This window comes from Microcebus murinus, chromosome X (genome assembly GCF_040939455.1).
Source record: "Microcebus murinus isolate Inina chromosome X, M.murinus_Inina_mat1.0, whole genome shotgun sequence".
NCBI classification, from domain to species: domain Eukaryota; kingdom Metazoa; phylum Chordata; class Mammalia; order Primates; family Cheirogaleidae; genus Microcebus; species Microcebus murinus.
The window spans coordinates 95245149-95357552 of record NC_134136.1 but is presented as its reverse complement, the minus strand read 5'-3'; the positions used below and the strand labels follow the sequence as shown (position 1 = coordinate 95357552).

General features: G+C 44.2%; 1 protein-coding gene and 2 pseudogenes across 1 annotated transcript; 1 reads left to right on the top strand and 2 right to left on the bottom strand.

Moving 5' to 3' along the window:
- The first annotated feature begins 2682 nt into the window (after window positions 1–2682).
- Window positions 2683–111076, top strand: MAP7D2 (MAP7 domain containing 2). The gene is made up of 18 exons (XM_012784641.2): window positions 2683–2870; window positions 52978–53055; window positions 54229–54392; window positions 61913–62024; window positions 62902–63000; window positions 65240–65350; window positions 67269–67391; window positions 73534–73688; window positions 75473–75597; window positions 91387–91655; window positions 92274–92406; window positions 101141–101387; window positions 102149–102253; window positions 103464–103520; window positions 103925–104003; window positions 104518–104704; window positions 106345–106620; window positions 109039–111076. The coding sequence occupies exons 1-17, from the start codon at window positions 2744–2746 to the stop codon at window positions 106592–106594; spliced, it is 2421 nt and encodes an 806-aa protein (XP_012640095.2). The 5' UTR covers window positions 2683–2743; the 3' UTR covers window positions 106595–106620; window positions 109039–111076.
- On the bottom strand, window positions 41687–41783 carry LOC142866130 (uncharacterized; annotated as a pseudogene).
- Window positions 41865–42629, bottom strand: LOC142865888 (ribosomal protein uL30-like pseudogene; annotated as a pseudogene).
- Window positions 111077–112404: the final 1328 nt, after the last annotated feature.

Here is a 112404-nt window from a genome sequence, read left to right as displayed (position 1 = left end):
GATTAGCCCGATGGAAAGATGGACAAGACTGAACAGGCAATTTACAGAGGGGTAAACCGGATTGAATGGCTAATCATTTTTGATAGATTTGTATACAGCTGCAATGCATAGATCTTGAAAACAATTCCAAGCCAGGAAAAACAAATAGAATGATAGCTATAGTGCAATATTTATATAAATTTAAAATGCACGCATATCTTCACAACACTACAATGTTTCAAAATTAGAGCTACAAAAAATGTCAGAGGAAATGTCTATGACTAGGGAGGAATGGGAGTGAGAACAAAAAGTAAAAGGAGAAAGAATAGAAGTACAAGGGATGCTACTACACACAGATGTCTTCAGCAGGCCATGGGCTCAAGAGTTGGATGAATTAAACTCACACCAAAGGGCCCTAAGAGAAAGTGGGGGGAGTGAGAACCCCCATGCTCTTATTAACTTGGCTCTATGTCAATGGGCTAGAAGCAGCTTTCATTACAGCTCAGGGCACCAGCCCCAACGTGCCCACTTTGCTGCTTGTTTGCATCTAAACTCCCTTTCTGGCATCCTACTCCTGGCACACCTTTGGACACATCAGGGAACACGTTCATCACAGAAACATTTTTGTTCCACAACGGGACTGTTTCAAAGCTTTCTGCCAAGAGTCTGAATGCTGGTTCCTGAGGGTTTTAGCTTTTTTTTTTTTTTTGCTTTCTTTTTTTAGATATAATTTACAGAACATAAAATTCACCCATTTAAAATGTACAATTCAGGCCGGGTGTGGTGGCTCACACCTGTAATCCTAGCACTCTGGGAGGCCGAGGCGGGAGGATTGCTTGAGGTCAGGAGTTCGAAACCAGCCTGAAGCAAGAGCAAGACCCCGTCTCTACTAAAAATAGAAAGAAATTAATTGGCCAACTAAAAAATAAAAATATATAGAAAAAAAATTAGCTGGGCATGGTGGCGCATGCCTGTAGTCCCAGATACTTGGGAGGCTGAGGCAGGAGGATAGCTTGAGCTCAGGAGTTTGAGGTTGCTGTGAGCTAGGCTAACACCATGGCACTCTAACTGGGGCAACAAAGTGAGACTCTGACTCAAAAATAAAAGAAAATGTACAATTCAGTGATTTTTAGTATACTTAGAGTTATGCAACCATCACCACAATATACTTAATTCTAGAACATTTTCATCCCAGAAAGAAAACTTGTACCATTCTTCAGCTTCATTTTTTTTTTTTTTGAGACAGAGTCTCGCTTTGTTGCCCAGGCTAGAGTGAGTGCCCTGGCGTCAGCCTAGCTCACAGCAACCTCAGACTCCTGGGCTCAAGCAATCCCACTGCCTCAGTCTCCTAAGTAGCTGGGACTACAGGCATGAGCCACCATGCCCGGCTAATTTTTTTTCTATATATATTAGTTGGCCAATTAATTTCTTTCTATTTATAGTAGAGACGGGTCTCGCTCTTGCTCAGGCTGGTTTCGAACTCCTGATCTGGAGCAATCCGCCCACCTCGGCCTCCCAGAGTGCTAGGATTACAGGCGTGAGCCACCGCGCCCGGCCCATTTTTAATCGAGCATTCCTCTTTCACCGAGGGTAGGAATAAAACCTCCAGGCTAGTCACCGTCCAAGAGAAAAACGTGCAGCCTGGGGCTAGACCGGGATGGGCTATCACTTGGCAGGCTAAGCCTGGGTAAACACCTGGAGGCTTTAGCAGGTGCAAAGATGTCTTTTTCAGTATTTTTGAAAAGATAATACATGCATATGGCAGACATAAAAGGACGTCCAGTGGAAAGAATCCACCACCCTCCAACATACACACCCTTCCCTGACCCCTACTCCCTAGGCAACATGTTTATAGCAGTTTCTTGTTTCTTCTCAGAGAGGTCCTCATCGCAGAGATTTCTGAAGTGCACATTATTTACCCTGGAGGAGAAGAGGAATTGGCTAGGGAGTGGGGTGTGGTTGGAAGCCAAGGACAGCCTACAGCTTGCCCCTGCCTTTCCTTGAAGATGGACCTGGATGGCCTGCTAGAGTCCCACCCTGGGTGACCCCAAGCCTGCCTGGGGTGAGGTGGGCGGAGAGTGGTTACTAAGCGCAGGCCACTCGTGCACCTTGAGAACTGGAACCTAACCGTGCTTGAGAAAAGGCTCCTCCAGCGTCTGGCACTGGCCCAAATGTCGCCCAGCCGAAGTCCTAGCCAGGAACTGTTTCCAAGGCTGCAGCGCGGAGTGCGTATGGACGCCCAGTGTGCCATCCGTGTGAGGACGTGTGTGCACGTGGTGTAAACTGTGTTCACACATTGTGTGAGGATGTGTGTGCACGCTGTGTGAGAAACTGCACCCTACATCTATACACGCTCTGGGTGTGTGCGCGCACTGTGTGGGGAGGTGCGTTTACGCCAGGTGTGCATGTTGTGTGCATGCTGCGTGTAAGCATAGTATGAAGAACTGTGTGCACGCTGTATGTGTGCGCATGCCTTGTGTGTGTGCGCTGCGTATGTACCGCAGTGTGTAAGGACGCGTGCCCGTGCGCGCGCAGGGAGGACGGTAGTGCACATTGCATGGGCACGTTATGTGCGCGCACTGCGTGAGAGCCCGTGCGCACACCGCAAGTGCACAGTGTACGCGCGCTGCGTGGGAACCGGAGCGCACATCGCACGTGCACGGTCTGCGCGCGCTGTGTGAGGACGCGTGCGCATGCGGGCGCGCGCGGGTCCCGGTGCTGCGCCGCGGGCCAGGCAGTGCGCCTGTGCGGCCGGCGCATCCCGATGGAGCGCAGCGGCGGCTTCGGGGCGGGATCCCGGGCGGAGGGGGCTGCGCGGGGCACCCCTCTTCCTGGGAAGATGGCCGAACCGGGCGCGGTGCGGACCTCGCCACCCAACCACCGGTCTCCAGGTAGGGACCCCAGAGCGCAGCGGGTGCGTCAGGGTTTCGGCCCCCCGGGGGGCGGGGCGGGCCGCGAAGGGCAGTGGTCCTCCAGCGTTGGGAGCGGGGGCGGGGGAGCGACGCAAAGCTTGGATAAATGCCTTTAACCCCACCCCGGGCCAACTGGGTGCGGGATCCGGGGACCGCGCCCCTAGCCGTGCCGGTGGTGGGGTCCCTTCCCGGGGTGATCTGGGTGAGTAGGTGCGCCTGGGGGTGGCTTAGGGTGGGTGACAAGTGTGTTTGGAATGGAAGTGCCTGAGGGGGGTCTGGAGGTCCGGTCCCTGTACTCGAAGAGCAGCCGGCGTGGGGGACACTGGGGTGGACCAAGCCTGCTCCTGGGGATCTCCCTGGCCTCTGCGCACGCCCTCTCTGCGTCTTGGGAAACGCGCTCAAGAGGCAGCTGTAGCCTGTGGCGAAGGTGGCCCAGCTTCGCACTTCTTGACATCCCCAGGTAGCAAAACTGGCTTGTCACCCAGTGACAGGGGCATAGGGCGCATCGCCTGGGCAGCCGGGCGCTCCTGCCGCCCGTATGGGCTCCTTGAGGTCTTGGGTACGCTGCCCAAGTGTCTGGCCTGGCCCCCTCACATGGCAGCGCGGCAAAGGAGTCTCCAAGCCTGCCAGGCTGCAGTTGCCGGGAGCCATGGAGGGCTGGTCCCTGTACTGGCTGCCTAGAAACGGGAGATTATGAGGACATTCGCAGGATTTTAGACAAGGTCTTGCATCTTCTAGTGCTAACGTTCTGTAAAGTGGTTGCAGGTAATGCGGGGGTGTAAGCAACGTTGAAACCGATTTCATGCTGTTTTTCCTAGCAACACCTTTTTTTTTCGTTAATAATGCAAGCTATTTTTAAAACATTTTTTTTTTTGCTGCAGTCTAAGATGCATATAAAAAACACACAAATCTTAAGTATGTGATTCGATGAATTATTACATAGTGAAGATATCGAGTATTTCTTCACTATGGTGGAAGGTGGAGCAAGAAAAGGAAAGAAATCAAGGGAAATGTTTTTTAGTCACTTAAAACATGCTTTTTATTGGGGAAACAATTTCCTGATTGCACCTTCAATTGCATCATTCATAGCAGGAAGGGATGGCTTAAATCGTTTCCAGTTTGTGTTTTCCATTATGCTTTTTGTTAGAGGCAGAATTTAATAAATATCACAGGGTAGTGATATAGCTACCTTTTTGAATGCGCACTTCTGTTTTCATCCTTTTTGCTTTAGAAATTCACGCTGCATCTGCTAGGGAAGAACCCAGAACCCACCCAGCACAACCAGCTCTCCCTGGCAAAGGGGAGCTTGTAGAATAAAATATTGGAAAGGGGAGGTTAAGTTTGCATTTTTATTTGGTTGAGAATTTTAATGACAGGTTATTTAGATATTTTTTTTTTGTACTGAGAGGTGGGGAGGGGCTGTATGGTTGGATCTTCAGTTTATCTGGGATTTTAATGTGTTTGAAGGAACTTAATGGGGGCGATTCTTATTAAGTTCTGTTGGGAAACTATTGTAGAATCATTTAATGAATTAGGTTAAAACTATTTTTCTATATTTGAAATTGGAAATATGGAAAGACATGTTGTGTGAAGGTTTAAAGCATTAAACTTCTATGTGCATTAAGGTTGGTATAGTGAAATTGGAGCGTTCAATTTAGGTGCCTAACTTACGTAAATAATGTCATCCTCAGAAAAATCATGGTTCTTGAGGTTTTATCATAATCTGTCCTGGATACTGATCATTCTTGGTCATCCAAGGCTTTATCATTTGGGATGTATTTCTAGAGAATTAACCTGCTTTTCTAGAGCAGCAGTCCCCAACATTTTGGCACCAGGGACTGGTTTCATGGAAGACAATCTTTCCATGGACTGGGGGCGGGTGTCGTGGGGGGAGGGAGTGTGGTGCAGAGCTCAGGCCATGGTGGGCGGCCCATTTCCTAGCAGGCTACTGATTGGTACAGCCTGTGGCCTGGGGGTTGGGGACTGCAATTCTAGAAGGTCAGCTGTTGTTCATAAGCTTACGCTGAGTGCTGTGCAGGCTGCAAAAGACAGAAAGGCCCGAGATGTTTAGGCTCTCCAACATTTTCATTGTTGGGAAATATGCACAGTTGGGGAATTGGCACAGTTGGGGAATATGAATTGGCCAGTGGTTTTCGTGGGAGCTGTTGCAGAAGAGGGAAAGGGAATGCCTCTGGTGGTTTCCTCTAGCAACAAGTTCTTCTGATATTGAAATCCTGTACATGTTCCCATTACCCACAAGAGATGCCTTCTTTCTTTCCTTTTAATTACCCCAGGGATGGAAATTACCAAATGTACTGTTCTATTAGTCCTTGTGTTGCATGCACAATATAACAAATGCACAAATGCCTATTATTTTGCTCTGCTTACATGCCTTTAGCCAGCATGTAGAGTCACCAGATCTCAACTGTCATGTCAGACTGCATCATTATCACACAGGTCCTGTGTCCCCCTCAGCCTGAAATGCCCCCTCCTCCCTTTTTCCCTTCAGGGACTCACTTCCTCTAGGCTCTCTGTCAGAATTCATGCACTTCTTCCTGTCTGTTCCTGCAGTACCTCCAGCAAAGCACTCTTCTTATTCTGCCCATGTTACATTAACCTTCCAGTGCTTCTAGGTACATGCTCATCAGGTGCTCAATGCCAGACTCTGTGCTGATGGCTGTCGCTGTCACTAAAGCTGAATAGGTTGAGGTCCATACTGCCTGAATATGAATGTGAGCTCTCCCCTTCTTACTGTGTCACTTTGGGGAAGTTATTTGACATCTCTGAGCTTCAGTTTTCTCACCTTTAAATTGGACTTAGGAACAACACCGGGAGATATATCTTGAAGATGAAGGAATTGATATCTGTAAAGCAGTGCCTGTCACACAGTTGAGTGTTCCAGCTAGTTAGCCATTATAAGCTGCGTGCACCTCCTCTATTGGAGCATTAGCTTGAGGGCCAGCCTGGGTCCAGGTTCTAGGTGCCTCCCTCAGTGCTACCTCGCAGCCTTCCTCAGAGTTTTTGTGCACAGGTCTGTAGTCAGTGTTTCCCAATTGCATTATGCTGGAGCAGCTATAATACTGATGAGTTGGATTAAAGAAGTGTATTGGTAGGGAGAAGTTTGAGATAATGGAACTGCAAAGCATGTTTTCTAAGGCCTGCTCAGTTTTCCAGTGCATTCTGCAGGTAAATGATCGTCTTACTGAGTTGAACTCATTTGCCCACTGTTCCCTAGGAAGGAGGGAATTACTTTGAGGTAAGGTGGCATTCCCTCCTGTCCTTCAACCTGCATGTCTTCCATCCTGTGCCCTGAAGCAGGAGAACCTCTTCCAGAGGTTCAAAGTAGGGTGGGGCCAAGAAGCAAAGGCTGAGAGTTATGTCCCCAAGAAAACAAGAGTTCTTCATCCTGTTTCAAAGTTGCCTTTAAAATAATTCTTGAACATTTTAATCTCAAAGCTGCTTGGAAAGAACAGACTGAGTTTGCATGTGCATATTGACTTCTAGAGGCCCTTTGGCAGTGGGAAGGACCTCCAGCTTCCTACACAGTTGTATGTGGTTTGAGGCTCCTGGCTTTGTTTACTGATGGCAGTGTAGGACTTGGACTTAGCAGGACCTTCAGGACAAACTGCTGAAAGTCTTTCTGACCATCACCAGTTTCTCTTCTGATGTGCTGAGCCTGGTGAAACAACTACTCAAAGTCTATCATTTCTAACCCTTCTTCGTCTCCAATATTAAAGGATGTTTTCCTCTCTTTCAGGTGCCCCCTCTTCTGCAATGGCTAGTTTTTTAAAAGAATATCCTGTCTTCTGTAGTCGTTAAACTGATTGACTAATACAACAGAAGGATTCACAGGGTGGATTTGGGCAGGCCAAAGATGGGATTTCTGGGGGATGTCTTGGTGGGCCTTGTTGGGAGGATTGAATGAGATATGTCGCTTGGTGATACGATATTACCTGGTTTTGGGGGGCTGTCAATGTGCTGAGTTGGCTCTGGCAGCAGTTCCAGGATTTGAAAACTTCCTATGGCCTTGCCCTCCAGCTTGTTTTGCAAGGAATTCCACCAGAAGCAGCAAGAGGTGATAGTTGAGGGCAGCTGCCTTTAGGAAGGGATTTCTCACTGTCTACTTAGCATCTGTGGTAGCCACCCTTGAACGTGGAGTCTGCTGTCTTGTCCACTGAGGCTCTGGGGAAGAGTAGGCCTCTGGATCCTTCTCATCTGCCGCTGAGGTCAGTCTGAATGCAAGCCCTGATGTGCCTTTCTATTAAGGAGCATTTGTTTTCCTCTTGCCTAGGAACTTTTTTCTCTTTTTAAAAGCCTTGTGATTAGCAGAGTTCAGGTTGTCATTAAGTGAAAGGAAAGCGGGTACGAGTAAGCCGCACATGTACAATGTGTTTGAGGAACAGCAGTCATGCGAAATGTCCAAGATCCCTGGGAATGTCAGGGTCTGTCCCCAGGGTTCACAGCTTCTGGCTAGTGCTAGGTTCATTCACCATCTAAAAATACCAGCTTTTCCTCTCAACGCCAAATAGGCTGGGGCCTTGTAACCTCCAGACAACACTTCGGAATGCTTCTTGCTCCTTTGTCGTCTCAGTCTCTTAATCCCCACCCTCTGAGTTTGTATAATAACAGCTTTATTGAAATGAAATTCATATATGATACATTTCACCCCTTGAAAGTGCCCAATTCAATGGTTTTTGGTATATTCAGAGTGGTGCAGCCATCGCCACGATCAGTTTTAGAATGATCAGCTATCATTCCTCATCCCCCTCGCCTCCCAAGCACTGGTCTGCAGCTCGCCTCCCAAGCACTGGTCTGCAGCGATGCAGACCTTGAGGCTCCTGCCATGGCAGTCTTCACCCTTTGGGGCATATACACGTGTGGTCACCCGAAAGTCCATGGTGAGTCTTCATGTTTAGAAGCCATCATTCTACACACTCCATCCTTCAAGTCCAAGACATGCTTTCCACCTAAAAACTTGCCTTTTTACCTCTTACGCACCCTCGCTCCTCAGGGCCTGCAAAGCCCTCTGGACCTTTCAGTGTAACCTGCCACAGCCATCTGCGGTGATAGACTGTCCCCGTGTTCACTTGGGCTGCTCAGATAGTAGCGGCTGCTAATTGTTGAGCACTTACATGCCAAGCACCAGTGTAAGTACTTGTTGCACATTATTTTTCTTTATTTCTCACAAGCTCCTTTTATACTGTTTTTATTCTCATTTTATTTATTTGTTTGTTTGTTTGTTTGTTTGTTTGTTTATTTATTTATTTAGAGGCAGGGCCTCACTCTGTTATCCAGGCTGCAGTGGTGTCATCATAGCTCACTGCAGCCTTGAACTCCTGGGCTCCAGCGATCCTGCTGCCTCAGCCTCCTGAGTAGCTGGGACTACAGGTGCACACCACCATGTCCAGCTTATCCTCATTTTAGAGATGTTTCGGTTATCTATCACTGCGTAACAGACTACTCTAAAACTTCTTATTTCTCACAATTCTGGGGGTTACTTAGGCTCCCGTTGGGGTCAGCTGGAGTCACTCATGCTACTACAGTCAGCTGGGAGGTCATTTGGGCTTGAGATGTCCAAGGAGGCCTCTAATTGTCGAGGTGCCTAATCACAGGGAATCTCTCCTGGACTTCCTAACTGACAGCTTTGCTTCAAGAGTGAGGAAGCAGAAGTTGCCACTTCTCTTAAGGCCTGGGCTTGGAATTTCCAGAATGTCACTTTTGCTGCATTCAGTGGTCAAAGCAAGTCATAAGGCCAGCCCAGATTCAAGGGCAGGGAAATAGACTTCACCTGTTGATGTGAAAGGCAGCATGTACCTGCTGGGAAAGGAGGAATTGTTCGTCACCCTTTTGGAGATTATCTGCTATGACAGGTAAGTACAGTCATTTCTTGATATCTGTGGGGAATTGGTTCTAGCACCTCTCATGGCTACCAAAATCCAAGGATGCTCAAGTCCCTGTTATAAAATGGCATAATATTTGCATGTAACCTATGTGCATCTTTTCGTATACTTTATATTTTATTTGTAATATTTCTATTTTTTTAGTAGAGACAAAGTCTCACTCTTACTCAGGCTGGTCTCGAACTCCTGAGCTCAAACGATCCGCTCACCTTGGCCTCCCAGAGTGCCAGGATTACAGGCATGAGCCACCACATCTGGCCTTCCCGTATACTTTAAATCATCTCTAGATTACTTGCAATACCTAATACAATGTCAATGCCATGTAAATAGTTGTTATACTATATATATATATATTTTTTTTTATTTATTTATTTATTTATTTTTATTTTTTTTGATACAGAGTCTCACTCTTTGCCCAGGGTAGAGTGCCATGGCGTCAGCCTAGCTCACAGCAACCTTAAACTCCTGGGCTCAAGCAATCCTTCTGCCTCAGCCTCCCGAGTAGCTGGGACTACAGGCATGCGCCACCATGCCTGGCTCATTTTTTCTATATATTTTTTGTTGGGCAATTAATTTCTTTCTATTTTTAGTAGAGACAGGGTCTCGCTCTTGCTCTGGCTGGGTTTGAACTCCTGACCTTGAGCAATCCTCCTGCCTCAGCCTCCCAGAGTGCTAGGATTACAGGAGTGAGGCACTATGCCTGGCCTATACTATATTGTTTAGGGAATAACGACAAGAAAAAACGTCTGTATACATTTAGTTTAGATATAGCCATCAATTTTTTTCAAATATTTTTGATCCATGGTTGGTTTAATCTATGAGTTAAAGTGTAGAACCCATGGATATGGAGGGCTGATTGTACACTGAAATTATGAAAGGTTAAATAATTTGCCCAAGGGCACACACTAAATACAAACCAGGCCTCGAACCAAAGTGTGTTTGACTCCAGAGTTGAGAATCTTTTTTTTTTTTTGAGACAGAGTCTCACTCTGTTGCCCAGGCTAGAGTGCCATGGCATCAGCCTAGCTTACAGCAACCTCAAACTCCTGGGCTCAAGTGATCCTACTGCCTCAGCCTCCTGGGTAGCTGGAACTACAGGCATGTGCCACCATGCCTGGCTCATTTTTTCTATATATTTGTAGTTGTCTGGCTAATTTATTTCTATTTTTAGTAGAGACGAGGTCTGGCTCTTGCTCAGGCTGGTTTTGAACTCCTGACCTTGAGCGATCCACCCGAGGGCCTCCCAGAGTGCTAGGATTACAGGCATGAGCCACTGCACCCGACCTCAGAGTTGAGAATTTTTAACCTCCCATGCCACTGTGTCTCCACAGACAGATAATAACAAACTCCTTTCACACATGAGATATGTCTCCCACATGTTCTCTACCTCTCTCAAGATCTATCTGCATCTTACAAGGATTTTGTATGCATTTTTCCTTAGTACACAGTTGTTTTTCTCCCCAAAGGTGATGAGGACCTAATTTCTTAGAATTACAGCAGAAAAAAAAAATTATTAACTAAAATGCTTAGAAGAGAAGTTCCATTTGACAGAATTTCCTGGTTCCCCATCCTCTCTCAAGTACCTTTATTGTTGAGAATCTTTGAAGATGTCCTTAATCTGCTTCCTACCATAGGATGCCCGATTGGGTATGAATGAACACTGAGGCTCTTGCTCTGCCGCTGGGTCATCATTCTGGAAGGACCTTAGAAAATTCTCTCATACTCTAGGCTAGTGTGTCTTAAACTAACTCTGGTAAAGGACCAGTTTGGAGTTGTTTTTTTCTCCCCTAATTTCTAATCTGTTGACCAATATCTTGCTAAAACACAATAAAGAAGACTTACTAGAAAAATAAAATGTGAAAGACATGGAAAATACAAGTCCCAATTTTTAAATATTAGATTGAAAGATATCAGTGGCTATCAAATTGCTATAAATGTTTCTAAATGAGTACTTCCAATTTATGCCCTTATTGTGGACTGATAATGACTAACAAGGAGACTCGCACTAATCCACAGGCCACACTTTGAGTATCTCTGCTCTGGGTGTGGTACGTAAGAGGGTTTTAGGTTACATGTGAACAAACTTATCTTTTTATTAATAACTTTAGGTTAATAATACTGTGGATTCTTTAATGGTATTGTAAAAATACAACTAATTCATCAAACTGTAGTTTCACGAATATTTCCAGAATAAATAAAAAGTGAAAAAAGTCAATTTAAAGAAAAATACTAAATAATAGTATAGGTCAGCACTGGCTAATACAAATAGAATGCTAGCCATATATGTAATCTTAAATTTTCTAGTAGCCACATTCAAAGAAAAAAGAAACAGTTGAAATTAATATAATTTATTTAACCTAATATATCCAAAATATTATCATTTCAACATATAATTAGTATTAAACATTATTAATGAGAGATATCTTACATTCTTTTCTTTGTACCAAGTCTTTGAAATCCAGCATGTATTTTACATTTCCAGCACGTTTCCATCTGGACTTGCTACATTTCAGGTGCTCAGTAGCCATTGGTGGCTAGTGGCTACTGTATTGGACAGCACTGATCTAGAACATTCCATCATGGCAGAAAGTTCTGTGGTCGAGATTGAGCCTCATAGTCACTAAATGTACTGTGGTATTACTTGTGGTTACTATGTTGTGAGGTATGGTATGAAGCAGAGTGTGTGTGCTGTGGTAGTGAGTCTGGCTTTGATCTCTTCTCCATGGGTGAGGTTAGTGGAAGTGGAAAGGCCTTTTGATAAGATGGTGTCCCCTACAATAAGGCAAAGCAGGCCAGGATCACTGGGCCCTCAAAGGGAGAAGCTGCTTTTGCTTTCCCCAGTGTGACTAAAGAGTGTGTACTGGGGCTGTGGTTAGTGTAGTCCACACACAGATTGTTGTCTTGGGGACCTGACAGACTGTGGAAAGAGGGTGGGTTTGAAAGAAAAGCACTATGATTTGAATGTCCCCTTCAAAACTGTTGAAATTTAATTGCCATTGTGGCAGTGGCAGTATTAAGAGGTGAGATCTTTCAGAGGTGATTAGGCCACAAGGGGTCTGTTCTTATGAATGGATGTCAATCACCTGATCTTAGACAAAAGACTGAGAGGCAATTCATGAATGGATTATTAGAAAGGTGGGTTAGTTATGGTAGGAATGGGCTCCTGATTAAAGCATATTTGGCCCCCTTTTGCTCTCTCTCTGTCACGTGCTTGCATGCCCTTCTGCCATGTTTTGATGCAGCAAGAAGGCCCTCACCAGATACAGAGCAGATCCTGGCGCTACGCTCTTGGATTTCCCAGCCTCCGGAATTGTGAGCCAAACTTCTGTTTATTATAAATTACCCAGTCTTTGGTATTCTGTTATAGTAGCAGAAAACAGACTAAGAAACATGGTATAAAAAAACATGAAACCATAACTCTGGGAGGAGAGAGCCATATTAGCCCCCTCAGGATCTCCCAGGCTCAGTATTGGGGTCCAGTGGAGGAATTCCCCTGCTAGCTAGGGTCTGCCGAGGGGGGATTCACTGGGCTCTGTGGGGTTAGATCTGATCATCGACCCCCAGGGCTGGTGTCATATCTTCCTAGTGCTTTGTTCACAGAAGCCACCTGCTGATTCTGACCAACAAGTAGTGGTTGACTGATTGGACAGATTCCTCGCTATTGGGCAGTTCCAGTGTATTCAGACTTGTTCTGCCTCCCTTGTTCTAGGTTTGATGTCAGAGAGCTGGCATTGGCTATAGATAGATGGCCTTACTGGGCAGGGCCAATTACTCACCACCCACTTCAGGACCTGTAGGATGAGTCCCTGCCTAAACCAAGTTGTCCCCTTCCTGAGCAGTTGGTCTGTCTTCACCTTTGGACACTGGGTTCTTAAGAGTTGACTATTGATTTAGCAAGTCAACTAGTGTGGTACCCTGGTTGCTATGGTAGATACATTGGATTAACTTTCTTTCCAACAGCTCCATTTTTCTATATCCACCCTTGTTTTTATTTTTCTCACCCACTCTCCCTACTTATTTCTGCTATATTTTATATAAGCAGCGTTAATCCCTTCTGGGATGAGGGTGGGAAAAGTAGGCCTGGTGAGTACCTGGAATTAATAAATACATAGATCTCTCCTAGGAATACTAGGAAAAAAAATAAATACATATGTACATATTAATACATGCGTACAGAGCAGGCTGGTGTCTTTCACCAAGCACCTAAAGCCATTTATTAAGCAGTGCTCTGTGTCCCTGTTTCAAAACAATACAGTAAAATGTACCATTAACTTGAATAACCATCTGAATTGTAAATTGGGCAAAACAATTCTCCTGCTGTGCTTCTGTTTTGAAACAACCCCCGCCCCAGTGGGATTCCTGTATGTTCTCTTCCTTCAGCAACTAGGCGTGTATTTTCAGCACTTCACTTTACAAGAGAGGGAGACCGCATTGTATTACTACATGAGGGTAGTATCACCTCTTAGGAGGCTCTGCTCCTTTCTACTTTATTAATTGTATGTGTTCAGTTTTCATGAGCACCACCAGTCAGGGGTGACAATGGTGGTGAAATATTATGACAGTCTTCGATGGAAGCTTTCCTTGCACCTGGGTAATTTTTCCCCTGTTGGAGATACGTGTTCTGAACAAAATTTAATAGTGATCATTTTCATTAGCTACGTAACCAATATTATTTAAGCAGTTTGAGTTACATCTTCAGACCAAAAGCTCTCTTTAACAATTACTAATTCAGATTGCAGTTTTCACACTGCAAAGCATGTTCCTGCTCTCCTTTTTTCTTCTCCCCACCCACCTAAATTTCCACTTCACTTGATTTTATTTTCATAAGTCACGAATTTTTCTAAAGAATAATTGCTTCTTATTAATGGTCCATTAATTTCCACATATCCCTAATCTTCTGGGATAAGATTAACCCTTTTTATAGAAGAACAATTAAGCGAGAGAAATGGACCGTTTCACTCTACCCTGTTCAGCTTTAATTTCTCTTAGTTGTGTTTTATTAATAGTTTCTCACAGTTTTAACTGAGGGGCCTGAGGGGACTAAATGCCTTTCTACTGAGAAGTGTTGAATGTTATTTGTGATAAATAATAATAATTTTATCTTTACTACTTGAAAATTAAAGGGATTATTTCCACTTCGGCATGTTCAGATGATTTCAGAGTGAGTGCCTCTTTAATCAATTCAAGCAGGAGATAAATACAAGGTACAGCGCTGTCCAGTAGAACTTTCTGTAATGGTGGAAATATTCTCGATCAGAACTGTTTCATATGATAGCCACTAGCCACATGTGGCTGTTGAGCACTGAGAAACTGAATTTTTAATTGTATCTAATTTTAAAAATGTACATTTACATAGCCATATGTGGTAGTGGCTTCTATATTGGACTATGCAATTAACTAGATGTTGACTAACTTGCGAGATTAGGATCAGAAATGAGGAATGATTTTCAGATCTCAGAGAAGTCACTTCAAACCCACCTACTCTTAGTTTCACCTGTACAAGCTCTGGTATTTGGCACTTGTCATTCAACCACTCTCAGATGCTGGTAGGCCACCAAGAATAGAATCGGCAATTAACTCCTTAGCAGTGAATTCCTGTGGTTCATATCAGATCTGTATGATGATGAGGAAACTAGTAGATAAGACTTACTTCTGGCTTCTGATGGCCCTGGAGTACCCATGGTCAGCCAACCCGTCTCTGTCTCTGTCTCACTTGGCATGACTGAAGAGTAAAGACTGAGATCAGGGTCTTTGGTTACACAGCGTGGTTGGAGAGACCAGATTGACTTACCAGGCATTACCAAACCATTAGATGATACCGTTAGCTATACAGGATTTGGGTGAGCTGTGGGAAGAATTTTTCCAGCAAAAGGGTGGCAAGGACCTGAACCATTGTCTAAGCCAGAGAACCCCGTGGCGGGGAGAAAGGTTGGCGAGGGCATTTGGGGGCAATGGACACCTTAGCTGAATTAGTCATGTTCCCTGTTCTCTAGAATGTGCTTATTAAGGTAGATAAATCTCAGCTCTCTCGTTCTGGCTTGCTCCTCATAAACTGTGGCCTCAGGCATTGGCCCATAGAACTCGGTTGCTTGTCTGTAAAATGAGATGGTATGCTAGCCAATCTCACTGGTGCTTTCCAACTCTGACATGCTGTGATCCTCCACAGCTGGCCCATGACACAGAGGAAGGGATATGGCTGGTCTTCCCCCTTGTTAGCAGGATCGCCAACCACATAGGCTTGGAAACCCCCTCCCACATTACAGCCAAGCCTAGGGATTCTGCCTCCTCCATCTCTCATGACCTCATCCTCATGGCCAGTGCCTTGGGCCTAACCAGTCTTGCAAGAACCTTAGGGGTCTCCGTCTCTCCAGATCACCCTTTCTTTCATGGATTTGTCATATCACTGTCTTGTTTTAAAGCTCCTCTGATGTGTGCCTAGCACTTTCCAAAGAGTACAGTCTGAAGCGCCGATGGGGTTTTCAGGTATATTGGTATGGGGCTCCCACTCACCCCTGCAGCTCCCTCTCTCTGCCCAGTGGCCACCCCCAGCTCATAATGGCCAGCACCCTTTGCACCTGTTTGCACGTGACTACTCCTGGACATTTTGGGCTCTTCCTTTGCCCAGAATTCCCTTCCTCTCTGTGTCTGCTGTCTTGGTTCCTGTCTACTCTGTTCATCTTTCAGTACTTGGCTCACACCTCACCTCCTCCCAGAAGCCTTCCCCAACCACACACACTTCTAGTGGTTTTTCCTTTCTCTTCCATTTTTCATTATAGTATTGGTTATGATAATGCAAGTAAATCATGTGCAAATAAAATTGGCACTTGGAAGCTAAAGTGCACAAATATGAGGTGTACAGTCTGATGATTTTTTTTTTTTTTTGAGACAGAGTCTCACTCTGTTGCCTGGGCTAGAGTGAGTGCCGTGGCATCAGCCTAGCTCACAGCAACCTCAATCTCCTGGGTTCAAGCAATCCTTCTGCCTCAGTCTCCTGAGTAGCTGGGACTACAGGCATGCGCCACCATGCCTGGCTAATTTTTTCTATGTATTTTTAGTTGGCCAATTAATTTCTTTCTATTTTTAGTAGAGACGGGGTCTCGCTCCTGCTCAGGTTAGTTTCGAACACCTGACCTTGAGCGATCTACCCGCCTTAGCCTCCCAGAGTGCTAGGATTACAGGCGTGAGCCACCGCGCCCAGTCTGATGAATTTTTATTATACATCCATGTAACCAACATCCAGATCAAGAAATTAAACATTTCCCATACTCAGGAGGCTCCCACATGCCTGCTACTAGTCAGTACTTCCCCCAAAGGTAAGCACTGTTCTCACTTCTTTTCATTATAGATTAGGTTTGCCTGTTTAAATTTTATTAAAATGAATTTATTGCATACTTTTTGTTGTGATAAAACATATATAACAAAATTTATCATTTAACCATTTTTAGGTGTACAAACAGGTTCAGTGCCATTAAGCACATTTGTATTGCTGTGTAACCACTCCAGAATACTTTTCCATCAAATATATCCTTTTTCATGTCCTTTTTCTTTTCTTTCTTTCGTTTTTATACAACAGTATGTCTATAATATTCACCTGTATTGTTATAGGTATCAGTGAGTGATTCTTTTTGTTTTGTTTTGTTTTGTTTTGAAATTTTTTAGGGTCTCACTCTGTCGCCCAGGCTGAAGTACGGTGGCATAATCATAACTCACTGAAACCTCAAACTCCTCAGCTCAAGTAATCCTTCCTCTTCAGCCTCACAAGGCATGTGCCACCACACCCAGCTAATTTTAAAATACATATATTTGGTAGAGATGGGATCTCACTACGTTGCCCAGGCTGTTCTTGAACTCCTGGCCTCAAGCTATGCTCTTGCCTTGGCTTCCCAAAGTGCTGAGATTACAGGTGTGAGCCACTGGGCCTGACCCATTTATTTTTATTTCTGAGTAGTATTACATTGTGTGACTATACTACAATTTTTTTTATCCATTCTGTCCTCTTGCTGATGGACAGTTGGGTTATTTCCAGTTTTTTTATTCTTTTGACTAAAACCGCTATGAACATGATACTTGTACACATATCTTAGTGCCTATACAAATGCATTTCTGTTGGGTACGTACCTAGGAGTGGAATTGCTGGGTCATAGGATAGGCTATGTTCAGCTTTAGCAGATATTGCCAAACCATTTTCCAGAGTGTTTCTTATTGCTGCTATAACAAATTACCACAAATTTAGAGGCTTAAAGCAAAATAAATGTATTATGTTATAATTCTGGAGGTTAGAAGTCCTAATATCAAGGTGTCAGCAGAACCTTTCTAGAGGCTGTAAGGGAGAATCTGTTTCCTTGTCCTTTCCAGCTTCTAGAGGCTTCCTGCATTCCTTGGCTTGTGGCCCCTTCCTCCATCTTCAAGGCCAATGGCGTAGCCTCTTCTCATCTCCCTCCCTCCCTCCAACCTCTGCTTCCATTGTCACATCTCTTCTCTCTGACTCTGCCTCTCCTACTTCCTTTGTGATTACCTTGGACCTACCTGGAAAATCCTGAATAATCTCCCCATCTCAAGAGCCTTAATTTAGTCATATCTGTAAAGGTCTTTTCATCATATAAGGTAGCATATTTATAGGTTCTGGGGACTAGAACGTGGACATCTTTGGGGGCCATTATTTTGCCAACTGCATGGCTATGCAATTTTGCATTCCCACTAGGAGTGCATGACAGTCTTTGTCAGTACTTGCTATTTGTCAGCCTTTTTTTATTATTTTATTTTATTTATTTATTTGAGACAGAGTCTCACTTTGTTGCCCAGGCTAGAATGAGTGCCGTGGTGTCAGCCTAGCTCACAGCAACCTCAAACTCCTGGGATCAAGCAATCCTTCTGCCTCAGCCTCCAGAGTAGCTGGGACTACAGGCATGCGCCACCATGCCCGGCTCATTTTTTCTATATATATTAGTTGGCCAATTAATTTCTTTCTATTTATAGTAGAGACAGTCCTCGTTAGTATAATGGTGAGTATCCCCGCCTGTCAAAAAAAAAAAAAAGAGAAAAAAGAGAGAAAAATAAAAATTCTTTTTTTTAAAAGAAAAAAAAAATAAAATAAATTAAAAAAAAATATAGTAGAGACGGGGTCTTACTCTGGTTTCGAACTCCTGAGCTCGAGCAATCCGCCCACCTCGGCCTCCCAAAGTGCTAGGATTACAGGCGTGAGCCACCGCGCCCGCCCCAGCCTTTTTAATTATATCCATTCTGGTGGGGATGTAGAGGCACATCCACAGCCACCACCCCAGGCAATGTGTCCTCCTTTGCTCCAGTGATAGCTTTATTGCAGTTTATCAGTATTATATTATGAATATTTATTTACATGCCTCTGTTTGGGCCAAACCGAATACTGCCTAATTAAGCAGGGTATATAGTAGCTGATTTAATAAATGGTCCTTGGATGCTGAAGACTTTAGCAGAGCCAGGAAGCAGAGCTGAAGATATAAATGAAAGCCCATGCTTACAGCCCCGACTCTGCCTCAGCCCCCCTGGATCTGAGATAGGTAGGATTTCTCCCAAATAAAAGTAGGACCAGGTTAGATGCTGTGGGCTCACACCTGTAACCCTAGCACTTTGGGAGGCTGAGGTTTGAGGATTGCTTGAGCCCAGGAGTTCAAGACCAGCCTGAGCAACATAGCGAGAACCCGTCTCTACAATAAATCCACACACACACACACACAAAACTTGGCTGGGGTGCGAAGGCTTGCACCTGTGATCCCAGCTACTGGGGAGGCTTAGGTGAAGGGGATCACTTGAGCCCAGGAGTTCCAGCCTGGGAACCAGAGTATGACCCTGTCTCTATTAAAAATAATAACGAAAGCTGGGCATGGTGGCTCACACCTGTAATCCTAGCACTCTGGGAAGCCGAGGCAGGCGGATCGCTCAAGGTCAGGAGTTCAAAACCAGCCTGAGCAAGACCCCGTCTCTACTATAAATAGAAAGAAATTAATTGACCAACTAAAAATATATATACAAAAAATTAGCCGGGCATGGTGGCACATGCCTGTAGTCCCAGCTACTGGGGAGGCTGACGCAGAAGGATCGCGTCAGCCCAGGAGATTGAGGTTGTTGTGAGCTAGGCTGACGCCATGGCACTCACTCCAGCCTGGGCAACAAAGTGAGACTCTGTCTCAAAAAGTATATAAATAAATAAATAATAATAAAAATAGATCCAGAGGAAAGAACCTGGTTTCTAGCTTCTGCACACTGTTGTCTTTCCCAAGATAGTTAATCTATAAGTGAGTAATGCCCTAGAAGGAGATTTGGGCCTCAAGTCCTAAGGGCGTTGGTTGGAAATGACTTCACTGTATATGTAAATGAGAGGAAAATGCAGTTCCGGCAGGCTCCTGGGGAGTCTGATCTTGGACCTTTTGCACGCACTCAAGTTTTCCTTTTCCCCCCCGGACTCCGCTCTTGTAGCAACACCCTGCAGCTTCTCGCTTGCAGAAGGAAAGACTCGAAGGTAAGTAATGCTTTCTCGATCTCGGCGAGTGCTGTGTGTAGACTTAAACCCACCTTGGAATCTTGAGGCTGGAATGTCTGAGGAAGGCGAAGCCAGAGTCGAAATGAATTTCTGATGTCCCTGGGCACTGGGTGGTGGGCACAGATGTCTTGACTCCAGAGAGAGAAAAACCTGGAAGGTGGGATTAGTCTTAGACAAAAGGCCGACAGGATCGTGGCTTCCTTTGGGAAAAACATTCTGATGCAAGTAGCCACCTTCTATGTTCTGTTTCATTCCCTAGTTTACTTTGCTGGGCACACACCTGCTTTCATGAGGGCTATAAAATTTCCAGCCCTCATTCTTATCTTTAAAGGCCGCTAAGTTGTTGGCAGTGTTCCTGCGGCTTGGCATTACTTTGACCCTGGGGGGGGGGTGTTTGTGTGTGTTTGTGAAACCTTGTGGTGTGGTAGAAGACTCCTGTCTTCAACCAAAACCTAACTGGTTGGTATTTGGATCAAAAGGTTGTCGGTGTTTGGGGGGAAATATGATATCAGGGTAAGAGTTACTGTGATGGGCCTGTGCCAGAATTATTGGTCCCTGTTTAAAGCCATACCGACAGTGTCACAGCTTTAGTAATTTGAATAATTATATGTGTGATTCACAGGCTGATCTGAAGCAAGCCAGCCATGCCAGAATGAAGGCACGCCTCGGCCTTGAGTAGTGTGGCTGGTATACACAGCACGAGGGTTGGGACAGGCCGAACAGGGCTGTGGCTGTGTGTTTATGGAATCCCAGTGACTACTTGGATGTCCACTTTTCTCTGCTTGTTGTATTTGAGTTGTGGAGGTGGTGAGGTGGCTGCAGCATGCATGCCAGGAACTGTCCCTCCAGGATTCGGGCTCCCCTTCACTCCCCACCATTATTGGACCAAGGAGGCTGAGGGACTGGCCTTTTGGAGTTCCCCTCTCTGGACTGCAGGTCTGGAGAGGATCTCAAGAGAGAATGTGGGGTGGGGTGGGCTGCTGGGCTGTCCCCTGTAAGCAAGTGGGTCACTTTTTTCAGGACGTGTATCTCCACTATTCTCTGAGGCTGGAGGGCACTCCTCACCTCGAAAGGACTGGAAGTTCTTTACATTGCTGCAAACATCTCTCTGTGAACAGGCAGGACAACCCCTCAGCATCATTTTTGCAAAGCCTCCCAGTCTCCAAAAACGTGGTGACCAAGAGCCCTTCCGTTGGCTACACTACTCCCTGTTCTTTACACCCTCCTGATAGGACTTTTTGCTTAGAGTTTACTTTTGTGATGTTAGTGCTTCTCTTCTCTTTCCTTCTGCACAAATTGCCCACAATTTAGTCCTTTCACCTCTTCCTTCGTTAAGAATTTACCACTTAACACCTTAATCTGATCAGATACTTGTTTGGCCACTAACTAGCTGTGGGGCTGCAGGTTAGTTTCTTGGCCTATTCTAGCCTCAGTTTCTTAACCTGTGAAATGGGGATAATAACCAAAGCTCCTCATGGGGTTGACAGGGGGATTATATGAGGTAATGCATGGAACATGTTTTTAGCACAGTGTCTTGCACACACATAGTGCTCTATGAAGTAGGAGGTGTGCTTATCATCTACATATCCTGTACAAGGTCCCAGACTAATGTCTATGGACATAAAAAATATTTTTGTTATACATTTATATCAGTATGCTTATATTGATATATTTATATATGGTCTTTGTCTTCCAAGGAGTAGGTAACCTAGCAAGATAAGCTGTCTCTAGTTTACTATGCTCCAAGTCGAGCACTGAAAAGTACCATAATTGGAAAATTTTTTTTTTTTTTGAGACAGAGTCTCACTTTGTTGCCCAGGCTAGAGTTGAGTGCTGTGGCGTCAGCCTAGCTCACAGCAACCTCAAACTCCTGGGCTCAAGCAATCCTTCTGCCTCAGCCTCCCGAGTAGCTGGGACTACAGGCATGCGCCACCATGCCCGGCTAATTTTTTCTCTATATATTAGTTGGCCAATTAATTTCTTTCTATTTATAGTAGAGACGGGGTCTCACTCTTGCTCAGGCTGGTTTCGAACTCCTGACCTCGAGCAATCCACCCGCCTCAGCCTCCCAAAGTGCTAGGATTATAGGTGTGAGCCACCGCACCCGGCCCATAATTGGAAATTTAAAAATGGACCCTAAGGCAATAGATGAGCACGTAGTTCATTCTGGCTGGAGGACTAGGGTCAGTCTTTATGCATGTTATGAGTTCTTGCAGCAGGTGATTTTTTTTAAAAGAAATAAGGTCTTGCTTTGTTGCCCAGGTTGGAGTACATAGCTCACTGTAACCTTGAACTCCTGGGCTCAAGAGGTCTTCCCACCTCAGCCTCCTGAGTAGCTACAAGTGTTCATCACCACGCCCAGAGGTTTCTTTGGGAGGGACAGTCACTTACACTTGGGTGGCCTAACAGGCTAGCACTTCCAGGTACTTACCACATAGTTACTGGAGACTGGTATCTTTGGCCATGCTCTCCAGTTTCTGCACAGGAATGGTGTTTCTTTTTTTCTCCCCACTCAGAACTTAATTTGTAAATTGAAATTCTTAAAGTACACAATTGTGCCCTATCAGGAGGCTGTCCAGCATATAGAATGCCTTTTCTTCTTCCTATAAGTGTCTTGAAGTCTCTTAGCCTAGGTCCTAGTTCTCATTGTCCTAAGTGAGTTTTCTCTTCCCACTTTGTGCAGTTAGCATTTTTCCACAGACACAGGGAAAAAAAGGAACATTCTTTTTTTTTTTAGACACAGTCTCGCTTTGTTGCCCAGGCTAGAGTGAGTGCCGTGGCATCAGCCTAGCTCACAGCAACCTCAAACTCCTGGGCTCAAACGATCCTCCTGCCTCAGCCTCCCGAGTAGCTGGGACTACAGGCATGCGCCACCATGCCCGGCTAATTTTTTCTATATATATATTAGTTGGCCAATTAATTTCTTTCTGTTTATAGTAGAAATGGGGTCGCTCTCTTGCTCAGGCTGGTTTCAAAGTCCTGACCTCGAGCAATCCGCCCACCTCGGCCTCCCAGAGTGCTAGGATTACAGGCGTGAGCCACCGCGCCCGGCCCTGGAACATTCTTATTTTTTGTCCCCTGTCCCTCTTTGACACACATTGCTAGATGCTTCTCCCCACACCAATATTGGCCCAGAGCTCAAGAGAAGATAATCTGACTTTCTAGAATTGTGGAAACTGCATGTGGTTTTTGGCAAGAGAAGAGAGTGTGGAGGAGGAAAGGGGTGGTTGGTGCAGCCTTAAAAAAAAAAGAAAAAAGAGAGAGAGAGTGTGTAGCATGCTATAAATTTTTAAGTTTAGGAATTTAGACTCTGCTCTGGCCAATATGGTAGTAAATTCCATGTGTGGCTATTAAAATTAAATAAAATTAAAAATTCAGTTTCTTGGTTTCACAAGCTATGTTTCAAGTGCTCAGTAACCCAATTAGCAGAGATATAGAACATTCCTGTCATTGCAAAAAGTTCCATGAGACATTCCTGGTCTAGGGGGTTGTCTAACAGTTGTAGGCTACTTAATAGAGAGGAGAACATAGATGTTCATTCAAGTTGCAATAGTTTAGATTTTTCTTCCAGATGACCAAATTGAATGTATAAGCATTCAGTCTTACCATCAGCTGAAACTCGACTAATGCAGTTAAAATGTTTTGACTTCCTTAAATTTGTTATGCAAAAAGATTGTTCATTTTCCAAAGTCTTTTTTTGTTGTTGTTCTGCCTTATTACCCTGAAGGAGATTATCAAGTGTGGATTCTTTTTTTTTTTCTTTTTTTGTTATTCAAGTGTGGCTTCTTAAAAGTGAGGGCCTTAATTTTTTTTGGAATTGTTTTTTATTGGGGTCAAATATACATAACATAAATGTTAACTGTTTTAACCATTTTTAAGTGTGCAATTCAGTGGCATTAAGTATATTCACAATGTTATGTAACTATTACCACTATTTCCAGAACTTTTCCATCATCCCAGACAGTAACTGTGTACCCATTAAAACAATAACTCCCCGTTCCCCCTACCCCCAGCCTCTTGTAACCACTATTCTACTTTCTGTCTCTGTGCATTTGCCTATTCTAGGTACCTCATATATGTGGAATCACACAATATTTATCCTTTGTGACTGACTTATTTCATTTAGCATAGTGTCCTCAAGGTTCATCAATGTTGTTGCACGTGCCATAATTCCCTTTTTTTTTTTCTTTGTAGCATGAGGTGCTGTTAGAAATTTCCTTCCTTTTTAAGGCTGAATAATATTTCATTCTATGGATAGACCACATTTTGTTCATCCATTCACTTGTCAGTGGACACTTGGGCTGCTTCCCCCTTTTGGCTGTTGTGAATACTGCTATAAACATGGATGTGCAAATATCTATTTGAGTCCCTGTTTTTAATTCTTTTGGCTATATACCCAAAAGTGGAATTGCTAGGTCATATGGTACTGCTGTTTGGCCCTGATTTTTAAATAAATACTTTGGAAATTGTTATTGACATATAATGTACAGAACATGAATTTCACCCTTGTGAAGTATACAGCTCAGTGATTTTTAGTATATTCACAGGCTTGTGCAATCGTTCCCACTAGTCACTGATTTTTATAGCTTCTTAGGAACTGGAGGGAGCGAGACAATCTTGAAGGTGTCTTGATGTGTAAGGAAGGGAGCTTTCAGGCTTATGTATGAGACTCTTACAAAAGAATATTTCTACCACAGCCTTGAAATGCCTCCCAGTCTTTAGCAAGAATACTCTGCCCACTACAAGGTTTTCAGACGTGAAGTTTAGTAAGGCTCCCCTGCCACCTGACATATTTTCAGCTACTCGTGAGGCCTTGTTTTATGGAACGGGGTGCTGAAGAACAAATGGGTCAGACTTCCCAGCGATGCTCTGGGAGCCTGGCTCCGGAGGAGCAGGCAGGCCTTCGCAGTGTGTTTGCTTTGTCACGTGGCCTGCCCTGGCTCGAACTGCTTCTATTCCTTCTCTGGTCCTGGTCCCAAATTCTCGCCCTTCCAAACTTAAAACAGGTCGTTTACAATAAATGCCTTAAATATTTGATTTTCAGATTCAGATGGCTCTGCTTTGCAGCAAGGCATAAAACTCATCTGCTTTTGTTATTATGTGCCATTTGTACAAACCAGGGTGCTCTGGGTTTTGCTTGGTCTCATCATGTAGTTGCGGTTTTAATATTTTATGCTATGGGCATGCTTTTATTGTGGTTTTCAGATACTTGGCCAGCAGAAAGCTTTTTTCTTTTCTTTTTTTTTTTTTTAAATATACCATACAATTCACTGATTTAAAGTGTATAATTCAGTGGTTTTTAGCATATTCACAGAGTCATGCAACCATCACCACAATCAATTCCAGAATATTTTCATCAGCTTACAAAGTAAACTCTACACTCACGAACAGTCACTCCCCATTTTCCCCCAAACCCCAAGCCCTAGGCAACCCAACCACTGATATACTCTGTCTCGACAGATTTTTGGCCGATATTCTTGCATCCTTGTTTAACAGTGATTTTTCCCCCTCTAAATTATAGTATAAGCCACCAACCCCTCTTTCCCTCCCTGTTCCATTCTTTTGCCCTTCCTCCCTTCCTCCATCTTCTCTTCTGACATTAGCAGGTTGGCTATAAATCCTCATTAAATAACTCCCAAACTGGATGAATTGGTGAATAGGGCATAACTGCTAGAATTCATCCCCCAAAACAGGGATGGACAGATAGTGTGAGAGTGTAGAGAGTGTTAAGCCCTGGAACACTCTGCTAAGTCACCTTTCTTGATTCTGTCACTATGAGGCCGGCTTTCTTTTCACTGGCTGGTCTGTAGGGACTGTGAGAGCTAGGCCAGTGAGAGAGAGCAGGGCAGAAGCTGTCCCCAGGTTGATCAGTGTAGTGGTCTGGGGGGTGATGAAAGTAAGATTTCAGCCTGTGGGCCCACGTGAGTGGGTGCCAGACAGAAATCAAATGCTTGCCTTACAAATGCAGTTTCCAGATGTGTAAATTCAGCCACTTGATCCTCCTCTTAACAGAAACAATATTTAATATTCAAATTCTAATTCCAAAATCTGCAAATATTATTTACCTTGAGAAGCACTCTAATTGGCACTGAGAAAATATTGGTTCAGTATAGCTTTTTTTTTTTTTGGGAACAGAGTCTCGCTCTGTTGCCCAGGCTAGAGTGCTATGGCGTCAGCCTAGCTCACAGCAGCCTCAAACTCCTGGGCTTAAGTGATCCTTCTGCCTCAGCCTCCCGAATAGCTGGGACTACAGGCATTAGCCACCATGCCCGGCTAATTTTTTCTATGTATTTTTAGTTGTCCAGATAATTTTTTTCTATTTTTAGTAGAGACGGGGTCTTGCTCTTTCTCAGGCTGGTCTCGAACTCCTGACCTCGAGCAATCCACCTGCCTCGGCCTCTCAGAGTGCTAGGATTACAGGCGTGAGCCACCACGCCCAGCCAGTTCAGTATAGCTTTTTGTTTGCTTTTGTAGCCAGCTACACTTGGTTTGAATCCGGGTTTTGCTACTTTTACTACTTAGATGACCTTGAGCCAAAACACTTCACCTCTCTGGAAGCCTTCTCCCCCTTTGTGGAAGGGGAGAATAATAAATTCAGCCACATAAGGTTGTCATGAGATTTAAATAAGATAATGTAGGCCGGGCGCTGTGGCTCACGCCTGTAATCCTAGCTCTTGGGAGGCCGAGGCGGGCGGATTGCTCAAGGTCAGGAGTTCAAAACCAGCCTGAGCAAGAGCGAGACCCCGTCTCTACTATAAATAGAAAGAAATTAATTGGCCAACTGATATATATATAAAAAATTAGCCGGGCATGGTGGCGCATGCCTGTAGTCCCAGCTACCCGGGAGGCTGAGGCAGAAGGATCACTCGAGCCCAGGAGTTTGAGGTTGCTGTGAGCTAGGACGCCACGGCACTCACTCTAGCCTGGGCAACAAAGCGAGACTCTGTCTCAAAAAAAAAAAAAAAAATAAATAAATAAATAAATAAGATAATGTGTGTGAAACACTTTACACAGCACCTGGCACAGAGTAAGAGCTCAATGAATGTTAGCTGTTATTAAGAGGCCATAATTTATTATGTACCTGCTGTATACAAGGCACTGGGTTACAGTTTGTGAGGAATAAACTAAAGACTGTTGAATGGAATACAAGCCCACTTTGTGTTATAATGTGCCTGGAGTTTGGCAAGTTACCACCAAACTTGGTAGCATCCATTTTGCTTGTCTCTATGAATTTTATTAAATAAATTTTCATAAACACAGTGCATTAATTATAGACATCATCAACACAAGAAAGATTTGGTTAAGTGTAGGTCCTTGCTGAGAATTGTAAATATTGTAACTTCCTGTGGATAAATTTGAAAATATTATCATTTACTGTTGGCCACCGGTTCCTCTAATTAAGGCAAACCATCTTGCTCAAAACAAATAACCTTGACAAAAAAGGGTAGCAAGGGCCCTATTTAATGAATCTACTAATTATTTTCAGTGTTGAAAAGACATCAGCAGTGTTTGTTCCCGAGCATGCTATATATATCTCCTGTTCCATTACATCTCCATATTGCTGGGAATGGAACAAGTACCAGCAGGCCCTTGCCGTGGAATTTTCTGAACCACGTGAGAGAGAAGCACAGTGTACTCTTAGAACAAGATCTGACCAGCCTTTCCTTGTGTGCTGGAGTGTACTTTGGTTGTGAGAAATAGAGTAAGCTGCTGTTTAGAGAGGAAGTTTGGGCTTTTGCTTTATTTGGAAAGAGTTCAGGAAATGTTACCCCAGAATATATATGCCACTTTGGTATGCTGGTTACTTCAGACTGTACTTGGAGAACAGCAAATCAGGGAGGGGCTTTCTCTGAACTTGCCTTATCTGCCTAAAGATGGATCTTAATTGTCCCTTCCCCTCTAATCTTACCAACCAGGGAAGATTGGTTCCTTGACACCAGCCTAGACAGACTGTCACCTATTCTTCTGAGGGCTGCTGGGAGATGACTTTTATTACCTGAGAGGCTTTTGATCTGCATGACATGACAAGATAACCTTTAGTCACCATACAGTTCCTCTCCTCACCTTCCTATAACTTGTAGCACCTCCTCATTCCTTTTTTTTTTTGAGACAGAGTCTCACTTTGTTGCCCAGGCTAGAGTTGAGTGCTGTGGCGTCAGCCTAGCTCACAGCAACCTCAAACTCCTGGGCTCAAGCGATCCTCCTGCCTCAGCCTCCCAAGTAGCTGGGACTACAGGCATGTGCCACCATGCCCGGTTAATTTTTTCTATATATATTAGTTGGCCAATTAATTTCTTTCTATTTATAGTAGAGACGGGATCTCGCTCTTGCTCAGGCTGGTTTCGAACTCCTGATGTTGAGCAATTCACCCACCTCGGCCTCCCAGAGTGCTAGGATTACAGGCGTGAGCCACCTCGCCTGGCCCTCATTCCTTTCTGTAGCTCAGGATAGTATATGAGCTTCAATCATCTGATCCTTCTTGGCAGCTCATAGTTTGTGGGACTCCGGTACCTACATATAAATGTAATTAAATATGATTTTTCTCCTGTTAATCTGTTTATATGCCAGTTTAATTCATAGCCCAGCCAAAGAACCTAGAAGTGTGGAGGAAAGACATTTTTTGCTCTCCTACAATTTCTTAAAACAAAATGGTGAGCATTCTGATGACTCAAGTCCTGTATCTGTTTTAGCCTGAGAGGATCTCTAAATGATCACAGAGGCAGCTGAAGTTGGGTGTGGCCTCTGCTTTCAGACCCTCCGGGGCCAGGCATTAGATGCCTCCCAGAGGCATCTTCAGATATTGCCTGAGCTCCTCTCTCAGTATTGTCTTGGGTCAAAATTTTTTCAGGACCTCAATTTCCAATCAGTAAAATAAGGATGAAAACACCTACTTCTTAGCCAGGTGCAGTGGTACCGGCTTGTCATCCCATATACTCAGGAGGCTGAGGTGGAAGGATCACTTTCGCCCAAGAGTTTGAGGCCAGCCTGGGCAATATAGCAAGACCCCATCTCTTAAAAAAAAAAAAAAACCCATGTACTTTTTCAAATCGTCTCTTCTAGCTACTTTGAAATATACAATATATTCTCAACCAGAAATAATCAAAATGGTCAGAATCCAGTTTAAAGAGAGTTTATTCAAATACAGAGTTTGAGGACAACTGCTGGGGGAAATACAGATTCCAAAGAACAGAAGTCAGTGTTCCAAAGTGTAGAAGCTTAGGATCATTTATATAGATAAAATTCAGGGAAGCTTAACAGAATTTCAACATTTTTTTGTGTGTAAGTCTTAATACATAGTTACAATGATTTGGTTAGTTAAGGTGGTCTTTTGCTTTGGGAAAGGTATATTTAACATTCCACACCACATTGAAGATATAATAGTCATGGGGTCCTGAGTACTATCTGATCTGGGTTTGGCATAGGATGCCAAAGGAGGCAGTTAATCTGTAACAAAGATAAGTGATTGAAAGGGGGTGAGGGAGGACTCTAGTTTCTTGTCATTTATATAACAAAAGCAATGAGGAAGAGAGTTAAGCTATAATCTAAGAAGCAGAAGTTGCAAACTTGCTACCTGACTCAGTCTCCAGGGCTTAACTTCCCCCTTGGCATAATAAATTTAAAGGGTCCTGAAATTTTATTTTCTTTTACAATGTTGCTAACTATAGTCACTCTACTGTTATGCATGTATCAAACTATCACATATGCCCCACAAATATGTATATGTCAGTTAAAAAATAAAAAAGAAATGTCTTCAAAAGGAATAATAAAAACACCTACTTCGGCCGGGCGCGGTGGCTCACGCCTGTAATCCTAGCACTCTGGGAGGCCGAGGCGGGCGGATTGCTCAAGGTCAGGAGTTCAAAACCAGCCTGAGCGAGACCCCGTCTCTACCATAAAAATAGAAAGAAATTAATTGGCCAACTAATATATATAATATAAAAATCAGCCGGGCATGGTGGCTTGTGCCTGTAGTCCCAGCTACTCGGGAGGCTGAGGCAGGAGGATCACTTGAGCCCAGGAGTTTGAGGTTGCTGTGAGCTAAGCTGATGCCACGGCACTCACTCTAGCCTAGGCAAGAAAGCGAGACTCTGTCTCAAAAAAAAAAAAAAAAAAAAAAAAAAAAACACCTACTTCTTAGGGTCGTATTAAGGATTAGAAAAAAATACATCTAAAGCATGCAGCGTACTGCCTTTCATGAGTCAGAGCTGCTGTAAGTACCCATTCTAGGCCTGGAAAAGACCGGCGAGTTTGCTCCATGGCATCTTCAAATGACCACAAAGATCAGGCCTATTCATTTCCATCTTTTTAAAAAAATTTTAATTATTATGGGTATATGATAGTTATATATATTTGTAGGGTACATGCAATGTTTTCATACAAGCATACAATGTGAATTAATCAAATCAGGGTAATTGGGGTATCCATCACCCCAGGCATCTAGCATTTGTTTGTGTTAGGAACTTTCTAATTCTACTCTTTTAGTTACTTTAAAGTATACCTTAACTTATTGTTGACTATAATCACCTTGTTGCACTATCAAATATTGTTCATTCTATCTGACTATATATCTTTTTATTTTTTGTTTTTTTAAAATTTATTTTTAATTATTATGGGTACATAATAGTTGTGTATTCTTAAAGGGTACCTACAATGTTTTGTACCTACAGGCATACAATGTGGATTAATCAAATCAGGGTAATTGGGGTAGCCATCACCTCAGGCATTTAGCATTTCTTTGTGTTAGGAACATTCCAATTCCACCCTTTTAGTTATTTTACAGTATACCCTAACTTATTGTTGATTATAGTCACTTTGTTGTGCTATCAAATATTATTTATTTTATCTAACTAACTATATTTTTGAACCCATTAACCATCCCCACTTTATTCCCCCCTCCCCACTACCCTTCCCAGCCTCCAGTAACCATCATTCTATTCTCTGTCTCCATAAGATCAATTTTTTTAATATTTAGCTCCCACATATGAGTGAGAACATGCTAGATTTGTCTTTCTGTGCTTGGCTTATTTCACTTAACATAATGTTCTCCAGTTCTATCCATGTTGTTGCAAATGGCAGGATTTTATTCATTTTTATGGCTATATAATATTCCATTATTATCCACAATTTATTTATTCATCTGTTGATGAACACTTAGGCTGATTCCATATCTTGGCTGTTGTGAATTGTGCTACAATAAACATGGGAAGGCAGATATCTTTTCGATACACTGATTTCCTTTCTTTTGGATGTATACTTAGCAGTGGCATTGCTGAGTCTAATAGTAGTTCTATTTTTGGTTTTTTGAGGAACCTCCACATTGTCCTCCATAGTGGTTGCACTAATTTACATTCCCACGAACAATGTGCGGGATGGGGAGGGTTCGTTCCCCTTTCTCCACATCCTTGCCAGCATTCATTATTGCCTGTCTTTTAGATAAAGACCATCTTAACTGGGGTGAGAAGGATGATATCTCATAGTCTTTTTTTTTTTTCTTTTGAGACAGAGTCTCACTTTGTTGCCCAGGCTAGAGTGAGTGCCGTGGCGTCAGCCTAGCTCACAGCAACCTCAAACTCCTGGGCTCAAGCAATCCTGCTGCCTCAGCCTCCCGAGTAGCTGGGACTACAGGCATGTGCCACCATGCCTGGCTAATTTTTTCTATATATATTAGTTGGCCAATTAATTTCTTTCTATTTTATAGTAGAGACGGGGTCTCGCTCTTGCTCAGGCTGGTTTTGAACTCCTCACTCGAGCAATCTGCCCGCCTCGGCCTCCCAGAGTGCTAGGATTACAGGCGTGAGCCACCACACCCGGCATCTCATAGTCTTGATTTGTATTTGTCTGATGACTAATGATGTTGACAATTTTTTTCATATACCTGTTGACCATTTGTATGTCTTTTGAGAAATGTCTGTTCAGATATTTTGTTCATTTTTAATGAGATTATTTAATTTTTTGCTATTGTTGGAGCCGGTGGTATATTCTAGTTATTAATTAGTTATCAGATGGGCAGTTTGCAAATATTTTCTTCCATTCTGTGGGTTGTCTCTTCTTTTTTTTTTTTTTTTTCTTCATCAGAAATGGACTACGAATGTCTCTTCTTTTTGATGATTATTTCCTTTCCTGTGTAGAAGCTTTTTAGCTTGAGATGATCCCATTTGTCCAATTTTGCTTTAGTTGCCTGTGCTTTGGGGGTATTACTCAAGAAGTCCTTGCCCAGACCATCGAATGCCCTGAGGCATTTCTCTGGTTTTTTCTTTTAGTAGTTTCATAGTTTCAGGTCTTAGATTTAAGGCTTTAATTTATTTTGATTTTATTTGTATATATGGTGAGAAATAAGGCTCTAGCTAGTTTTGTTGTTCTGCATATGGATGTACGGTTTTCCCACTGCCATTAGTTGGAGACTGTCCTTTCACCACTGTATGTTCTTGGCACCTTTGTTGAAGATAAGTTCACTATAGATGTGTGGATATATTTCTGGGTTCTCTATTCTGTTCCATTGTTCTATGTGTCTTTTTTTTTATGCCAGTACCATGCTGTTTTGGTTACTACAGCTCTGTAGTATAATTTGAAGATAGGTAATGTGATTCCTCCAGTTTTATTCTTTTTTTTTTTTTGGAGACAGGGTCTCACTATGTTGCCCTGGCTGGCATCATCATAGCTCACTGCAACCTCAAACTCTTGGGCTCAAACGATCCTCCTATCTCAGCCTTCGAAGTAACGTGTACCACAATTCCTGGCTAATTTTTGTATTTTTTGGTAGAGACAGGGTCTTGCTCTTGCTCAGACTGGTCTCGAACTCCTGACCTCAAGCAATCCTCCCACCTTGGCCTCCTAAAGTGCTAGGATTGCAGGCATGAGCCACCAAACCTAACCTCCAGTTTTGTTGTTTTTTTAGTCAGGGTGGCTTTGTCTATTCTGGGTCTTTTGTGGTTCCATATAAATTTTAGGGTTTTTTTTTCTATTTCTGTGAAGAATATAATGGTATTTTGATGGTGATTGCCTTGAATCTGTAGATTGCTATGGGTAGTATGGCCATTTTAACATTATTGATTCTTCTAATCCATGAGCATGGAATATATTTCCAGTTTTTGTGTGTCCTTTTCAATTTCTTTCATCAATGTTTTATAGTTTTCATTGTTGAGATCTTTCACTTCTTTGGTTAAGTTTATTCCTGGGTATTTTATTTTAATTGTAGCTGTTGTAAATGGGATTACTTTCATTGTTTCCTCTTCAGATTGTTTACTGTTGGCATATAGAGATGCTACTGATTTTGTATGTTTATTTTGTGTTCTGCAACTTTACTGAATTATTTTCAGTTCTATTTTTTTTTTTTTTTGAGGCTTTAAGTTTCTCTAGATATACAATCATTTCCATCTGCAAACAAGGATATTTGACTTCTTCCTTTCCCATCTGGATGCCCTTTATTTTTTTCTGTTGTCTGATTGCTTTAGCTAGAACTTTCAGTATTATGTTAAATAACAGTGCTGTGAAAGTGAGCATCCTTGTCTTGTTCCAGATCTCAGAGGAAAGGCTTTCAGTTTTATCCCATGTAGTATGATAGTAGCTGTGGGTCTGTCATATATGGCTTTTATCATGTTGAGGTTAAGTTCCTTCTATACTCGGTTTTTTGAGGGGTTTTTATCATGAAGGGATGTTGACTTTTATCAAATGCTTTTTCAGTACCAGTTGAAATGATCATATGGCTTTTGTCTTTAGTTGATATGATGTATCACATTGATTGATTTGCATATGTTGACTCATCCTTGCATCCCTGGGATGAATCCCACTCGATCATGATGAATAATCTTTTCAATATGTTGTTGAATTCGATTTGCTAGTATTTTGTTGAGAATTTTTGCATCTATGTTCCTCAGAGATATTGGCCTGTAGTTTTCTTTTTTGTTGTGTCTTTGTTTGGTTTTGGTATTGGGGTGATACATGCCTCATAGAATGAATTTGGGAGTATCCCTTCCTTCTTGATTTGTTGGAATAGTTTAAGCAGGATTGGTATAAGTTCTCTGAATGCTTGGTAGAATTCAGCAGTGACGCCATCTGGTCCTGGGCTTTTCTTTGATGGGAGACTTTTTATTACTGCTTCTCTCTTGTTAGTGGTTTATTCAGGTTTTGGGTTTCTTCCTGGTTCAATCTTGATAGATTGTGTGTTTCTGGGAATTTATTCGTTTCTTCTAGGTTTTCCACTTTATTGGCATGTAGCTGTTCATGGTAGTCTCTAATGATCCTTTGGATTTCCACAGTATTAGTTGTAATGCATCCTTTTTAATCTCTGATTTTATTTGTTTGGGTCTTCTCTCTTTTTTTCTTAGTCTGCAGGCTAGTCAATTTCCTTTGCTCAAAACATCCTCTCGGTTATTTCATCCAGCGAGGGCTAAAAGTGTGTGACACAGATGTTGATATTTCCATATCCCACCACTCCATGCCAGACTCCCATCATCACCATATCTTTTCCCATCCAACCTAGAAGTGGCCTTGACAGCCTTCTGACATGATGCTCTAGGCAGCCATTGCCAGTTGGTCAAGCTCAGCTGGAGAGACAGAGCCTGGTTGTCATCTCTGTTGTCTTTATTGATCCTCATTCTCTTCTAGTTTCTATTTCAGCAGCATCTCTTTTAGTGTGAAAATCTCCAGAAGGTACTATATACAGCCTTGACAGAGTCTAAGGACAGGTGCCTAAAAGAAGCTCTTGGTCCACTCTGAAGACGTTTATTGAGTGCCTAACATATGCTGACCCTATGATATATGATAGATCCAACATAGCCCTCACTTTACAAGAGCTCAGTCTGATAGAGATTAAAAGTAGACAAACTCATTCTTTTATTTTTTCCGTTTTTATTTATTGTTTTAGAGATTAGGGTCTCGCTTGGTCACCCAGGCCGGAGTGTGCAGTGGTGTGATCATAGCTCACGGCAGCCTTGAACTCCTGGGCTCAAGGGATCCTCCCACTTCAGCCTCCTGACTATCTAGGACTACAGGTGGGAGCTACCATGCCCAGGCACTTCCTATTTCTGTAAATGGTGCCCACCACTGTTCTCCTAGCTACCCAGGTCCAAAACCTCAGGTCTCCTTTGACTCTGTCTTCCCCACCTCCATTCAGTTGCCTGATTTGTGTAGCATCTGCCTCTCCATACTAGAATTTATCCTTTCCTTTCCATTCAGACCCTCATAAACTTTCATCTGGATTATTCATTTAGCTGAAACCAGGAGACAAGGTTTCCATGGGCCAAGGCCTACACTCACCTGTGTGGGCTGGGGGACAGGAGCATCTGGGAGGACAGGATTGGGTGCAGAGCATGGACCTCAGTAATGTGAAGGACAGGGCAAGGAAAGCACCATGGGGAGAGGACTCTGAGAAGGACTGGCTATACCTCAGCCCTCCCCCCACCCATATTTGAAATGCCTTTAGCTTTCACATGTTTCCCATGAACACTGCATAGAGTAAAGCTCTTAGGGCGAATTATACCAGATAGCTTGTTATCAGCTTGAATGATCACCTAGAGAAAAACTTGGCCAAGTATCTTAACCTATACCTGCTCTCTTTATCTTTGTTTCTTACATTTGGTGACCGTCTTGGCTAATATGTCATGTGCATAGTAACATCATGCAGAGAGCTCCAGTTTCGAAACCTCAGAAGATTGATACTGTGCTCGATGAAAGTACTTACTCAGTGCCATATTGATGAGCAGAAACTCAGGTTACCTTGGGAACAGAGACGTCCTTCCTGTTACTATAAAAAGGGATGCAATGGCTGCAGTTGTGAGGCAGCCTACATTTTCCCGATGCTTTATGGTAAAAACATGCCTGTAGGGAAATGCTATATTTTTAATAACTCTGATCAAATATATAAGACTTCCTTTTAGTGCTGATCAAATCAGGTAAACCCAGTTTTCAGTGCTTATGGGCTTTTAGAGGAATCAAAGCTGTTTCCATCCCTCTCCCTTCTCCCCCTCTTCCCTGGTGCCCACAGTAATTGAGCAGGAAATTTGTTATGCGATACATGAATTGTTTCCATCAGCAGGGATTATGATTAAGGGTATAATTTGTACTAATGTCCTTAGGAGGGGACTGATTTGCCTGGTAGGGCCTGTGAAGGTCATGTGAAGACAGATGGAATGTGTTTGACCTCCTTGGCGCCATCCTATTGAGGGGAGTGGCCTGGCCAAGTGAGCCTTCTCACTGCGGATCCTGAGGGCAGCTCAGCGTGTGTCTCCTTTGCAGACTCCCAGCACATTTTCACTGCAAAGCCATGCAGGAAAGGGGGATTGGAGCAGTTTGTTCCATAGTTACTGTTATAAAACCCTTACTGCTATTGTTAATGCATTTAGCCACAGTCCTACTAAGGGGAACAAATTATGCCCATCAATATTATCAAACATCTATAAGAAATGTATCCATTCTTCGTTTTTGAAAAAGAATTTTCTTCTTCTTATTGTTTCAAATTGTTACAGTTTTTACCAAAGCTGCCAAATGGGAATTGTGTTTATTCTCTTTATCATTTGCTGGCTTTACTACTGTATTTCGATGCGGCATGAACCAAGGTGTGTACACAGTAAAGGAGATTTTTCTATTTGTCCAATGCAGTGTAGCTTACCACAGCAGGCTTTCTCACTCTTGGCACTACTAACTTTTGAGGCTAGATGATTCTTGTTTAGAGGTGGGGGCTGTCCTGTGCACTGTAGGATGTTTAATGGCATCCCTGGCCTCTACCCACTAGATGTCAGTAGCACCTCTCCTCCTAGCTGTGACAACCAAAAATATCTCCAGACATTGCCAAGTACTGGAGGGCACAGTCTCCCCTGGTTGAGAACTATTAGAGTATAAGGATTGTGTAGCATGCTATTTTTAAAGCCACTGGTCATCTAAAGTACTAGTTTTTGGTCAGCTGTAATAGAAATGCATGAAGTGGCCTTTAAGTATGATAGCTTGGCTAATTCAAAATAATGTGGTGAATCCAAAACCCAATTGCTATGATGGGCTAGCACGCTTAAATAGCAACAGCATATTGATGTTCTTTTTTTTTTTTATTGATGTTCTTTGATGGCAGTTTTTGCAGGTGAAAGGCAACACAGAGGATTTGAAAATGCATATATCATCAATTCTTATCTTCTTGTAGTGAAAAACAAGGAAAGAAATAGTTACAGTTACAATAGTCAAAGCATCCATGCTCAGGCATAATTCAGTGCACAAAAGCACTTTTCTTCTATGGTGTTTTTGAATAGCAGTGACCTTTTCCGTGGAACAGCCAAAAGAGAAGCCTGTATTTCAGTAAACCTTCACCCCTGAAGACCTCATTATTTTCAGAAAGCATTCCCAGAACCAAATATTAGGTCCATGTTTTGCCTTTTCTCTTGTCAACATCATAATCTGTAGTCTTACTATTTTCAAAACAAGCTTTTGACTACTGGCAGTAATAAGTAGAACTTTAAGATTCACAGTCCTTTTGTTTTTGCAAAGAGGATTTTAGCAGGGTTGGGGTAGGGGGCTGGAGGGGTGTGGGATGGGGAAAATGTATGTAATCAACAAGCTGGAGATACCTGCAAGGCTGTTTTAAAGGCCAGCAGGACTGCCCTGAACAGTGTTGCATGGAGGTAAAATTGTGCTCTGCTCTCATGGTTTAAGAAGAATCTATCTGTGCCAGGAAGCTGTTTTTGCCTCAAGTCCTCAAAGTGCCCTTGAAGATTGTCCTTGTTTAAGAATTATGTTGTAGTTGGACCCATGATGCCAGATGCACAGGTCTGTAGGCCTGGAACTGGGGGTAACCCTGCTGGGCGTGCTTTTCAGAGATGAATGGGGGTTGCAACTTTCACAATCATTCTTAATACGTCTTCAAATTGTTTGCAATACAAAGTGTGACTTTTTTCCTAGCCTTTTTTTTTTTGTACTTTTTTCCTCAGAGATACTTAAGTTCCATTTCTGTCCTCTTTATTTCCCCTTTGTATTTTGTTTTAAAACTAAGTAATCCTCTTGGAACCCAGGCCAGGGTGGCAAGAAGAGCAGGCCTGAGCACTGCACCGATGACTTGGATTGCATTTCAGTAGCCTTGTCAGTGGCCACTCCACTTGAGGGCATAACTGGGACCATCTCTGATGTGGGGCTGGAATTGCCATGAGCCAAGACAGAAGAGCGAGGCCAGGAGGGCAAGTGGTTCACATTGGGTGGCTTGTGCTGCTCAGCAGTGGTTAAAGTTCAGATCTGGTGTACAGTGAGATGGCAGAGGAAGAACTGTCAGCCTAGGAACAAGGGGCTGTCCTCAGGGAAGGGGTTTGAAGGGTCCTACAGACCCCATAACAGCGAGGATGGAAGGATCCCAAGTGACCGTGACCATGTCAATGTGTGGAAATACTCAGGGAATGAGGACAAAATAAGGAGCTAGAGACAAGGAACTTTCTGGTTGGCTTGCTCATACTCAAGAGCACAGCTTGTCCTATGGTAGGGACTTGGGACCTGTGGACAACTAGCCTGGCATGGAGATTGGCCAGAAGGGTCTCTAGTGACCCTCTTTGATCCTTTATACATCTTTTACTTTCAGGGTCATTAAACATACACATCACCCTGAAGAGAAATCAAGTGACATTACTAATAGTGGGAACTCCACTGGTAATTTCTCTTTACCAGCTATTACCTGCTGGATTCTGTCCACGGCTTCAAAGAGATGTTTGTAAGTTTCTTGTAGTTTGTTGCTGAAAAGAAGCAAATAAGATTTATCTTTCGCCCCTGTGTCTGGCCCTCTCTCCAGAAGCCCAAGGCCTTTCTGAGTCTAATCTTGGGATGGTGAGTTGGGAGCGTGCATTTTCACACGACACAGCCCTCGCTGCAAACATCCACCTCTCCTGGTATGTAACCCCAGAGCCAGCCTCTGTCCCACCTTTGAAGGAAAATGCTGGCTGGGTTAGGCTTAGGAATAATGATGCCTCACATTTACTGAGCAGTGACTGTGGAGCAGGCAATGTTCCAAGCAGTTCCTTCTCTCTCTTTCTCCCTCCACCCCCTTCAATATCTCCTTCCCAATCAATGCTCCTAGCCATCCAGTGAGTGGGCGTGATCTGCATGGGGTTGGAACCAAGGCCAACTCTGGAGCCCTTGCCCCCAGGTACTGTACCAGCTGCCTTCTCTGCACTTGCTGGGGTATGGATGGCTTTTCAAGGGTCATTTTGTCTGCACGATTGGAGTCCTGCATTAGGTGAGATTCTAGAAGCTCCTACCAAGGCCCTGCAAGTCAGAGCCTCTCCATCTCTAAAGGACCTGAGGCCAAGTTCAAATGCCTGGCCTTGCGTGCCCTGTCCATGGTAGAAACCTCTACACTCACTCTGCCGTTCGTGTTCACTCCCTTATCTGTGCCAGCCCCACTTGCATCCTTTTTTGTGATCACTCCTCATGGGAAGGGTAGAGTCCAAATTCTTGGGGCTAAGAACAGGCACACACAAAACAATTCTGTGATGACCAAAAGCACACAGAGAGGGAAGGTAGAGTTGGAGGAGAGATGACCCTGCGATGACCACCTGGGGAAGAAGGCTGGGGGAACAGTCCTCAGCACGAAGTCACCCAGGTTGCCCTAGGGACCCCTCAGCTTAGCTGTGTAGGTTTCCTGTGTAGCAAATCATGCTGTGAATAGAGTATGCTGTGTATATTGGGTTATTTTGAAATTATACATATTTGTATTTCATTTATTGTAGAAACGTAGGAATCTAGGTAAATCCTTCCTCCCAACTGAGGAGCCAGGGTAGGAGTTAAGCTTTCACATCATGGTGCTCAGTAGGTCAATTGAGTTTAACCCTTTGCACTCGGATGTCAAGTGTGACTCGACACGGTTAGCAAAAATTATAGAGATTAAAATTACTCTTTGTATGAATAATTTGAAATATAAAAAAATCCAAATAAATAAGTTTGTATGAAAAGAAACTCCAGTTTTTTATTCTACTGCTGCGCTTTGTAAAATCTGGGGTATTTAAAAAATCAAATCCCGAGTGGAATAAAGGAATTGAGAACAAAGCAAGCGAGTGCAAAGGGTTAATTTTTCTAATCTATGTCTTCCTTAGCTACCTTCGAGTTTATCTTCTAAGCAAATTTATCACCTCAGCAAAGCAAGTCTTATTTATTTATTTTTTGAGACTCTGTCACCTGGGCTAGAGTGCAGTGGTATCATCATAGCTCACAGCAACCTCAAACTCCTGGGCTGAGGCGATCCTCCTGCCTCAGCCTCCCTAATAGCTGGGACTACAGGCACACGCCACCATGCCTGGCTGATTATTTTTTGTAGAGATGGGGTCTTGCTGCCTTGCTCAGGCTGGTCTCAAACTCCTGATCTCAAGCAATCCTCCCACCTCAGCCTCCCAAAGTGCTGAGATTACAGGCATGAGCGACTGCACCCTGCCCAGAGCAAGTCTTAGAATAGAAACTGTGGCCTCTTGGGAAGTTGTGGGGGATTTCCTGGGGGAATTTTGGGGTTCTTGGGAAGATTGAAATGATTTCATGGCCTGGGGTTTGGGCCCAGTGTGATCTGCCACAACTTGCTTGGTCTATGTTCTCATATATCATGAATGGAAGGGAGCCAACTGTGAATACCCCCGCATGCCAAGCATTTTCACAAGGGCCCCATAATCCTGGGAAGTAGATAGCAAGGTTCCTATTTTATAGAAGAGGAGCTTGAAGTTGCTGAGATACTAAGGGATTTACCCAAGGTCCCTTGCCTGGGATACAGTTGGGCAGGCCACATGGATGGAGCCAAGAAGAAGCCCTCAGGGTTGAGGGGGCTGAGCTTTATGGATGAATGAAAAGGCAATCCAACAGGGAGTTTTACTGGTAGCTATAGAAAGAGCTAGGCCATTAGGACATTTGTGGCTGAGGTCTGTTCTGGGGTGGAGAAAGTTAGAAAGGCATGAGAAAGGCAGGTTAACAGTGACCCTGGAAGATAACACTTTTCAAAGAAGAGTTCAGGATCATGGAACCAGCTTTTTATACCTCCTTATCTCCTTAATTCTACCAAGGAGGTTAGGGCTTTTTGCCATGCCCTTTAAGAGCCCTGAAATTCCAGCCAGTCCCTGGGCTTTTGCAGGTGACTTCAATTCCTGTGCTGGCCTAGGCGAGGGGCTTACCTCCTGTTTCCCATGCTGTCCTTGGAGTCTGAGTGCCCCCAACCTCTTCACAAGGCCATAGTGAGGATGTGGCCACCTGGGAGATACAAGGTTATTCTTTGTAGCTTTGGGAACTAATAACATATGGCAGGTGGGCCAGCACTGAATTTTGCCTTTTCTGTTTGTTGTTGCAGCTGTTACAGCTTTAAAAATAGGTATAATCCACATACACTACAATGCACAATTTTAAGTGTACCATTCTATGTGTTTTGGCAAAAACGTACCCCACCTTGGCCCAGGCTCCCTCGTGAGCACAGTAGTCCTTGAACTGTCAGAGGCCCAGCCTGTCCACTGGGGGTCTCCCACTGGAGGCCGGGGGCAAGCTGAAGCCCTTGCTGATTAGAAAGCAGGCTTTAAAGATCTGGGAGGCTCAGCGGCCAGTTCCAGACCGTAGTAGTAGACATGGCAGTGGCCAGGTGGTGGTAATGATGTTGAGGAGCACTTAACGCTTTCCACATGGTGGATATGTCCCAAGCATTTGCATTTATATTCTCATTTAGGGGCCACATCTAAACCCACAAGGATGATGATACCGTTAGCCAGTATTTATTAGGAATTTAATATATGCTAAGAGCTTTGCATGCATTGTTCTTTAAGCTCCACATTACCTATGAAACAGATAGTATTATTGTCCCTGTTTATCAGGTGGGAAAACCGGGGCTTAGAAGCTTCCCCGATAGTCACGTGGCAGAACCCATTCCTCTTTCTTATCATCCTCCTTTGTGCATCCCAGCAGGAATAGCTACCAGTTTTTTTTTGTTTGTTTGTTGGCATTCGCCTTCCTAATTGTATTTCAAGTCTTTTCAAAACAAAGCCCTGGGAATACTCAGATTCAAGCATGCACTTGGGCTTGGACCACAGTTGCAGGAGTCTTAGGGATCCTTGTACACATGCTTGAGTCATTCATTCGCCAATGTTTAACACCTCAGGATAGAAGATCTGACAAAGCAAGATTCCTTTCTCCATGGCACGTGCTGATTTTAGAGGTGGCAGCAGCCAAAGTGGAAAACACTGGAATTTTTCCTTGGAACTGGACTGTGACAAGAAGTTCCTGCCATGAGCATAACTGACTGTCTTTTCCCTGACCCTTCCCTTCGTTTTCTTTCTTTCTTTTTTTTTTAAATTTTCTAATATTTTATTAGGCAATTTTTCAAACATACAGTATAGTTGAAAGAATTATACAGTGATTACCCATACACCAACCACCTAGATTCTATAATTATTTTCTTCTTCACATGTAGGGCATTTGTTCATAGGGAGGCCATGAGTTTTGTGTTCCTCATCATAGTGACCCCACCTTCCCTTCATTTTTGAAGATAGAGCAGAAAATAATCTTCTCTGAAGATACTTGATAATTCCAAAACCCAACAACACATGCTCCCAATGCCCTGTGCTTTCAGATATTCTGGGTCTAGTTCAGCTGGCGGATGAGCTGATTGATCCATTCACCCTGATAGCCAGGCGAGCTCATCTCCTTGAGGAACCCCACTTTATTCTTGGTAGCATGACAGGCCACTGAAAGTTGAAAAGGACACAAGAACCATGAGATCTCCTGGAAATGCTTCCCCGGGAAGGCAATTGCATGAATGAGGTCTTCCAAGCAAATGACACCAAACCTCCCCAGGTGCTCTTCGATCACTGTGTTATATGTCAGAGGGATTGTCTTATTCTTGACCTTGGCTTGTCCATGTTTCAAGATGAGTTCCTGGATAGACTTCAGATTTGGACATTCTCAGATCATGTAAGGTTTCACCATATGCAGCATTTTTAGGCTCTGGGGGGTGACTCTAACAAACACACCACTGAAAATTTTCTTTGGGCAAAGTCTTGCGATGGTCTTTTATACCAGTGAACTCGCCCCATTAATCCTTTGGATGCGTACAACAAAGGCCAAGGAATGTCTATCTGGGAATTCCAAGGCACGAGGTTTCACTTCTAGTCCTCTGAGACGCACCCTGTTGCATTGTTGCCGCCAGGAATCATGCAGAAACTATTCCAGTCGCTTAAACCTGGGCCCTTTTCCTTTCCTCTGCTCCTCCTTTGCCAAAAGTGCCAGCTTTGCCTGGGTGGCTTTGAGGGCTTGGTAAGCCTTCCTCTTTTTCAGGAGATTTTATGGAACCAAAGGGATTTTTTTTCTTTCTTCTTGCTCTACCATCTTTCTAGTGTTGGGAATAGCTACCAGTTTCTGGCCATCTAGATCCCTAGGTCAGTGTTCCTTCCTTTAGATGGTCTTCCCTCTCCATGTTGAGTCAGCCAGCCTGGCTCAAACTCAATCTTTGCTATTAGTAGCTTTATGACTTTGGACAGATGTCTTAAGCTCTCTGAGTCTCAGTTTCTTCATCCTTAAAATGGGGGGCCTCCCAGCTACTAGGATTATTGTGAGCATTAAATAACATTTGTAGAGCATAATGCCCGGCAGGAAGTAGGTGCTTAAGAAATGGTGCCTTTAGAAGAAGACAGTCTAGCCCATAAGTGTGTGTACAGTTCTCCAAACTGGGCACAGTTGAATTTTATAACTTGGCACATTGTCTTTTGGTTCTGGGGAGCTTATTTATCAGATTGAGTTGCTGGCACAGGAGATCCTGGGACGATCCATTACGAGTGTATGAATATAGAACAGCGTCATCATATACCACCTTCATAATTAGTGTTTGTGAGATGTCATCTCTGTGCCCTTTTTTAAGTAAGAAATTACTTATCCTGCTAAAGGCAGGATCTGATTTACCAGAAGGGGTATGTGTCTACATGTGTAGACAAAAACATGCAATGATTAGTAATGATATACTCTTTGCCGAAGATAAGAAATCAAGAGGACATATACCTTTTCCTAGTAAAATTTTTATTTAATGCAAAAAGAATGCTCACCCTGGTTTTACACTGGCAGTGTTGTAATGTAGTTTGTCTTACCACTCCTGTTAGGAAAGGTAGCCTGCTTGGTTTCCAGGTGTGTGTGCAGAAGACCTCTATAGTGGAAGAGGGAGAACAACAAATAGGAACATGTGCACTGGAGTAGCCAACACAGAATAGCTTGATGTGTTGAGCTCCTGCTGTGTGCTGGATACAGCCATGCCTACGATATCTCATTTAGTCTTCACTATAAGATAGGTACCACCCATCTCCATTTTATAGACGAGGAGGCTTAGGGCATGTCCTGCAGAACTACATTGTTGTGCCTTCTTCCAATAACCCCAAGCAGAGAATTTTGTGGCAGATTGGTGATGATTGCATGCCAGGTTTTAGGAAGTGGAGGGGAATTCATTCTTCTTCTTATTTGACCTTGATGTCAAAGTGCTATGCACTTTGTATTGTGTGGACTTCACCCAATTTTACATTTGGGGGTAAAAGAAAAAAAAAAAACCACTAGTCCTTGTCTTTGCTGTGCAGTTCTGATTTTAAGAAAATCATTTAGGAATCATGTGAGTCATTTAGTAATACTCTTACCATGTCTGCATTTTTCTAGAAAATATAATACAGTAAGTTGTTTTAAAAGGAAACCTCTAGGAATTTAGTGAGCATATTTTATAAAAAAAATAACTGCACAGATTTGTGTGTTTTATTTATTCATTCATTCATTCATTCATTCATTCATTCATTCATTCAGAGAACTTCGAATTCCTGGGCTCAAGTGAGCCTCCCTCTCGCCTCAGCCACGCTAGTAGCTAGGGCTACAGGTGCACACCATCACACTTGAATTTTCAAATAAAAATTTTTGTAGAGATAGGGTCCTGGTGTGTTATCCAGGCTAGTCTCAAACTCCCAGCCTCAAACAATCCTCCCACCTTGGACTCCCAAAGTGCTATGGGATTATAGCCATAAGCCACTGCACCTGACCAATTCTAAGATATTTTATTTTATGTTATTTATTTTATTTTTTTTAGGGAAAGGATCACACTCTTGCCCTGGTTAGAGTACAGTGATGTGATCACATCTCACTGCAACCTCAAATTCCTGGGATTACAGGCATGTGCCACCGTGCCCAGCTAATTCTTAAATTGTTTTGTAGAGATAGGATCTCGCTATGTTGCCCAGGCTGGTCTCCCTCTAACTCCTAGCCTCAAGCAATCCTCCTGCCTTGGCCTCCATAAGTGCTGAGATTACAGATGTGAGCCATCGCACCAGCCACATTTTTTTAAAAAATGAATTTGATACCTGGATATCTACACAGTCATCTTAGTAGTCAGTGGTTATTGAACTTAAATTCTAGTTCCAGACCTGCCTTATTCAAAAGTCTAAATTGTGACATCATCCTTGAAAGGGACATGTTGGAAGTCATGAATTGGGTCATAATAGTGAATTTTTTTTTTCACTATTGAAGAGAAAATTTGAGTTCAGATTATAGCAGGTGAGATATGCATCAGAACACTGGTTCTCAAAGTGTGTTCCCAGGCTAGCAGCATCAGCATCACCTGGGAATTTATTAGAATTGCAAATTTTCAGACTTTACCTCAGACCTACTAAATCAGAAATTCTGGGGGTGGGGCCCAGCAATCTGTTTTTAATAAGCTCTCTAAGGGATTCTGATGCACATTAAATCTTGAGAATCACTGGATTAGAGCCTCCCCCATGCAAAAAAAAAATTCTCACAAGACTCATTAATCTATTGTAAGAAATGGCATCATCCTGAGACACAAATTTCAAGTTGAAGCCATCTGTTTCTGCTCTTGTCAGCAACAGAAAATGCAGTAAATGGCCACTGATAGGTCTTTGTAACCCTATGATTCCCTTGAGGTTAGTTCCTGCCTAGGTATTTGTTTCTAAAATAAATATCCCAAATGAATATAAAAACCCCACATGATAGCCAAAGAAACAGAATTCAGTAGCCAAAAAAGATTAAAAGCAATTCACACATTTACTGGAGACTAGAAAAGCATCAGAAGATGAATTCCTAACCTGCAGCTCTTTGCTTATTCCTCTGGCTCCCAATATCACGTGTACGTGTGCACGCACACACCCACACCCTGTATTTTCCAGGAGTCTTTCGAAACCCTTTTCTCACTCAACTTCCCGTCAGAACTCTCCCCAGAGGCAGCTCAGCATGGCTCTTGGCTCCCTTGGCTCCCATCTCTCTCTCACTTCCTTCTCTCTCTCCCCTCTTCAGCATTTGCTCCCCTTTCCAGTGCCAATCAAAGCTGATTCACTTCTTGCAGTCCTGAAAACTCTTTCTACCCACACGCAGTCTCCATCTGCATAAGAAAAGCCCAAGAACTGATCCAACATATTGGATGGGTAGAATGGAGGAAGCCAAGAACATAAAGACAGTTCTCTTTTTGGTAGAGAAAGGAATGGAACACACCCATCTCTCTTGTTGAACCGGGCCTCTGAGAGCTCTTCCACCTGAAATTCCATGATTTGCCAATCATACATTAAATTGACTTATCAAGGTTTTCTTTTTTGTGCATTGCCCACTGGTATGATTAAGCCCTGATTTTCACAGTTATAAGGGTTGATTTTTTGATGTTCTCAGAGTTACTTTAATGGATACGAATTTCATTTTGAAGAAAAATCAGGTTGTCAGACAATTTTGCTGTTGGTTTTCATCACAGTCCATTGCATTAAAGCAATCATCCTGAGCTATGGATGGAATTGCAATTTAGCCCTGCACCGAAAGGAAATTTAAATGGAAAGTCTAGTGACCTTATGGGATTGCAATTAGTTCTGAGATTTTAAATGAAAAACATGAGGCAGGAATATGTGATGCTTTCTGAACAAAAACAATATACCCTCCTGCAATGATGAAAAAGGTTAGAGATTCTCTCAATTGATTTTCACTTCCCACTCGAAAGATTGAAGTTCGATTAGGTTTCAGGCTTTTACTGTTATTTTCTAGCATATTTTTGCATACACCATTACCCTTGTCTGGAATTTCTACCTCCTGCCCTTCGCCAGTCTGAATCTGATCCCACCTACCCTCCCCCAGGGTAGTAGCAAACTGCAGGAGAAATCACAGCGTATTAAGGGTCAAAGAAATAATTAGAACCTTCCCACTTAATATGACATGGGGGGGGGGATCACTTGACTTTTTGGAGGCTCCATTTCTTTCTTTCTTTCTTTTTTTTTTTTAAATTTTTGAGACAGAGTCTCACTCTGTTGCCCGGGCTACAGTGCCCTGGCATCAGCCTAGCTCACAGCATCCTCAAACTCATGGGCTCAAGCAGTCCTCCTGCCTCAGCCTCCCAAGTAGCTGGGACTACAGGCATGCACCACCATGCCTGGCTAATTTTTTCTATATACTTTTAGTTGTCCAGCTAATTTCTTTCTATTTTTTTAGTAGAGATGGGGTCTCGCTCTTGCTCAGGCTGGTCTCGAACTCCTGACCTTGAGGGATCCTCCTGCCTCGGCCTCCCAGAGTGCACACATGGGAAGCTTTTAAAGTACCAATGCCCAGGCCACACCCGAGACTGACTAGATGAGCCTCTAGGAGACCCAGGATCTGTATATTTTTAAAGCTCCCCAGGTGATTCCATTATGTAGCCAAAGTTGAGGAGCGGTGGTTTCCGTGTGCTTAAGCAGATCATCATAGTACGAGCAAGTCCCCGCTGAGGTGGGAAAGGGTCAGTGCCTGCAAGTCCACAGAGCAGAGAGCATCTGGCCACCCCCAAAGGGATCAGGAAGGACTCCCCAGGGGAGGTGAGTGGCCCTCATTGGACTTCTTATTGGATGAACTCTTCATTCCTAGTTTCCTTTCTTTCTTCTGGACATTGCAGTTGTACAGATGTGAGTGTGATTGGAAAGGGTATTTTAAAATTCACTTAAAGGCAATTACATTTTTAAAGTCAAACACATCTGGCCTCCTTTAAAACGCTGTGTGTTGATGATAATGGTTCTTACCAGTACCATGAATAATATCAGCTCATTAATATTCCAGTAGGAGAGTGCTTCAGGCTAATAAAATTCATTTTAAAATTAGTTTTACGGGTTGCTGCAGCCCAAGGATAACGGGAAGTTTTTCTAAGCAAGAGCAAATCAGTGAAATATGAGATTTTATGCTGTTCTGTTAATATAAAATAGTTGTTTGGCTGTTCAAGATCCCTGTTTTATTCTAGTTTCTTATAGGAATGAATTGCCAAAGAAAAGGCCTCCATTTCAGAGGTGGACGTCTGCGTGAATACCGTTGTCCTGGGAAGCATTATTGCATCAAGGGTGGGGAAAGATGGCCGGGTGCAGTGGCTCACGCCTGTAATCCTAGCATTCTGGGAGGCCGAGGTGGGCGGATTGCTCCAGATCAGGAGTTCGAAACCAGCCTGAGCAAGAGCGAGACCCCCGTCTCTACTAAAAATAGAAAGAAATTAACTGGCCAGCTAAAAATATATATAGAACAAATTAGCCGGGCATGGTGGCGCATGCCTATAGTCCCAGCTACTCAGGAGGCTGAGGCAGGAGGATCACTTGAGCCCAGGAGTTTGAGGTTGCTGTGAGCTAGGCTGACGCCACGGCACTCACTCTAGCCTGGGCAACAAAGTGAGACTGTGTCTCAAAAAAAAAAAAAAGAGTGAGGAGGAAAGAGGGCTATGGTCCTTCTTCTGGGTAGGGCACCTCCAAGAAGGTGTCCTGTGCTCCCTCTTTGTCTTTTGGTCCCTCCAAGGGCTTCACGCTTGAGCCAGTTTTTTGTTTGTTTGTTTTTGTAGTTAAACTTCTCTATTTTGAGGTCATTGTTGATTCACATGCAGCTATAAGAAAAATTACACAAAGAGCCCATGTACCCTTCACCCAGTTTCCCCCAATGGTAACATCTTGCAAAAGTACAGTACAGTATCACAACCAGGATGCCGATGGCGATACAGTCAAGATAGGGAAGAGTTTCATCCACATAAGGACCCCTAGATGGCCTTTTATGTCATAGCTAGCCACTTCCCTCCCGCCCCTTCCCCAGCCTGGCAAGCACGAAAGCACGGATCTCTTTTCCATCAGTTCTCATAGAGTTCAAAGATAAGATTGGGTTCCTGGTTTTAAAAAAGAAAGACAATATGTGTACGCATATAAGACACATGGACAAAGGACAAATGGGTGGGAAAACTGGACGCTTTAGGATTTCAGGCCATACAGAAAGACTTCCCTTTGGAACCAAATTCAGCCTTAACTCTTGGATATGCTGTGACTTTAGAGGGTGTCTCCTGGTGTCACTGTTGGTGATAATCTACCTCGGTTCCTCTGGTTCAGACCTGGCTGGGTTGTGATACTGGTAATAACTGGTCAAGTTGACGGCCCCTAAGAAATGGGGGCCATGGTTTATGCTGTACTCCTTCTTGCCTCAGGATGCGCTCAGGGGCTTCTCCGCAGGCTCCAGGAGTCATTGAGAGTCAGAAGGTTGAAGCTGGAGATGTGAGTTAACTATTCGGTTCCTCTTCCAGTGGATGTTCTTGAAATGTTTGCTTGACAGTTAAATAGGACAGGCAGATGCCGTGTGGAGAAAGGGAGACGGCCCGACCTTAGTCTTAACTCATGCAGCAAATCTCAACCCTGATTGAACTCTGAGATCTCCCTTGTGCACATCTGCCGAAGGGCAGCCATGCGTGAAAGGAGGGAATCACGAGCGGGAGCCGCCGGGCTTCTCATTCAATGCTGTACAGGGTGGCAGCCACCAGAAATGTGGCTGAGTGCCTGAAATGTGCCCAGTGTGACTGAGGAACCAAACTCGTAATTGTATTGAATTTTGATTATATTCAATTCAAATAGCCACGTGTGCCTTGTGGCTACCAAATGAACAATGCAGAGATTCCGGGTCACCCATGTTGGACTGTTCGAGTCACTCCACGCCACCTCAGTGGAGCAAAGCTGAATTGCTTGGCACCTGCAGTTACCCCCAGGGTCCTCTGGCGACCCTCCCCCTTCCCCACCCAGCAGCAGCCTCTCTAAATTATTGTTGAGCAAACATCTCTAAACCATCAGTTTGAGGAGGAAGGAAGCCAATAATTAGCCTGCCGGGGCAGTTCCCACATCTGTGCCCAGCTGGGCCTGTGCTTGGCTCGCAGTACTGCTTGCTTCATGCTTCTCTAATGAATTAGACCTGCACTCCTGCTCTCTGGATTTGCAGGCTCATTTTTGCGACTAGGTTAGGATTTGTTCCCTGTGTGTGTCACTGGGTCACAGCACTAAGATCCAGGTGTTGCATTTCTTGCTTTGAGGAGGAAGCAGCATAGGAAAGCAGTAATTAAGAGTGTGAGTCTGTCCAGGCGCGGTGGCTCATGCCTGTAATCCTAGCACTCTGGGAGGCCGAGGTGGGAGGATCGCTCAAGGTCAGGAGTTCGAAAACAGCCTGAGCAAGAGCGAGACCCCGGCTCTACTATAAATAGAAAGAAATTAATTGGCCAACTAAAAATATATATAGAAAAAATTAGCCGGACATGGTAGCACATGCCTGTAGTCCCAGCTGCTCTGGAGGCTGAGGCAGAAGGATCGCTTGAGCCCAGGAGTTGGAGGTTGCCATGAGCTAGGCTGATACCACGGCGCTCTAGCCTGGGAAACAGAGTGAGTCTCTGTCTTGAAAAAAAAAAAAAAAAAAAAAAGAGTGTGGGTCCAAGAGTCAGGTTCTTGCCTCGGAATCTGACTTTTCCACTTTCTGACAGCGTGACCTAGGACAGGTCAGCCTCTCTGTGCCTCTGTTTCCACACCTATAAGACAAGGATTGTAACAGCACCTCCATCATCATAAGGTGGTTGGGCCAAGTAAATCCAAACAGTGCACTTGGTCCATAGTAACTGCTCAATTGCTCTCTCCTATTATGATGATGCTGGTGATTATGAACATGATAAATAAAGCTTTTCTGGAAAGGCAGTGATTTTAAGGTGTGACTCTTATGTGTGCCCATGAGAGGGCAGCCTAGGATCATGCATGTTTGTGGAACTAGCAGCCTTCTGTTTGCAAAGCGTCAAGGTAATGTGAGCAGTTTCAGATGTGCTGAGCCCTTTCTCTTCTCCGTTTTTCTTTCTTTCCTCTGTTCGAAGACTACTTTCAGTAGTTCTCAGGCTTACCTTAGACATAGGGCAGGCCTGTTGACATCTAGAGGGGGGTGGGGACGGTACCGAGCAAGGTTCAGGTCCTGCCTGGGTGGGCGGGTTGGTGCAGGTGCTGATGCAAGTATCCGTCCAGGCATCCTCGGCTTTCCTTTGTAGTTTTTCACACTGAACTCATTCTGATTAATTAAACTCTTGAGCTACAGACTAGAACCTGAAAATGTTTAGAGAAAGGAGAAACCTGATTTTTCTCTCCCTGCCCCCCTTCCACTAACTTCATGCCTGCCTTTGAGCGTTGTGTGTACACATTGGGGCCTCTGTGTGAGGAACAGTGGCCACAGCTGGGCAGATCCAGAGAAGTGTCAGCCACGCATGGCTCTGGCGCCCACTAGGAGAGACTGAGTTACAGACGGAGAACTTTCAGGAAAGCAGAATGAAATGAGGGTTCCTTGAATCGTGTGGGAGCATAGGCCATCATGGGTCTGGGGAGTGGTGGGGTCTTGAAGGTAGGTGGTGGCAGGGAATAGATAGAAGAAGGGGTAGTATGAGCCAGAAGGTACATGGGAGAAAGGGCAGTGCTGAGGTCAAGTTGAGAAGAGAGTTTGGAGTCAGATTGTGGGGGGCCTGGACTGAGCTGAGGAGTTGAGCTTTTATTTTATTTTACTGTTTTTAGAGTTGAGATCTCACTCTGTCACCCAGGCTGGAGTACAGTGGCACAGCCTTAGCTCAGCACAGCCTCAAACTCCTGGGCTCAAGTGATCCTCCCACCTCAGCCTCCCAAGTAGCTGGGACTATAGGTGCATGCCACTGCATCCAGCTAATTTTTCTATTTTTTGGAGTGATAGGTTCTTACAATGTTGCTGAGGTTGGTCATGAACTCCTGGCCTCAAGTGATCCTCCTACCTCAGCTTCCCAAATCGCTGGGGTTACAGAGATGAGCCACCATGCCTGGCCAAGTTGGGCCTTTAAATTCTTACTGACATTCATATTGTTGGCAACATCTTAATGATTAAGAGTTGACTAAATACAAACATGGGGAAAGACACTTGGAGTCTGAGGTTGATTTTCTAGTACTTTTCTCTTCGGTTTTAATATCTCTGACACATAATCCAGGCTGCAAAACCAGACGCATGTGGAGAATCTTGACAATCCAGTGCTGGTCACGTCATCCCCCTTCCACATTCCCACTGCCTGCACTGCAAGCCAGTCCTCAGGCCGGTCTCCTGGACAGCGGCAGGAACCTCTTTGGAGTGAGTGTAGGTTGCTATGGCAACAAGACACGCTAAGAAATCAGCGTGTGATGCTCCCAGAGAGGAAGGCCCAGATGCTGGGAAAGTGAATCTGGTTGTATTAACACTAAAGTCGATTTCTCTAGAATGGTGCACTTAAACATTATATAGATAATACTTGTGTACAACCAACTGTGGCAGAGTAAAGTATTTCTTTCTTTCTTTTTTTTTTTTTTTTTTGAGACTGAGTCTTGCTCTGTTGCCCAGGCTAGAGTGCCGTGGCATAACTTAGCTCACAGCAACCTCAAACTCCTGGGCTCAAGCAATCCTACTGCCTCAGCCTCCCGAGTAGCTGGGACTATAGGCATGCGCCACCATGCCCGGCTAATTTTTTCTATATATTTTTAGTTGGCCAATTAATTTGTTTCTATTTTTAGTAGAGACGGGGTCTCGCTCTTGCTCAGGCTGGTTTCGAACTCCTGACCTTGAGTGATCCACCCGCCTCGGCCTCCCAGAGAGCTAGGATTACAGGCGTGAGCCACCCAGCGAGTAAAGCATTTCTAATCCTAAAATTACCACGAAGGTCTGTTTAATCTTTGATTTAGAAAGCCCTTTAGTATCCTGCACAGGTTGAATTGAGATGCAGAGCTCCAGGATATTTCCCAGGCATTTTGGGGGGAGCTGTCATTTGTTTCATCTCATTTGTTGTAGATAGTAGAATGATTCTAAGATACTAAGATTGACATTGGCACAAATTTAGCAGAACTAAAATCAAACTTGAGTGTTGTATTTCACAGTGCTCACCAAGCAGCTCGTACATGTCCCTCAGCAAATGGGCTCCTTTCAGAAAGTAGAATGTTCAGTATCTGTGTAATGATCAACATCCACAATCTCATCAACTTCGTGCTTCTCCCCCTCCCCCAGGTAGTCCTGCTTCAGGCCTGGAAGCTAGGCTAGGGGAGGCCTAGTGGGCTTCTCTGCATGCTGCCAGGCCCCTCTGTCCCTTACTGCACTTTTTCTGACCCCTCCAGGGTCAGGCCTTGGGACAGAGGATTAGGGAAAGGGCTAAATTCTCTGGGCTGGTGTTGACACTACTATGGCACTGGGCAGGTACGTGTAGAAGCCGTGCCTGCCACCCCTCGGCTGTCAGGGCCTCTGTGTGTGTGTGTGTGTGTGTGTGTGTGTGTATTGGAGGGTGGCAGATCGGACCTCCTTTGGAAGAAGTGACAGGGATGGATGACATGGACCTGCAGCCAGACTCAGGGCACACACCCAGTTCCCCTAGCACTCAGCAGATAGGGCAAGAGTGAAGAACTGGAAAATCATCTAGTTTTCTCTCTCGTAGGCATGGATGGATTTTTGAAATCCGACGAGAGACAGAGATTGGCCAAAGAAAGACGAGAAGAAAGAGAGAAATGTCTGGGTAAGTTGTGCACTTTGGCTGTTTAAGTCTAAGAGAGTGGAGACAGGGTGGTGGCTTTTCTGAAGATCCTTAGAAATCTGCGAACGAATGGGAAGAGAACAAGGACAGTTGCTAGATGGACTTGAAGAATTGGGTGTGAACCTACACTGCCACTGGCATGTTCACAAATATTTTATAATTATCAGGACAGTTCATTCACTCACTTGGCACACATTGAGACTCTGCTGTGTATTCTAGGCACCGTGCTAGGGGCTGCAGATACGAAAGTGCAGGTAGAGAAGCAGTCACTGTCCCCAATCTGAGGAAGTCTCAATGCTTTCAGGTGGCTACTATGTGTACTCACTCGGGTTCCCTCCTGGGCATCCAGAAGGGCCATCCTTGGGAGAACTGAGAAAAATTGGCACTTAAGTCATTTTTGTATGTTAGGACAGGGAACCCTGGTTGAGAAAGGGATTCTCGCCTCTTGCAGGGTATAGACAGAGAAGTACGGAATGTTGTCCACAGGGTGCCATGAGGTAGGTAGATAGTGGTTTCCCCATTGAATGGAGAAAAATGAAGCTCTTTCCAGTTCTTCTCCTTGACTGTCTCCTGCTGGTCGGTTCAGGCATTGCCTCCTCCAGGGAACCCTTCCCTGACTTGGCCAGGTGGAGTTAAGAGCCCCTTAGTAGATGTCTTGAGGGTAAGGCCAATCTTACTCATGTGTTTTACCCTCTGACCTAGCTCAGTGTCTGGTACGTGGCGCATGCACAGCTAACCTGCTTTTGAATGAATGTGCCCTTACAGCTATCACTTCTCAACCCAGAGTATGGCTTAGCCACTGTGTACAAGTTTAACTTGATACCAGTCATCGTCACAGCTGCCACCTGTCGAGGCACTTGCTGTGTGCTTTATGAGTATGGACTCCTTCGAATCTTCTCGATACTGTGATGCAGCAAACATGACTGGCCTCACCTCACAGAGGAGGAAACCGAGGCAGAAAGAGTATACAGTTAACATGCCCAGGGTCACCCAGCTAGTGGCAGAGGTGTCAGAACCCTTTGTCTCCATCACTGCATCCTGGGATCCCATCAGGCTCTTTTTTGTTCTCCGCTCTTACTTCTGTGGTTTTGGTCTTAAGCCAGATGGCACGGGGTGCTCTGGTCATGGCACCTCTCCTTTGCTTTCCTTCCCCAGCCGCCCGGGAACAGCAGATCCTGGAGAAACAGAAAAGAGCCAAGCTCCAATACGAAAAGCAAATTGAGGAGCGATGGCGCAAACTGGAGGAGCAGCGGCAACGGGAGGACCAGAAGAGGGCTGCGGTGGAAGAGAAGAGGAAGCAGAAACTTCGGGAGGAGGAGGTGAGGTCCGGGAGTCCCCACCCCTGCTACCTTGGCAGCTCCCATGGGGCTTAATGCCCTGGGTGCCTGGGTAGCCCACCCTGCACCTTCTCCAGGGGGCTCACTGTGCCTTTTTTCAGTGACACAGACTTGGGAGCAGACAGACCCATTCAACTCAGGTGTTGATTTGCTGTGTTACATTGGGCAAGCTGCTTGGCTTCTCTGGACCTTGATTTGCTTGTCTCTGAAGTGAGAGAGTCGGATTTGGCAGTCTCCAGGGCCCCTTCCAGGCCTAACCTTTGCTGACTCTAAATCAGGGGTCCTCAAACTATATCCCTCGGGCCACATGCGGCCCGCCGAGGACATTTATCCGGCCCGCCGGGTGTTTTTTTTTTTTGTTTTTTTTTGTTTGTTTTTTTTTGAGACAGAGTCTCACTTTGTTGCCCAGGCTACAGTGAGTGCCATGGCATCAGCCTAGCTCACAGCAACCTCAAACTCCTGGGCTCAAGCAATCCTGCTGCCTCAGCCTCCCAAGTAGCTGGGACTACAGGTGTGCACCACCATGCCCGGCTAATTTTTTCTATATATATTAGTTGGCCAATTAATTTCTTTCTATTTATAGTAGAGACGGGTCTGGCTCTTGCTCAAGCTGGTTTCGAACTCCTGACCTTGAGCAATCTGCCCGCCTCGGCCTCCCAGAGAGCTAAGATTACAGGCGTGAGCCACCGCCGGGCCTTCCCGCTGGGTGTTTTTGCCGCCACTGCCTGTCCTGCTTAGCAGCCGACTCGTTCCCAGCCCACAGTGCGCATGTGTGGAATGTGCGCCGCACTCTCCAACGGCCCTCCAACGGTCTGAGGGACAGTGAATTGGCCCCCTGTTTAAAAAGTTTGAGGACCCCTGCATCAAGACTCAGAGGGGGATGGTGGGTAGGTGCTGAGTGATGTGGCCCTGAGGGTCACAGATGGGAGTCTCTGCCTACAGGGCAGACGCAAGGCCGGAGCAAGAGCTGTGAGGCTCAAGAACAACATGATCCTGTGAGTCACCACTGGAAAATGAGTCTACCTTCAAATACCAAGATGCTAGTGTATTTAAATTTTAATGTAGTTCTTTGCTTTAATCACCGTTTCTTTCTGGTTACCTTTTAAAGAAGAAATGGAATGTAATTACCCCTACAGAGTCCTTTATAACTAGGCTTTGAATATATATTTAGAAAGCATATTTGTATTATAGATTTTCTTAACAATTGTATTTTAAGAATGTATTCATCACCTTGTATCAGGTGATGATCATTTTTTATTCATAAGGTACGATGACTCTGATGACTCATCTTTTAGTATGAACAATATAGAGGGTTTTTTGGTTTTTTTTGAGACAGAGTCTTGCTCTGTCACCTGGGTGAGTGCCATGGCATCAGCCTAGCTCACAGCAACCTCATACTCCTGGGCTCAAACGATTCTCCTGCCTCAGCCTCCTGAGTAGCTGGGACTATAGGCACACACCACCACGCCCGGCTAATTTTCCTATTTCTTTTTTTATTTATTTATTATTTTTTTTGAGACAGAGTCTCACTCTGTTGCCTGGGCTAGAGTGCCATGGCATCAGCCTAGCTCATAGCAACCTCCAACTCCTGGGCTTAAGCGATCCTACTGCCTCAGCCTCCCGAGTAGCTGGGACTACAGGCATGTACCACAATGCCCGGCTAATTTTTTGTATATATTTTTAGTTGGCCAATTAATTTCTTTCTATTTATAGTAGAGACGGGGTCTCACTCTTGCTCAGGCTAGTTTCGAACTCCTGACTTCGAACAATCCACCTGTCTCGGCCTCTCAGAGTGCTAGGATTACAGGCGTGAGCCACAGCACCTGGCCTAATTTTCCTGTTTCTTAGTAGAGACGGGTTCTCATTCTTGCTCAGGCTGGTCTTGAACTCCTGACCTCAAACAATCCTCTTGCTTCGACCTCCCAGAGGGCTAGGATTACAGGCATGAGCCATTGCACCTGGCCCGATTTAGAGTTTTTGTTTTGTTTTGTTTTATTTTTTTAATCTTCAACACTATAGGGTACAAAAACGTTTGTATAAATTCAGTATTTATTTAAGTCTCTGAACAATTTATCACTATATTTACCCCTTCCTCTTTTTTTAATTTAAAGAACACATACAAACGCGTGTGCACACAGACATCTTTGCCCAGCGGTGATTCCTTTGTTCTTGTTAGCAAAGGAAGGTCTGTGCAAGGGTCTTAGCCACGGTTCACCATTGCTGGCTGCAGTCTGATTGCTGTGGCTTCATCTGCTCCCAGTTCAAAGCCCAGCTCTACTACTAAGCAGCTGGTGGCCAGGGGCAAGTCACATATGCCTCTGTCTCTTCAGCCCAAAATAGAGGTGGTTATGGGAATTCAGGGAGGTGACTTTTGTGAAAGTTCCCAGTGAAGCACCTAGCACAGAGTAAATCACTCAGAAATGTTAGATTCCTCTTAGTTACTTCAGCTGACCTCAGCTGAAGCAAGGTCAAGAGGGAGCTACCGGGAAAAGATTATAGAAAAGAGTCTATAGACTAAGAAAAAAGCCACAGTGTGATAGGCTGTTTTGGTAACTTGAGACAGATTTCTCCTTTCCTAACCTGGGTATTTGTCATAAGTCACTGGACTCGCCCATTTTCTTCCCATCCTCCATTCCTTGATGACTTAGAGCTTGTCCTCTTCCTCCCTGGCGTGTGTATGTGTGTGTGTCTATCTGTCTGTCTGTCTGTCTCTCAATTCCTGACATCCTGTGGGATTGCTGATTCAAGTGAAAGCTTGTGGCTGCTGCTTCCAGGAAGGGGCACTGTGAAGTCACATTAGACACTTCCTATGCTCTGCCACATCCTACAGTGTCACAGGGGTCTGCTTTTGAGACAATTTCTGTCTATAATTTTCCTTTCTAGAACATTAGTGCCGGAGGCATGTTAAATTAACCAGCCAGACTCCCCCTTCTTGCAGATGAGGGCATGTCATGCCAGATGGTTGGTCCTGATGCAGCAGAATCTTCAGTGGTTTCACTTCCAGATAATTTTCTGTTTGCTTGTGTGCTTCCTTGCACCCCTAATGTGGTCGGGCGGGGGAGAGGGGGGATGCCACCTGACCCTCTTCAGCACAAGCACGAGCTGAGCTTGCTTTCCTCTTCTCCCTGGGCACAGCAGGGCAGGGTTGAGGGCTGGGCCTCCTGCGGTTGTGTAGCAACTGCAGGAAGCGGCAGCCATCCTCTGCCACCTGCTCCTGCCCCCAGGGTCCCGGTAGACCCAGGTATAGCTTAGGGATTTGCCACACGCAGGCTGGCCCATTAACCACATTAGAGTCGGTGCTCTGGCAGTACAGAGGCCTGTTTGGAATTGTCACGGGTGACCTTCAGGGAGAAGGGATAGGCCCACGCTGCGGCAGCCCCTCTCCAAGGGAAAGCTTCTGTGCTGGCCCCCGTGGTTTCAAGCAGAGCTGCAGGAGGGCTGCTGCCTGCTCGTTGCCTGGCTGTAGAGACTCTCTGTTCTCTTCTCAGTATCGGATTTAAGTTCGTTTTGTCATGCTCTGTCTCTGTCAACCAGAGAAAAGCCTCTGCAGGAAGATCGTTCGTCCTGAGCAAGCCATTTTGCTTCTCTAACCTATTGGAAATTGTGTTACCCAGCAAGACCTACCTCCCTGGATCTGATGTTTAGGAGTTCATAAGAGGCCTGTTGACCCCCACCCAGCCCTGCACTGGCTCCATGTTCCTGTGGTTGCCATGATGTTGCTCTTGGTAATGCCTCATGTATGTGCCAAGGCAGATGTGGACATCTGTTTGCAGAGAGAAAGGCCCCCTTACAGGGCCCTGATGAGGATCACTGGGGGCTTGTTCCTACAGTGTCATCCCCAGAACATATATAATAATAAGAGCAGTGGAAAAGGTACAGCTCCTGCTGTACCAGCTCCGACTCCTGCCAGAGACTGCTGTCTGGGCCATGCCTATACTGCTCAGCAAGCTCAGCGGGTCACCTTGGGCACATTTCTCCAAGTTCATCCAGGCATATCTAGAGCCAAATCTCAGGGAGTCAGGGGTGAGGCTCCTTCCTTGCACTAAGCCCCACCCGATAGGAATGTTCTAGGGATAAGAATTTGCCTTGCTCTTTCCCTGTCCTCTGGCAATAATCAGATGCTAGTTGGGAGAACCAGAACTTGGCAGGAACTGCAGTCTGCACTTCTAATACTTATTAATGCTGTTTTTCTGATGTGATGGGACTTTTTCTTGCTTTCTCATGCTCAGCCCTTTCTCTAACCAGTGGCTCTCACTGTGAGGTCCCAGGACTAGAAGCACTTGGAAGTTTGTTAGAAATGCAGATTCTCAGGCTCCTGACTCAGAAACCCTGGGGATAAACCCCAACAGCCTGCATTTTAACAAGCTGCCCAGGGAATTCTGATGCATGAACCCTTAAGTTTGAGTGCCACTGGTCTAAACCATCTTGTTAATAATCCTCCTCTTCAAATTCAGATTCAGTTAGCATTGGTTAAGGATTTACCACATGCTAGTCATGATGGCATAGATTTAGAGTGATCTGGTGACGTAGGTAAGATCATCCCCATTTTATAGGTAAGAAAACTAAAGCCCAAGAATGCGAAATGATTAGCTCAAGGTCACAGGGCTAAAAAGTGGCAGGCAGAGATGAGACTTGAATCCTTACCTCCTGACTCCAAATATAGAATTCTTTTCATTTCATTACATGAAGGAACACAAAGGTACATATGGACATGAGGCAATACTGACCTATACAGGACTAATCTCTAATAAGAGTGCAGTGGACAAGTTTTTTTTTTTTTTTTTTTTTTTTTAGACAGAGTCTCACTTTGTTGCCCAGGCTAGAGTGAGTGCCGTGGCGTCAGCCTGGCTCACAGCAACCTCAATCTCCGGGGCTCAGCGATCCTACTGCCTCAGCCTCCCGAGTAGCTGGGACTACAGGCATGCGCCACCATGCCCGGCTAATTTTTTGTATATATATTTTTAGTTGGTCAATTAATTTATTTCTATTTTTGGTAGAGACGGGGTCTCGCTCAGGCTGGTTTCGAACTCCTGACCTTGAGCAATCCGCCCGCCTCGGCCTCCCAAAGTGCTAGGATTACAGGCGTGAGCCACCGCGCCCGGCCAAGTTTTGTTTTTGACATGTTTGAATCACCCCATGTAGACATTTTTTGGGTTCCATAAATCCTCTTAGAGCTTTACCATGTCTTTTTTACTTTTAATTTTTTATTTCAGCATATGCATATTACAGAGGTGCAAATGTTTAGGTTATATATATTGCCTTTGCTCCACCTGAGTCGGAGCTTCAAGTGTGTCTATCCCCCAGACGGTGCGCACCGCACCCATTAGGTGTAAATTTACCCATCCCCTCCTCCTCTTCCCACCTGCCCGACACCCGATGAATGTTACTACTATATGTGCACATAAGTGTTGATCAGTTAATACCAATTTGATGGTTAGTACATGCGGTGCTTGCTTTTCCATTTTCATCATACTTAGCAGAATGGACTCCAGCTCCATTGGCTCAAGAGAGAAGTTTACTACCTCTTTTGTATCACCTCTCCAAAAGTGGGCCATACAGAGTGATTGTGTCTTTCTCTCAGAGATAGCTATACTTTCATCAGCCTACTCAAAGTCCAAGGGAATGAATCTCCAGGGGTAGAACTTGGAGCAGCTCAGTGGACTGGAGGTGGATGGCAGAGGTAGTTTTTCTAAAGGTAACTGAACAGGTTCAGGGTAGGTCTGGCTTTAAGTAAGCATTCCCTTATAATTATGTCCCCAGTAGCTGCTCAGTGGTGAGGGTGGCTCAGTGAGCCTCAGTGTTCTTCATTCTCATTGGTCCCGTAGGAGAGAAGGGACTAATCTTGTAGGTCCTTCTGGCATGTAGGAAATCTACCATAACCCACCCAATACTAAATTGACTCTAGGGTGAATGGTTTCAACACTCAAAATAGGTCGTTGGTTAATTACTTTCTGTTAAATCCATGTAATGAAATACCGTTCAGCCTTAGTCTTGAGTGGCCATACTTCAGGCATCAAATGGTGGAGGAATTCTGTTGCCTCCAAGCCCCAGCTTTTAGCGGGCAGATCGCCAGGGTTGGCCATCATAATTTAATGGGCCAGGGTCGTGATGACAGGACTCTGCCAGGAAATGCACACTCATGATTATAGCATCTCAAGCCAAAAACCAGAGCACAATTAATAGCCAATACAAATAGGAGACAGGAGGCAAAAAATCCCCCTTTCTGTTCACAGGTCCCTGGAGAGGCAGTCTCTTAGCAAAGTGCTATTCAGAGAAAAATTATGCAGAGGAGGCTAAGATGTGCAGAAACCAAATGCTCGTCTCATCCCTCTGGTATAGACAAAAGGGATAAATCCAGATACCTACTAAATGACCTTTATGGTCTAGTAAGTGACAGGAAAGAGCCTTTTCCTGATCTTTAAAGTCATGGTTACTCAGCTGATGGCTGTCCTAAATTAATTTTGCTTGGTTGTTTTTTTAAGCCATGAGAAAATTGTATCTTTTTGTTTTGGAGTCAGGCTAGCATTAGCCCAGTTCCTGGAGCACCACAGGGTTGGGTTTGATGAGGGCTAAAGGGTGTCATTGTAACTGCCAGCCTTGCTTAGTGGAGGTGGGGAGAGGAGTTGGTATTTGCAGTGTCATTGAGGTGGTGGGGAGTGCAGAATGAGAACACCTTCATTCCAATACCAAGGACAACTTTATGAAAATAACAATTTAGTTAATACAGGAGAGTGCTTTTGATAAATCTTGTTAAGAGAGAAGCCTGGTGGTTGTTTTCTCTTCTGATTAAAAATTGTTGAGTTCTATCTTCCCACCCCTCCCTAAGCCTACCTAACTCTGGGAATGCATGGATGCTTTATTTTGTGACTAGAAGTCTACCTACTCTTGTCTCTCTTAAATTTTGAAACATGCAATATTATCTGGAAAATAGAATGTAGCAGAAAAGTATTACAATATAGAAAACAATTGCTTCCCCTTTAAGAAGTTCTAAGATAAACACAGGGCTTTGCAAAATAGATCTCAATGTCATGTATCACCCTAAAAAGTTATATTTAAGGCTACAAAAACTCAGCATTATATTTTAATTTAAATTTTCTCATAACAGAATGCTTTCTGCTTTCAACTGGAGAGGATGCAGTTGGTTCTGGAGCAAAATTCCAGTTCTCCTACTGGATAGGGCAAAATGGGGCTTGAGACAGGCCTCAAGGAGTTAATGCTTGCTGGGCATTATCCTTAGGCAGCTTCTCCCCAGGGACGGAAAGGGAGGGGACACGGTGTTCGCGTTCAGCTGCCAGCGCTAGCCTAGCTGCATTGTTTACTCTCCACCCACTAGGAACGGGCTGGTGTGGTGGAGAGAGCACGTGTGCTGGGCTTTGGATGCTAAGCACAGAAAGCCCCATTTGGTGACTCACCCTGCGCCGCACACTGAGGCGGCAGTGCGGTGGGGCCGGGTGGTTAATCTTGTTCTCCGTTGACACTGACGCCTTGCACGAACTGGACAGGAGCGGCTGGAGGCGATGATGCGCCGGTCCATGGAACGCACGCAGCAGCTGGAGCTGAAGAAGAAGTGTTCATGGGGAGCACCGCTGGCCACGGCGCCCGGAGGACGTGATGGTGAGTGTGGGGCTCTCCCTGCATTGCAGGGCCCTGCTGGGGGATCGTGGGGCAGGCAGGAGATCACAGGCACTGGCGGGTACCCGCAGGATCTGGGGGATGCTTTGCACAGCTTTGCAGGCACCATTTTCAGATGTGCTGTTTAAAACTGCCAAGCTTCCCGTGTATGCATTTCTTAGGAAGGACATCTGTGCATTCTTCTTGCTGGCAAATGGCAGTTGGTACAATAACTGGGCATTGAGGGAGAGCAAAAGAAAAGCAAAGACACTGAACGCAGAGCCTGGGGAGCCGGACTCAGCTGGCAGCCGAGGGGTGGCCTGACTTCAGGGGAGGGAAACTGCAGGAGGCTCGGTCACCACTGTAGACATGACCGGGAAAGGCAGAACAGCAGTTACCCTCAAAAGAGGGCTGGGCTTTTTCCTGCCTCATTTTAAATTTTTGTTGCTCTTTTGATTTTGTTTCAAGGTGACTTATTTCATTATCCAGTTCATACTCATCTTTAAATTGTCAAATGTTTAATTTAACATATGGATTGTTACCAGTCTCTGGGTGGCTTTTCCTTCTTTTCAGTGTCTCACTACATTTCAGTGATCTTAGCATTCTATTTACGCAGGAGTCGAATACTAATTCTTTCTGAGAGCACATGGGTTTAAGTTTATGGGAGAGTTTCTTTGCTATATTGTGCTTTTAACCTTTTGGCAGTAAATATACTTTATTTTTTGTTTGTGAGAAGTCAACAACCTATTTAGTTACTTTTTCTAGTTTCTTAATTAGAAACTTAAAAATAAGAAATTGGGACTCTTTTTTTTTTCTTTTACCTCTCTTTGCTCTGTTTTTGTTTGTGTTTGTGTTTTGTTTTGTTTTTTTTGCTGTGTAGGTGAAACAGGAAATACCCCACCCCCTCCTCTAGGTTTAGCAGCCAGCACCCTCCCTCCGGATGCAGGGACCACTGCCGCAGCTGCCGAGCCCACCAACGGTATACCTGAACATCACCGTGCCATGGTGTCTTGTGATAACTGTTCAGTTCTGATCACCGTCCTCCATCACCATGCGTCTCGAATACTTTCACAATTGATTTCTTAGTCTGACCCGTCACAACTTTTTTTCTAGAGATGTGAATGACTTGCCCATATTTCTTTGTTCCTCTTGTCATCGTGGAGCTGTGCATGCTTTCCATCTGAGTGCCCTGGAGACATTTCATCCTCAGCTCACTAACGTTTGCCTTGAAAACCTTGTCAGTGTTTGATTTGTACACATCTAGAGCTTTAGCAATCTCATCATTTATCTGTTTTAGGCATTAAATAGTAGCGCATTCTGATCACCAAACTTGTAACCACACAGAGTTCTGAGTGGTTACAGAGAGCCCAGTGGCTTCTGAGAGCCCAATCCTTGGGCTTGGTGTTAATGTGATGGATTCCTGCAGAGGTGTTTGAGAGGGAGTGGTAGGGAGTTTATCATTGCTAACCCTGTGGAATCCCCAAAATTGGATAATTTGGCTTTGTGCTAGATTTCATCTCTCTCTAATAGGATCTCTGTTTTGGATACAGGCCTGGGAAATATTTATGGTCTAGATCAAGAACAGAACTAGCAAAACTTTGTTCCTATTTAATAATAACTTTAGAAATTTAGCCCATCTTCAGCTGGCAAAGAGAAAACAAGATGTAAGAGGGATACAGTATTTATCAGCAATGCAGGTCACAGTAGCAGTAGGAATAAATGTCCTTGGTTTCTGGCATTTCTTTGACAAAGAATAATCCTTATTGGTGGTGCTTAGTAGCAGAGATTTTGCTGCAAGGGTGGAGTTGCCTGTAGTGTGGGCACTGGCCTTCCCCCACTGAGGTGCAGGTAGAGTGACTCCATGTGGCACTCACTGCGAGTCAGCACGCAGGGCCAGGGCCAGGATGAGGTGAGTTCAGTACTTGATTCAGGCGCACAATTTAAGAGGGTGCCAAAAATGTCAATAATCAAGATAAAATAATATGTGGTAGTTTTAAAAAATCAAAATTAATCTAAAACAATCCATAACAAATGAAATATCAAATGTCTAAAGACCAGTGCCATGCTGAGCCATAGCAGAATCTCAGGCAAAAGGGAAAATGTGTCTGGTCGCACAGGTTTGTTTTTGAAAGAAAAAAGAAAGGGTGGGGGGAATGTGCCCCCCTATATACATGGTTTTATATATTTTCTAATGCTGAATTTTTTCCAGAATATTAAAAAATACTGAAAAATTGAAAAGTAAGAATATTAAAGCTCGCATTATTTCAAGTTTAAATATCTTATTTATCCCCAAACCAAATTTAATAATATAATAATATTATACTTTTACTTTAGCTTGATTAAAAATTAAGATCGTCACTTGGTCAGCAGAAATTGTCAACCATGGCAGTTCTCTTATTTGAAAACAAGATGAGCAGAGGAGTAGACTTTGAACATATTACTGATGAGCTTGTTTCCTCTACAGCCAGGGGGACACATTTTTCCTTTTGCCCCAGGCTTCAGCATAGCTTTTGGCAGGGCACTATCAGCACCTCTTTGTTTGCTGTGATGGTTTAATTTAGAAACCAGTCTGAAATAATGACTGGAACATGAAAACAGCAAACCTAGAGGCGAGTGTTAAAATCCTAACTTTAAACGGTTAAAGCATTTGTGAGAGGGCCATTTTGATCCCATCCATTACTAAGAGGAAGAAAACCAACTGCTAAAGGCCTTTCTGCTTTACATACAACTCCTTACATTACAAATTCCATCTTCCTCCAACCTGAGCTACAGATAACCTTCAGAAAAAGTTCAGTTTCAGCACATACAATCTCAGTCAGACCGTAGAACGGCTCCTAGTGGCGATTTGTCTCTGGGTCCAGGTTGGTTTTGTTTTTATGTGATGAGAATATACTTAAAAATCCCTGGATACCAAATGAATTGCTGGTGGGATTAATTAGCATGGCTTTAGACGAACGGTTTAGTGAGGTTGAACATTGGAAATTGAAGAGAACAGCACAGTGAGACGGAATTGCAGAGATCTTGCTGATGATTAGCAGCTACTGTAGCCTGGGCATTTCCAAATTAGGATAATGAGATGCCAGGACGATGGAAGCAGATCATGCTGCGCCACAGCATTTAGAAGATGTGTGGATGAGGACAGGAAGCACACTTTGGGATATGTGTCTCTCAGTCTACAGTGGTGCGAATACCAATGTCTTTAATGCATTTCTCTGCAGCATGTGACAAACTTTCAACATCAACCATGAATTTGCCAAAGCAGACGGAGCCTCCCATGAGTAAACGCCTGTCTTCATCCACCGTGGCAATATCCTATTCCCCAGACCGAGGCAAGTGAACGTGTAGACCTGGTCTCTCCAGTTTGTTTCTGGTGTGAGCGTCCCAACATTGGCCTTTGTGAGCGCTCCCTCTTGAGCCTTCTGCAAACACCACCATTGTCCTAGCCTTGTGGTCTGAATGTAGGAGCCCTAGGGCCTCGCTAAAGGGACTTTGGAAAGTGGCAGTGTTCTTCAGAGCCAGTTCGTTGTTGAATAGGGACAGGAATGAATAATATGTGCCAGTCTGAAAGACTGTTCCATTTTCCTCATTGCATATAGGAGTTATCTTGCCGAGGAATTCATTGACCAGTGGGCAGATATGACCGTTAGAAAAATAACTGCCCATAGTCCTTCCATGCAAATGAGCTATAAAATAGAGAAAGAATTTTAAAAAGTAACTGCCCGGTCCGTGATGGGATACAGTTGATTAGCGAGAAAGAGCAGAAGCGATGAGTCAGAGTTATGCGGGAGGCTCAGATATGTGAAAAAATGGGCTCTGCAGTCATCTGTGGTTTGCAGGCCAGCCTATTTTGTAGATGAAAACAGAAATGCAGAACTAATTAATATGAGGCCACTAAAAGAGGAAATGGATGGGTGGCCTTTTCAGGCACTCTGTTTTGAGGTGGGAGATGATGTGCATAGGACATGTGCCAGTTCTGGAACCTGAGTAGATTTAACATGGTCCATGTTCTAACAGAGGCTCAGATAAGTGACTGAAAGTCTGAATCTATACTTTTCAGAGTTTTTAGGTTAAGAAAGGGCAGAAGCTCTCCATGCACTAAATGCATATATTAAAGCAACACTGAAGAAGTGTCAGGTGCCAGTGGAGTATTTAGCACATCAAGTCATCACCAAGGAGTCAAGCAGGAGGATGTTTGTGACTTGGCAGAGGCTGGTGTGCTTTCCTGGTTGGTTTCACTGGCATTGACCTTGCACTTCCATCCCAGAGGCATGTCGTGTGTTAGGGACCATGTAAAGGTCATAGCGCTGCTCATCTCTGATGAAGTTCATGGGTAAGCACCAGGAACTTAGAAGTAATTAAGAGCTAGACAAGAAAACACCTACATGCTTAACTCAACATTGCTATTCCATTAGCAAGTGTATTCCATATGTTTTCATTAATTCACATGGCTCCAGGTTGATGTTAAATTCATTTTTGCATTGATTAATATATAAAGATGGCAGTATGTTGTTACAGATTGTTGACAACTGAATTATCTGCTTATGGATGATAAATTGAAAAATTTTAATCCCCAAACTATTTGCTAGTTATTAGGTACCGAAAGGATACAGGGTAATGGAAAAGTTAATCTGTTGCCATATAATACATTACAAAATGATCAAAATATTCCAGTAATTGAATTTTAGATTATGAATACTATTATCTTTCATTAAAGCTGATAATCAGTTGGATGGGTTTTTTTTTGTGCTTCTCACTTAATTTTTGGCCTTGTATGTGGAAAGTGTGAAAGGATGTATCTTTATACTATTATAGGATGACATATTTCATTAAAAAAATCAATACATTATGAAATATTTCTTAACAGAGAGTCTAAAACAAGTGGTATGTAGGCATAATCTTTTTTTCAATGTTAGATTTACTTGGTGAGTAAATGATTTCTTGAGTCCATATTACATCTTGGGAGGTGGGTTAATTCTCCTTGAGTGATGTAGTTACTGTACTATAATAACATACTGTGTGAATTGTGGCACTCAAGAGAATTAATGCACTGTCCCAAATTCTAAATGACATATCATTTGTTTTATTTTACTATGACAAACTCTAAAACCATCCTTCGTTAGAATATTTTTATTTTCCACATTTGTTCTGCCACCCAAAAGTTAATTTGCATCAGGCACTGTATTGTGTAAACATTTCATTTTGTTTTTATTTTGCTTTTTAAAATTTTCATTTGATTCCATCCCTCAGCTCATCGCACGCACCTTAGTCCCATGGAAACCTTTCTTGTTATGCGACTGTTGACACCCACACAGGCTTCTTTAGCCAGAAGCAGAAGTGCACTTATGCTCTCTGAGCAGAACAGTGACTCAGGTAAAAGAGGCCAAGCTGGTGACACCAAGAAAAATGCCCGAAGAGGTGTTGGTCGGCCTATGATTTATTCCTGAATTTTTGTATTTTGCTTTCCATTTGCTGGCTTTGTGAAATGTCTTCAGTGGTTAATAACATTTTCTACCCACCAGTGTTTTGCTGTTCTGTGTTTTTTAAAGTGTTATAGAGGTGAGTAAATTATTTTATGACCCAGGGCATGTACATTAGAAAAACAAATCCACTTGACGAGGTATAGAGGTTAGCAGACTTTTCTTAAGAGATGGTTTGGCAAAGTAGCCTGTAGACCACAGCCTCTGGAGTCCCATAACCAGCTCTACCACTCACTCACTCTTACCATTTTGGGTGAGTTAATTAACTTCTCTAAGCCTCAGTTTGCCCATCTATAAAATAGAGTTATTTTAAATTGTTATAAGGATTAAATGAGATAATGCATGCAACTGAGGTAGCACAATGATTGGCACAGAGTAAGCACTCAACAAATGTCTAGAGTCTTACTACTCAAATGGTACACGGACCACCATTGGCGTAACAGCGCCATCACGTGGGAGCTTGGTAGGAAGGCTGACTCTCAGGCCCCACCCAACCTGCACATTAAAATCTGAGAAACACTGGACCAGAACTTTTTTTTTTTTTTTTTTTTGAGACAGAGTCTCGCTTTGTTGTCCAGGCTAGAGTGAGTGCTGTGGCGTCAGCCTAGCTCACAGCAACCTCAAACTCCTGGGCTTGAGTGATCCTTCTGCCTCAGCCTCCCGAGTAGCTGGGACTACAGGCATGCGCCACCATGCCCGGCTAATTTTTTATATATATATCAGTTGGCCAATTAATTTCTTTCTATTTATAGTAGAGACGGGGTCTCGCTCTTGCTCAGGCTGGTTTTGAACTCCTGACCTTGAGCAATCCGCCCGCCTCAGCCTCCCAAGAGCTAGGATTACAGGCGTGAGCCACAGCGCCCGGCCTAGGACCAGAACTTTTTAACAAAGCGGATCAAAGCCTCATGTCAAGATTAGCGAGGGCTGGCATTCTCTTTGTTTGCAAATGAGCAATGCCATATCCACATAAGGTCAGGTCTGGTCTCCATTCCCAAGATAGTATATTCAGTGTGATGACATATATATGACATAAAAGCTCTACCTAGCTGTAGCTGCTTCCAAACAGTTATACTATTTTTGCAAAGAGGATATACAAGTAGCCAATAGGCACATGACAAAATGCTCAACATGATTAATCATTAGGGAAATGCAAATCAAAACCACAATGAGATATCACTTCATGCCCACTAGGATGGCTAAAATTTTCTTAAAAGGGGAAATTACAAGTGTTGGTGAAGGTGTGGAGACAATGGACCCTCATATACTGCTGGTGGGAATGTAGGAAAACAGTCTGGCAGTTCCTCAAAAAGTTTAACATAGAGTTACCATGTGACTCAGCAATTCCACTCCTAGGTATAGAGCCAAGGAAATTAAAGCCATATTTTTATGCAGCAATTTGTTCAAAATAGCCACAAAGTGGAAACAACTCAAATATCCATCAGCAGATGAATGGATAAACAAAATGTGATATATCCATAAAGTAGAATATTATTCAGCTGTAAAAAGAAACAAAGTACTGATACATGCTACAAGATGGATGAACCTTGAAAACATTATGCTAAGTGCAAGAAACCAAGTCACAAAAGGCCACAAATTATATGATTCCATTTATCTTAAATGTCTGAAATAGGCAAATCCATAGAGACAGAAAATAGATGAGTGGTTATCAAGGACTTGGGGGAGGGAAGAAAAGGGAGCAACTGCTTATTGGATAAGGAGTTTCTTTATCTTTAATGTTTTTGAAAATGTTCCGGAATTAGACTGTGGTTATGATCGCACAGCCTTGTGATACACTAAAAACCACCTAACTGTACACTTTTTAAAGCATGAATTTTATGGTATATGAATTATATCTCCAACAAACAAAAAGCCCTAGCAAGGAGGGAGTATCTCCATTTTGAGAATGAGGAATGTACTAGGGCTCCCTAAGACCAACCCCAGGATTAGTGATTGGCTAGGAGGACTCACAGGACTCATGATATATTTGTACTCACCTGTGATTTATTACAATAAAAGGATACACAGCAAAATCAGCAAAGGCACGCGGGACAAAGTCCAGGGAAGACCAGGCACAAGCTTCTAGACAGAGTCCTTTCCAGTGGAGCCACTCAGGATGCCTTTTCCCCAGCAGTGAGTTGTGATAACATGAATGATATGTTGCCAACCAGGGAAGCTTGATAGAGACTGAATGCCCAGGGTTTTCCTGGGGGCTGGTCACATGTACCCCTTGCCCAGCACATACCCAAATTCCAGGTTCCTGGAAGGAAAGCCGGTATTCAGCACATACCATATTGTTTGTACAAACAGTTTAGGCACAGTGAGCCCCTCTCCAGCTAACGGTAGAACCCTCCCAAAATCTAAGTTCACAGATGCATGTCAAGGGCCAACCTTGTACGCAGGCCTTTCTGGTGACAGCAATCAGACCTGCTATATTAACTCTTTTTTGCACAGTTTACCCACAGTCTACCCCTTGACCCCTTGGCCAAGGCGCCTTTACAGAAGATTATCATCAGTAGGACGCCACATAGCAGGGTGAGACCAACCTGCAGTATTGATCTCAGCTGTGTTCTTTCGGGATTCTGGACTGAACAGTTAAAGCAAATCCATTAACCATAAAAGTCTGTCGTGGACAGCTAGGTCCCTTCCTCAGTCAGTTGCTGTATGAATCTTTTTACTTGGCCCGAGGCATCAACTTAGACCCAGCACAGCCCCGGCCAGTAAGTCGAAGCTGACCCGAACACCTTCCAGGGCTGAGGCAGTATCGTGATAGTCATGGCACACACAAGAAGTGCAATCCCCCGGGGATTCGTGTGGTCCCCTGGAAACAGAGCTGATCATGTTAGGGTGCCCCGGGCAGGATATGCATTGGCCGGGCAGCCCCAATGCGGCTTCCCACGTGGTGCCTCCCACCCCAGGGTGCTCAGTCCAGTGCAAGTGATTCGGTTCAGTCCCTGGTTTAAGGACCCCCCTGAGGTCGTCAGTCCCAAACAGTTCTGTCAGCGGCCCTACTTCATCTGCCTGGCAAATGCGGACAGCATCTGGAGGAGTTCTGTGGGGACGTGCAGCAGCTGGCTCACCCCTGCCGGCTCATAGTCAATGCTGTCACATGCCAGCCATCTAGGCTCAGTTGTCCGTCTGAATCCAAGGCGCTTGCAGCACCACTGGGAGTTTCCCTTCATGAAGAGGGGAGAGCTTCCAGGAGTGCTTCTGGAAAACAGAGATCACAAATGTCCTTCCCCTCCCCCATACCACCGCAAGTGCCAGGTTTTGTTGTTTTTTTCCATGTCCTACCATGTTTCCCCGAAAATAAGACAGGGTCTTATATTTATTTTTCCTCAAGAAGACACCCCGAGGGCTTATTTTCAGGGGATGTGCTATTTTCCCCTCAAAGCCTCAGCTTGCAGCACGCACAGGATGGCCAGGACCTGACAGGGGGAGCCGACCTTGTTGGTGGGGCTGCCCGCACCTTTCTGGTCCCCTCTGGGATAGTAGCTGTCACGATGGGGCAGATGAGAAGGGCTGCTCGTCTTCTTTACCACTCCACGAGGAAATGCATGGGTTGTACAGATACAACCCACGCCCATCACTAGGTCTTCTTTTTGGGGTAGGGCTTCTATTGCACAAATGCTTAGAAATCCTGCCAGGGCTTATTTTATGGGTAGGTCTTATTTTCGGGAAAATATGGTAGTCAGTAATCAAAACTTTACATTTTCTCTGTCATGCCCTACTCTCACCCAGGCTTTTCAAAGAAAGGAAAAAGTATTTTTTTTAAAAAAATTTTTTTATCCAACGTGACCAGAAAAACACATCATGTTTGAGTATCAGGACAAAATTCTAAATTTTCAAAAAATTTCAAGATAGGTTTGTATTACTTTCTCTCCTTTTCATCCTGGTCATTTATACAGTGAACAGCCTAGAAAAGATCACTCCCTTACTGAGAACAGCTGCATTTAACAAGTTGCCTTGCTAAGGTGTGTGTGGCGGGAGAAAGGTGAGGGAAGTAGAGTCAGGCTCTCTGTTGTTCAAACACAAGATGTCAACGGCAGTGACACATCCCGAGAGGGGCTGTGGTCTGATCTGTCGGGGGTGGGTGAAGGCACATTGCTGTGATGTCCCTTCTTAACTTACAACTTTTGCAGGAATCACAAGTTGGGAATGCGGTCAGGCTTTGCATCAGAAATCCAGAGCCAGGGAGCAGCTTGCTTTTAGATGGCCCCATCAGAGAATACACACTGTCCTGTGGGCACTTGTATGTGACCAGGACAGTCCAGCATCCAGGATATTTTCATAGTTTCGGGCCCCATGGAGGGCTGTTCCATATCTGGAATGGTCTCTAGTTGATTTTTTTTTTTTTTTTTTTTGTAGACAGAATCTCTCTCTGTCACCCAGGCTAGAGTGCAGTGGCATTATCATAGCTCACTATAACCTCCAACGCCTGGGCTCAAGCGATCCTCCTGCCTCAGCCTCCCTAGTAGCTGGGATTATAGGCACATGCCACCATGCCTGGCTAAGTTTTCTATTTTTAGTAGAGATGGGGTCTCGCTTTTGTTCAGGTTGGTCTTGAACTCCTGACCTCAATCAGTCTTCCCACCTCAGCCTCCCATAATGCTAAGATTACAGGTGTGAGCCACCGCGCCTGGCCCCCTAGTTGATTTTTAAAACTCCAAAAGCATGTCTCTATCTGGAAGTTGTCTCTCTTCTCACATCTCCCTTTTTCCAGAGGCTCCATTAGGCAAAAGTTACAGCAAAAAAAGGTCAGTTATGGAGACTTGTTCTGGTTCCAGTACTCAAGAGTTTAAATTCCAACCTACCCACTGGTGGCAAAAAACAAGGAAGTTATGTCCCACTTCTACTTGGAAGACAAACAAAAACCAAAGGTATCAATGTGTTCAGCTGTATTTCCTCCCTCACTTTAGCTAGCAGGGACAAAGGCATCCAGGGAACCCGTGAAGCCAAGTCTCTGGGAGCTGCATCGGTCACTTTCAAATCCCGCAGGGAGCTTTTATCTTTCTCAACAGACAGCAGCTTGGCTGCTGTTTCATAGCATGGATGACTTCATAGCCACCCCGGCTCCACAAGTTCATTGTCTTCTGCCCCTTTATCCTTATTTTTCCCAAACAATGCTTTTCACCATATTTCAGTGAATCCAGGTCAATCTGCCAATTTCCCCTTCTGACACTGATTGTGTCAGGAGTCCCAAGACCACCCCCAAGGTTTCATGATTCACCAGGAGGACTCAGAGGACTCTGGCTACAGCTGTACTCATGGCTATGATTTATTACAGTAAAAGGGGACAGAGCAAAGTCAGCAAAAGGGAAAGGCACGTGGGGCAAAGGCTAGAGGAAGCCAGGTGCAAATTTCCAAGAGTCCTCTCCCAGTGGAGTCACACAGGTTGTGCTTAATTCTCCCAGCAACGAGTTGTGACAACACATGAAATGTTGCCAGCCTGGGAAGCTCACTAGAGACTCAGTACCCGAGGATTTTACTGGGGGCTGATGATGTAGGCATCCCCTGCCAGGCACACACCCAAATTCCAGACTCCCCAAAGGAAAGCAAGTGTTCAGCATAAACCATATTGTTTACACAAACAGTTTCAGCACTCATCAGTTAATAGTGGGAACCCTCCTGAAATCCACATCCCCAGATGCCGGCCAAGGGCCAGCCTTGTAAGTGGGCCTTTTGAAGGACAGCAGTCAGGCCTGCTATGATAACTCTTTACTGCACAGAAGGCAATTGATGTTTGGAGAGGTTAAGTAACCTGCCCAAGGTGATCCAGCTATTAGGTGGCAGTGCTGGTCTGCCTGACTCCAAAGTGCAGACTTCTAACACCTGAAATGAACTTGGCTCTTGAGTATGGGAGCCTTTTGTAGTACAGGATCCATTCTGTGTACAATAATAAAGTATGGTATCTTGAGAATATGGATCGCCCAGGTCTCATCTTAACAGAAATGTGTGTTCTTCCCAACTCCCTGCTCTCCCTACTTTTTCCCCTCTGTACTCCCTGTCTCTGTGGCTGTTATACTGTAACTTTCTAGTATTTCATACCTGTCCTCGTATAGCTCCTGCTGGCTCTCTTAAATCTTCCTACAAGTCTTCTCCCACTCGAAACACTGAGAGGAAGAAGGCCACATCTACACCTGGCGCAGGAGATGCTGGAAAAGGAACCCCTGCAGGAGCAGAGGCCTCTCCGGTAGGTTTAAACCCATCCACCTGCCCACTCCTCCAGACTGTGGCTTATCTGACAATGTGATTACTTCCTGCGATTCACCTGGGCTCTCTGTTCCATCCAGGGTCAGCTCAAAGGGCAGGATGGATTTGCTTTAAAATTTTCCCCAACCTTTCAAAATCATTTAACTTTGTGGACCCTCCTAAATCTTAGGGGCTTGGAGCAAATTCTTAATGACGTCCTTGCTATTATAGTCTGCCCTCCAGGGGATAGGAGTCAGAAGAAATGGTCCAAGTATCTTCTCTGCTTCTTTGCAGATATCTCATTCTGAGCTAGTCTTGCCTCTGAGGGTAACCAGAACTGAGGTCCTAGTTCAATTTTCACCCACAACAGTAGTCTTTAAACATTTTCGATGGCACACTGACACCATCAGCAAAGTTAATGTCGAGCAGGTGCCCCCCAATTATGTATATTTATTTAGAAATTATATACGCCATGCTATTTTTGTTAGTTATCAATTGCTGCATAACAAATCACCTCACACTTTGGCAGCTTAAAACAACAAATACTAACTCACAGGTTCTTGGGGACGGAAACCGAGAGTGGCTTAGCTGGGTGGTTCTGCTACAGGGTCTTTCATGAGGGTGTGGTCAAGATGGTGGACAGGGCTGCATCATCTGAAAGCTTGAGTGGGCCTCTTAGGCAGCTCACTGTTTGAGACTGTCCATAAGGCTGCCTGAGTATCCAAATGTGGCAACTGGCTTCCCCCAAAGCAAGGGATCCAAGAGAGAGTGCAAGGGGGAAGCTGCAGTACCTTTTACGCCCAACCTGTCGCTTCTGCCATATGCTATTCACTAAAAGTCATTCAGATCAAGCCACACTCAATGGGAGGGAAGAATAAAGTTTCACCTATTGAAGAAAGTAGTATGAAATAATGTGTGCACTTATTTTAAAACTGCCACATGACTACTATACTATTGGGCATTTTGTAATACCGTATTTTCTTTTCAAATCCATTGTGGCACTGAGGTTTTTAATAGAGATATGCATGTTTCAGGCTCTGTAGGGTGGATTGTCATAGGAGGGGGTTGACAGATGTGGGTGTGGGGGCCGTATGAGGATTTACCGCAGAAAAGCGTGATAAGGACTACCTTCTGTGGGCTCAGCGCTGGTGTCCATTCTCTTCTGCTTTCTGTCAAGGGAGGCGATGGGGAAGACGTAGAGGACCGGGTGGGGTTGCAGTCCCCATAATACCATGTGTACCGTCAGGCCCCATAGCCCGCTGTCTTGGATGTTATAACCACATCTCACGCACTTGTAATTTTCTCTAGTAATTTTACATCTTTGTACTCTTTCTACTTCCCATATGTCCAGGACCATAGTATGGTTCTGTTGTTAGATCTTTGCAAGATAACAAGGAGAACAAAATCTCTGCTGAGGCTGAGATTTGAGGCTGAAAATTATTTAAACCTATTATGTAATTAATTTATTTAGAGATGGGGTCTCACTATGTTGCCCAGGCTGGTCTCCAACTGCTGGGTTCAAGCGATCCTCCCACCTCAGCCTCCCAAGTAGCAGGGCTTATAGGCACACACCACTGTGCCTGGCATTACTGGGTAACCTAAATGTGCTGAGCTCATAGTGCCTCCCTGCAAAGATTCCCATCATGCAAAGCATCAACACAGCTTTATATCCATCCCTCTAAAAGAAAGCTATACATTGTTTTATCTGGGGTATTATTTTTAGAAACTGGGGGGGGGGTAGTGCCAGTCATGGGCTGTGGCTATCCTGTTCTATGTCCCCTACAGACGGAGAAGAAGAGGGGGCAGCGAGTGACAACTTCCACTCCCACTGGTGGCCTTGGATCCCCTCTGAGAAGATGCGAGTTTTCCGGAGGTGTTTCTAAGAGGTCATCTTCTCCCGTGATACCCAAGTAAGCATCCCTCCCCTTTGCCAGACAGTCTGACAATTGAGTGTCAGTTTGGTGGGGCTTTGTGCCATCCAGCGTTATGGCTCCTGCTGTCCCATGAGGCATGGCCAGCCAGAAGAGGCGAGCGAGGGAAATGCTGGCCTTCGAGTTACCTGTCTTGACTCTCTGTGTATCTTCTGGGCAAATGATGGGCCATCAAGGGGTTTATTCCCTGTAAGTAAGAATACACAACTCTTACTTACCAAGGTGATGAATTAAGCATTTTCTCTTTAGATTTGTGAATTCCATTCTGCTTTTCTGGCATTCTCCTTCTTTCTCCTTTGATTTTATCTGGATTGAAGTGATTCCATTGTGCTTGGGTTCCTGCTCACATGCTGCTCCCTCCCCTCAACCTCATTTTCTGTCTCTTTAACAGAGAGACAATAATAACTTGTCAGCCACAATCAGCAGTATGGTTTTTTTAATGAAGCAAATGTGTATTATACACACACATATAATTTTATTTTAGAGACAGGGTCTTGCTTTGTTGCCCAGGCTGGAATACAGTGACTGTTCACAGGTGTGATCATAGTGCACTGCAGCCTCACACTCCTGAGCACAAGCGATCCTCCTGCCTCAGCCTCCTGAGTATCTGGGACTACAGGCATGTGCCACTATGTGCCTGGCTCTTTTTTGTTAGGGATTGGGTAAACTCAACAATGAAACCACGTAACTGAAAAGCAAATTTACAGCAAATTGTGTGACTACTGTCTTAAGTCATTAAAATATTTTACTAATAGTAACTGATGAGTGACTCAGTAAATAACTCAGTCCAGCAGTACAATGGAAACATCTTCATTAGGACTGAAAGAGAAACAGAAATATGATTTAATTTGGTAAAATAAAAAGGTTTTTATATAAAGAGAATAATATAAACCTCGGTTAGTACATCAGTTTAGTTCAGAGAACATAGGATAAAACACAAATTTAATGAACATTAGGAATTTGTTAAAAATATTTCAAGGTGATATTAGCTCCTATTTCTAATGTGTTGCTTTCTAACAGAGACTTTTTCACTATTATTTTTCTCATAGATCACTATGGTTTCTATAGACTACTAATATCTTCTATTGATGTCTCTGTCCCACATAGGGAGAATCCTTTCATAGCCTATCACTGAATTAATAGCATATTTTTATTTATTTATCTATTTTCAGGGCATCCTTTTTGTACTAGTATGCCTGTCTTTGGTATTGTTCCCTTGAAACCTCTATAAATTTATTATGTGGGCTCTATAATCTCTTTATCCCTTTATTTCTGAGCCTTTTCAGCTTCCACCCATGTGTCACTACTCTGGTGTTAATTTGGGACATTTACATTAAAAGAAAGAAAAGCCTAGTTCATACTGGGACATTTCTAGATTCTACCCTCTTTTCCTGGATAGAGATTCCTGATCCCTGCATGGATAGTACCTTGGAGGTTTCATCATTATTACTGTAAATTTCACTGAGATGAACAAGGAAGGTATTACCTTCTACAGAAATGAGAACTACAGGCATACCTAGTTTTATTGTGCTTTGCTTTATTGTACTTTGCAGATACTGGGTTTTTTACAAATTGAAGGTCCATGGCATCTTTATGTCAAGCAAGTCTATCGGGACCATTTTTCTAACAGCACGTGTTCACTCATGTCTCTGTGTCACATTTTGATCATTCTTGCAGTGTGTCAAACTTGTCCATTATTATTATATCTGTTTTAGTGATTAGTGATCTTTGATGTTACTACCGTAATTGTTTTGGGGTACTGTGAACTGCGCCCATGATATGATGGTGAACTTAATTGATCAGTGTTGTATGTTGGTAAGGACTTTCTGCTGCCATGTTATTATTTGATTCCTGGTTGTTTTGTGGTCCTCCCTTCCTTCCTTCCTGTCTTCCGTTGTTAAAAGTGATTTTTCTCTGGTACTCTGTTTTATTTCTTGCTTTTTACTTTTTGTGTATCTGTTGTACGTTTTTTGATTTGAGGTTACCATGAGGCTTGTAAAAAACATTTCATAACCAATTATTTTAAACATATGACAACTCTAACAAACAAACAAGCAAAGAGAAACCTAACAGAAATTCTGCACTCTAACTGCACCCCCCCATTTTTTAAACATTTTGTTGTTTACATCTGTATCTTTTTATACTGTCTCTCAAAAACTTGTTGCAGTTATTTTTGATAGGTTTATCTTTTAGTCTTTCTACTCAAGATATAAGTGGTTAATATACTACAATTACAGCAATAGAGTATTCTGTGTTTGTGTCCTTACTGTTACCAGTGAGTTGTATACCTTCAGATGTTTTGTTTTATTATTGTTCATTAATGTCCTTTCCTTTCAGATTGAAGAACTCCTTTTAGCATTTCTTGTGGGATAGGTCTGGTGTTGATGAAATCCATCAGCTTTTGTTTGTCTGGGAAAGTCTTTATTTCTCCTTCATGTTTGAAGGATATTTTTGTCATGATATAATATTCTAGGGTTAAGGTTTTTTTCCTTTGGCACTTTGACTATGTCATGCCACTCTCTCCTGGCCTGTAAGGTTTCCACTGAGAAGTCTGCTGCCAGAGGTAATGGAGCTCCTTTATATGTTATTTCTTTCTCTCTCTCTCTCTTTTTTTTTTTGCTTCCCTTAGGACCTTTTCTTTATCCAAGAACTTTGGGAGTTTGATTATTAGCTTGATTATTATTAAATGCCTTCAGATAGTCTTGTTTGGTTTAAATCTACTTGGTGTTCTATGACCTTCTTGTACCTGAATATTGATATATTTCTCTAGGTTTGGGAAGTTCTCTGTTATTATTTATTTATTTTTTTAATTTCAGAAGATTATGGGGGTACAGATGGTTAGGTTATATATATTGCCTTTGCACCACCTGAGTCAGAGCTACAAGCATGCCCATCCCCCAGACAGTGCACATTGCACCCATTAGGTGTGAATATACCTATCCCCTCCTTCTCCTCCCACCTGCCCGATACTCAATGAATGTTACTTCCATATGTGCATATAATTGTTGGTAAATTAGTGCCAATTTGATGGTGAGTACATGTGGTGGTTGTTTTGCCATTGTTGTGATACTTCACTTGGAAGAATGGGCTGCAGCTCCATCCAGGATAATACAAAGGGTTATTAGTTCCCCATTGTTTTTTATGACTGAGTAGTACTCCATGGTATACATATACCACATTATTAATCCACAGAACTAAAAGTAGAACTACCAATTTGATCCAGCAATCCCACTATGGGGTATTTCCCAAAGGAAAAAAAGACATTATATTATAAAGGCATCTATCCTTGAATGTCATTATTTCTTCAAATGAACTTTCTACCCCAGTCTCTCTCTGCCTCTTCTTTTTTTTTTTCTTTAGTACAAATTTTATATATGTATATCTTTTTATTCCTTTTATTCTTTCAGGGTATTAGGAGGGTACAAACATTTTGGTTACATTTTATATCCTTGCCTCTCCCTAGCGAGGGTTAGAGACATGCCCTTCCCCTCCACAATGCTCACCGTGTCCTTTAGTTGTGAGTTTACCCCCCCCCCCAACCCTCTATCCCTGGAGAATATTACTACCATGTGAGCACCATAGTGTTGATCAGTCAGTTCCAATTTGATGGCAAGTACAAGTGGAGCCTATTCTTCCGATCTTGTGTTACCTCACTTCAGATAATGGGCTCAAGCTCAATCCAGGAAAATATAAGAAGTGCTAGGTCACTATCGTTTCTTATAATTGAGTAATATTCCATTGTATACATATAACAAATTTTAATAATCCACTCATGAATTGATGGGCACTTTGGTTGTTTCCACATCCTTACAATAGTGAATTGTGCTGCCATAAACATTCGGGTACAGATGTCTTTATTATAGAATGTCTTTTGTTCTTTTGGGTAGATCCCTAATAGTGCTATTGCTGGATCGAATGGTATTTCTATTTTTAGCTCTTTGAGGTATCTCAAAATTCTTTTCCACAAAGGTTGCACTAATTTGTAGTCCGACCAGCAGTGTAAGAGTGTTCCTGTCCCTCCACATCCTCGCCAGCATTTGTTGTTTGGGGATTTTTTGATAAAGACTCTGCCTCTTCTTTAGGGCCAATAACTCTTAGATTTTCCCTTTTGAGGCTGTTTTCTAGGTGTGCTTCATTCTTTTTTATTCTTTTTTCTTTTTTTCTCTTACGACTATTTATTTGCAAGTAGCTTGTGTTCAAGTTCACTGATTCTTTCTTCTACTTGGTCATTTCTGCTGTTGAGAGTCTCTGAAGTATTTCTCAGTTTGTTAATTGAATTCTTCAGTTCCAGAATTTCTGCTTGATTTTTTTTATTATTTCAATCTCTTTGTTAAATTTCTCCGATAGACTTTAACACTGGGGGCAAAAAAGACAGTCTTGCATTGCCTACACCACCCCTCCCCAATCTAGATGCCATTAGGAATATTTGTGATTCATGGGACAAAGTCAAAATATCAACATTAACAGGAGTTTGGAGAAGTGTATTCCAACCTTCATGGATGACTAAGGGATTCAAGACTTCAGTGGAGGTAGTCACTCCAGATGTGGTGGAAATAGCAAGAGAACTAGAATTGGGAGTGAAGTCTGAAGATGTAACTGAATTGCTGCAATCTAATGATCAAACTTGAACAGATAAGGAGTTGCTTCTTATGGATGAGCAAAGAAAGTAGTTTCTTGAGATGGAATCTACTCCTGGTGAAGATGTTGTGACTGTTGTTAAAATGACAACAAAGGATTTAGAGTATTACATAAACATAGTTGATAAAGCAGTGTCAGGGGTTGAGAAGATTAACTCCAATTTTGAAAGAAGTTCGACTGTGGGTAAAATGCTATCAAACAGCATTCATGCTATAGGGAAACCTTTCATGAAAGGAAGAATCAATCAATGTGGCAAGCTTCATTACTGTATTATTTTAAGAAATGGCCACAGCTGCCTTAATCTTTAGCAAACACCACCCTGATTAGTCAGCAGCCATCAACATCAAGGCAAGACCCCTCCACCAGCAAAAATGTTATGACTCGCTGAAGGCTCACATGATTATTAGCATGTTTTAGCAATAAACTATTTTTAATTAAGTATATAGTCTTTAAAAGACATAATACTATTGCATACTTAATATACTACAGCATATCGTAAACATAGTTTTTATGTGCATTGAGAAACCAAAAAATTCACATGACTTGCTTTATTGCAATATTGGCTTTGTTGTGGTGGTCTGGAACCAAACCTGCAACATCCCCAAGGGATGCCTGTAGATTCTTGGAAGCAAGCTCACAGTTGGCTCTTTGCTGTTTCTTTGAAGTTGAAAATCTTGAAGGAGATTGTATTTCTAGAACTGCTTTATATTTTAAAGGCCATATCATCTGAGTTTTATAAAAAGTTCTCCCTGACCAAAGAGACTTGAATAAAATGCCAGACTTTTTTATGCAATTCAGTTTCAAGAAAAACAATTTAATTTCCACTCCATCTAAAACAGTAATAGGCACACAGTAAGTGCTTTAAATATTTGCACAATGAATGAATGCAACTCACTATGCCAAATGCCTCTGAGAATCCCCAAATGACTGAGAACCGTCCCTACTCAAAGGAACCTCCAGGGAGAAGGGGTGGCGTCGTGTACACAGTTGAGCACTGCACAGGCCCACATCCAACAAGCTGCCCTGCTGCTCATCTTTCAGGACTCAGCTCAGCCATCACCTTCTCCAAAGCCAGCCAGAACTGAATTCGCCCTCTTCTCTGTGTTCACAGAGCATCATACGCAGACCTCTCTCATTCACTCACTTAACAGATAGTTACAGAGTGCCTAGTATGTGTCCAGCCCTGTTTGCCAGGCTGAGAATGCAGTGCTGGTTATAGCAAAAGTCCCTGCTCTCATGGAGCTTACATGGCAGTGGACAGCGTGTATAATATGAGGTGGTGAGAAGCATTATACAGGAAAGTTAAACCAGGTCAGATGATTCAGGAAAGGCTTCTCTGAGGAGGTGGTGTTTGAGCAGAGCACTGCATGAGGTGAGGGCATAGGCCATGTTGCCCTGTGCCTCATTGCAGTATGCTAGCACTTCACGTTGACTTAGCAGTCCCCTGCTAGACTGCCTGGAAGGTGAGGACTGTCTGGATTTAGTGTGGCACAGTAGGTGCTCGATGTATGTGTGTCTTAGGCTGTTTGAGCTGCTATAACAAAATAGCATATACCGAGTGGCTTATAAACAGCAGAAATGTATTTCTTACAGTCGGGGAGGCTGTGAAGTCCAAGATCAAGAGACTGGCAGATTTTAGTGTGTGGTGAGGGCCCACTTCCTGGTTCACAAACATCTTCTCAATGTGTCCTCTTCACAGGTGGAAGGGGTTAGGGGGCTCCCTCGGGTCTCTTTCACAAGGGCACTAATTCCATTCAGGAGGGCTCTGACTTCACGAGTTAGTCACACCCAGGCCCACATCTCCTAATAGCATCACCTTAGAGGTTAGGGTTTCAACATAGGAATTTTGAGGTGCTTGAACATTCAGCCATAGCAGTGTCTGTGGGATTCAGGTATGAAGGGAAGGAGAACCTTGGAGGGCAGGGGTGGAGCCGCCTGGCAGACATGGAAATGCCGAGACCAAACCTGCGCAGGAGCTCTGGCCCTTTGCCGCCTCTTTTCTTTCTTTACTGTTCATCAACTTATACTCCCCTGGGTCAATTCCTTAAATGTCTCTTTCGTAGGCTATTTTGCTTGAGGAATTTTTAAAGGATAAAGGATCCTGGCTGCTATTTTGTGTGGCAGGGTGTTCCTGACACTTCAGCAAAGAGAGAAGTTTCTGGAATGTTAATGGAATGGCCTTTATTTTCAGAGTATAATACGTGTCATCTCTGATGCAGGCAGGAAAAATAGTCAGCTCTTAACACAGCAGGGCTTCCACGTGTACTGTCAATACTACTAGAATCATCTCCGTAAAAGAGGTGTCCTGGTGATAGGAGTTGTTCCAGGACCTCTGAATCAGTATTAGCAAGTTGAGAGGTCTAAGGAAAAGCAACTATTTCTTAATTTAAAAATGCTCATAAACAAAAATAGTTTCTCTCCTTGAGTGAGCCACACTGTGTATGGACAAGGTCTGAGAAACATGGAACCTCAAGCAAAGCACAGTGAATTCTGAAAATCCAACCGAATTATACAGCAATAATATATATATATATATATATATATATATCTCGCAGCTACCCACAACCACATGGGTGGATGTCAGGAACGTGGAAAAAGCAAGTTGTAGAAGAATGTCAACAGTATGATTCCATTTATATTGAGTTCCCAGATGTGCAAACCTAAGCAATATATTTTTAAGAATATAAATGTGGTAAAATGATTTTTAGAAAAAGTGGGAAAATGGCAACTATAAAATTTGGGGTGATGATCGGCTCTGACTGGGGAGGGAAAGGGATTGCAGGGGGGCACACAGGAGATTCTGTCATAATGGTAATGTCTTTCTTTTGAATTAGGTGGTGGGCGTGTGCATTTGTTTTATCATTCCTTATACCTTGCACATTTCATACACATTCTTTTGTGTACTCAATATTGAAGAAAGACAATAAAAAAGAAACGCTTGATTTTTAAAATGGTGTCACACACAAAACAAATCCCAACCAAAGTGACATTTTTGACATTCCCTGTGTGCAAACCAAGTGTGTGATTTTCAAAGCACACTGAAAATGATGTGGCTTTGAAAGGGGGCTTAGTTAGCCCCTTTGAACTCCAATCCAGAAGCCCAGACGGGTCATGTGATTAATGATCCCTTTTCCTGTGACCTCCTAAGCTCTGACAGTGCATTGTTCTCCTCCCTGATCTCAGATAAATCAAGCCACTGTTGGGTGCCTGTTGCATATCAATAGCATTGCTCTTTTAAACGTTCAAGTTTATTTTCATGGTTTGCTTTGTCGGGTACTTGCTTGGGTTTTAGAAAACTAGATTCAGCAACACTCTGAAAGACTTAGATAAAGCATAGCTTTCTTCCTGTAACCCAGAGAGAAGAAATCAAGTGTGGCCAAGCGGATTTACCCAGCCTATCCCTGTCTCTAAGTGTTGATGCTGCCTGTATTCCCAGTTTTTCAGTGTGAAATATTCTCTAATGGGTTTATATTCTTAGAAATACATTCTAAATCAGTTTGGTGATTATAATAGGTAATGTTTCAGTTATCTGTTGCTGCTATAACAACCCCATCCCCCAGATTTAGTAGCTTAAAACAATAATTTAGGCTGGGCGCAGTGGCTCACGCCTGTAGTCCTAGCTTTCTGGGAGGCCGAGGCGTGCTGATTGCTCGAGGTCAGGAGTTCAAAACCAGCCTGAGCAAGAGCGAGACCATGCCTCTACTATAAATAGAAAGAAATTAATTGGCCAACTAAAAATATATACGAAAAATCAGCTGGGCATGGTGGCGCATGTCTGTAGTCCCAGCTACTTGGGAGGCTGAGGCAGGAGGATCGCTTGAGCCCAGCCAGGAGTTGGAGGTTGCAATGAGCTACGATAACACCACTCCACTCCATTCCAGGTGACAAAGCAAGACTGTCTCAAAAAAAAAAAAAAAAAAGTGGGATGGGAAATATTGTTTTGGCCATCTTTGGAAAATTCAATGTTTCAAAAATAATCATTTCCAGAGATAGCTCATAGCTGTGACCAGTTTTGTATTAGGGACCTAGTTTAATTTCACTTTGTTATGCATTGGAAACAAAACAGATATTCCACATGTGGAAAAAAAAAATAGGATGGAATTGTCTGGATGGCTCAAAATAAGTACCTCCCGCTTTGCTATGAATCACAGGCCCAATAGGAAACAGCTGGCCTATTCCGTTAGTGGCCGAGGACATTTAATGGCTCCTTATCCGGCACCGTGCACATAGGCTTCTCTGGTAGGTGGTGGAATGGTCATCTCCTCCCACAGATGAGCACCTGCAGTGGGTCAGGGCTCCCTGTGACGGCAGTTGTCACTGTTGTTTTCGCCTCTGCCGTCGTTCTCCAGTAGGCTTTTACGTTCTTATCTGAAATTTTTCTAGAAGAAGATAACTGAAAATGTTAAGTGATACCCCCTCCTTGTAGTTACACTCACCCACTCCACATGCCTATATTTTTTTAGTCTTATCAGAGGATAATTGGAGTTTAGACCAATTGTTTAAGTCTTTTTTATTTTGAAATCATTTCAACCTTACAAAAGAATTGCAAGACTAGAACAAAGACCACTTATACACCTGTCATCCTACGTTCAAGTTTACCCACGTTTGCTTCATCATTGCCATCCCCCGTCACTCTCATTCACAGTCACCCTCCGTAGACATGTGCATACACACGCACGTGGATTTCTCCCAGGAACAGCTGAGAGTAAGCTGCAGGCATCATGCCTTTTACCTCTAAAAGCGAAGACATCCTTTTGCATAACCATAATACAATTATGAAAATCAGAAAATCTAACTCTGACATGATACTGTTATTTAATTTATAGTATATATGCAATTTTTGCCGGTCGTCCAATAGCATTTTTTTTTTCCTGGTTCAGGATCCAACCCAGGGTCCCACGCTGTTGTCTCATCTCCTTAGTCCACTTTAACCTGAACAGTTCCTCAGTCTTTCTTTTTCATGACCCTGGCTTTTTTTTTTTCCTTTTTATTTTGGGGGGGTGGAGATGGGGTCTCACCATGTTGCCTAGGCTGGTCTCAAATTCCTGGCCTCGAGTGATCCTCCTGCCTCGGCCTCCTAAAGTGCAGGATTATAGGCATGAGCCACTGCACCCAGCCAGCCCTGACATTTTTAAAAGAGTATAAGCCAGTTATTTTGAGACTGTCGTTCAGTTTGCGCTGGCCTGATGTGTCTTCCTCATTAGATTCAGGCTGTGCATTTTGGGCAGGACACCCATGGCGGGAGTGTTGGGTTTTTCTCAGTGCCTCGTAGCAGGAAACCACAGTGTCAGTGTGTTTCATTACTGGTGATGCTAACTTGGGTCACTAGGTTAGGGTGGTGTGCACAGGTTTCTCTGATATAAAACTGCCTCTTTTCCCTTTGAAGTAATAAACTTTTTAGAATGTTGGCTGAGCGGTGCTGACGAGGCCACAGAGCCCTCCCATCCAGTGGGTGGGGTGAGTTCACGGTGCCTGGAGTCAAGTGGAAAAAATAGAACTAGCCTCCAGGATGTGGAGAAAAAAAGTCCTCTGGGTTTCTCCTTTGCAGTCAATTCACGTTCAGAAGCGTAACAACCCTCCCCTGAGGGTTATTCTTGCCACTCTGCTTACAGGAACAGAGAAAGGTTATGTTATCCTGCCTTACGCTCCAGGAAGGCCCGGTTTTACCATCCAAGACAAACCTTGTGAATCCCCTTTGTTATATTTTTATTAAACCTTAAAAAATTAAAGCAAAAGCGCTAAAAAGAAAAAAAAGTGAGTCAAAGAACAAATGACTTGGGTGCCAGCCCTGGCTCTCTCGTCTATTGACATCTCTTCGGGAAAGGCTATTTAAGCTCTCAGGACTTTGGTTTTCTTATCTAAAATATGGATAATAGCAATTTCCTCCCTACCTTGCTGTGGTGATCAAATGGACCCTTATTAAATAGATGAGAAGGTACTTCAAGATAAAGCTCCGTGCAAGCAAGTGAGTTCCTCTGATTAATTCATGTTTCATTTCTTTCATCAGCCAAGATACCTATTTCCAGGAAATTGAAAAGCAGATAGCTTTGCCAGGCAGACTCTCCCTTTGGCTCGCGAAAGTGTGAGCAGGGCTGGCCCAAGAGCCCCGAGGTCTGCCAGGCCAGTCACTTTGCGCCAGATGCCCATGCTTAGCAGCTCTTGCAGGGCGGCTGGCAGGGCACAGAGTCTGTGTAAGCAAGTAGCAAGGCAGGCTAAGCAGGAAACGCAACAGATCGGTAGGTAAAATTGGGAATGTCTAAGGTTTTTTTCTGTGATTAGGTCACTCACTGTTAGAAAAAAACCTATGGCTTGCCTACACTTCTCTCATTTGAAGGTCATATTTGTGCATGCTTGTGTGAGCATGTGTGTGTTTTCTAATTTACTGTGTTCATTGGGTATGCGAGTATAAACAGACTTCTTAATGACTTTTTTTCCCAAATAATCTACCCTTAACTTCTCAGGTAGAAGTTATTTTTACATGTGTGTCCTTGGGTAATTGGTCTAGTTTTATTTAGAATAGAACCTCACCATCTGGGGTGTGAACTGAACCAGGGGACCATCGTGCTAAAGCACGTCGAAGCAGGGCTGTTCAGAGCTGTGCCGACTTGAGGCTGTCAGAACCTCCCCTACCCAGGCCGGTCCGGCCCTTTCTCCCTAGGGTTGCAATCCTGTGCCCCGCATTTCCATTTACTTACATGGTTCTGACAGAACTGTCAGGCTCCAGCCACACTGAGAGTGTGACTTCATCATGCTCCATTCCCTTCTGCTAGTGAGCCATTTACACCAGACATGGGGCATGTTGGAAGTCAGATGCTGGCTTCATAGCTGCTGAGGCTACAGCCAGTTTGGGCCTCTTACCTACTCCGACTAGCCCAGCCCTGGGGACCCTCGTGGTGGGAGTCATGGAGCCACGTCTGCAGCAGAGCTCCTCCTGCATTTACCCATTCATGGGCAGAAGTACCAGCACACTGCAGGGACCCCTGGGGCACAGCCCACCTCTCGCAGGCAGGCCCCAGGGAAGAACTAGGATCGACAGGGCTCTGTGTGTGTATGTGTCCGGCACCTTTGCTCAGTCTCACCAACCAGAGAAATCAGATGTCACTCTGTGGGGAGGAGGGTGAATACAAGGAAGAAGAGCAGAAGGCTTTGTCTTTTGTCGGCCCTTCCAAAGCCAGAAGTTCCTCTTTAATGAGTCAAGGTAGGAATGCTTATGGGAGGAGAAAATGTTTTCGGTTGCATCATCTCCCACAAGATAGCAGTCATTCTTTCTTGTGGCCTCTCTTGCCAAATCCCAGATCCATCCCCTGCCTCTCTACTGTTGCTGGACCAAAGGCACTCATAGCATTCGCATGATATTCCAGGGAGTAAGTAGCGTGCTTTGATCTTGGCAAAGCATTAGATTGAGGCTCTCAAGATACCCTCATGGTAGTTACAGCAAAATTGGTGATGAGTTTACAGCTGTGGGCGCTGCTCACCTCAGCAGGTCACTGTTAGCTTGAGAGGGTGGCATGGTGGGGGGACACAACACAGAGGATCTACCTGGTTAATGGTGTTATTACAGCCCAAGGTGACAGTAAGAAAGGAAGGCATGACCAAGCAAAAGATCTCCTGCTATATATTTGTACAGATTATTTGAACCTAAGCACCAGTTTTTGCAGCTCATTGGCAAACCATGCTCAATGGAGCACTGTCTATGTGAGCCAGCAAGATGTGATGGTCTCCCCTGGTACAGTTCAGCCTCCTGGTTTTGGCTCATTCTTGTCTGTGAGGGTTATTTAGGTTTTTAGTTTATCATCTATTTAATCAAAACCAATATCTAACAGCTGTTCAGTGCTTACCCTATGCCAGTTCTAAAAAGAATGTCTTGGGGTCTTGGTGACCCCAAACTCAGACTTAGCCACCATTGCAACACAGGCAGTAGAGCAGAGTTGTAAGGAGGGAGTCAGGTAGTCATGGCTCAAACCCCAGCTCTGTCATGTAGTTAACTGTGGGACGTCATTTAGTCTCTCTAAGCCTGGTTTCCTCGTCTGTAAAGTGACCATAATAATAGTATCTATGTCATACCATTTATACACATATGTGTATATGCACATTTGGTAGCACAGTGGCTGGTGGACAGACAGCACTCAGTAAACACAGACACAACTGTGCAGGGTGTTCATGGAGGTCTGAGCTCCAGATGGCCAGGGGAGGGAACTGGCCCCACTCTGTCAGAACACAGGAGTCACGTGCTGAATCATAGTGGCGCTCATCCGTTACCTCTCGAGCTAAGGCTCTCAAGAGCCTGCAGGCGTGTGTCAGGGTCACCGTGGGGATTGGATGCTGCCCCTCCAAGCAAAGCAGCTCCACTCTCATCTACTATATAGAGATTGTGTGTATGTGTGTGTCTCTCTCTAATATCTCAGGGACTCTCGGTTGAGGGGGATCTTGTCCTTGAGAAGACATTTGGCAATATCTGCAGAGTTTTCTTGGTTATCACAACCCAGGGAGGGGAGCAGATTGCTATCGTCATCTTGTGGTGGAGCCCATGGGCACTGCCGCACATCCTACAACAAAGAGCAATGCAGCCACAGACGTCAGGAATGCTGTGTCGTGAAAGCCTGCTACGCACACCTGTGTGTATGCTGGGGCAGGGGGGTTCTGTGCATGGTTTTTCTTTGATAAAAGAGTCTAGGAAAAAATTAGGGCTGAGGCAGGAGGATCATTTGAGCTCAGGAGTTCAAGACCAGCCTGAGCAAGAGTGAGACCCCCTCTCTACTAAAAATACAAAAAAATTAGCTGGACAACTAAAAAAAAATATGGAAAAAATTAGCCGGACATGGCAGCACATGCCTGTAGTCCCAGCTACTCGGGAGGCTGAGGCAGAAGGATCGCTTGAGCCCAGGAGTTTGAGGTTGCTGTGAGCTAGGCTGATGCCACTGCACTCTAGCCTGGGCAACAGGGCAAGACTCTGTCTCAAAAAAAAAAAAAAAAATTAGAAAACCAGGGTTATATAGTACATCTAGAAAGAACCACCTGATTGATGAGCACTCTTAAAAACTGCGTCCCTTAGGAATGGTGGGACAACCTGAGCGTGGGGCCTGAGCCAGGGGAGCCTAAGAGCAGAGGGGAGAAGAGCCTGCAGAGAGTCACAGCACTGTCCACATGGATGGATGTCTCAGGGGTTCTGGGTTGCTCCAGGCCTCACAGGATGGTGACATAGGGAAGTCACTTTATCCAATATGAAGAGATCCTTCCTGGGGTTAGGGCTGTTCTCCTGGGAAGCCAGACTGCTATGGGAGGGGTGGACAGCTTGCTATGAAATTGTGATCCAGTCTGATTTGACATCATTAAAATGATTGATACTGAAACAACTGGATTTTAGAAATTCAGATCATGTTAAAGACATATACATTGTAACAAGCGATCACCTGTTCCCCCCCACTGTGTGACCCTCCACTTGGCATTGACTGAGAGAGGGTGCTCTCCTGGGTACCAGGAGCCACCAGCCTTTTAACATGATAATGTCATCAGAAAACTGGCCTATGTCTCATCTAGTCCACATGCCACTTGAGGGTTATTCTCTAGTTCGTGACCAAGTTTAATACTGATCTGATCCTTACCACCAAGATCTGATTAGGTAACCCTTTTTAAGCCTTTGGTTAGAAAATGACTTTAAATATTAGGTTGAGTTGCTATTTTTATTGCTGCTTTTATAGTTCAAAACCAGATAATTAGCAATTCCATATGGTTCAACCTGCTACAGGATTGAAAGTGACAATTTGTAATTTATATGTACAGATTATTTTATATCCTTCCTAGGGGAACTCTGTACAGGTGCCTGCATCCCTGTGCAAACCTCTGAAGAAACTCGGCATCTCAAACTAAGCTCTTACCTACGTCCCCAATCACCAGCACTGACCAAGAGCCGAGCCTAGGCTGGCGCACCGATCATGGACCTTTTCCCAGCAGACATAATACAAGTGCCCAAATTTTAACAAAGTGGTGTTTCCTTGGATGGCATAGCCTCACCTTTTACCTCTGCCCAGTAGAGAAGAAAGATATTCTTTTAAACCTGAGAACCTCCAAAAGACACCCCCTGTCCCCATCTCTTTGCTAACTTTGCTCTTCAGCATTTAAAAAGGAACCGGGGCGGGCGCGGTGGCTCATGCCTGTAATCCTAGCACTCTCGGAGGCCGAGGTGGGCATATTGCTCGAGGTCAGGAGTTCGAAACCAGCCTGAGCAAGAGCGAGACCCCGTCTCTACTATAAATAGAAAGAAATTAATTGGCCAACTAATATATATAGAAAAAAAATTAGCCAGGCATAGTGGCACATGCCTGCAGTCCCAGCTACTTGGGAGGCTGAGGCAGCAGGATTACCTGGGCCCAGGAGTTTGAGGTTGCTGTGAATTAGGCTGATGCCACAGCACTCACTCTAGCCTGGGCAACAAAGCAAGACTCTGTCTCAAAAAAAATAAAAAAATAAATAAAAAGGAACCGGGAACCTTGAAGACATTATGCTAAGTAAAATAAACCCTATGCAAAAGGACAAATAGTGATTGCACTTATGTGAGGTACCTGGAATAGGCAGATTCTTAGAGACAGAGAGAGAGCAGAAAGATGGCCACCAGGGGCTAGTGGGAGGGGGAATGGGGAGTTCGTGTTTAATGGAGACGGCTGCACAACACTGGGAATGTACTTAATGCCACTGAACTGTATACTTAAAAATGGTTAAAATGGTCAATTTTATGTTATGTGTATTTTATCACAATTTTTTTAAAAAAGGAGCCAACTTGTTCATTACCATATGCTGAAGCCAGATCCAACCATGATGTTCACCTAACACGAGAGTGTGGGAAAATGCCTAACACTCCATCATTACATTGTCTTCAATTCTGAGTGAGGTTAGCACATGGCATCACCAGCTGGGTGTCTCAAAATATCTCCCCTTCCACCAGGGCCATCTTACAGATACCATATGTTCCTGTTAGGGTGAGAGTACTTTAGTGCCTTTTGAGTGTGTGCTGAGCCCCCCTCTGAGCCTCTGGAAGGTAAAATCGTTCAACACTTTGGAACCAGTTGTTTTAGGAACAGAGAGCTCTGCGCGCAGGCCCAGTAATCACCTTACGGCATGTTTTTGGTTTTCCAGGACGCCTTCGAAAGCATATCCACCGTCTCCAAAGACGACGAAGCCACCGTACCCAGGGTCTCCTGTGAAGTACCGTGTTCCTGCCCTTCCCGGCCAAGAAACACCCAAAAAGAAAGCAGAGAAAGAGAAGAGCAACAAGGAAAGGGAAGGTGCCTTGGCTCAGCAGGCTGCTGGGCCACCCGGCGAGGAAGCCCCAGAGAAGCACGTGGCAGACAAACATGCCAGCGAGAAGCACGCCGCTGCGGCGGGGAAGGCCGAGAGCAGCGCAGGTAGACCCCTTTGTCAGCGCTGCCACCACCGGGCCTTGGCTTTCCCACGACAGTTCTCCCCATGACCTGGTCCACATGCCATTCCCTCCTGTTTGGGGGAGGGAGAGGAATTTTTCCCTGGGAAGACAACTTCATCTCCTTGCACAGCTTTCTGAGGCTTGTACATTGCTCCTGAGTCCTTGCCCCACTGTCCCGAGGGTCCCCTGGAGAAGACCTAGGGTAGCCCCACTCGTGGCTGTGGAAGCACGTGGGGTGCAGAGTAAGGCAGGCTGCGTCCAGCCAGCATCTGCACTGCCCGCAGTCGGGGTCTTCCTTTAGCACTCCAGGCTTCTGCGATGCAGTGAGTTCACCCAGGGGGTAGCTGCTGTCGGACGCGCTAGTGACCCTGTCTCTCCTCCCCACCTTTCCACTGCCCTCCACTGTGCAATGCGTCCAGGGTCACAGCTGGCCCGTCGCCCGCTCCTCTTGCCCCGTGGCTGATTGTGCGAGCGCTGGCAGTGTTGCCCATCGCCACGCTGGGCTGGATTGTTCGTTTCCACGTGGCAGCTGCTGTGTGAGTGGAATCATTCTGTTTGTTTCCCTTGATCTTTTCCTCTTGCCGCCTCTCCTCTGGTGCAGCCTTGGGGAAGCCCACAGCCGGCACGACTGACGCAGGAGAGGCGGCAAAGATCCTGGCTGAAAAGAGAAGACAGGCCCGGCTGCAGAAGGAGCAGGAGGAGCAAGAACGACTGGAGAAAGAAGAGCAAGACAGGTACGCAGCGCTCAGTTTCGGTGTGATCTCATGTAAAGATTGTGTTGGAAACAGCACCTCGCCTTTCTTTTTATGGTTTTGGTATTAATAAAATCTGAGCAGGCCAGGCGCAGGGGCTCACGCCTGTAATCCTAGCACTCTGGGAGGCCGAGGCAGGTGGATCACTCAAGGTCAGGAGTTTGAAACCAGCCTGAGCAAGAGCGAGATCCCGTCTCTACTGAAAATAGAAAGAAATTAATTGTCCAACTAAAAATACATAGAAAAAATTAGCCAGGCATGGTGGCACATGTCTGTAGTCCCAGCTACTTGGGAGGCCAAGGCAGAAGGATTGCTTGAGCCCAGGAGTTTGAGGTTGCTGTGAGCTAGGCTGATGCCATGGCACTCTAGCCAGGGCAACAGAGTGAGACTCTGCCTCAAATAAAATTTCAAAAATAAAATAAATAAATAAATAAAATCTGAGCAGAAGTATGGGAACCTAGAATGCTTGAGCTGTGAGGAAGGTATTCAGGAGACTGCATCTTCTGTTAGATGTAATTAATAACAGTGGAACTTTGCTCTTTTTGGAGGACCCGGAAACTCATAGCTCCTGGATCTAAATGGTACAGGCAGATTCCCATTCTCTTCTTGGACTTAGAGACCAGACAGGTCTTGTGTAGCTATCTGGGGTGGGGTGGGGGTGTTGAGCTTTGTTTATAGGATGAGATTTTCCCTGGGAGGACAAGAGGTTCTGGATGTAGAGGTCTTGATTTTGATTCCCAAATTGTTTTCTCCCTCAAATTATCCTGACACAAATCCCAGAATGAAAGAGGCAGGTTGAGCAGAGTCCCCTAGACATAGTCCATGAACAATGAGGTGTGGGGACTCTCACCCTGGCACAAGACAAAAGATGGCATTGCAGTGGTCCCTAAACTTTGGAGGGTATCACAGTCATTCCAAGAACAAAGTAAAAATACATGAGCCCAAGCCCTGTCCTATTTCAGTAGCTCACCAACGTTTGAGAACCTGGGTGTTGTGTTAGTTTCAGGGCACTTTGTCACAAAACAGACAGTCCTGCCTTTTCTGATCTTTCTATTTAGAGAGGAGTGCAAGTTAAAGGACAAAGTAGATTTTATCATTAAATTGATAAAGGAAGCTGTTAGCATAATCACAGAGTACAGTCCAATACTGTTTAGAGAATTAACGTGACAGGAAACAAGCTGTAGCACTTCAAGACCAGTGCTGAATTTAGAATAATAAATAATTGAGTATTCTTGATCCTTTAGTGGCCTTGGTAAGTCTTTGTGGTTTCTGATCAATTTTTTAAAAGGGGCCGCAAGGTTGGGTGGGGCGGGTGGGGTGGGTTGAGGTCTCGCTCATCCCCTCTTCGAATTCTGGACTTCTCTGATTATTTTCCAATCTCCAGTCTTTTGGTTACTATCACCAGGTTTTTTTGTGGAGTGGCGTGTTTGTTTGGGCTAGTTTGGTTGGACCATAGGGTGTGTAAAGGGAGGTCGTAGGAGCTGCAGGTGAATCGTAGGACCTCAAATGACAGGCCTTGATAAAATTGCAGGCCGGGGAGATACTGTGCAGGCTCTGAGCTGGTGAATAACATGATTGCAGCTGTGTGCGTAGGGAGGTGAAGTTCTTTACCATCCCGCTACCCCCCCCCCATTTCCTTCACAGCTCAGCTCCTGAAAGAATTGATTGACCTTCCTTCCTGTCTCTATTTCCTTAACTTACACTCAGTCTTCGAACCTCACGCCACCGTTCCTCCTCACTGCCAGACTCCTAATTGATTTCTTGGTTGTCTTTGACCTTGTCGAGCTTGCCCTTGCTTCTCCAGCAGACTCTCCGTCACAGCCTCCTCTGTTCACTCCTTGTCCCCTTAACTGTCGCCTGGGCTCTCAGCGCTCAGTCCTTGAGCAAGCTTCTCACTTGACCAGCCCTCCACAGCGTTGCTCCCTCCTGCTCTGCCAGGCCCCCACCATGCTGCCATGTTTCCCTCTGCCTCGTTTTATCATCCGTTCCTGAAGCTAATCGCAGCTTGCTTTGTAAACCTTCCATACTTTCTGGAACAAGGGAGGCACTAAATAACACTTGTGTACCAATGACTCCTGAAACCGTGCTTATGGCCTGGGCTCCGTCTAGGGCCGTGCCGTCTAGTGCCATGGCCTGCAGGCACGTGTGGCTACCAAAATGGACATTCGGCAAAATTCAGTTCCCTAGGCAAACTAGACACACTTCAGTGCTCAATTGCCGCATGTGGCTAGTAGCTACCATGTTGGATGACACAAATCTATAGAACATTTTCCTCATCACAGAAAGTTCTGTTGGATAGCTTGTCTAGAACTTAGAGACCATATTTCCAATTGCCTATGTTCTCCTTTGAACATGTCCATATGTGTCTCAAATTCAGCATTTCCAAAGCAGAACTTTTTAAAAAAATTATTTCTAGAGACAGGGTCTCACTCTGTCACCCAGGCTAGAGTGCAGTAGCATGATCATAGCTCCCTGCAACCTCTAACTCCTGGGCTCAAGTGATCCTCCCACCTCAGCCTCCTAAGTAGCTGGGACTACAGGCATGTGCCACCATGCTCAGCTAATTTTTTAACTTTGTAGAGATGGGATCTTGCTATGTTGCTCAGGCTGGTCTCCAACTCCTGGCCTCAAGTGATCCTCCCGTCTCAGCCTCCCAAAGTGCTGAGATTACATGAGCCACCATGTCCAGACCCAAAGCAGAACTTTGTATCTTTCTCCCAAATTTCCTTTTCCTTTTACAAGCTCTGCACCCACATCTCCCCACACACCTAAGTCAGAAGTTTCAGTGCCACCTTCATCTCTTCCCTTTCCTTCCTCCTCCATGTTCCGTCAGTTGCCAGGTTCATTAGCGTCTCTGTTCTCTCCCTGCCCCTCTAGCCCCTCCTCCCTTGCCTGAACTCCAGCCCCTGTTCCCCTGACCTGGACTGTGCCTGTGGCATCCCAGCTGAGCTCCTTGCTCCTAGAACTTGTCCCCTATCCATACTGAGTCCACAGTGACCTTTCTCAAATAAATGTGATTGTTCTGATCCTGTCCTTTAACAAGCCAGTGACTCCCCTGCCCACAGGATCTGCCCAAACCTGCCAATAGGCCTTCAAGGCCTGCCAGGGACCAGCCACTACCTCCCCCTCCTCCCCAACCCCCCCTCCCCCCTCCGGCACACAGACCTCCCTACCCTTCCCCCATGCACAGCTCCGCACCTCCAGAGCCTAGCTCTTACTGTGCCCCCATCTGGACTCGTGCTCCTTCTTGCCAGACACCTCTTCCTTTCTCAGGATGCAGGTCAAACCCCGCTTCCTCTCTGTAGCCTTCCTGGACCTGTGCCTGGGGGAGAACTGAACACCCTCCACTCTGTATCCTGATTGAGCCTGGCTGTTCAGCTAACTAACATAGACTCATTTGTTTACAGGCCTGTTTTTGCATAGTTAGCACCTTAAAAGGCTGGTGTCCAGTAAATGCATGAGAAAGGAAAAGGAGGAGGAAGAAGCCCAAGGAAGAAACCGTCCCATTAGCAGGTTAAGAGAACACAAGCCTGAAGTAGCATGGTGAAGGCAGACCTGGAAAAGCGAGTCTGTAGACTTGTACAACTCAAAAGAAATGGGCAGGCCGGGCGGTGGCTCACGCCTGTAATCCTAGCACTCTGGGAGGCCGAGGCGGGCGGATTGCTCAAGGTCAGGAGTTCCAAACCAGCCTGAGCGAGACCCCGTCTCTACTATAAAAATAGAAAGAAATTAATTGGCCAACTAATATATATATATATATATATATATATATATATACATATATATATATATATATAAATAAGCTGGGCATAGTGGTGCATGCCTGTAGTCCCAGCTACTCTACTCGGGAGGCTGAGGCAGTAGGATTGCTTGAGCCCAGAAGTTTGAGGTTGCTGTGAGCTAGGCTGACGCCATGGCACTCACTCTAGCCTGGGCACAAAGCGAGACTCTGTCTGAAAAAAAAAAAAAAATGGGCAGAGTCGAAGTTAATGCTAAGGTTTAATTCTAAAGCCTTAGGAGAATGGTAAACCCAATAACAGATGAAGGAAGGACATGCGGAATTGGTTTTAAAGAATAAAAATTATCCATTTGGTTTTAGATAAACTTAAGCTTATGGTGCCTGAAAAATGTCTAAGTGATGATTAGAAATGGAATTGAAGCCCGAGGCCTAGGTAAAAATGAGAGCAACATGCTTGACTCCAAATCAGTTTTCCTGTCCCTTGCCAAATATGAAGCTTTGCGTAGAGCCACGCGGGGGGGAGGTGGGCAGGTGGGGGAGGGAGGAAGGCAGCAGGCAGCCTGGGGCTGGGACACAGCAGACACCTCTTGGAATAAGATCATCCTCACATCTGTTCTGTGCTTAGCCCATAGTTAAAGCCACAGAAATTTGGTTGCCAGATGGCAGAATATAGAGAAAAATAAAGATCCTTGAGCCAAACCATAGAAAGCCCAATTATTGTCACAAACTGGTGAGGGAAACACCATCCAAGTCAGGGAGGGGAAGACTCCCGGCACAGAAGGGCTGGCCAGGAGTCCAGGGCACACAGGCCCCAAGTTGAAGGGCAAATGCGGGTCCATTCCCACATGTAGCAGGGCCCAGCGCTAGGATGTGGAGGGCCCAAGATGTAAAGTGGATTCTTGGGGTTGGGGCAAGAAACCTCAGCCCCCAGGCCCACCCTGAGGAAGGCACTGGCAGAAACTAGCAAGCAAGAGCTCCTACTGGAATTACAAAATAGATTATGGTAAGTCCTATTAAAAAGCTAAAACAGCTGCTAGGGACCCACATAAAAGAATATTCCAGTAAGACAGCCCCATGAGCAAGGTCACATAGCCAGGCTGAAGCTTGGTGTTCATGCAAGAGTTAGCCCCAGCCCTGGAAGCACAGGCACAGGGCCTCGGGGCTGTGCTTCTTGCTGGCTGAGCCTCCAGGTGACAGATTGTTTTGGCGACAGCAAGGGCAGGCAGGGATGCATTTGACATGAGCCAGCAGGGTGCGGTGGTTGCCTAGGTGGAAAGGAAGAGCCAGAGGGGCCAGAGGGAGCCAGGGCCACGTGGCCTCGCGGGAGGGACCTTTGATGCTGTTGACACCTACAAGACATGTCAAGGCTGAAGAAAGACTGTTGGTCGTGGGGTTTCAAAGATGAACAGAGATTTGGGAGGGAAATTGTTGAGAAGAGGGATGGGGACACGGCAGCTTTAAGGGGTGGGGGCGGGGCAAGAGTCCCAAATGGAAGCTGGCTGGGAAGCGGTCACAGTGGGAGGCCGGCAGGAGAAGAGGGTTGCTCAGGGTGCCCGAGACCAGAGCACTTTTGTAGGCCTTAGAAAGGTACGTGTAGAAGGGCGAAACTGGAAGGAAGAGGATCTAGTAGGAGGAACACGGGGCTGCGGGAGGGTGTGGAATTCCTAGCACGAGTTATGGCACTTAAAATCCCTTGCATTTAAGCAGAGGAAGAAAAGAGGAAATTTCTGAGCAGTAATGCCATAGAGGAGAGAAGTTTCAGAAGCTCAGATCAGGTGGCCCCAGTCTGCTCTGTAAAGTGGTTGGTGATGCCATCAACTGAGAAGGATGACGAAGATTGAGAAAAGGTGGCAATTTGGACTGTGTCCAGGGGGTGAGGATTAAGAGGCTAGAATGTGGCAGCCGGGACTGAGGGGCAGGTGACCGGTCAGACTTGTTTGCACCCTTCTCTGACCAGTGCCTGGCAGCCCAGGAGGGACACGAGTGGTGCTGGGGGCGACCCAAGTCTGGAGTTGGGCAACAGGGTGACCTCCATGCCATCTCAGAAACGCTCAGGCAGGGATTGGAGGCCTGGGAGACGCCGAGAGAAGAGGGACACAGACACACAAGATGACTACACAGTGCTAAGCAGGCCAGGGCAGGACAGCAAAAGGCGGGAGGATGGGGTGAGAGCAGAGCAAAGAAGGTTAATGTTGAAGGTTAAGCTTGTTATTAATGAAAACGTTTAAGCACATAAGAATAGAGAACAGTGAAACCTACATACTTGTCCACCAGATTGAACAATTCAAGGCTGAGCACACGTCAGTGACGTGAGTGAGGTGTGACAGGGTGGGACAGAAAAGGGGGTAAGGTGCTATAGGTGGGGACAGGCTAGTATACGAAGATCCTCACCAATAACTAGTGACAAGGACAAGGGATGCTTCCATTAAATGTCAGATGATGACAATGATGTACAGTTTTCTAGTACTTTCTACTTAGTTGGTGAGGAACTGGGAATGGGCTTGGGTGGACAACAGAAACAAGGATGGGGAGGGTGGCAGAACTGCACACAGGTCTGGAGAACTCTGGAGGTAACTTAGAAATGATAGCAAGGGCTATGGGCCGGGGTGGCCTACAGCAAAGGGCTAGTGGAGAAAATGATAAAACGTAATGTTCTCTCTGCTTCCTTAAGCAGAGAGAAAGAATGCTCATGCTTGAAGAGGATTGTGAAGGACCCGGTTTCACATGGGAGAATCCAGCCTTTTATTTTTGCCAGTTTGTACCTACTTCAGGGGAAGCAAAGTATAATTAAAGGAGGGAATTTTGTCTGTAAGAGGATGAGATTTTTATGGAGGTACTATGGAAAGGACAAGCTAATGGGCCTGTGGGGAAGAATTTCAGGTCTTGGTGATAATGAGAATTATGAAGATTTAGGGGCCATGAGGATGTTCCTGTGTGTCTGCATCTGGGGACCTCTGAAATCCTGATGATAAAAATGGAAGAGCAGGCCAGGTGCGGTGGCTCACACCTGTAATCCTAGCTCTTTGGGAGGCTGAGGCAGGCAGATTGCTCAAGGTCAGGAGTTCAAAACCAGCCTAAGCAAGAGTGAGACCCCCCTCTCTACTATAAATAGAAAGAAATTAATTGACCAGCTAATAAATATAGAAAAAATTATCCAGGCATGGTGGTGCATGCCTGTAGTCCCAGCTACTTGGGAGGCTGAGGCAGGAGGATTGCTTGAGCCCAGGAGTTTGAGGTTGCTGTGAGCTACGCTGATGCCATGGCACTCACTCTAGCCTGGGCAACAAAGTGAGACTCTGTCTCAAAAAAAAAAAAAAAAAAATGGAAGAGCTAGTGGCTTTTCAGATCCTGAAGATGAAGGTACCAGGTCCTTTGTGAAGTAGTTTCTGCGTTAATTCATATACAGTGTATCCTTTGTATATTAACCTCTCTGGGACAATCACAACTGGCTCCTTAGAAAGGGATATTAAATGAAACAGTGCTCTGATTAACCTTTGGATAAATCTTACCATTTTTGATAATCTTGTGTTGAATATGCTTAGTCTTTCATTGAGGAATCTAAGTTTCTGACTAGGTCCCATAATGCTCTTCTCCAGAATACCGAATACCTGTTAATAATTTCAGTTGTTTCACAGCGCTTTTAGGCACTACAATCTCTGCTAACATAGAGTATGTTATCATGTATTGTTACAGTCTTGGGCTAATATCTTTAAATATATCTTTACCTTTTAAAATAATTCTTTGGTGATACATAGGCTGTTAGCCTCCACAATTCATGAAGCTGACCATTAGGAAGGAAGGGTGCTCTTTTTGAGTTTTGGTCTTTTTATAGTTGTATAACAGCACCCCTGTAAGTCAGTGACATGTGCTTCTAAATGAAGATAATTTCTAAAAGATATACATATTTAAAGATGTCCCTAAAAGGATATGGAGGGTTGGAGGGAGGATACATTTTAAATTATAAAACAAGCTAACATTTGAGAATTTTCTAGGGCCAGGCATTTCCATGTATTATCTCATTTAATTCTCACAATAACGTCATGGAGCAGTAGTACGGTTATTCCCATTTTTAAAATGGGCATCAGGAATGTTGAGTGACTTTCCAAGTATCACACAGCAGAGTGGCACAATCATAATCCAATTTGGGTCTTGCCCATATGTCACATTGCTAGTGATTACTCAAGGAAAGTGATGTACACGTGAGCAGGAAGAACATTAGAGGTGTTAAAACAAGCCTTTAAACTTCATAGAATTTTCCCTCACTGCTAGAAATCTTTATCATGAATCTCTCATCTGTCTGTGGATGAAAATGTCTAAATAACACTTCATTTTCATATAGCAAAGAATAAAAGCTAAAATATATTTCTAAAGATTGCCAAGATAAACGGAAAATAGATGCTTTAATTTCTATATTAAATGTTAAGTTTCTGTTGTGCATTTTCTTCCATTTACTGCTTCAAAAGTCACATACCAAGTAGAACCCAAAAGGAACTTTTTAAGCTCATAGTCACTGCTCTTAAAATGCTGACTGCCACATTTGTGGCCATTGAGACACTTCCCATTTTTTCTAGCTTTTAGTTGGTTTTAAATATTTATTCTGCTTAGGTTTTGTGTTTTTATTTTTTTAAGAATTGCCATTAAATAAGAATGATGGGGCTTGGCTTTCTCTCTCATTGTGGTTATTTGTAGATTGACTAAGGAGCATCTGTGTCTCACTAAAGTACGCTTCACAAATCAATACATCATTAGTCGTTGTATTATAGAATTTAAAGTCAGGCCTGGGTAATGTATTTTGGTAAATATATGGACTGGAGTGGATTTCCGGGAAGGATGAGTTTTTTATCATGTGGGTCCTAATTCAAATGCACGTATTTGTTAACATGTAGAGCATTAGTCTCTGCTGTCAGCACACAGTTCTTTGGCAGTTTGCTATTCGAGCATGTCTTCCTCTTCCAACAACAATTGTGTTCTCAAAAGGCTGGAGAGAGAGGAATTGAAAAGAAAGGCGGAGGAGGAAAGGCTTCGCCTAGAAGAAGCAGCCCGTAAGCAGGAAGAAGAAAGGAAGCAGCAGGAAGAGGAAAAGAAGCGGCAGGAAGAAGAGGAGAAAAGAAAGGCCGCAGAGGAGGCCAAGCGGAAGGCTGAGGAGGAGCTACTGTTGAAAGAAAAGCAAGAAAAGGAAAAGCAAGAACAAGAAAAGCAAGAGAAAGCCATGATTGAAAAGCAGGTACTGTATAAGTCTTCACATAGACTTTCCTCATTTGTAAGGGCCTTAATTAATATTAGGTAAAATTAAATTTTAATGACTCATAATATTGAAGTTTTTTTCTTAAATTATCTGGGATGGTTATTAAATATAAGTTGCTTGGGACAGTCACAGTGAAGTTGGTAATGTTTGCCATCTGTCAGTTTGGGTTTCTCCAGAGGGGAGACCCGAGGATAAGAATTTAGGTGCCAGTAGTTTATTTGGGGGTGAGATCCCAGGAAGTTGGCAGGGAAAAAAGCCAGTGTAAGTGCATTGATGAGTGTCTTGCTGTGGACAATGGGAACTCAATCCTATTAGGACCTTCTGAGAGATTGGATCATGCCTTAGAATTCTCTCTCTGAGGGATGAGGAAACAGGACTACTTATCTACCAATTCCTGCCACTCATTGTGGAAGGTCTCTCCTTGGGTGATTAACTCCCTGAAACTTCTGGCCATATGCACACTTCGTGGCCAGAGGCTGCCCACAGACACAGAAAGGCCCTGGCCATATGTGGGAACTGTCTGCAGGTGATCTGCATGGTAGACTGAGGGTATATGAATGAGGCCCAATCATATCTGCTGCGTAATAAGAGCAGGTTGTATAAATCCACATTGAATATTGAAGCAGCATCCACTTTGGGGCATACGAGGAGATGAAGGAACACGTGCAAAGCCCAGGGAATTACTACAGCATTTTCTTAGCTTAGTAAAGCGTGTGCCTTGATTGACCTATTTCTGTCAGAAGGAAACAACAGAAACAAAGGCCCAGGAGGCAGTTAAACAGATGCGTCTGGAAAGGGAACAGATCATGCTGCAGATTGAGCAGGAGCGACTGGAGAGGAAGAAGGTAAGGGATGAGGAAACAGGAGCACTTAGGGTAAGGCAGGAACAGGAAGTGAATCCAGTTCTATTCTGCAATGATTGGGTAGAGTGCTCTTAGAATTGTCAATTAGGTCAAGTTCATTGATAATGCTGTTCAAATCTATATCTTTATTCATCTTTTCATCATCTTGTTCTATCAGTCACTAAAAGAGGACTGTTAAAAATTCCAACTGTGATTATGGATTTTTCCATTTCTCCTTTCAGTTCTGTCAGTTTTATTTTACATATTTTGAAACCCTATTAAATGGATACACATTGCAGGTTGTTAAGTTTTTCTGTTGAATTGACCTCTTTATCATGAAATGCCCTCCTTTATCTTTAGTAATATTTCTTATCTTAAAGTCTGATTTGGCAGCATTTTATGATTAGTGTAAATCTTTTTCCATTCTTTTACTTTGAATCTCTGTGTGTTATGTGTAAGTGTGTTTCTTATAAACAGCATATAGTCAGGACTTGTTATTTTAATCCAGATGTCCTCAAACTATGGCCCTCGGGCCACATGTGGCCTGCTGGGTGTTTTTGCCGCCACTGCCTGTCCTGCTTAGCAGCCAACTCATCCTGGGCCCACAGTGCACATGTGTGGAAGGTGTGCTTCACTCTCCAATGGCCCTCCAACGGTCTGAGGGACAGCGAACTGGACCCCTGTTTAAAAAGTTTGAGGACCCCTGTTTTAATCCCATTTGACAGTCCTTATCTTTTAATTGGATTGTTTAGTCCATTTACACTTAATGTATTCATGGATACAGTTGGGTTTAAGGAGGCTTATTTTACAGGTCAATTCTCATGGTGTTCTAGGTTTGGCCTGGGAGCTGAGAGACCAGCCTCTGTAATCTTCCCTCCTGAGCTGCACTTCAGCCTTGCTTTCTGTAGGGTGGTCCTCTTTAATGATGAGTGATGATTTGTCGACTTATAGGGAACCTAAGGAGAAAGATGGGATATAAATTGAATGTTGATTCTAGATACATACTAGTTCACTTCTCAAGCATTGACTTTGTTCATAGGGCCAGAGCTGTACATCTGCAAAACCAATGGAAAACCTTTTTATACTTGTTATCCTCTGCTGACATGTGTCTTTTTTGAGTTTTCTGAGAAATGTGAAATTGCATATAGACCCAGCTGTTTTTATATGTTTTTGATCTTACAGTCCTCTCACTTGATTTCCTTTTGGTTTCCAGAGAATAGATGAAATCATGAAGAGAACAAGGAAGAGTGATGTGTCTCCAGAAGTGAAGGTAGGAATTCAGATGATCATTTTAATAGTTTATGTGCAGAACAGAAAAGAACAGCAGAATATTCAGTGAAATGGTAGGTCGTGGAGAGGTTCCTGGCTAGGTTAAGGAGGGTGTGGGTACCAGAAAGGAAAGAGGAGTTTCAGAGGTTGGGCAGGTAAAAGATTCCCTTAGAGCAGTGGGGGTGGGGATGCAGGGAGAGGCATAGCAGTCCATGAACCAAAGAGAAGAGTGACATAATAATAAGGGAAACACCACTGAGGATTCATATAATTGCCACACAACAGGAAGATGGTCCAGAAGGGCTCCAAATGTCCTTGCTTTTTAAAAGCACTTTTTTTTTATGTGCTGTTTTTCTATGTGCTGTCAGCCTTCCCTCTTTTCATTCGCCCTCTATTTGTTTTCAGAAAGAAGACCCCAAAGTGATGATTCAGCCTGCTGTGTGTGTGGAAAATAAGACAAAACCAGATGTCCCCAACAAAATAGGTGAGCGTGAGGTCCGGTTCTTGGGTTCTTCCTTTTAGCAGCGAGAGTTCATAAAACTTTCTCCCGGAGGAGAAAAACACCCGTGAGTCCCAACAGGGCGACCGCTGGCAGGGACCTGTGTGGTTCCCTCCCCTAGGAGTGTCTCTCCAGCACAGGGTCTGTCAGCTCCATTTGGGAAATCACTAGGTTCCTTGGTTGCTCCAGTAATCCCAGTGTAGGAGGCATGCTGTCTGCTGGCTCCTTCTGCTTTTCAGGGAGCTTAACTGCTGGTCAGGTTTTATCAAGACCTGACTCTTCTCTTCTATAGAGTTTCCACACAGATGCTAATAATGTAATTTGTCTTCTTTTCCCGTGTGTGGGTGATTACGTGGGGTTATTCACAGTTCTTTCCACAAAAGATGTTGTATTATTGGGGCAGCAGAAGATTAACTTAATTGCCTTGATCTAAATGTCCTGTTATTTCATTGTTTGGGATATTTTATGATTAACACGAGGACTTTGTGTTCTCGATCAGAAATCAATGGATTGAACACCTGCCAGGAAGTTAATGGTGTGGGGCGTGCTGCCCCAGAAACTTTTCCCCGAGACATTTTCTCTAATGGGCTTAAACCAGTCGGAGGACTTGTTCATCTGGATGCGCTTGATGGGAAGTCAAACAGTCTGGATGATTCCACCGAAGAAGTTCAGTCTATGGATGTGAGGTATATCCGTTCCTCTTGTGTTTAAGCCTCATCTCTTCTGCAGACACAACTACTGCCTTTTAGTTAGTTTCTTCATCTTTTATACGACAAAATCACCTAAAGCAGGTTTGGTTGACATGACAGGAAAGCTGTCAGGAATATAACACCAGGTGTCTTGGGCTGGGTTCTCTAAAAGCAGAGCCTGGGACAGGAGTTTCTAGGGCATGTGATTTATTAGGAGAGGACTCTCAGGAGTTTTTCAGGAAAAAGGAGAAGGAGCGAAGCTGCTAAGCAAGGATACAGTCTCAGCTGGTCCCACAGGAGCTCTGGAGAATGAATTTCTACCAGAGCCAGCTCCTCTGAGCTTTTGCAGTTCAACTGTTTTTTTCTAGATTCTTCTCCAAGATCTCATCAAGGAAGAAAAGAAGAACCTAGCAGCAGCCTTGCTCTGGCTGTTAAGAGACTCCTGGTAGGCTGGGCGCGGTAGCTCACACCTGTAATCCTAGCATTCTGGGAGGCCAAGGTGGGCGAATTGCTCAAGGTCAGGAGTTCGAAACCAGCCTGAGTGAGACCCCGTCTCTACTAAAAATAGAAAGAAATGAATTGACCAACTAAAATCTATATATAAAAAATTAGCCGGGCATGGCGGCGCATGCCTGTAGTCCCAGCTACTTGGGAGGCTGAGGCAGGAGGATAGCTTGAGCCCAGGAGATTGAGGTTGCTGTGAGCCAGGCTGACACCATGGCACTCACTCTAGCCTGGGCAACAAAGCGAGACTCTGTCTCAAAAAATAAAAATAAAAAAATAAAAAAAAGAGAGACTCCTGGTAACAGGCCCTCAGCCCACCACTCTTCTGAGCCTGAATTTGCTCGTTGGCCAGGCCTGTAGCTGACACAACTATGAAAACTCCTTCTGTCTCTAGGGAGAAGGGGGAGAGAAAAAAGACTAGGTGTGGCTGGGCGGGAGCTGGATAAGTCAGGGTGGATTGGCAGCCTCTCTGTAGAGAGGAAGCAGTAGGTGAGAGTCTCTGCACGTGACTAGGTGGGTGGTGGGGGGTCCCCAACCTTCACTGAGCACTTCAGGTAGCTCCATGTGAACGGTTCCCGCATGACCAGCTCACACTCCTAGGAGCCCTAGTAGGGAGAAACGATTGTTCTTCTCATTTTAAAGGGAAGGAAACTGGGGGCCACGAGGCAGGGAAAGCAGCTTGCCCAAGGTGGCATTGCTAGCAAGGCAGCAGCACCAGGAACTCCGGTGTCAATTAGGCCCTTCCTCAGCTCACTTTGAGCTTCCAGCACTTGCTTCCTGTTTGAATGTCCCATTTTGGAAGTCCTGGAATTGCCCTGCTTCTTCATAGTAGAGTGCTAGTGCCCGTGGGTTTTTTTCCTTTCATTCTTTGGGCAGCATGAGCTCGGCCATCACAGCCCTGCTCAGGCCTCTCTTCCCTGTTTTCATCTGTGAGGGCCTCATGTCCACTGTCTGTCCTCAGATTTGAGCTCACTTGTATTGTTTACAATGTGTCACACATAAACTCTGACTCTAAATCCATCTCTCTGGAAAAGCAGTATAACAAAATATTATGAATAGAATGACTATGTTGGGCTTAGTCCTCATATTCATTCTCTCTCGGTGTCTCTGTCTCTGCCTTTCATCTCTTCTAGTCCTGTTTCAAAAGAAGAGCTTATCTCTATCCCAGAATTTTCTCCAGTGAGTGAAATGATCCCTGGGGTGTCTCTGGACCAAAATGGAACTGGTAATGCCCGAGCGCTTCAGGATCTCCTAGATTTCACTGGGCCCCCTACGTTCCCCAAGAGATCCAGTGAGAACCTCAGCCTGGACGACTGTAACAAAAACCTCATCGAAGGATTTAACAGTCCTGGCCAAGAAACCGCTCTGGACACCTTCTGTTGACAAGTACCGCATCCCTCTAATGAAAGGTACAGTCTTTTGATGATAATCTAAATCCATAACTCTTTAACTGGATGTGTGAAGGTAGGATAGACATCACTCAGCTCCTGGATGGTCAGTTTTATTTGAAAAGTGCAAACACAGATATATTATGGTATCTACTGCAACACACACAAGAACCGAGATGAATTTCAAGTAATTCCTTCATATGCAAGACCTCAGCGGCCGTGCTCTGCCCTGTCCTGCCCCTGCCGTTTGGGGTGTTTGGATGGGAAGGTTGAGAAGCACTGGCTGAAGTTTTCACTGGGTAGCATCGTTTTTAGAGGCAAGGAGGGATGCTCTGATAGTGTTATAAGGCAGTGTTAGTAAAATGAATCCCCCAGTTTTATGGAATGGCATCCCACATTCTATCTGGAATCATTTACATGTATATAAATTGGGCCAAACAATTTGCTGTCCTGTTGACCCATTCTGGATGTTCCCAAAGCAGACATTGTTCTTGGATCACCCCTGAAGTAGAGAAGAACTGCACTTGGTGCCCTGAAGATTTTTCCCCCACCTTTGGCCTCTTTTCTTGCCAAAGTGCTTCTAGAAGCTATTCTCATTTGAGTAAGACTATCTATGGGTTATATGCAATCTACGTGCAGTTATGCGCACATATTTATATACACCTCACATTCGATTTGCTTCAATTTGGGGCTTGTTTTCTTTGACACAGAGTCTTGCTGTTGCCTGGGCTAGAGTGCCATGGCATCAGCCTAGCTCACAGCAACCTCAGACTTCTGGGATCAGGCAATCCTCCTGCCTCAGCCTCCCGAGTAGCTGGGACTATAGGCAAATGCCACCATGCCCAGCTAATTTTTTCTACATATATATTTTTTAGTTGTCCAGATAATTTCTTTCTGTTTTTAGTAGAGATGGGGTCTGGCTCTTGCTCTTGTTCAGGTTGGTCTTGAATTCCTGACCTCAAGCTATCCTCCCACCTCGACCTTCCAGAGTGCTAGGATTACAGGCATGAGCCACCACGCCCAGCCTGGGGCTTGTTTTGGAATAATGAAAACATAATTAGAATCTGTCACCAAATCCTTTCATAACTTAATTCCAATTGCTCCTCCTGTTTTAGACTCTTAACATTTCTATATTCTCAGCATTCTCTCAGCCATTTTGTTTTTTTTATGATACTCCACTCCTCCGACAGAAAGTCGATGCCTGAAATGATTTAGTCCAACCTTTTTATTTCTCATATGAGAAAACAGGTTGGAGAGGCCACATGGCCAAGGTCACTGTGTGTTGTCTACTTATTTCTACCTGACCTGAGCTCTTGCCTGCAGACAAGTTTAAGACTGCTTCTCTTGGTCCTTGGGTATATGGCAGGTCACTTTTAAAGTAAACTATTAATATATCCCTGGTTTGGAAGAGCAGCTGCCTTCTTGGACACTCAAAACACTAATTCACCTGAGCATGCTACTTCCCTGACATCTACACGGTTTAGTATTTATTGAGAGGTGTCTGTTGTTGGTAGCAACCTTGACTTGATTAGCTTCCCTTCAGTCCACTTGCCTCATTATCCAGTCAGGACCAGAAAACCCACAAAACCTATGAGAGTTTTCATAGGTCCTCAGATTTATTCTTGCATCTCTAACTGAAAGAAGTGCAAAGCCCCTGTCTAAAAGAAAAAAAAAAAAATCTTTCTTTTTTGAGACAGAGTCTCACTCTGTTGCCCGGGCTAGAGTGCCGTGGCGTCAGCCTAGCTCACAGCAACCTCCAACTCCTGGGCTCAAGCAATCCTCCTGCCTCAGCCTCCCAAATACCTGGGACTACAGGCATGCACCACCATGCCTGGCTAATTTTTTCTATATATTTTTAGTTGGCCAATTAATTTCTTTCTATTTTTAGTAGAGACGGGGGTCTCACTCTTGCTCAGGCTGGCTTCGAACTCCTGACCTTGAGCGATCTGCCCGCCTTGGTCTCTCAGAGTGCTAGGATTACAGGCGTGAGCCACTGCACCTGGCCAAAAACAAATCTTGACTAAATCATTTCATTCACGCTGCTCGTATATTTTCATTTGTGATACAGTCGGGTTCTCAAATTGTTCTCAACCAAAGGTGGTACCACCCCCACAAGGGGGTGTTTGGAAACATGTTGGTGGTTTTTGTTGTCACAGTGGCTGGGACATTTGGAAAGCAAAGCTGGGGGCGTTAAACATCTGCAGGTTTTGGGAAAGTCCCACACAAGGAAAATTTGACCCACCTATAAGAATAGTCCTGTGCAAAATATCATAGCACTTCCGTGAGAAATACCATATGAGCCAAGGAAAATATTATTACCAAGAAGGTAGAAAGTACCACACCATGTGATCATTTTAGTGCAAGAATAGATGCTACATGCTGCAAAATACTTGGTGTTTTTTGTTGCTCTCACCTGGTTGTGTTTTTGAATTACCACAGGTGGTGTTTGGAGAACCCGTGCAGCTGCTAGTGGTCAGATCCAGGCTGCTGGCCACCTGAAGCTTCTGTCGCCCTTCACCGCTGGCTTCCAAGTTATTAGAGCAGAATGTCACTGTATTCCTAGGTAGTATGTCAAACACTGGCCACTCTTGGTAGAAACCTTGAGGCTTTCGCCTTGTTGGGCTTTAGCAAAGTTTCATTTTACAGTTCTCTTGATGAGCTTCAGCCGCTGACAAAGCACTTCCTGTACTTCTCTATTATCATAGTGACCTTCTCAATAAGCTGAGTGATTCTGGCTCGGAAATTCACTTTATAACCATTCTTATTCCCAAAGTTGGCACACATGAACATCTAGATGTCTTTTCCTGTAAAATAATCGAGACATTTACCCAATCTCTAGTTAAACATATACTCAACCTGGGCTGCATATCTCCCTGTCTTTGTTGAGAAAGAAAAGAAATTCAGGAGTCCCCCCCCTTTCTCTGTTGGAGGGTACTATCAAGAAGCCTCTTGTTGTTATTATTAAGCTTTGCCACCTGCAGATGCATTGCCCCACGTTACTCTGTTGGGGCTAAGGCAGTAAGTTTGGTTGAGTAAGGAAGTAAAAACAGTATGTAATGATTTGTTTTTTATGCATATTCCTGTATATGTGGGCAACTGAGTCTAGCCAGGACCCTTTCATGTCACACCTTAAAATCTCTGTACTGTAGTCACTCCAAACCATCGAGTGGCTTTCCCACTGAATGAATCTGAATCAGGTATCTCACGTGCAGGTGGCTGGTTTTCATGTTCTTGCTATTGTGTTTCTACTGGATCTTGGAAGTTTTTGTTGTTTGCTCCTATGTTTGCCCAACTGTAAGAAAACCAGGCACAAATGAAAATCATGGTGCTCTGGGGCAAAGGGGCTCCAAATTGGACCCAGTATGTCACTTTATAAGGCTTTAACATAAAAAAAAATTGAAGGGGGGACAAAATGACACTAGAATGTATACTTCACACGTTTTATGCCATATAATGGTGTGTTTTCTTAATTTTGTCTCGTGGCAAAATGTGACTTTTAGATTAAAATAACCTTTTCTTCTTTGACACTTTTTGTTTTGACTTGTACAATTAAGGGCTTAGAAAGTTCCATAATTCTGAGAGAGGTTTGCAACCAGGAGATATAAAGAAGTCTCAATAGTAATCTTGTTCATGTGCTTTTAAAGCCAGCTACACTTTAAGAATTTATTAGTTATGGAAACTGTGTATGTGTATGTGTATATACTAAATAAAATATATGCCTCCAAATAATGCAGTGCCATTGATCTTGATGAATAGCAGGGGGGAAATCCCTTTTGTGACAAGCACACAAAAAATGATAGCATGGTCTGACTTTGAAAAAAATGCCTTGTCATCTTTCTTATAGCTTTATTTTGCTAAATGTCTGTTTTGTGATCTGTTTTCCCTCACAGCACCATTGTGACCATGCTGATGCCTCGTTTGCATGACGTGTACATTGTGTTTAATGTGAAATACATTTTCATTGAAGAGTCCGGCGGCTTGCTTAGTGCTTTGTTTGTTTCTGTGAGCTCAATGAAGAAATGTGCCGAAACCAAATTTTTTAAAACGCATGTGGAAGAAAGCCCCCAAATCCTGTGTGAGTGTGGGTGTCCTTTCCTTATGAAACTTGTTAAAAATTCCTGTTATTAGTGCCAAATGGAGCCAACTGTGTAAATAAGCCTATCAAGTGATGGACTGTCCTGAAACATGATGAACTTCTGAGTATAGTAACATTGCTGTACTTTCATACCACTAATGCAAGGGATTGCTGGCTGGCTAAGACAGGTAACCTTACTGTAATCTACAAGAACATTGCACATAGCTTTTTTTTTTTTTTGGCATCTAACTCACGGGCTTGTTCACTACCCAGGAGACAGTAGCAGGCCAGACAAGGAGCCACGTGAGCAGGACTAGAATTAGGAACCGAGGGCCCAGTCATTGTTGCCCTCCTCAGCTCTGCTGACAAAACTTCTGGTCAGGGCACAGGAGCAGGTACTGTTTCCACATGGAGGCCTCGGACAGGGGCATTAGAAGTAGCTTACGTTATGAGCTCCGGCTATAGCGCCTACATTGGTGGCCAGTCATTCCTAAGAATAATGTCTAGTTTGTGGACATTGCGAATTTTTTTGTAGTATATACAGGTTTCCTATTAGTCGAAGGCTTTTGTAAACTAAATTTTAAAAAATTATTTATTTATTTTTAGGGATAGGATTTCTGCTCTGTTGCCCAGGCTGGAGTGCAGTGGCATCATCATAGCTCACTGCAGCCTCAAACTCCTGTGCTCAAGCAGTCCTCCTACCTCAGCCTCCCAAGTAGCTGGGACTATCAGCATGTGCCACCACACCTGGCTAATTTTTCTATTTTTTTGTAGAGATGGGATCTTGCTGTGTTGCCCAGGCTGATCTTTAACTCCTGGCCTCAAGCAATCCTCCCACCTTTGCCTCCCAAAGTGCTGGGATTACAGGCATGAGCCACTGTGCCCAGCCTGTAAACTAATTTTAGAAAGCAAACGTAAGGAACTAATTTGTTTCTAGAAGTATACCCATTACATTGGGGCACAGCACAGGGTAACCTTCATCCTCATTCTTTGGCATTGTTCAGGAAGTGCAATTATGTAAGAAAATGAAGTGAGAACATAATTAGAAGCAGTAGAAATGAGAAGCAGGTACTCTTTTTTTCAGGAAACCCAGGAGTAACAACTGAGAAACTGTTAGAATAATTTCACATAGGGGACAACTATCAAAAATCAATAGTTTTCTTATATATTAACAATAAACAGGAAATAGATTTCCCCCAAAAAACCATAAAATTCCTAAAAATAACAAACTAGAACTTGATCAAGGAATGTTAGAATAGAATAGGGGTGAATGGAAAGACACGTCATGACTCTGAATGGGAAAACCAGAACCTAGGCATATGAAGAAAGCTAATGGTAGGTGGCATTCACTTTTGTACCAATCAATGGGATTTCTTTTTGTCAACTTGAAAATATAACTGTACAGTTCATTGAAGTAAATGAACACAAAGCTAAGAAACTTACGAGTTTTTAAAAAGGGTGAATTTCCCCCAACACATAGTAAAATATATAAAACTTCCATACCCTAGTGTATTCTGATAGAAAACTAGAATTTGGAATAGCGCTAGAGATCAGAAATAAGAGTTTAATGTATGATGGCGCTGCAGTGGGGAGCCATTTGTGCCTGTAGAAAGGTAGCAGGTCTCCTGAGTGTCAACTGAGTTGAGCATCTCTGATGGGGTGAGGGATAAGGGCCCAGAAGTCACAGTGAGGAAAGACAACAGAGGGATCCAAGGTGTGGGTACCAATTA

What these genes read in the sequence shown, in the direction of transcription:
- MAP7D2 (XM_012784641.2), top strand. Translation starts at nt 2,744, where the DNA reads ATGGAGCGCAGCGGCGGCTTCGGGGCGGGATCCCGGGCGGAGGGGGCT. An exon ending in AGAAAGAGAGAAATGTCTGG is followed by an intron (nt 53,056 to 54,228) that starts GTAAGTTGTGCA and finishes TTCCTTCCCCAG; the next exon opens with CCGCCCGGGAACAGCAGATC. An exon ending in AGCTGCCGAGCCCACCAACG is followed by an intron (nt 63,001 to 65,239) that starts GTATACCTGAAC and finishes ATTTCTCTGCAG; the next exon opens with CATGTGACAAACTTTCAACA.